We start from the raw sequence: 113681 nt of genomic DNA, 5'->3' as shown, positions 1-113681 counted from the left end.
AGAATAGCTTTTATAGTTGGTGTAATTTTTGTTTCATTATGTAGAAAAAAGAATGTTATAATAAAAGACAAGACCTGTATAAAGAAAATAAAGTCATTGTCCACTTAATGAAGAGGGTAACTTATTCAGCATTTATTTTTTTGAAAGGCAGAATTGACTGGCTTTTACACATGACCAGGTTGCTGCAATAAAAATAAAATTTCAGAATGGGATGAAGAGAGTTTGTGTAAATGTGAGTTAAGCGACATTTTTAGTTCATTGAAATGTGATAAAAAAAATTTTCGTTAGTGGTAAATACCATCAGGCATCTTAAACAAAACATAAAGTTGTATATTTTCATGATTCAGTTAATAAAAACAAAAAACTGACCTCTGGATCTCAGACCTCTTTAGAGGTCTTACCATAAGATTTGAGCAGCGTGACGTCTCAGCAAGGAAATACACTTGGTAAAAACACCAGTAGGAGCCGAAACGTACATGGTACCACTTCTTTGACAAAATGCATCACATCTCTACTGAACAAGTGTCCAGTCATAGTTCATAAATCAATGAAGAGAAGACCATTTTCCCCACGTATTTAGGACTTTGTGTCCTAAAACACTAACATAGGAAGTGGTAGAGAGACTGCCTGGATGTAAACATGCAGGGTCATTTGTCTTGATTTAGCTGGGTTTCCAAAGTCAATAGACACCATGAGGCAGTGTCTCACTCATAAGTTAACAAGACACTGGGAAAACTCGTTTCCCCTTAATGGTAATTTAAACTATTTTAACATTTCTATCAGGGCTCAGTCAGGAAAACAGGCGCTTGAGGTAAGTGAAAGGGGTTTCAATATGCGGCCTGCAGAGCTTCCACCAGCATCAGAAGGGCGGGCAAGGGAAGGTGAGTGCAGCAGCTTCGAGCGTGGATCTCAGGAGCTGGCCCAGAGGCCCCGAGTCTCCGAACACTGGAAGTTCATGCCTCTTCAGCTGGTAGCAGTCACACCAGTTGGTCTCAAGACGCTGCCACCAGCCTGCTTGGCTGTTGATAGCTCCAAAGCAGGTGACCTGCAAGAGATCTAGAAGCTGCCTCAAAGCACATGTCTGCTGCCGACCTACACTTGCAGCCTCTCCGTTTCTCTGTCTTTTCAACCTCCTGGGAATACCTCTCTGATTCACTCTGACTTGGAACCAGAGCCTGGAAAATGTAGTTTCTGGCTTCCTTGCAATACAGCAGACAGACTTCAGAAGGAGGGGGCAGTGATGTTGAGGTGACAAGAGACTGCCCAGCACAATAGAGAAATACTGAAATGTGGAAAGACTCTAAACTACATGAAGCTGAAAGCCTCCCAGAATTTTCTTTAGAATGCACTCAAAGCTAATGCATTACAAATGCTCCTGGCAAAATGCTCTTTAAAATGTGTCTATCCCGGCCAGGCATGGCTCAGCGGTTGAGTGTCGACCTAGGATCCAGGCGATCGGGGTTCGATTCCCAGTCAGGGCACATGCCCGGGTTGCGGGCTCGATCCCAGCAGGGGGCGTGCAGGAGGCAGCCGATCAGTGACTCTCTCATCATTGATGTTTCTAATCTCTCTCCCCTTTTCTCTCTCTGAAATCAATAAAGATATATTTAAAAAAATAATGTGTCTAATTTAACCCTACTCTATCTCTTAGCAGAAAAGAATTTTGTTATCAAAAGGGAATAAAGAACATACCTTCTTAATGGCTCATTTAATCCATTTTTAAAAATTCAGATACTGTGTTAATATGTCCATCTTAATGCTGGGTTTTGGCAATCGTTAACATGAAAATTGTGTAATGTCTTATTTTTCTCCAACTAATCCTAATTTTAAGGGTAGAAATAGAACTGAATAACTGACACTCTAAATAGGTTTTTATAGACACTGTTGCTTCTGGCAGGTTTTTAAGAGGTTGGTCACTTAATTACTCGGAGTGGGATTCCTGTAGGTTTTGTGCAGTGATGGCATTTCTGCTTGAAATGTAAGAGGCAGAAGGCAAAACCAGATTTCCTGTGAGTTGTTACACACATAACACCCCTGCTTGTGTTAGAGGGAGTCTGCTAGAACTGAACTGAGTCTTTAAATAAACTTGAAAGGGCCTTAATTCCCACTTTGGCAAACCCAAAGTACAAATTTTTAAGTGTTTACTGTAAGTACTGTTTGACAGTAGTTGCTAACTCCAAAACCTATTAGCGTTGGTGGAAAACTTAGAAATGCAGTCATTGAGCCTCAACAAAGATTTACTGATACTAGTTTCGATTTCTAATGTCTTCTGAGTTTTATATCAGCTACTTCATGGTAGATCTGAAATACAGGAATCAGACCAAGTCAAAGGGAGCTCAGTTTACATCTCTCAAAACTAGACATTTAACCCAAGAGGGAGATACAAGCTTTAAGTAACTTGCATAGCTGAGGGCCTGATCGTGGAAAGCTTTCACATCAAAGCTGATCCCTCTCTCAATAATGATTCTAGAAACAAAAAGCCAAATTAGAATTTAGTGGAGGAAATTGTATTTTAACTTTTTCCTGTATTATGGTCATTTTAAGTTCATTTAAAGGCATTTTCAGTGTACCCGACCACATCCAACCTCTTTCCAGTGCCAAATTTAATTTTTAATTTCCCCAAAGGTTACCATAATATTAACATTTAATTACTAATTTGTGGTGGGCTATATACCAATATCTAGTAAGGCTGCCATCATATATCATTTAAATTAGTTCTAAGATGCAACAGGATATTCTAAATTAGGGCTACCCTGTTGTCTCTGTATCTTTTCCTGATCTATGATCAAACATTTTTCTTAGTAATTTAGAAGTTTTCTATGTTATATTAAACTTTTATCAAGCCCAGGAATATAGACAACTAACCAGTACTTTCCTTTGAAATGGCACGAACATTTAAAATAAGGAGCCCGTTCTCTATAAAGTGTAAAATATGTATAATGCTAGTATTTTAAATAAGCTTATATTTTGACATAAACATATTTTCAGTTGTAAGAAACAACACAGAGATCCCACTCATGTACCTTTCCCCCAGTTTCCCCCAATGGTAACATCTTGCAATATCACAACAGGATATTGACACTGATACTGTTAAGATGCAGAACACTTCTATACAGAACATTCCAGCAAGGACCCCTCATGGTGCCCTTACATCGCCACAGCCACCTTGTTTCCACCCCCACCCCTCATTCACCCTTGGCAATCATAATCTGTTCTCCATTTTTATAATTTCATTATTTCGTTACTGTATTACTGGAATCATACGGTATGTAGCCTTTTGGGATTAGCTTTTTTCACTCAGCATAATGCCCTGGAAATTCATCCGTCTTGTGTGTATCAAGTACGTCGGTCGTCCGTTTTTAAGGGCTGCGTAGTACTCCACGGCATGGATGCCTGACTGTTTAACCATTCACCTGCTGGTTGACATCTGGCGAGTTGGGGCTGTTATGAATAAAGTTACCATAAACATTTATGTACAGATTTTTGTGTGGACATAGTCTTAATTTCTCTGGGATAAATGCCCAGCAGTGCAGTTGCTGGGCCATATGGCAGTTGATTTGCTTAGTTTTTAAGAAATTGCCACACTGCCTTCCAGAATGACTGTGTCATTTTACATTCCCGCCCGTGATGTGTGAATGATCCAGTTTCTTCACTTCCTTATGCATCTGGTGATGTCACTATTTTTTTATTTTAGTTATTCTGGTAGCTGTACAGTGATACCTTACTGTGGTTTTTGTTGTTTGTTTTTTTTAAATATATCTTTATTGATTTCAGAGAGAGGAAAGGAGAGGGAGAGAGAGATAGAAACATCAATGATGAGAGAGTCACTGATCGGCTGCAGCCCGCAGCCCGGGCATGTGCGCTGACCGGGAATCGAACCCCGACCGCCTGGATCCCAGGTGGACGCTCAGCCGCTGAGCCACGCCCAGCCGGGCTCTTACTGTGGTTTTAATTTGTACCTCCCTAATGGCTCATGATGGCGAACTTTCATGTACTTATTTGGCACCTGCATTTTTCAGTGACGTGTTTCTTCGTGTCTTTCCCTTTATTTCTAATTGGATTGTTTATATTTTTACAGTTGAGTTCTGAGTGTGTTTTTAAAATGTATATTCTAGATACTAGTCCTTTGTAAATCAAGTTGAAAGTATTTTCTCCCAGTCTGTAGCTTGTCTTTTTAACAGTCTTTCACGGAGCAAAAGTTTTTAATTTTTATGCTGCCTAATTTATCAATTTTTCCTTTAATGGATCATGCTTTTGGTATCAAAAACTCTTTCCCTAGCCCCAAAGATTTCCTTTGTTATCTTATGTTCTTTTATAAAAGTTTTATAGTTTTACAATACTTTTAAGTCCATTTATTCTTTGAGTTAATTTTGTATGAAATGTGAGACTTAGGTCTAGGTTCATTGTTTTGCCTGTGGATATCCAGTTGTTCCAACACCATGTTCGTTATAAAGGCTCTCTTTCCTCCATTGAATTGTTTTTGCTCATCTGTCAAAACCAGTTCGACAAAAATGAGTTGCTGGGGGAAAAAATCAGTTGAACATATTTGTGTACATCTATATCTGGGTTGTCTGTTTTATTCCATTGATTTATGTGTCTAAATCTTCACCAACACCAGACAGTATTGATTCCTCTGTTTAATGCTTGAATTCAAAAAGACTGCTTGCTTCTACTTTATTCTTTTTAAAAATTATTTTAAGTACTTAAGTCCATTATCTTTCCATGTAAATTTTAGAATAATCTTATCTACACATATATCTTGCTGGGATTTTGATAAGAATTATGTTAATCCTATAGAGCCATACCTGGGAGATATTGCAGATCTGCTTTGGGGCCACCACAATACAGTGAATATTGCAATAAAGCAAGCCACTCTATTATTTTTGTTTCCCTGTGCATATAAAAGTGATATTTACACTACACTGCAGTCTATTAATAGTGTAGTAGCATTGTGTCTAAGAAATGCACATACCTTATTTAAGAAATACTGCATTGCTAAAAAATGTTAATCATCGCCTGAGCCTTCAGCAAGATGAGTGATACTCTTGCTGGTGGAGGGTCTTGCTTTGATGTTGGTGGCTGCCATCTGCCCAGGGTGGTGGCTGCTGAAGTTTCCAGTGGCTGTGGCAATTTCTTACAGCATTGCATCAGTTGACTCCTCCTTTCACAAAGAAAAGGAGTAATTAATATGAAAAGTGCAAATCACCCAAATCAACTAAGAAAGAGATTTCTGCTTCTGGCAGTATGGTTGATGAGGTACTCTCAGTGAGCCTTCTGCTAAAATAAAATGTGTTCTGGGACAAAGTACAACAGATAGGATATTTAGTTCATTTCCTGGCTCATTAGAAAACAATGTAGTCACTAAGGGCTATTACACATGAAAGTGTGTTAAACCCAGAGTTGTTGGGAAAGAGGGAAAGGCTCTGATTCTGAGGCAAAGTAGTCCCAGGTCAGTGGACTCTGACAGGTACTCTCATAAGTGAATGAAAATCCCCTCTGACCGAAAGCCGCCTTAATTAATGCTCTAGATTAAGTAAACAAACACACAGGGAAATGTCATTTTGATTGAGAAGATTTATATACTCAACAAATTCAGGTATTAGAATTAGCAAAAATGGAATAACTTATGAAATAAATCAGTATGAATTAAAATGAATATCTAATAAGAGATAAATGCAGATATTAGAAAGAATCAAGTAGAACTTGAAGTATAAAATTTTTGAAATATATAACTCAAATGCTTTAAGAGCATATTAGTCATAGATAAAGGAATCAGTTAACTGAGGAAATAACATAGCAAAGACAGACGAGATAGAAAATAGGAATGATGAGATCTGAAGGGCAGGATGAGAAGATCTAATATGTGTCTAATTGGAGTCTTGGAGAAAAGGGAATAGAAAGAATGGAGATGATTGCTGAGAATTTCTAGAACTAATAAAAAATGAATCTACATATACAAGAAACAAAATATATATCAAGCAGGATAAATAAAAGAAAATCAATGCAGTTTTCTTGTAAGGAAACTTTAGAACAACAAAGGGATCTTAAAAGCAGCCAGAATAGCCCGACTGGGCGTGGCTCAGCGGTTGAGCGTTGACCTAGGATCCAGGCGATTGGGGTTCGATTCCTGGTCAGGGCACATGCCTGGGTTGAGGGCTCAATCAATGACTCTCTCATCATTGATGTTTCTATCTTCTTCTCTCCCTCTCCTTTCCTCTCTCTGAAATCAATAAAGATATATTAAAAAAAAAAAAGCAGCCAGAATAACTAAATATCCACCTACAAAGGAGTGACAAATTGACAAGAGACTTTTCAATACCAAACAATTGAAGCCAAAAGGCAGTGGAATAACATCAAGGTGGTAAGTGAAAATAGCTCAAAATGAGTGCCAGTGAAATTACCTTTCTTTAGAACAAGACATACTCTGTTTTTGTTTGTTTCCAAAAGGAGAATTTATGACCAACAGTCTTTCACTTAATAAGGATGAATTTTAGGGTAGAGAAAAATGACTAGAAGGAAAGTCAGATGCAAGAAAGGATGAGGTAAGAAACGTAATTATGCAGGAAATGTAAATATGCCTGTATTTTTAAAAAATATTTACTTTGTGGGTTTAAAAAGAAAAGCATAATGAAAATACTAGCAAATGGTGTATAAGCCAGGAAATATGTATGTGGGAAGGTGGGAGGAGGCCCTTGGAAAGCGGCAAGAGTGCTCCAAGAACCTCGATCCCTTTAACATGGAAGTTAAGATAGTAAGTTAAGGCTTTGTTGACCAAAGTATTGGTGGTAAATTTTCAAGGATAACCATCAGTAACTTCCAAACCAATAGAAAGTATTCTGAAATAGGAAGGAAAAAAAACTTTAAAAAATCCCAACTTTGATAGACCAAACAAATGCAATAAAGGAGAAAAAAACAGCACAGAAAAAGCAAAGAAATGGAAAGTATAGTAGATCAATAGTCGCAATAAATATAAACGACCTACCCCATCAGAAAAAACAAAGGTAAGATTTCCCAATATATGCAGTTTTAAAAAGACAGGAATTAGGAAAAGATCTGTGATACATGATCTGTATATTGTATTGTGTGCCCACCACCCAAAGTGAAATCCTCTCCCGTCACTATATATTGGACCCCCTTCATTGAGTCATATTGAAAGTAAAAATTACATTGTCAATATCTATGCCACCCCTGCCAGTTCTAAACGGTCCCAGACTTTCCTTTGGAATATTCTCTCCTCTGTTGGGGAGCAGCCATGTGCCTTGGGTGGAATGGACTCTGTCCTAACTCCAGAGCTGGTCCACACTGCTTTACATAAACCAGTCAGTCTGATCACATTTCCTCTGCCTCAGTGATTGGTTCAGGAATGGGCAGACACCAAGTGTAATTAGCTCAGGGCTTACCTTCCTCCAACCTGTAATTGAATTTGGGCAACATGTGGACTGTGGTGCTCCAGTTCAGAAGCCAGACACTAATGCAGCATTTTAAAACCATGAAGCATGAGGTTGGGTGGAGTCATTCATCCATTCATTATCAATTCATTCATTCACTAAGCATCTGCTGCATGCTAAATAACTGCTGGGCCCCGAGAAAAAGCAAAATCTTACTCAGCAAATTCTAACGGTGGGGACAATAGTTGATAGTGTCCATACTTCATTAGAAACAAAGATCACTCCTTAAAACTTCATCCGTGTACTTAGGAAGAGTTTTATTTTTGCAATCAGAAGTTTTAGCTCCAGAAAAAGAACAAGACAATGAAATCGTTGTATGAAAGGTTTCTTTCAAACTTTTCTCAACAGTTTTTACCCCAATCATCATGATGCTGAGAGGTTTCAGAAATACAAGTGACTCTGTGTTCAGACCAAGTACTTGGCCTCAGGAAGATGAATGATCAGACCTACTCACCATATGATTATAAGGGTGTCAGGTAGTTTAAAAAGAAATTACAATCTGAATTGAACCAAGGATGAACAGTGTTGCTATTGAGCTACAAATCCCAGCTAATAAGCATAACCTTGTAAAGAGAGGCTAGTGTTTGGGAAACTGCATGTTCTTGCAGAAAGGCAAAGCTTTTGCAATATAAATAGTTGTAAGTGTGCTAGCTTTCGTCTTTGATGCCTTAACCCTCAGTGTTTAGAGATTTTGTATCCAGGGCCAGCTTGAGAATGTTAGAAGCTTCAAATACGAAAAAGATTGTGATGACAACCCTGTATCTAACTTTTAAATTTTATTTTTTCCAAATGTCGTAAAATTCACTTAAAAACTGAAATTAAAATTACTTTTTTCTGTATTTTATTATTTTGAAATGCTGCATAAATTCATCGCAATTAAACTTTTCTTAGTCATTTCTGGTTCCTCTGCTTTGCTTGTATCCCAAGCACTTACTTAGCCTCTTGGATAACACTTCAACATTGATTGCATTACAAATATCTATTAATCTTTCTGTAATTTTCCAAGTGTAGATGGAGGGGAAGAAGGTTATTTCAGAGAGGAATTTGATCTCTCACAGCAAACAGCATAATTTGATTTGGGGTTCTCTAGACTTACTTTCTTCCTGAATAGTTCTAATAATGAGCCAACTTTAATCCCAAATATATTACACAATGATAAAATAATATGGATACTGTCAAAACAAAACAGGTTTTATCTTGATACTCTACAGCATTTGGTTTAAATTAAACATGACTGGAAGACACATACATGAGGGTCTTTGAGATCCATGCGTGAGGATTTTTGCTGCCTTGCTTTTCCAAGACTTGGTAATAATGTGCCTCAAAGAACTAGGGTGAGGTTGTGCCCGTCATTTTTGACTAAAGAAAAAAAAAAATGCTTAAAGTCCTACTCTTTCCTAATCCCAAAAGCTACTTATGATTTGTAAGGTAGTACTATTTAATCTTGTTTAAGAAATTAAAAGACCGACAGCTCCCACTTAATGATTCCAATATGGCATTTGAATTCTTTTTAAAACAATCTAAAACCTCCTTGAACAAAGAGAATTTGGCTTTTCTGTTGTTGTTTTTGGATGAATCATTAGCTATAAACAAAAAATTCAGTTCCTTACTTTAGCTTTCAATACTCTTTATTTAATTTTTATTTCTCTCCTTAAGACTATTCCCAGATTTTCTAAATTAATGGTGTAATGGTTTTATTTAAGGACAATACTATTTGGAAGGCTTTTTTTGTTTGTTGTTTGTTTTTTACTGAAACAATTATTGAGGAGAAACAACACACAGGGACACACACAGGCAAACACACTACAGGGGCACAATTTTGCCTGTTGACTAGCATTCAAGTCACTGCCTTCATTTGAGTCATCGATTATACTAAGTGCCTGCAGACTCTTAGCTTCTTTACCCTTGTAACTAAGGAGGGCTGTTGAGAAAATAGTTGATAGGAAGATAACAAATAGCCTTTTAATAGCAATATTTTAAGGGGATAAGGCTAAGAAGCTGTCTCCATTTAAATTCTAATACACAGCTAGGGCATCTCGGAAGGAACGGGAACACTGGAAGTGAACCACAATACTCCTTAGTGTACGCGGGCGGTCCCTCCCCCATCCCCTAGGCCGCTCCCTCTTGGCCAGCAAAGCGGCAGTTTTCTTTTTAAGACTCTTTTCAGTGCGTAGTGACTTCATTTCCACAGCTGAAACCACCAGAGGGAGAACGCGTGCTCCTTTCTCCTTCTAACAACCATCGTAAGGTAAGAAAAAATTGCACTGGGCAGGCTAAAAGCACAAACATCACGAAACCTAGGAAAAGAATAGTCGTGGTGGTGGTGACAGGATGCTTTGCCTAACGCCTCGATAACAGTTTTTTGTCTACATTTTTGGGCTGCAAACACTTAGATTCTCTCTCTCTCCACATGAAAAATCTTGTAATCTTTTTCTCTAGAAAGACTAGAAATATAATGCCATCTTTCTTCTCTCATGGTTGATGGAGATCGAGTGGTCAGTAAGCTTTCTTGCAACTTTATCATTCATTCCTGGTAATGCCACATCGGAAATCTTGCTCAGGCAGTGATCAGGAACATCATGGGGCAACTCCCGCCTGTTGGTATCGCTGGGTATGGGCTCTCGTGGCCCCTGCTACAGCAGGGGGTCCACTTTGGTTAGGCCTTTGCTGTCCCCTCTTCCCACTGGGCAGTGTCTGAGAGTGTGGATGGAAAATATTCTTGAATCCTGGGTCATAGTGACCACAACAGGGAGACATCTCCTTGTGGTCATGAGTAGGCTCCAGGAGCCTGAAGTTATATCTCTGGGCCCAGGATGATAATGGAAGTATTGCTGGCAGCCTGCTAGTCCCACTGCAGTCCCTGTACCACCCCCGGATTGTAGAGGGTGACCACCAAGCTAGGCAGTGCTTCCTGCTCTAGGATAGGGCCACTTCTTCCCTGACTACCCAGAGAACATAGCAAGTCTTAGAATAGGTGCAGGTGAGGGCCCCTAAGATTAAGATTCATTAACAACGTGGTAATTTATAAACCCTCCTCTGACCACCGCTGACACCTTTTTGAAGTGTGTCAACCTACGTTGCCAAACAGATCCTGAAAGCTGCTCTGTCACAGAATGTTAGAAGGCAATTAGCTTAACATTCCTATAAATGACCTTGAAATCAGTCCAGAGTTTCCGTTCCTTCAAATGGAGATGAGCCAATGGACAGAGTGAGAAGGGTGAGAGGGACTGTGAATGCAGAAATGAAGACAGATTTCAGGGAGGGGCAAGAGGGCCCTTTGGGGGGAAAGCCCCAGTAGTAATTCAACTGCCTGGCAGTTAGACTCAGCAACAGTGCGTGAGTGGTTTGGTTTAGAACATGAGGCTGCACTGGGAAGGAAAGGGAAGCCCAGAGTGAATCTCCCCTGGGCTGGCTGGCTGCTGTGAAAACGGCTCTTTGAAAGCTGAGGACAATGCTTCCTAATTGGCCGACAGGGCAGCATATTGCAGACAGTGAGTATCTCGGGCAGGGGACAGCAGCCATGAGAGCATGAAAGGTGTCCCAGGGAGCACGGGCCAGGCCTTGATCAGCAGGAGCAGGGCCATGCCTTAGGTAGGCAGCCAGCACCAAGAGGCAGGCAGGCGGAGCTCTGGCAGCGGGCGCTGGAAAATGGGCCCCCAGGAGAGCACCCTGGAGTCATTGTCAGCCCAGGGGGCTCCTAGCATGCCCGTGGGCATGTGTTTAAGATGCTGGGGATGCAGGGGGTGATGGTTTTCTTTGAAGGCAAAACACCTGCTGGTGCAAAGTGATCAATGAGGCTCTGACTGAGCAACACACTGTTTCCTGGAAAATTTCAGACAGAAAGACAGACACAAGAAGGAAAGAGGTTTTCTCACTTGATAAAGGGAAGCTATTAATCTACCTGTGAAATTTAAGATCAAAAGTCATCATACCTAAAGTACAGTTGGTGGGATTTAGGGGAGCATCAGGTGACATATTCTAAATCGCCTTTATACTTAGAATTCTCCAGGAAAAAACTACCTGCACTGAGAGTCACCTGGTTCCCTCCAGACTAAGAAATGACCAGCAATCCGGTCCTCATTCGGCACCCGACAGCCTCTCCCGAGGGCGAGGGCAAGGGCACTGTCCTCCCCGCTGGGCTGGACGGTGCCTCCTCGCTGTCGGCAGCCAGCAGAGGGAGTGAGAATGACACTTTATCCCTTCTAAGCAACAATGTAAGCTGAATAGTCCCTAGGTTGAAATTGTATGCCAACAAACACAATGATCATGAAAACATCTTTATTAATTTTCACGTGCTTAAAGATAGTCCATGCTTGTTTTTAAACAATGTAAAAATATAGGAAGCAGACAGAGGAAGGTTTCCAGTTATCCCTTTCCCAATAAATATTGTTTAACAGTTTCGTTTATACCCTTCCAACATTTTTTCTATGTAGATATAAACATCTCCATCTATATCTATGCAACTCAAATCTTCTCGAGTCACGTTTTACATTAATATCCAAATAAAGTAGCTTGAGTCTTCATCTAGGTAGTTTTGGGAATCCAGCATTTTCTCCATTTGTTTCAAAGATGCCTGAGCCAACTTAATTGCTTGTTGATTTGTGTTGCTGCGTCTTTACACCTGCTGATTGCTGTAGCTTTTCTCCGGTTTTCGTTTCCTCAACACCTGAACGCGGTCTCATCTCCTTGTTTCCAAGGTTTTACTTAGATACTTTGTGTTACATCGAACTTTCCTGAAGGTTTGGGGTTTTGAAGACGATACAGAAGTTAACCCTTGCTCATATTATGCATTTAACTTCTTACCTTTAACTTCTTCTTGGTTGTAGTTCATGTCCCTGTGCTGTTTATGACAATTATTAATAATCATCATTATGCCGCAGATCATCTTTAATGGCTAACATTTATAAGTGTACTTACTAGGGACCAGGCATTGTGTTAAGAACTTTCCGTGCATGACCTTATTTAATCTTCACCATCACCCTGTGAAGTAGCTATTATCACCATCATTATTTTACAGAAAGGAAACTGAGGTTTAAGAAAGGTTAACATATGCATGGTCACACAGCTAATTCAAATGTAGAGAAGTTTTGCACTTGACTGTCTGACTCTTAAGTTCTATGTTCTCAGTCAGTATGGTATTCTGCCTCTATGGCTTCATCATTTTCGTAAGTGCTGCTCATCCTACTGATGATTAATGTTTTTCACAAAAATCAGTCCCACTTAGATTGCATCCTGTCAGGAAGCTACAGTCTTTACTATGGTCTACATCCCATCTTCCAAAACCTTTCTTCAAAGCAAATCCCCTTTTAAATGGTCATTTAAACCTGAATGATCTTGAATGAGCCTGAGTCTCTTAATTTTTCTTTCTTTTTTTAAAAAATATATCTTTATTGATTTCAGAGAGAGGAGAGGGAGAGAGAGAGATAGAAACATCAATGATGAGCGAGTCATTGATCAAGCCCGCAACCCGGGCATGTGCCCTGACCGGGAATCGAACCCCGATCACCTGGATCCCAGGTGAACGCTCAACTGCTGAGCCACGCCCGGCCGGGCTTAATTTTTCTTAAGACTCACCGTGACGTTAAGATAAATCAATGTCTATATTAAACTTTAGCTCTCTGACTTTTCTGTTACTTCGTTTTTCATGTGTTTCTGGCTGAAAACTTTTCTCCTTCTATAAGGGCAACTCATTGGGGAACCCTAGAAATTCCAGTCTCCACAAAGCATGGGAGAGTCCCAGAGGCCACAGAAATGCCAAAGAGAAGACGTTACATTTGATGTGCTTGGCATCTTTGGTGGTGTCATTCACAATGAACTGTGCAATGAGTTGGCTGAGTGCAGAACCTGGACATAGATGCTTTAGAGCTTTGTTTTTTTAATGCACATTTATTCTAAAATGTTAGCCAAGATGCAATTATTGAGTGTGACGGACACCTGCAGCTTATTCAACCAAACTTGTTTTGTCCCCCCCCCCCCATCTCTTCATAGGGCATAAGAAACATTTTTTGTTTGTTTGTTAACATTTATTTATTTATTTATTTATTTATTTATTTATTTATTTATTTATTTATTTTAATCTTCACCGTAGGATATTTTTTCCATTGCTGTTCAGAGAGAGAGAGAGAGAGAAACTTCAATGTGAAAGAGACACATCGATTGGTTGCCTCTCGCACATGCCCCGACCAGGGCCGGGGATGGAGCCTGCAACCGAGGTACATGCCTGTGGCCAGAATTGAACCTGGGACCCTTCAGATCATGGGCCGATGCTCTAACCACTGAGCCAGATCAGCCAGGGCACAAAACATTTTTAACTTCAAGATAATTAATTAAAGAAAAGGATGGGTACAGATGGGATAATATTAGCTTTCTTTCCTGCTGTTCCAGATCCTAAGAAATCTGGTATAATTGTTGCAGATGCTGTGAAACTGGATTCCTAGACTCGTGAACCAATATCTTCCAAACAGGATTTTGTAATGCTTCTTTTTACTACACACGGAAGCTTCTTGAAAAAAGGGTTATGATGCATTTTTCTGAAACAACTTTTACAGTTTAGCAGTATGTACAAAGGCTAAACCAAGATTCATATGCCATTTCGCCAGTGTCCCAGCCTGTATCCTGGGACTCGTGGCACTTTAGCTCAGGAAACAAGAAAAGATGCTATATCCCCAAAGATGTTAATTTCCATGTAATAGAAAAAACTTAGAAGTGATATATTATGTTCAACATAGTGGACTAGTTTAAATTATTGAATGCCTACTTGATTGTACATTATGCAAAATATAAAGATTTTATAGAAGTATGACATGTTAAAGATGTGATGTAGGTAAAAAATAAGATACAAAATAGTGTGTTCCTTGGTGCTCTGGCTCTGGGGCCTCTCAGGAGGTGTAGGCCAAGGTCAGCCACCACATATGTTCTGCCCAGGGCCACCCAGCATGAGCTACAAAGCAATATGCAGATGGCTGCTACTTTCACTGGGCTTGGAGGTGCCCAGGAGAAGCCAAGATGCAAACCATAGGTGGCTGCTGCTGGTGCTGGGCCTGGGGCCACTTAGGGAGGGGTCGGGGGCATGCCGAGGCCAGATGCCGCTTGTTTGAGAGATTTTAGGAATGTCTGAAGCATAAACCAGAACAGTCCATTTGCATGGAAAAGCCACGGAAAACAGCTTGGCTGGGCCCCCAAGTTGGGCGAGGCAGGCGGGTCTCAGGGAATCGCAAGGGCAGGTGAACAGCGAGAGGCAGGTTGATGGAGACTCAGCTACGGCAGGCACCCGTCTGCCGGCTCCGTGGGGAAAGCTCGGAAAAGGAACCGGGGCCTCTGCCGGCACTTCTGCCTGGGGCGGAGCTGCCCCCAGCTCTCGTTCCGACGCCAGGCAGCTCAGTTCTTCCCCGAATGTCCCTGGTGCCCTTTGAGCTGCTGCCCGGCGCTGGAGCTCAGCGCGAGCCCAAGTCCGTGCGCGGGCCCTTCAGGAGGAGCTGCCTGGGCCTCCAGCGGCCTCCTCTCCCTCAGCCTCCAGCCCCGCTGGCGTTCTCAGCAGAAGTCTCGGGGACTCCTCCTCCCGGCACGGGAACCCTGGGGTGGGGAGCCTAGCTCCCCAGGGGGCCCTCTGCAGCTGACATAGCCTCCCCGATTTTAAACTGCCGCCTGTGGGTGTGGGACCAGCCTGTTCCTCACCTCTCCCCTCCCACCAGTCCTGATGTAGCTTCTTTATGGCCGTAGTTGTAGGATTTCCGTTCAGCTAGATTTCAGGTGGCTCTGACCGATGGCGGTGTTGTAGTTTAGCTGTCATTTTGATGTGGCCGTGAGAGGATGCGAGCACCACATTTACTTACACCACCTTCTTGACCAGAAGCCAAGCCATGTTGTATATAAATTCTTGCTTGAGCTCATGTGAAATAAGCTTAGCTCTGATTTCCTGGAAGGCAACAGCCGAGTGCCTACCAGAATGGCAGGCGCAGGCACAGGCGCACTGGAGAACCTTCCTCCAGAACATTACAGACACTTAGATTTTGCACCAACTCAGTGAAAGCTGTTTCCTGTGCTAAACAGACAGGAGCCTGTCAGCTTGATCTCAGGGCTGCAGGTAAAATAATGAATGAAAGGGGTGCCAACCTATTCTCCCCCCACCGTGTGTTCATATACATGCTTTCATTTGCCCCTGTGTACACCCTGGAAAACTTCTCTCTAGTGAACTCCAAACAGTCTAAACTCATTTCAGAAGGGGTCAGTTGGTCTCAGAACAATATATGATTATCTCAAGGAAAGGAAAATGTACAATGTTTTGTATGTACTTAAGAAGTGTATTGGGAGGGGGGTTAAGTGGATGGGTGAAAAAGATAAAGGGACTTGGAAGTACGAATTGGTTGTTACAGAACAGTCATGGGGATACAAAGTACAGCATAGGGAACAGAGTCGGTAATATTCTAATAACTATGTATGGTGTCAGGTGGGTATGAGATTTATCGGGATGATTACTTAGTTATATAAAGTCTAATCATTGGGGTGTACACCTGAAACTAATATAATGTTGTATGTCAACTGTTGAAAAATTAAAAATGATTTTTAAAGAACTGTATTAACTGTTCCATCAAAATTGACAATAACAATAACAGTATCCTCATCATTGGACTGCGCTGTGGGGGGCTGGTCCATATTTTCTTTTTGAATTTTCTATATTATCATGATAAAAACCTTGAGGACTATTTCTGTTCTATTTTGGTAGGCAGACTGTTTATTCCAAGTGATTTTTGATTCTCTGATGCATCACTCCACCACCTTGACAGCGGAATTAATTAAAACCAACAATAATTTTCTAGGGTAATTGGCTCGGTTCATTTGCCATGTGGAGATCTGACGTTCGTCAGCCAACAGTCTCACGGCTTATTTAAAACATCCATATGTTCTAGGGATCGCAAATAACCTTCTCCACACTCTAGCGAAGTAAATATTTCCTAGTAGCACTTATCCAGACAGTATTGCTCGAGTTAAAAACCCACTGTTCCTTTGTTTTCTCTTTAATACAATAAAGGAACATGCTTTGATGAGTGCTCTTCTGGCACAACCAAAATCTGTAAGGAAACCAGGGAAGAAGTCTAATTAGGTCCCGTTTTTGTTATTTGGAAACAAGCCTTCCTCTCTACTTCAATACTTAAAGTAACAAACACAACTTTTCCTTTTCTTTTTTTTTTTTTAGTGAAGATTAACCAAATAAACATAATCTTTTTTGTGGAATTTAAACTACCATTTGGGCTAAGTATTCAAGGAAAAAGAAAATCCTTAAAAGACTTTGTATTCTGTTTTCTTTCTGGACTTTTCTAATATCCCTATGTGTTAGAGTCTGGTTTTAAAATTTACTATTATGAGGAAGAGGGTTCACAGCGTCTAAGCCAGTGTGGCTCAGTTGGCTGAGCATCGTCCTGTGCACCGAGGGTCGTGGGTTTGATTCCTGGTCAGGGCACATACCCAGGCTGTGGATTTGATCCCCAGTTGGGGTCATATGGGAGGCAACCCATCAATGTTTCTCTCACACATCCATGTTTCTCTCTCTCTCTGCTCCCTTCCTCTCTCTCTAAAAGTCAATAAAAACATATTTTTAAAAAATTAGGTGAGGTAATGGAGGAAATGCTAAACCCAGATAAATGGATGTGGAAGTAAAATTTATACCCCTTTGCCCAGTTCAGAGGTCTTGAAAGGAGTTAGTTCCAATATGAAGGGTATATTCTACCTAAACAAGATTTAAGAAGTAGTTGAGAGATATCAGACTTGGACCAAAGCAAACCCTGTCTAGAAAAGTGGGATATTCAGGGCATTTTACTAGCCAAAAACTTTCAGTGATTAATAGCCATAAGAGTGCTATAGACATTAAGAGGAATAGAAATGAATGGGAAGAAAAGCATGGCATATGCCACCTCCAAATCTGGAGAACTGGGACTTCATTGTTGATACTATTGGGAGGCTTCTTTCAACACTGTATTAGAGGTTCTAGCAAGAAGTAAAAGATATCTACTTTGGAGAGAAAGTAAAATTTTATTTCTTCAGATGACATCATCTTGTATTCAGAAAACCCCAAGTGTTTTATTAGAACTAATAAACAAGTGCAGCAATGTTGGATACAAGATTAATATACAAAAATTAATTTTATTTCTATATACTACGATAATCTGAAAATAAAATAGTTCCATTCATAATTTTATTAAAAGGAATTAAATACTTAGGAACAAATTTAACAAAAGAAGTGCAAGATATGTACACAGAAAACTATAAAACTTGACTAAGGAAATTTATAGATCTAAATAGATGGAGAGGCATTTTGTGTTTATGGATTAGAAGGCTCAGTATTAAGATGGCAATTTTCTCCAAATTCTCTATTTCAGAAACTGACAAACTTACCCTAAAATATATATATGAAAATGCGAAAGTTCAGAACAGCTAGAACAATTTTTTTTTAAAAGTTTGAGAATTTAGAATTCCTGATTTCATACCTTAGTATAAAGCTACAGTAATTAAGACAATGTAGTATTTATTGGCATAGGGATAGGCCAATAGATCAATGAAACAATTTTAAGTCCTGAAATTTAAGTATCCTTTACATTTATGGTGAATTGATTTTCCACAATGGTGCCAAGGCAATTCTTTGGGGAAAAAAGATAGTCCTTTCAAAATATAATTCTGGGACAATTGAATATCTACAGGCAAAAAGAGGAATTTAGACCCTTATACCACACACAAAAAATTAATTCAAATGGATCATAGACCTAAATGTAAAAGCTAAAATTCTTAATTTTTGCCCTATGTGTGTTGTTTTCTTAGATGTCTATGAATTTGGCATAAGCCTATCCTTAAACTTTCCAAAAAGTATAAATCCCCTCTCAACATCTCAAACACATCAGTATCCTGTCAGTTTGGGAGTGCTGGAGTTTCGCCTGGAGCTTTCTGTTCAGTGTCAGTGGGGGCTGATTTCCTTCTATGACAGAGTTGTCATCTCTGGATCTCTCTTCCTCAAATTCTTGGGGAGCCCTTCCTTTGTCTCCTCTGTCTCTGAGATCATGATGGACAGCTCCATAACCATCTTCCGTCTTGCAGTGTTCCCTCCAGAATATTTCTGAGAAAGGATGCGTAGGAGATAAGTTTTTGATATTTTTTAAGCCTGGAAATGTTTTATTGGTACCCTCATCCTTAAGCCAATCTGGTTCTCACTTTTCTTTTTCTTTCTTTTTTTTTTTTTGCAAATTTTTTCCTTCTCTGGCAATTTTCAGATTGTTTTCATATTTCATGATGATGCCAATTGGTGTAGTTTCATTTGCATCCTGGGCCCAGTGGACCAACTTCTATAGTTGTGGAAGCTTTTCTTGAAATTTTTGACAACTTTCCCTTCCTCACCAAATTGTTCTGCTTTCTCTTTCTGGAACTTCTATTATTTGGATGGAAACATTTTTTTTTTTTTTTTTACCGATTTAGTGTTATTAAAAGTAGTTATTTTGCATCTTATTTTTATCTGTGTTGTGTGTGTTTTTTTTCAACATTATCTTCCAAGCTTTTTTTTTTGAGCTTTTTGTTTGTGGTATTTTAAATCTCTCAGACTTCTTTTAACATCTGATTGTTCCTTTCCTATAGCACCCTGCTATCATTATTTCAGATACTATATTGATTCTTAGCTCCCTGAGGATATTGATAGATTTTTGTTATATTTTGTTTTCTCAGGATACTTTCCATTTCCTCAAGGTGCATTTAAAATTATTTTTTGGTGATTTGTTTTCCCCTTTGTGGGGGAGTCTCTGACTTTCATTTTATAATAGTAGAGGATTTCCTCCAATACCTTGTGACCCTTTGCAGTTGACTCATACTGAAGAATTCAATAGGAGGTTCTAGGGCCTTGTGGGATTGGTACACTGTGGTCTTCATGGTGGGGTGATCTGACGTGGCATTTATATTGGGGATCCCCAACAGCAATGTCCTTAGGCTGAGTGAATAATCTTCTGTCTGGTGGGTTTAAGTCAGCTCTCAGGGTCTAGAGCTAGTGGAGAAAGAAGCACTGTAACCGGACACTCTATACTTCACTTACTCCCTTCCAAGGCTGCCTGCTCCCCTCTCCCCTTCCCCAATCAGAGTTTCTGTTACCCTCTCTGCAGAGTGATCCTTCAGTTTGGGGCTGGAACAGAAGAAGGTCATTGGCCCAGGTGAGTGGCATAGAGGGGGCTTGGTCCCCTAACGGCTTCCTAAGTTTTCACACGATCTTCCTATTTTCACTGTCCTCCCCATCACATTCACTTGCAGCAGCATCTGGAGTCCCCAGGTCATTGGAGGGTCTGTGATTTAAATCACCTTTCTCCTGGACTTTCTCTATTGCCAGATTAGGATTTAGTTTTCTCAGGTTTTCTAAGTTGGTTACCATTGGTCCATATGCTTAATGGTTTCCAAAAGTTTGCTGTTCTTTTCTCCCCTTAACATTGTCTTTTTCTTTGAAAAATTATCTTAGTGGGTTTCAGGAGGGAGATCAGGCAAACCAAGTGCTTGGTGGACCATCTTTCTTCAGAAGCGTGTTATATTATTCTTTATATCTTTTTGTGTGCCAGAAAGTTTTCACAATTTAAATTAATTAATTAGAAAGACTTCATGTTCAGAGATGGGTACATTCCGGACAAGGCTGCTGGCTGACCATTGGTAGGGAGAGTTATATATCCCAAGAATGATATGGTGGTGTCATCATAAGCATTTGGAACTACCTTTCTGCACCACACCGGAAATTACATTTCTCCCAATCTCAAAAGAAATTACTAGCCTTTTCTTGATAACTATAAATAAAAATACTTAGACTTCTATTCTTGCTACACATTTTACTTCTCCGTTTTTAAACTTTTGAGAATAGAGATCAAATAGTGATTTAGTAAATCTAGCAATGAAAGATCAATCAAAATAACTCAAGGCATTCACTTTTTAAAATTTCCAAAATTAATGACCAGTTCAAAAATGATTCCCTAAGCCCACAGACTTGTACTTTAACTGCCTTACAAATGAGCAGTCATCTCGGGACTCTTTCAGGAGCTGGATTTTCTCATTAGGTCAGAGGGCATCATGACACAGTGAGTGCTTGGCGAGTGATGTCAAAGCCTGGGGGGGTCTGCCAGTCGGAGAGGGGCTTTATTCATTCAAGCCCAACTCAAGTCACCACTCCAAGAGACAAGGGAATGAAAGGTCTGTCTCTGATTTCATTGGGCTCCTTGATCCCCAAGAGTAACTGCCTGTGACTGTACTTGCAGGCGTGTCTGCCAGAGTCTGTGCAAATTTACACTTAGGGTTAAAGCTGCTGGTTTGGCTACTATGCTGGAAAATGATGCGGAACCCAGCTCATCCAGGAAGGTTGGGTGGGGCCCCTTCACCCCATCACTTTCCCGTCGCCTTTGATGTTATTTGTCCTGGAACTTCACCTCTGTGTTTACGGTTAACGACATGCTGGAGTAGACTGCGTCTCTCTTTGGAGTCAGCCGAGGTCAACAGGACTCTTCGCATGCTTCTAATTACAGGGTTTTTAAATGTTTTCTTATGTCACTTATAGTTGCTTCTTTACTTTTCTTTCTTTCTACTCCTCTACTGATACCCAATTTCAGAAACAACCAAGCCTTTTATCAATGACCAATAGAATGTAAACAATAGGTACCTTTTGGAATTTTTATTTACTAATGTGAACTAAATGGCCAAAAGGAATCAATTTCAATTTCTTGAAATAAGAATATAGTTATCGTGCAGGAACAGGTGCAAGGAGATAAATAAAAAAACTGACTGGCTTGACTAATTTCCATGGTTTTGTTCTAGAGAAATTATTTCTAGGACTGAAGAACAGTTTCATCTTTCAGCTTATTTATTCATCTTATTTGGCATGTGCTTGTATAGCACTTCTGGCGCCAGGTTTTAACGACATTATGAGTTCATGTAATCCTAATAATCCTATGAGTTAATAATTAATTTTATCCCCATTTTATAAGCGATGAAAAAAACGAGGCATAGAGAAGTTAACCAACTTTCCTAAGTTTGCATAGCTGGGAAGTGGCAGGGCTGAGATCCAGCTCCAGGTCATCCCCCACTCCAAAGTGTTCTAACTTATCTAAAAACTTGAACCTGTATCTTGTTACTTATTGGTAAACTCTGCTTGAAGAAAGCAAACAGGAAGGAAGGGAGGGAGGGAGAGTGAGCAGGAATGATTGTGTGCGAAGCAATTTGAGTAAATATGAAACAGGAGGATTTGAAAATTTTACATAACCAAGCTAATTCTAAATGTCATACCCAACATTCATTTGGTTGACTGAATTTGCTTCCTAATAAATTAATCTGGTAACTTTAAACCTCTGCTTCAGGGTGTCCCATAACAAAAGGATCAGCATGTCAGGCCTCCGTGGACACTGCTTAGACTGTGATGTCTCCATGTGTTTCTGTGGTGCTTGGACGCGTTATTTCTCTATGGTGGTTTAAACTTTGTGTCTTGGCTCCACTAAAAGTATCTTGATGCAGTTCTCTTATATAAATACTCTGCCCCCAAATTTTTGCTTTGTTTTAGTTACTCTCTGGGTTCCGATAATTCTTACCACATGGAGCAAAACATTTCAACACTATTTATTTAGGAGAATGGAGGGCCTTATTGTGTTCTTTCTTTGAAGGAATTCAAAATAATAAAGTAATGATATTTCAAAATAGTTTTATATTAAAGAAATATGCATCCCATATCCAACTCAAAGGGGGAAAAAAACCTGTCAGGTTCTGCCTGCCTATAATCTGATTCTTCTTCTAATACTTCTTGAGTTACTTAAATCACTAGAATGTGTGCTCCGTGATGGAACAGGGATTTTTTAAATGAATTTTGTTCAGCAAGACATCCCCGATGTCTAGAAGGAGAGGCACACAATAGGTTATCAAAGTATTTATGAATAAATGAATAAAGTAACACCCTGGAATGCAATTTGTATTTGCAATACAAATTTCAAACGAAAAATTTTTAAAGGGATTAATATTTATAGAGCTGTGTAAACAGGATGGTTTCTTAGACAGGTTTTACCTCACAATACATGTAAAATTTTTTCTGCTTGCCTCTTTTAGCAGTTCTCAAGAAAATCAACTGCTCTGATAATTTTTAATCATTGGTAAAAATACAGAAGCTTATAAATACTAATAGTTATTCACAAAAGACTGCATAAAAATTATTTGTTACAGAATGTATACTGTACACATTTCTATTAAATAGTTGAGTAGTTTTTCTTAATTGTAAACTGTTCTTTCTGTAAAAAAATCACAATTTTCTTAGACTTCCCGATTTTAAGGTCTGGCGTTCCCCAGCCTAAAATCTGTCCCATGGATGGTGATCTCTCTTCTAACCAACACTGCACAGAGGCCTCCTCACAAGTGAGACATCATGTCTCATACACGTTAGAATTTTATTTTAATCTCGAGCTTTTCTTTTCAGGCTGGACCTTTAGGCGAACTCCGCTAACTGCCACTCTTTGTATGGCTTTCCCCCTCTCACAGCATCTGTGTCAGCTGGGCAGAGCTGTGTCGGGTCACCTGTTTCCGTTTCTGTCGTCTGCTGGAGCACCTCAGGCTCCTGTGCTCTCGGTTTCGAAGCCCTACATTGAAATGCCACAAGCCAACCAAGTTAAGGCGATGGCCCGGTCGAGGGACCGTCCCCTTGAGCCTGGCTGAGGCCATGCGCTTGATGCGGACGGGCCCCTGGCAGCCAGCTGTCACCCTCGCCCCTTTCGTTTTCACACGTCTGACTCCTTCAGCGGGACTCAGTCCGTTCCCTTCTTTCGTTCTTTCTTTTTTCATTCTCGGCTACCAAAGGAACGTACAGAATTCGCACTAAATTAGACGGTTTAAAATTGTTTTAAACAGGTTAAAATTTAAAAATGCTATTCAAATATTGAATAGGAAAACATGTTCACAGTATACATTCTATAATGGAGATGTTGGTTTTATTCTGCCTTTTGTGAACAGCTATGAGTATTTTTGAGCTTCCGGATTTTTACTAATGATGAACACATTTTAGGTAATTCCTTCATATTGGAAGGGTCATAGGTAATTCGGAATTGACAATAAAAACACTTTAAGAAATCACTACCATATGATTTGTCAGTTTGCCTAACTTTGCTACCCTCAAATAACGTGCATTTTATCACATGGTGTTCACTCTCACAGTGAATTAGAGAATTGAAATGAACGTTCTTCACTCAGTATTGCTTATTATTTCCTTGGCAATCATACTGATCCAGGAATTTCTGCAAGAGTGGACTAAGGCATCACTTTTGAAGAGGAAGGAAGAGCAGAGCAGGGCGGGACATGGTTCTGATGATTTGACTCCTCTCTGTGGGAGGCAGGTCATAGTGATCCACAGGCCAGGCCAGGCCCCTTCCTGGAATATTGATGCCTCCTATATGGATAAGCTCACCTCATAGGGGTTAATATTTTTGAAATATTTTCAAACCAAAACATTCTTTATAGTAGTCAAAAAAGCCTTTTAACAGTATTAGAGTTACAGAAATAATATTTTTATTTCTCTGGCTTATGACACAAATTACGATATTTTTGATTCCCTTAGATTTTTTTTTCTGACTTAATAGTCCTGTGATGTAAGTAACCACAATAAAACATTATTTGTCAGGTGTGTGTGTTTTTTTAAAAGAACACGTTTTTGTTTTAATTAGACTTTTAAAATATTTTGTACCCACTAACTGGTTAATGCTGTAGTCATGGTGTGAGTTATCTACATGCCTTCACTCTGTAGTGTCAGGAGGAGTCACAAAATAAACCTGCCATCTGAATAAACATGATCATGGCAATTTTCTCTGTAACTTTTTCTTCTGTGAATGCTGAGCACTGATTATATGCTTAAGAAAGAGAGCTAATTACTTATTTTTTTTTGAAGTTGTTCAGTACAAGACATCTACTCTCATTGTATGTTGCATGAAATTTAAATTTTCAAGTGTCTAGTTCTCCTTTCCCTCACATCTGAAAAAAGAAGAATGGATTAATAATTACGATTCCCCCAAACTTTAACGTGTGTGTATGAGAATGAAAAATTTTTAAAAAAGATGACTCATCTTATTCAATTTCACTCAAACTCATTTTCTTTCTTCACATGATAGCCCCACCATGACCTTTTTAACATTAAATTTTTATATGTCCCATTGTCATCGGACCAACTTAGTATATCGCCATTCCTCCGGGAACTCAGTAACTACATAAAATTTTAGAAATTTGTGTCAAGGAGAGGCCCAAACATCTGTAGCAAATTGGCTTTCTGTGGTGGTGTTTGTTTGCTTGCTTTATTTGTATTCCATAAAAATACTACAAGTAGAGTTGCTTGATAGAGATGTAAAAATTTTTCCAAAATATATGTTTATGGAATTCATAATTGGATATTACAAGAAATTTCTTCCTTCACAGTTGAGTTAGAAGATCCTGCTGTCTTTGCTCTGATATAATTGAAAAGCAATTTTCTTCTTGTTTCCTCCAAATGGGGAAAAGACACACTGACCTCATAAAGTTACTATAAAGATTAAATGAGACAATTCATGTGACCCACCTGCAGCACCCAGTAAGCGTATTATTATGATGATTATCATTATCATTATTACTATGGTTTTATTCCTAAGACTGAATATCTGTCTCTTTCCATATCCTCAACAGTTATTCTTTATTCTTTTGGTGTCTCAGTCTCACTGTTGGAATTGGTTTTATAAAATATTAACTTCCACAAACACTCCGGAAGAAGGAGTCAGGAGGAGGACAGTGATATTCTCTCCAAGGTTAGGGCTCCCTAGAAGTTACCCACCTGTCATACTCCAATAACTATCATTATTATTGATAGTTTTACTCCTAAGGCTAATTTTGTAATAGCCTGGGGTTTTGATAGGCTGTTTGGGCAAACTCTACTATAGGAGAGGTGACAGTAATTGTCTGGTTAATTTTATCAATGACAGTCAATCTATTTATTTGGTTTAAAATTTACTCTTTTGTTTAGGTAAGGTAAAAGATGTCTTTTAGGAACCAAACAGCATTTAGGTAAGGCTAGGTTAATTAATCTTTAATTTCTAATTGGGGTTTTTAAGTGTGGAAATTTCCAAAGAGTTGAGACTAGAGCATAGATTTAGAAATGAGAGGAAATAAAATCTTGCCGCATAAGAAATAAGCACACGCATTTCTTCTTTATCCCAGTGTTGATTAGAGAGTTTCCATGCCCTGTTTACCACTCGTTCCCAGACTATGTTCTTATTATATTTGCCAGTTTCCATATGGAAAAATAATTGCTAATTATTCCAATTTTTCATTTAAGGGAACCTCTTTTCATTATGTATTATGCCTAATAATAATCATAATGACTTCAATTAAGTCTTTGGCTAATTAAATTTTTATATTTATAGTTCTAATTTTTATGTTGTTTTCTTTATTATAGTACAGGTTACTTTAAATTTTTCCAAAACCACATGTAGATTTTTTTAAATTTACTTTTTTAGGGGGAAAGAGAAACATCGAAAAGAGAGAAATATTGATCTGGGAATCAAACTGGCAACCTCTCAGTGCATGAGACCATGCTCAACACACTGAGCTACACCGGCCAGATCTACATGTGGAATTTTAGAATCAAGTAGTGCTGAATCATCTCATCACTCTCAGTGTGGAGCTAAATTTGTATTCAGTTCTGATGTTGGTTGCTCATTTTGACTAAGCATGTAGACTTTTCTTTAAAGTGATAACCATAGAAGTATAAACTCATAGAAGCACACATACTTAAATGCCAAAATGACTGCAAAACCAGAATGGTAATATCTCCAGAGGCCTACACTTGGGGAGAATGTCACTGTATTCACAATGCCTTCTTCGTCTCTACTCTTTCTCCCAAAATGGTTATGTGTGTTAAAACTTGGTGTAACCAAATACCAGTAGTGAACAGAAGACATGCAAAAGAATAACTGTTCAGAGGAAGAAGTGGAAAGAGCTAGATATTGTTGTTAATTGTGCTAGGCAACCAACTTTCTTGCTTGTATCTACTTAAAAATCATAACCTTGAACAATTCACTTCTCTCCAGGACTTGCTATTCTCATCTGCAAGGTGAGCACATGAACAAGAGAGTCCCTAAGGTTCCTTTCAAGGCTGATATTCCTGGGACCAACTCAGTACATTTTGTCACCCCTCATTTCTTCTCCAATCATCACTGACAGCTCCAGTTGCTTCTTTCCCATAGACGTGAAATTTGTCAAAATGTTGAGGACATGGTTATTTTTCATAAAGATCACTCTGATTAGGAGCACAATGCCAGGGCCTGTGCATCATCAATATCCAAGCAACTTTATAAACATGGATTGACAATAAAATAGGCTGAGTCCTAGTATAAATAAATTTCTTTCCTATCATGTTATCCATATACATCATGGCTCCTTATAAAGGAAAATTCTAACAAATGATTATTAGTGATTTAAAAAATATATTATTTTTTTCTTTCCCAGACTTTATTTAAGTTGAAACAATTTTATTTCAGAACATAGCTTACAGATAAAACCAAAGTGTAGGTTTTGCACAGAGAAAGTGCTTGCTATTATTTTCATATGAAAGAATCTATGAGTGATTTTCAGTGTCAACTGGCACTCAATTTCAAAATAACTTCAAGAATTCAGTTAAGCCCATTTCAGTTTCTCACTAATAAAAATCAGCGCACAAGCCTGGCCGCCTGGCTCAGTGGTTGAGTGTTGACCTATGAACCAGGTGGTCACGGTCCAATTGCAGCTCGATCCCCAGTAGGGGGCGTGCAAGGAGCAGCCGAGCAATGACTGTCTCTCATCATTGATGTTTCTATCTCCCTCTCCCTTCCTCTCTCTGAAATCAATAAAAACATATTTAAAAAAAAAAATCAGCCCGGCTGGGCGTGGCTCAGCGGTTGAGCGTTGACCTAGGATCCAGGTGATCAGTGTTCGATTCCCCGTCAGGGCACATGCCCAAGTTGTGGGCTCGATCAATGACTCTCTCATCATTGATGTTTCTACCTCTCTCTCCCCCTCTCCTTTCCTCTGTCTGAAATCAATATATATTTAAAAAAAAAAAAAATCAGTGCATGATACCTTCACATTCTTTATCCACACCACCATCGTTGTTAGTATCATCTAACGAGAACTATAAGCTTGGGTTATCAGTGGATCATAGCATCTTGCTCATGTGAAAAAATCAGCCCTACTGAGAGAATGTTTCATGGTGATGACCTGCTTGCTTTAAAAAATTATTATTTTTTATTGGAGATGAGGTGAGAGCTAGAGAAAGTATGCAGTTATAAAAAAAGGAAAGAAACCTAAGTTCTATTTTTGGCTTTTCTGCCACTGACTCATAGTATTAACTTGAACCAGTCACCTATCCACACAAGAGGCACAGTTAAAAGAGGAGAGAGTGAGAAAACGCTTCAGCCTTCCTATTTTAATGTTGGAGACCTGCTGAGATCACTTATATAAATATTTCTCTTTGAGCTCCCTAGAAGACAGGAACTTTATAAATATTTAGTATTATTGTTGCACCTTAGGTACAAGTAGACAGAAAATTATGATACTCCCATATTTACCTAAGAAGTAACTTGTTTCAGACGATCCTAGTTCCTTCATACCAAGCAATTTTCGCATTGGCTTGCTACTGTCTGTTGGGCTTTCTTTTCCCCCCTTCCTCCCCTTGTAGTTGATGGCTGTGGAAACATAAATAAACCAAGGTGAAGAAGCTCAGCATGGTGCAGTCACACTGGCTGACCCGAAGCTGTGTATCAGAATGGGTGAAGATTCAAAAATAAACATTGCATTTAAAATTCCTGATTGAAAAGTGTGGGAAAATGATTCATTTGAAGACTGAGTAATTTGGGTGAATGTTCTGAACTTAAGTAAAACCTCAGTGAATATCTAGTTTTGCCTGCTCTGTTTCTTTTTTTGGATACATGCGGAGAGAAGAAATCTAAAAAACATGTTGTAACTGGAATGTTTAGAGTCACTCTGTTTCAAGTGGAGTCTTACTAAATTAATTCACCTGTTTCGTTGCAAATTCTTGTCCAACAGGCTGTTCCTTCAAGGCTTTAATGGAATTAGGTTCTGGAATGATGTTCTCAGAATACACACAAGGATGATTATTGGATGGTGGAATTTCAGGCAATTTTTTTTTAGTTTACTTTTTTATTCATACTTTTTTTTTTTTTTTTGCATTTCCTGACCTTTTTCTTTAAATAAGAAGCAATGGTTTTAAAAAAAATAAATTTAAAACTCCTTACCACTGATTTCATTCTTTCCTCTGCCATACACCCCAAGCTTTTAATGGATCTATGCTTTCTTCCTCCGTTCCTTACAGATTTAAGACAAATAGTTATACAGTAACTTGACTTGGGGCGGTGAACACACATTACAGTATACAGATGATGCATTATAGAACTGCATACCTGAATCCTGTATACTTTTATTAACCAATGTCACCCCAATAAATTCAATAAAATAAAAACAGGAATTAGAAAAAATAATTTCCAAATTGAGAAGAAACTGAGACCTCTATGCAATTGAGTGGGGAGTTGGTTTTGATCTAGAGAAGTCAGGCAGCTTATGCAGCGTACTTAGATAAAATTTTCTGTTTTGTTTTCATTTACTACAGTAATTCAAACCAGAGCAGAGTGGGTCTCTTGAGTATGAATTTATGCTACTAATATTCTGTTTGTTGACCAATTCAAATATTATATAATTTTAATATTTACAGAATACTCAAGGTGTTTTAGATGCAATGCCAGTCATAGACCAACAAAAGACAATCTCTTCATACTCAGCAACCTGATCTTCCTTAAAGAAAGAATAAAAACCATCATGATGTTCTCTTTTGTATACTTATGTGTCTTCTTATTTTTGCCTCATACAAATGCAGAGAAGACTATTCAACCATATCTGAGGCCAAGCTTCCCCCCATAATCCTCCTTTTCCAGGAGAATCAGGGAATGCATTTACTCTTCCTACAACTATTTATTAAGCCTCTCTTGCATGTTGGTACATATTCTTGGCAAAAACAAGGAACCAGAAGCTGTTCCTGACCTAAAGAGGCTACTGGAGGAAAACTGAAGTGTTAGGGGTGCCATCATGAGGTCTGCACAGGCCATTCCACAGGCACCGCCGCCAAGGGTGGGAAGGAAGATCGGAAAGTACTCCAAGGAACAGAGGGGAGACAATCCTTTGCGAGTGCGCCACCTGGAAAGGTGCAAAGGTGCAGTGATGTGAAGGAAAGGGCAGGACTCTCCTTTGAGAAATCTCGAGTAGTAATCATGTATCTAGAGGGCAACGGGCGAATGACAAAAGAATGATGGAAGGTGAAACTAGAACAGCAAACAAGGGCAGGTTCTAGAGGTGAATTTGGGATTTGCATTGCGAACCCCAGGAGGCAGAGAGAGCCATGCGGTCCAGGCTCCTCCCTGCTAAGAATAAAAGGCCCCTCACAGAACAGGAGGTTCGCCTTTGATCACTCTGCAGTAACTTAACTCCCTTGAAATCCTGCTTCCTGTGGTGAGAGTGCCTCACATGGTGCCAAGAACCATTCTTCTTGGCCTGCACGCCCACCTTTTGTTTCTCTCTCTGTGTAGCACCCTCTTCATGGCTGGAGCCGCAGCAGTAGCCAAGCCCCTGGGATATGAAAACGCTCAGTTCCAAGGCTGTAGCTCTTAGGTGGCTGCAGTTGATGCGCTGTTCTAACGTCCGCCCAGTGGGCCCTGCGGTCGCTGGGAGCTCATACTCTCGATGCCTAAGTTCTTTGAAGGCTTCCCAGACTCTTATTTCTTCCCTTTTTCTGAGGTTTCAACATCACTCTACCCTGATGTTGGCCTACGGTCATTGGCTAAAACTGTGGACCCAAACCCCTCTCCCCTTGGGATGAGTCCCTTCCTACATAAACCCTGGAACTCCTGGTAAGCAGATCCACTTGGCGGTGGCCTTCCAGACGCTGTCAATGATGCCTGAATCTTCGGGAGAACACAGTTTGGACACATGCTGTTAATTTGGGGAAAGTTATGGGAAAAGAAATGGGCAGAGAAAACAGGAGCAAGAAAAAACAGGCTGCGACATGTCCTGGAGAGAAGTAGAGGTGGCTTGCGTGGAGCCTCTGGATCCAGGGTAAACAGTGCATACTTGTAGCACTCTTCTTACCCACATTTTTCACCCATCCTTCCACTTTGTATTGTTTGTATTTCTGGAAGCCTCCTTAGCACTGTTTTTTGAAACACGGCAGAGTATAAGTAAGCAAACAAGTAAGGAAGCTAATTTACAGTTGCCTCCTTGAGTAACTGGTCTTCTGAAGACAGGAGTGATATGGTCAAAGGTGGAGGCAAACACACTTTTTGATGAACACGGCTATGGCTGGAAAAGAGGGTTTCCAATTAAAATCTACCTGCCCCACGGCGCTTTAATCCTGACCTACTCTGCGGATGGCAAAAGTCGTTAGGAAGGATTGTCCCCTCAAAACCCACCAAACTGGGGCGGAAGGGCAGGGTGAGGGTGCCGAGTCCTGGAGTCAAGAGCAAGGCTTCCCCAGACCTGCGCCCCAGCAGGGAGCGGGTGCGGGGAAGGCGCTCGCGGTGCCCGCGCCCCGCACCGGCCGGGTCCTCGCCGGGCAGCGGCTCCGGAAAATCAACGGACGGATGGTCAACAGTTACCCTGGAAGGGACCTTCTCTCCCTCCCCCTCCATCAAACCCAGGATTATGCTTCCGCACCCCGACTCCTCCTCTCCTGGACTAGGCTAAACTTGCCCCCACCCACTCCCATTCTTCCCGCAGGGATCCAGCGGCCCCGCTCCCCTGCCAGTGCCCCCCGCCTCCCCAGGGCGGCCCCTCGCGGCCCCCCGCCTCCCCCAGGGCGGCCCCTCGCGGCCCCCCGCCTCCCCCAGGGCGGCCCCTCGCGGCCCCCCGCCTCCCCCAGGGCGGCCCCTCGCGGCCCCCCGCCTCCCCCAGGGCGGCCCCTCGCGGCCCCCCGCCTCCCCCAGGGCGCCCCCTCGCGGCCCCCCGCCTCCCCCAGGGCGGCCCCTCGCGGCCCCCCGCCTCCCCCAGGGCGCCCCCTCGCGGCCCCCCGCCTCCCCAGGGCGGCCCCTCCCGGCCCCCCGCCTCCCCCAGGGCGCCCCTCGCTTCCAACCCCAACGAATCCGGACCTCAGGGACCCAGTCGGGGGTTCGGGGCGGCGGGTGGCTCCGCGGGAAGCGCGAGAGGGGCGAGCGGTCCGGTCCCGGGTCCGACGGCGGGCGCGGGCGGGCGGTGCGGCCCCTCCCCGCGGGCGGCGGGCGCGGGCGGCGGGCGGAGGGGCGGTCCCAGGGTCGGCCCGCGCTCCGCCGCGCCCCTTGCGCCTGGTCCTGGCTCCGCCAGTGGGCGGCGGGAGCCCAGGTGCCTGCGGGGCAGGAGGCGCGGAGGATGTGCTGCTGGCTGCTGCTCCTGCTGTGGGCGCTGCGCCCGGGCGCGGGGGGCGCGGGGGGCGCGGGGGGCAGGGCGGCGCGGGGCGCGGGCGGCACCTTCCCGCACCGCGCCCTGCTGGACTCCGAGGGCAACTACTGGCTGAGCTGGGGCCCGCGGGACGACCGGCTCGCCTTCCGCCTCGAGGTGCGCACCGCCGGCTACGTGGGCTTCGGCTTCTCGCCCACCGGGGCCATGGCCTCGGCCGACATCGTCGTGGGCGGCGTGGCCCAGGGGCGGCCCTACCTGCAGGTGAGCGCGTCCCTCCGCGGAGCCCGTCCCGTCGCGTCCCGTCCGGTCCCGACCCCGCAGCCGGCGCGGGTGCAGGGCCCCCGGGGCCACCCACTGTGTCTCTGGCGAGGCTGGGCGCCGTCGCCCCGCGCAGCCCCGCACGCGCCCCGCGTGGCGGTCAGCTCGCGCACCCCCGGAGCGCGCGGTGCCCGCCGTCCAGCTCCCCGCGGTTTCGCCCCCGCGACTTTCCAGCCCCGCGCCCCGCGCCCCGCGCCCCGCGCCCCGCGCCGCAGACCTCCCCGTGCACACCTGCGGTGCTTCCCGGCCATTCCTGGATGGGAAAGGAGAGGGACCCCGGCTCTGGGCACCGAGCCGACTGCGCTCAGGCTTGGGGGGCAGAGAGTTTTGGGCACTTTGCTGCGCTGTGCCCAGGGCCGGGGTTCCAGAGAGAACTTCCCAAATCCCGGCTCCGTGGGGGCCCGGGGCGCGGGGCTGGCGCCAGCCGCCGCTCCAGAGGCGAAGGTAAGTCTCCAAGAATCTGCTGGGGTGTTTGCTGTGGTGAGAGACGCTTAGGAAGCCACGTTTAAAGATCTGCAAAACCTAGAGCCCCAGGCAAAGTCCCCTATTAAGCGGCGAAACTTTTCACTTCCTTTAATAGCTAGTGAGGCTAATTTGACAGCTGGTGATTTGTTTAGAAAGAGCCGAAGGAGAGACGTTGCCTGTCCATAGATGTTTTTAGGAATAGAAAGAAAAATCGTGAGATGACCAGAGTGGTTAGGTATTTAGGTTCTCTGGACATCTTTGTTTGTTTGATCTTGACCAACATTTGGACACTTTTCCAAGATGATGTAACAGCGTAGTGAATATACCCCGGTTGTTACTTATTAAAGCTTATCCAGAGATACTGGCCTTTGCTAAAAGTCTCTTGATGCAGATAAAAACTCCTAGTTGTTTCGGCATTGCGTTAGGCTTTGATGGTGTTCAAATCAATGCACCCCATAGATTTCAAAGTGCATTTCTCAGTAATTGTGTTCCTGGCATCTAAGTTTGATTTCTACAACGTTCTCACTGACACGCCATCAAATTTGAACCCGAATTCTGGCACTGAGCTACTCACTTTGGCCGGAAGTAAAGAAAATGACAGCAATTAAAACTTCAAAACCACCCTCTTCTCTAATTTCTTTCCATAAATTAATCCTTCCCTCCCAAACTGAGTACTCTACAGCTCCAATAAAATAAAGTTTTATGAGGATTACACTATGTCACACTCATTGATATATAAATTTTCTTCTTCTGCAGCATCTCAGACATTAAATTTGTAAACCACGAGGCTGACCCCAAACACAGGCCTCACTGGCTGAATAACTTAACTCTCTTGTGATACGAAGTAGACAATACCTTATATAAATGCCTATTTGATCCAAATCTTTTTGTTGATTTGTTTTTTAGGGTGCGGAGGGTAACATTCCCCGTAACTATCCTTGCATGTTTTGTTCAAGGGGACATGAGAAATCTTACTAAACTAATATCATAAAACAGGCTATACTATCAAAGATAACTTGACACTGTTTTTCCCAAAAGAGTAGCATTTCTAGAAAACCCACTCAGTTTGATACCAAATGAAAGGCCAAGAGTAGAATCCTGCTTCAACGTGCCATAATGGGCCCACCACAAGCGTAGGCTTGGTTAAACTAAAGAATGTTTTCACATTGCTGGTGGGTCTTTGTGAAGATTGCATAAGAATTAATTAAGTGCTATTTAGGTTGATTTTGAACCATAGAACTTTTCTTAAAGTAATTAGTGAATACATATCGCTTTGAGATAAACCTTAAATGGACCCTTTCCCAATATATTTAATAAGCAAGAAATAGGATTTTTCCCTCCATTTTTATTCCTAAGGAAACATTCTTATTTTTATGTATAAAGATAATCATTTCCTTATTGCCTGACATTCTTTACTATTTCATTTCCTTAAACATCCTAATCGTTTTGGGACATGTAAGTTAAAATAAAATTATGCTAACCAATTAAGTTCAAAGAAAATTTATTAAAAACCTCTAATAAAATTAAAGCTACTAAAGACTAAAAATACAAAGAAATGTATCAGTTCCAGCTTGTTTGTCTAAACTGGGTGATTCCATTTTCCAACAGTTGACATCGAATCTTCTACTTAGAAACTATTTGAGAGTCTTCATGCAGTCGTGTGATAAGGGTTATGCTCTGTAACTATACCCAAAAGTAAATAGTGTTCCTAATCATAGTATATGCGATTCCAGTAGTAGACTTTGGATCTTGTGTAATTTTACTTCCAGGGAAAACAAACTTTACGTGAAACAATGAAACAAAAGCATCGGCTTCAGGGGCATCTTTGCCTCTGCAGCAGCTACTGATAGTTGGAGTTGGCATCAGACTGTAGGATAACCTAAGCTGACATCCAGTCACCTCCCCTTGTGGCTTGTTATTTGATGTCATCCTTTCTTTCTTCTTTAAAGTATTTTTAAAATTGATTTTAGAGCGAGAGGAAGGGAGAGGGAGAGAGTGAGAAACATAGATGTAAGAGAGAAACATTGACCTGTTGCCTCCCTTATGTGCGCACCCCGACTGGAGATAGAACCCGCAACCTGGGTATGTGCCTGACCAGGAATCGAACCGGCAACCTTTTGGTGCATGGAGCAAACTCAGTCAACTGAGCCACACCAGTTGTGGCTTCTTAATTAAATTTTCCAGACTTGACTTTTAGATTCTTTTTGTTCTTTTACTCTTCTGAATTTTATTTTTCTGATTGTTTTAAACTCTTCAATGGGATATGAACTGCTGAATAACTATATAAGAATAAGTCCCAAACAACCAGCTAGAGAATTGTTGGCTAAATAGACATTACAAACCTAAGTGCCTGTAGAGGTCAGACAGCAAATGGGAAAGAGTGATGGGGCTTGAATGGAACAAGCAGGATGTATTGCAACAGAGGGTAGAAGGGATTGAAGAAATCAGAGTTTTTGCAAGTGAATTACTGTTATGTGTGAGTGCAAATAAAGTATTGCCAGATCTTCTGGTTTTGTTTCATTTGTTCTGTTTTTTGAGACAAGACAGAAATTTAGTTGTGTGTTTGTGCAGTAAAATCTGACTGCTAAATACTGGCCACAATTCAAATTTGTACAAAGCACCATGTAATGCTCATATACATACACGGTTTCAGTTCAGATAGATCCCGTGGACAACTTAATCTGGTACCAAAAGGAAAAAGCTAATATTAATAAAGAATCAGCCCCAATTAAGAGAATCCATGAATGGCAGAGAAGTGGGTTCCATTTCTTTCCAGGCCAGGTTTATTCTGTTCCAAGAACATTCTGTCTGATGTCAGAGGGGACCTTGCCTATTGTTTTGGTCATTTGTTGTTGTCTAACAAACCACCCCAAAATATAGTGGCTTAATCCAAGGATAGCACTTGTTTTGCACACAGATCTGCAATTTGAGCAGGGCTTAGTGGGACAGATCTCTGCCCCACTTAGTGTCCACTCCAGGTGAGTGGTTGGAATCACCTGAAGGCTTGCTGCGCTCGCTTGCTCAGCTGGCAGTTGATGTTGGCTGTTGTCTGGCGCCTCAGCTGGTACTGTGGTGGGAATGTGGCCTCTGCCTGTAGCTTCTGGGCTTCCTCACAGCAGAGTGGCTGGGTCCCAAGAGTGGAAACTCTGCAGGTTTTTCAACTTAGACTTTGAGTCATGAGTATGTCTTCTGCTGTAGTCACAGCCCCACAGGATTCAAGAGGGACCATCACATATTGTAGGGTGGTCACATGAGAGTGAAATACATTCATGTGACCATCTTTGGGGAAAGCATTCTACCACACCCATCCTTGCAGACTTGCCACCGTCCCCTTTTGAACTTTTGGATACCTGTCTACAAGTACCCACTCTCCTGACACTCAAGAATTGGAGGGAATGTTTCTTACTCACCTTCTCCCCCCCACTAATCCACTAATATAAGAAGTTAGCGAACAGTTGATAATTTCTCCATCGTCCTCCTGTTCCATACCCCCTCCACCCCTCTTCCTCCACCGCTCCCCCAGTGGGTTCTGAACTTCCACAACCCATATGTTTAAGGTTGCCAGTCACCCAGTGAGACTACCTCCAGAGGGCAGTGTGACATTTGCTCCTAGGTTGGTGGAATGAAAAAATTTAGTAAATCCCCTGAAGGGCAGTAGACTTACTCTCCCCAGAGAGGAGGCGTTGTGGGAATTTGCCCTGCCCTTTTTGTAACCCTGTGACCCTGTGTGGAGACATTTCCTGCAGTGGCGTATAACCAGGTACTATCCAGACGGGAAAGGAAAGAGAAGTGTGGGGAGGTGAAGCCTGTCTCAACGCTCTCTGTCAGATAAGTTGCTCTGGAGCGGCTCCCACTGGGGAAACGTTACTCCCGGGATGCTGCTGAGGTCACTTGCTACACTGTCTTTCACGGAATTGCCAGGGGTGGGAGTGGGGAGCAGCCCTTCCTTTGGCATTGGCTTTTGAAAACCTCGCTATTTTGTCTCAATGAATTAACTCTGCTCACTTCCCTGATGGATTGTGTCCTTTCCTTGTACTTTGCCCCCTTCTGACACAGAGCAGTCCCACCCCCACTGGAGCCACTTAGCAACTGCGAGTCCCCATTTGAGGCAAGTGATCCGGGCTGATGAATGCTCAGTTTGTGCGAGTTAGAGAAGAGGGCAGCATTGTGGGGTGTGCTGTTGAATTTGCACAGAAATTGATTCACTCTTCCTTTGGGGGTGTAAATCGCTAGTGAATGGAGGCAAAATATGTGTCATCATTTGTTACAGCCTTGCTTGTTGGCTGTCTCTTAAACTGAAGCCTTTCTGTGATGAGAAGTGAGTCTTCATTCAGCAGCAGGGTAATTGCTGCTGGGCTGCTTGCTGAGGAAGTGCTTGGAACTGATTCGAAATCTCAGAAAACAGTGAGCATTCTTTGTGGTTAACGATGTGCTGCTTTTAAGTGCCCCAGCCAACGCAACAAAGAAATGTTTGGGAAGCAAATTGAAAAGCTGTAGGGAAAGATGAGAGTGCAGCCCTCACTCGGCTGCGGGGGTGGGGGGCTTTGTTAAGAGATATTTATAAGTCTTTGGATGTTGCCCCCCCCCCCCCCAAGAACCAGATGACAAAGGAACTTCTCTGAGTTTCATGCTTTGTGCATTAGTAATGCGGACACATGGCCAGTGTAATGCTCAACACAGGGTGATAGTCTTCAGCGCATGGTTCTCCCTGGCAGAGCAGATGATTTCCGAATGCCAGCCTGAGGACACGGGCAGAGCCCAGAGCCAAGGGAACAATGCACCTGAATTGACCTGCAGAGTTCAGGGCTTCAGGCTACCAGTAGCAATTTTTGAGTTCTTGAAAGGAGAGGCAAGGTTCCACTTCAAAGAAAGTGAATGGCGGCTTATTGATTCATTATTTGTAATAGAGCCCTATTAAAATAAAGTTGCTGGCGAAAGGAACGAATTCATTATACATCATCATGTTTCTGGAAATGTTTGATCCATATGTTTTAAAAAAAACTGTGCATGCAGATGCCTCACAATGCTGTTTATTGTAACTTTAAAACAATAATGAATACAGAACTTTTAAAAAGAAAAATGTTTTTCCAGGAAGCTTCCTCCAAATCTACGTCTTTGTATCTTGTTAAAGTCTAGAGTAGACCAAAAAAAACCCCACAAAAAATAAACGACAAAAGCTACTCCTAAGGACAGCATACAGCACATTAGCAGAGAATTTTGTAAAATAATTTCAAATAGGTAATTTTTGTTAACTGTGAATTTGGGATTAAATATCCGAGTGCGACCCAAATAATGAGCAGACCAAATTTAGTTTACTATTGAGGTTTTATCCATCTAATGTAAGCAAATATTATGGGAAAAATCTTTAAACAGTTCTTGCTTTTACAAGTTAAATGTTGATGTTTTATATATTTACTTGCTGCCTCTTAAGAGCCCAGAGTTTGGTTGATTGAGGTTATATAAAAAGTTACCCTCAAATCTCCTAATTACCCCCCTCCCATTTAAAGGTGAGGAAACTGAGTTTGGGGTAGCAATTAAATAAACGGCCGTTGCTCCTCTGAGTTCCAGTTGGGTATCCTTTCTTCTCCTGCAAGCCAGCTGCAGCTTACAGAAAACATATCCCAGTTTTCTTCCTCAATAGTGAAAGAACATGTGTAATAAAAATACATTTTTAAACAGACTGATAAAATAAAATCACAGTATTTTTTACTACTTTTGTTTCACTATAAATATCATAGATATACATTTCTATGATACAATTTTTTATTCACTGAATTCTTAATATAACCAACCATATATTATGGTACGTCCTTAAAGTGTGTTATCTCGTAGTAATTCTCACAATAGCCCTCTGATGTCAGTGTCTTATTTTCCCCATTTTGTAGATGTATAATCCTGAGCCTCTGGGCCACACAGCTTGGGGATCATTTGTGACTTTTGCTATTTTAGTAAAGTTCTCCCCTATAGACAAAGAATGTTGGAATGTTCATTCATTTATTCACTCAATATTTACTGAAGGTTTATTGAACAGTTCTAGATGCTGGGGACATAGCATTGAGTGAGATAAAGTTACTGGTATTGTGGAGTTCATATTTTGGTGGGGGTTGGGGGTAAACAAATAAATAAATAAGAAAGTGGTAAGTGCTGTGCCAAGAATTAAAATAGGGTGATGTGATAAGGGCCTGTGTGACTATTTCAGATTATGATGCTTATAATCGAAACACGAAGGAAAATAAGTATCCCAAGTTTTAAGGCTGTTTTCAGGATGAACCACAGTGTTTACAATTCGAAGTGTTCTATACTGTGAAGAATATTATCTGGCAGGGGCATCAAAGAACTCAGTAGACCTTGAGTGTAGGAAACTGCCTACCTGGAGGGAATATAATTAATGCTTTTTTCAATGTGTCTGAACCGCATGAGCTGTCTTTTCTATTTCTGTGGCATTGTTACACAGATGTTTAGTAAGCTCAACTAGAGTCTTCCAAGCTTTGATCTAGAGACTTGGTGATTTTATAGAAGTTTCTTAATACTAGGTGTGAATGTTTTTCTCTTATACCCTGTGTTCTTTCTCATCTTCAGTAATCTTAGAGAGCTTAAGGATTTTAAGAAGCTAGACCAAGAAAACCACATGTGTCTGGGGAAGATTTCCATCTTTTAGGCAATTTTTGAACTAAAATTTTCAAATGTTGGCTACTTAGATAAAATTAAATTGCTACCTTTTTTTCCCCACCCTGACAAAGTTCATGCACTAAAACTCACTCATATAAAGAAACTCATGGTAGATAAAAGCATGTAGAAGCTTGGCCTCCTGATATTTTGGACACCTTTGGTCAAGGCTGAGATGGATTTATGCTGTGGCAGATTGCAATCTAGTGATGGGTAGGCAGAGCTAATAAAGAACTGAAAACTGGGAAAGATACTTCCTGTGTTAAATATTCTGAGATTTGTCTGCATATCAGAACCATTTGGGTGTCTTTTAAATTTTTTAATGTCCAGAAAAATCCCTTCTCTCCCCCGTACCAATTAAATCACAGTCTCTGGGGAGGAGACAGCACAGGCATTAATATATTTTTAAGTTTCCCTGGTGATTCTAATGTGCATACAAGTTCTGGAACTTCTGACCTTATGTGGTCAGGCTCTCTGATAGGAATAGGGTGATTCCTTTGTGGTTCACGTGGAGAAGCTTGGAAGATTCCAGGCGTAGACATGGGGGTGCAAAGCAAGGCTCCATACAAAGCAATTCGGAAGGATCATTTGATGTTTGAAACAAGGGCTAGCATTTGGTACTTAAGATTATTTTGTAAAAACAAAAATAAAGTCGTTGTTCCCCAGAATGGAAGCAGTAGTGAGATGAGTTTGATGAATCGATGGTAATTCTGCGTAAACGAGCAGCAGTGGAAGACTATGGGTAGCGAGGTATTTCAGAACGCGGGAACCAGCAACCTCCCCCCCCCCGGCCCTCCACTCTTCCCGCACGCCTGTTGTGAGTGGGCACTAGCTGCCGTTTTTCTACGCAACAGGAGTGTTTGCCCACACAGAGTCTAAAATATATGTTATATATGATGACAGGGCTCAGCGGGACATTAATGAAGGGATGTCCCGGACCATGCTCAGCCTGTATTTAAGCCAAGAAAAGGGTTCTGCTCCCAAATCTTCCATTGGAATTAACAATAACGAAATGGAGTCCCTTTGTGTTTGGAAAAATCCTCAAGCGTCTGCCCAGTGATGTAAACAGGAGCCTTGGCCTCCCGCCGCGTTCTCCAGGGTTCCTAAGGAGCGTGAAGTGCCCACAGCCCCGGGCGGGGGGCGAAGGCGGCGAGGCGGCAGGTGGGGAGCGCTGCTCACAGGCCGGCCCTGTGGGCGCTGCGGCTCTGCCCCGGCCCGGGAACAAGCCCATGGGCTTGGCAGGTCCCCAGGGAGCACCTGCTGGGTGGCGGCTGAGCAGCTCCCCGCAGGAAGCGTGGAAATCCCCGCGCGGCCGGCTGCGTGTTTGTTGTGTCTCCCTCGGCAAACCCCTTGACTTTTCCTTTGTGAAAGGGAGCCGTGGTAGCTAAGGCGTCGTTTTAACCTGACTCTCTTGCCCGTTTTACTTATTTATTAAAGTCTAGCTGGCATACAGTGTTAAGTTAGTGTCAGGTGTGGCGCGCAGTGACTCGGCTCTTACAAGCCTCACCGCGTGATCTCCAGAGGCCCAGGGGCCATCAGCTGCCAAGCAAAGGTATTGCGATAAAATTGACTGTATTCCCTGTGCTGTCCCAGTTATACAATAAGTAAGTCATGCGTGGGGCTTTTGTGAGGAATAAGTGAAACGAAATAAATGAAATATTGGCACACTGAAAGTACTCAGCAGATACAAGATATATCATAATGAATCAATCACTTAGTGAAATGTCGTCAGAAGATTACTTGGAGACAAATGTTCCAGCTTTTCAACGTGGGAAAAGGTGTCTGTTAAATGTATAGGTTGGGGATATTGATAGAAATTTTTGGGAAAATTTGAGGACAAACTTTAAGCAATTGGCTTGTGAATACTTTACAGTCCTTGATAACTAGAGACCAGCATGCCTTCAATAATCATGGATTATGCTAACAAGACTGCATTTTCTTTTGCATGTGATTTGCTGGGCCAGTAATTGGGGTATTAAATAAATGGTGCCTCTAATGATACAAGTAATTACCAGGGTTTCTCATGATGTCCTTGTAGAAGACGGACTAATAAAGTTGAATTAGTTACAATCATACATATTTAAGCATGCACACACAAAATATGTTGCTAACAAAGTGGCTACATTAGGTTTAAAACGGAAGGCTCAAAATATAGTAATCTATGAAAATAATAAAAGGAAACTAAAAGTTGAAAATTCAATGAGAAGACAAATAAAGACTTGGTTAAAAAATCAGTTGTATTTGCACAAAAAGGTGTAAAATTGAACTTACCTGGAATTCATATGAAAAATAGTATTAGTTTATTTTCAGCTCAGAAGACATGCTTACTAAACACACAGATGCAGTATTAGCCTATGAACTCTACTGTCGATATCAAGGGAAGTAATGTTGGTATAGTGCTCGGTACCCGGCTAATCGCACCAGAAGACATCTAGTCTAGATGCGGGGGGTGAACTGGAGACGCCTAAGAGGGGGCTTACAAGGATGGTTGAACTCTCTGGAAACTGGGTACCTGAGTAATGGGGAAAGGCTGGCAACGCTGTACCTGGAGAAAGAACAATTACAAAAAACATGAGGATTGTCTTTGAAAGAGTGGACAGTCTTCCTCAAGAAATATGGGTTAGATGCTACCTATCAGGCTCCAGAAAGGAGAAAAAGACCCAATTAATGTACAGTAAAGGGTATAAGATTTTAGCTTTCTATAAGAAAAACTTTTCTGACAATCGGAGGAATTAAACTTAAGTGATTTTACTCCGCATTCATACTTTTAGGTTATTCAAGAAGTTAGTAGAAGGGAAGACATTAGCAGCTATGAAACTGTCTTGTTTATTAACCCGCCCCCACTCTAGCTGGAGCCACTGGGCCGCTGTTTAACTGTCTTGGGGGCCACCACTCTTATTCCTTCTCATCTTTCACTACACTGTAGCCATAGCAGCACACACACATGTGTATATATATTTTTCATGTCGATCAGAATATGCCACTTGCTGCTTAAAGCTCAGATGACTTTTATATGAGCTTAGTATTTGAATTCCCTGTACTGACCTACAGGGTGTCACATCTGGGGCCTCATCTGATTGTTGTTCACCAAATTTACCGTCCTGAGCACTGGAGTTCAGCCACACTGGCTTTTATCTGCTTCATTAAACTGGATAAACCTACCCTCTTTTCAGGTGCTTTCCAGTAGCTGCTCTGTCTTCCTGGGATCTACTTCCTCCACGCTTTTTTTGTGGCTGGCTTCTACTTGTACTTTATTTCTCAGAGTTAGTATCATTGCCTTGGCAGTGACTTTTCTGATCACTCATCCGAAAGGCTCTCCACTTCCTCTCTATAATCCCTGTTTTATTTTCCTAGAAGTACTTAATATCTAAACATTTTTTGTTCTATTGTTATTTAAATTTTAAAAAGTGATTGCACCCTCTCCCAACTAAACTAGAAGTTTTATTATAGTAGGGACTTTGTCGACTATCCTGTACAGTCATATGCCTTCAGCCTTACAAAAGGGGCTGAGGAATAGTAGTCACACAATAAAATATGTGTTGCAAGAAAGAAGAGGAGAGAGAGGGAGGAAGGGAGAAAGGAGCTTTCTTCTCAAAGTTTATTCCTTGCATAAACTGGTCATAGACAGTTAAGAGACGTCATCTAAAATTTTTAAAAAATTAAGATGATGGGATAGGATGAAGGTAAAATAATAGCTTATTTCAGTGGTAAAGTCTGAAGTTGCTTTTTTTCACTGGAGTTTATTAAAGAGTAAAAATTTTAATTTTACAGTGTATTTCTGCTGTTTCCATAATTATAGTAAAGTATTAATTGCAATAAAATTAAGATGCTATGATTGTCTGTGGGGGAAATCAAGGATGTGTATTTCATAAGGTGGCACTCACAGAACAAACAGATTGCTCAGGTGGACCCCTGCATGGAACGCAAGCTAACAGTGTCATATTTTGGCATTCTGGTAGCTATTTAACTGATCCGTTCTTATATCTAGAGTTTCAGTTTTATCTGAAGTGGTTTTTAGAAGGCAGGCCCCTTCTGCTTTGACATTTTGTTCAAATTTCTAAGATTAGTGAAGAAATAACTTATTAAAATCAGCTTATCTTGAAATTCTGAAGATTCTGTTTATATAGTTTCTTTATAGTTTTATGATTTTTTTAGAATCAAAGATTCCCTTTAAGACAAAAATATTTATTATTTTGCTATCAGTATTATTTAAGCACCATAGCGCTTACTATAGAAATTGATATTACAAACAAATGTTTGAAGGAACAAGGCTTTTGAGAGGCAGAAAAAGAAAAGTACAAGCACCTGTTGAAGAAAATGATGACAGATGGCAACATTTTCCTCAAGATCTCCCCGCAGCTGTGCTTACATTCAGCTCTGCAGGCTGACGGGAGTTTATTCATATATTTTATTACACCATCGAGTTTTCACTTTATCCTGTTTAACACAGCACCAGTCAAAGCTCCCTTCTGTTACAGAGATTTTATTCAAGAGAGAAAAAAAGGCTGACAATGAGTGAGAACTAATTGAACATCTGTGTAATCGTGTTTTTTAGCAAGAGGTCACAGCGATCTTTAGAATATAAAAGCTAGCTTTTGGGGGATGTTACGTTAGTTGGAAAGTGGCAGCCAGTACTAGCCCCTCATGCTTAATGATAAATGCCGACTTCTGCTAATGCTGACTTTACTGTTGCCACACAGCATTTTGAAACCTTAATGATACATTTCATCATTTTTTCAAAGTATAAAGTGTTCAAAAGAAAAAATATCCCACGAGAACATGTTTCAGGAGTAATATTTTTTATGACGCTACTGTAGCCGAACTTTATTGCTGGAGTCTATTAACTCAGGCTTTCAAGGGTAATAGGTAATATTTTTATCTTTAAAAAAATATAAACGATTATTTAGCTTGTTTATACTTTTTAATTAATGTGATAATCCACAATAAAAACAAAAATATCTCAGTGACAATTCATATTGAAGCTGATCTTAATGTAGATATTTATGTTAGAATGATTGACATCCACATAAAAGCCATTGATCTAGGGTAACATTACTTCACATTCCACTTTACAAAACATTACAACTGAATAAGTACAAAGAAGATAGCTTCTGCGTATCAGCTTTTATATTTACATAATTAAAGCATCTACATACTTTTATTCTTAAACTCTTACAGAACCTCTACAGGGTCACGACTCCTGGAATCCTCCTCAGTGCTCTTGCCTTCATAAAGTCCATTTTTAATGACACTTAATTGGAGCCTACTTTTATTTATCAGTATTTTATGTGATATTTATAAAATATATAACATTTAATACACATATCATGCAATTATATTTTTATAATGCCTTACTGTCCCATGACAATGAGAGTGCACTGAGATCAAATTCTGATTTTTATTTTAAAAGCCCTGGAGTATCAGGCACTGTAGGAAGGTAGGGGAGGAATGGCCTTCACCATGGATTTCCAGGAGAGCTGCCTCTGGGTCCACTTGCTAAATGGGACTGGAAGCAGGAGTGAGGGACGCCTTTCGGTTCTAATTCTAAAGGTGAAAATCAGTAAAAATGATCTGGGAAATTTCCTTAAATATCTTTTAAGTACTACGGTATGGTCTCATGAATATAAATTTATAGGCGATGTTAGCGATATTCGAACTCTTACTTGGCTGATGTTTTACTGTCAGTTTCATTCTCTATTCCCCTCCCCCCCAGAGGATGATAGTTACAAAATAACTATTCCATTTAATGATTTAATTGAATAACTTTATCCCTTTGTCACACTGTCGGAAACTCTTAAACTCACTGAACGTACTTTCCGAGGTTTAGTCTGTCTGCAGGAAGGATTTTTCAGATTGACAGGTCTTTGAACGACTTGTTTTCTTTCCCTCACTTCTCCCTTCTTCCCCTCCCTCCTCCTTCTCGCCCTCCAAGCAATAATAGTCGAAGGATAGGAAATCTGGGACCTGACTTTTTGGGGGGCCTTTTTCTCTTCTCTTGCCTCACTTAATTGTTCTTCTAAGGTTTGCCAATGTACCATTTTTTATTGTATAATATTGACATCATTAAGATTGTGTTTGATTATAGACCATGTATTTTATTACTGTAGGGCAAAGGAAGAAAAAAGGCACTGCTGAGGGACATCCTGCTCCCACCAAAGTTAAACTATTCCTATACCACAAAGATGTGAATATTGGAAGAAGGTGCTTGGGTTCTTATTTTTTATTTTCATTTAGATTTAGCAAAGGAAAGGCAGGATGTACTCTTTAAAATTACACACATTTAATGAGCCTCTGCTCTGTGCAAGTCACTCTATTAGGCATTGACAATATGAATTAACATTAGAAAATATTCTAAAACCTGGTTTCTTTCTCTCAGATGATTTTTTTCTTGCCTTTGAAATAGGTGGGGAGGGCCCTTCTCTTGTAAAAGGATCTCAAAGAGCGTTTGCATGCATAAACTTTTTTTCCTAAATGCTGATGTCAGTTTCATAAGATTCATATCCATTTAGGGGCTAAAAGGTTATAACAACATCCCCAGAGTTCGGTGCCAGATGTGTTTGCATGGCCGATCATACATACCCAAACTCATCCTAGCATCTGGTTAAACACATTCCATCTTAGATCTTAACCTTTTGTAAATATAATTGAGAGCAAGTGAGAAAATAATCTGTTACCTCCCCCTTTTTGTTCTATTTACAATGTAAACAACTATTCTAAAGTTACAAATTAATAACTGGATTAACAAGATTAGGTGTGTATTTCTAGGCAGCTATCAGGTGGTTGGGAAGATAATGCGGTGTCTAGAATATGTTGCGTGCTACACGGGAATGCAGGTAGAAGAACACGGATTCAGAGAGGGAGTGATCACTGCCATCGGAATGATCAAAGAAGACTTTCTGGAGAAGATGAAGTCGTGAGTCTGGAAGAGAAGGAAGTGCTTTAATGGATGGAGCTGGTGGGGAGGATATCTCTGTGGGGTCAGGAGAGCAGGGGAGATAGAACAATGTGATCAAAAGCAAAGAGCTAGAAAAAGGCAGAATATTTAAGGGCAATAATAAATAGATAAGAGAGGTCATGTGGTAAGATGAATGATAGACATCCTGGGAAATCAGATTAGGCTGAATTTTAGAGAAACTTGAATCTAAATTATAGATTCAAGTACTGTATACTGTTCAATTAAATGTATTAGCACAGAGTGATTTTGAAGGAAGAGCTTGACACAAATATGTAGGTGGTAGAGTGAACTGAGATAGGAGACGTTGTGATGGAGTAGAAGCAAAAGGCTGGTTATTTTTTCAAAGGAAGACATGATGGGAGCAGGGGCTATCTGTGGAGTTGTGAGTGATAGAGGAAGAAGTTAGAGAAGACTGTGGTTTTGAATTTGGGTGGCTGGGAGAACGGCAGTGTAAGTAAAGAAAATCAAGAACTCTAGTCTTACAGATTGCAGGTGAATATAATTTCGGATACATTGCATTTGAGATGACAATAAGACTTCCAAGTGCAGGTATCCAATAGACTTTTGGATATGTGATACTGAATAAAGGTGACAATTGGAAACTCTTGGAGTAGATGAGATTCCCAAAGGAAGAAGTATGAAAACAGAGCATTATAATGTCAAAAAGAGAACTTTGATGTTCATGTTAGGGGCTGAGAATGACAGAGACTGACTCTCAGAGGTGGACAGTCAACAGTAGAGGCTTCTCAAAGTTGTTTGAGGCTTGCTTTGTTCCCAGGACCGACTTGTTCCCAGATTTAGAGGGAAAGAATTTAGTGTTTCATCATTAAGTATGATGTTAGCTATAAGGTGTTTACAGATGCCCTTTCTAAGTTTAAGGCAATACCCTTCTATTGTTAGTTTATGGAGAGATTTTACCGTGGATGAATGTTTCATGGTTTTTCTGCTTTTATCAAAATGATCAGATGGTGGTTGTTTTTTAGACTTTTGATACAATTAATTGCATTGATTAATTTTCTCACGTTGAACCAACTTTGTGTGCTTATGATATATTATCCTTTTTTTTATGTCATTGGGTTCTTTTTGCTAATATATATTTTTAAGAAAGTTTGCTTGTAGGCCCATGAGAAATAGTGACCTATAAATTTTCTTGTAATGTCTTTGATTTGGTATCAGGGTAATGCTTGCATCAAAAAATGAGTTGGGAAGTGCCATTTCCTTATTTATTACCTAGAAGAGTTTGTGAAGGATTGATATTACCTCTTCCTTAAATATTTGGTAAAATCCCAAGTAAAAGCACTTTGGCTTAGAATTTTCTTTGTAGGTAGGTTATAGCCCATGAGTAGATTATAGGGCTATTTAGAGTATCTGTTTTCCTAAGTTGCTGGTTTGTGTCTTTTGTGGAGTTTGCCTGTTTCTTATCTAAATTATCCAAGTTTTATGCATCAAGGTGTGCATAATACTATTAACCTTTTGGTGTCTGTAGGATCTGTTTTAATATTTCTTTTTACTTCATCTACATCTTTTTGTTTTCTACTTATCCCATCTGCTCTTTGTTTTCATTTTCTCTTTTTAGGCTTTCTTTTAAATTGACTATGTTTTATGATTTCATAAAGTAAATATTATTTAGGGTAGAAAAAAGGCAGGATGTGAACTCTCATGGATTATAACTGAAATTCTCTCAACAAAGCAAGACATATGATCATAAACCGAGGGTGGGGAAATGTTGGCATCTTGTGCAGAGAAGGCTTAGGATATTCGTCTTGGGAGGTCTCCTGAGAAAACAGCAAAAGAGTAACATGGATTTCCAAGCATTATTAAGGGCCCAGCCGAAGTAGACATGTAACTAATAATACTATTTAGATAGCTAATCTGAAGGTATGTTTCCAAATAGGGCTTAAATATTGAAAAATGGGGGGGAATGTAATGGAATGTTTTGAATTTCAATTTTAGTCTTAATCAAATCCATTCATGTTTTCCCTTATGAAGGTTGAAGATATCAGCTCTTTTAGACAATCACATTTTTCCAGGAGTCAGAACCTCAACATAATTGGCAGCCGTCTTTTCTACACATTGAACACTCAGTTTACACAGGGCACATGAACTCGAGGATTTAAGTGAAACCTGAGTGACGTTTCTCCCATTTTCTTAGCCAAGTTATCTGAAAAGCCAGGAAAAGTAGAATAACTGGAAGGAATTGGTATTGGTGAATGGAAATAGAATAAATGGAAAATTGGCAAGCTAGCTGGATATTTTGAGGGACTAATGGTTTTAGAAACATGTTTGTAAGACTAGGATAATTATTCTACTCTTTGAACTGATGGCATTTTGTACTATGTTCTTTTTGTTTGCAAAAACCGTGATTGCTTGATTCATGTAATGAAATGTGAGCTTCGTGTAAAGGCACAGTTCATTTATCTAAATTCCTTGTTGTCCATAGGCACTGTTATTTCATTTCCATATTGAAAATCTATGTAATAAAAAGTGGGAAAATCACAGTTTCACGGGAATTTTTCATTCGAATTGCTTTTATAAACTAGTTATTGCACTTTCACAGTTCCTCTTTTGATTTGCATGATCAATGAAAGTACTACAGTGACCTCAAATGCTCCATCTCTCCTGACACTATGGTATTATCCATCCACACCGCCTTTTCCTGAAGGGCCAGGAGTTCAAGATGGGCCAGTTTCCTAGGGAATTGATTCCCCAGTTGGGATCTTCCAGCCCTTAGAAATTTTCAGGACTTAAAAAATGATTACAGTTACAGGGTTTTGTAATAAACAAACCCAGGATCAGTTGTTGTTGTTTTTCAGGTCCTATGAGTGGTCTTAATCTAAATTCGTTCTTTCTGAATTTAGGATATCCTGATTTTCTTTCCCGTATTTTCCACAGGACTATTTTACAAATGAAAATAGGGAGTTGATAAAGGATGTTCAGCAAGATTATCACCTAGAATACGCCATGGAAAACAGCACGCACACAGTGATCGAATTTACCAGAAAACTGCACACGTGCGACATAAATGACAAGACCATAACGGTGAGGAGCCTCCGAGGGAATGCATGCATGAAGAAATGTCCCGTTACAGCTGAGAAACCCTTTACGAAATAAAAGGAGCGAGTTATTTTAAAATAACCTTTGATAGCAAGGTCGCACAGTCTTTGGCAGAATGTTCTTGAATTCTCTTTATAAGCCACACAAAAAATCTAAGCCTATAAATATCAATAAAGGCAACTTTTGTGTGAATCTAAAATTTTGAAGAGCTGTTTAAAGTGTGTATGATTTGACTTAGAAGAGATTTTTGGTTTCTTCTCTATACTGTTTGAAAATACACGATAAAGATCGAAAGAAATGTGTACAGGACAGAGAAGTATGACACTGAATATAATTCATCTGATTTGTAACTGATTCATTTTAGTAAACTCCTAAAATCAAGATGAATAGTAAACTGATTAAAATTGCCCATCAGCATATTATACAAGATTTCTTATTGTCAGACCTCATGCGAAAAGTAATACCTTTATACATATGCAAATTAAATATTTAGAGACTACATAATTTATGTGGTACTTTGGAAGTTTCCACAAACTTCTTAGATCAATTTCACTTTGTATGAACCAATAAAATTATCTCTTTTATTTGGTAAATCAAAGCCTTGAAAATAGGAATGTAAAAATCTGAAACTGTTTTGATTAATATTCAGCTTAAAGAGTAAAAAAAGAAGAAAAAACACATGCAAAGACATGGATCACTTTTTATGTAATATATAGTGCGATTATAGTTTAATTAGAATAATAATTATAGTCATTTGACTTATTAAGAAAGAATATAGCTTTTAAAATAAATAGCTTTTTGCTGTATTATTATTTTTCAAAATTCTTATTACAAAGATCTGGCAAAGATACCTTTATCTGTGGGAAGACTGAATAATTTCTTTATACCCCAGCAAGCCCTCCCCCCTGCTCCACCACTTTCTGGGCAATCTCTCTTGGTTGCTGAATGGAAACCAATTTCATATAACAGTACATCTCCTAGTCGGGATACAGCAGTTCGTCTGATCTGTAACTGATTCATCTCAGTGAACTCCTAAAATCAAGATGAATAGCAGAATGATTCCTTAGAAAGTCCTAGGAGTCATAAAATGACTATTAGATAAATTCAAGGTTAACAAACAAACCGAGAATCAGAAGTTCCTCCTGTATTTGCATTTTGGTCAATTCATACAAGTAACTGGGCTAATGCCTGTGAAAGTAAAAACTCTGCCCTGGAAAGTAATTTTAATTTTCATTCTATTTATTTATTTTCCCTAAAATGTCCATAGCATTAAAACAGGTTTCAACTTCCCCAAATCCCTGCCACTTAACAAGAATATTTGCTTGGTAACTACCAGTTGCTGGTTTGGAGATTTAGCATGACGAGGATTTGCTGTTTCTCGTGCATGAAGCACACCTGCTGGTCACTTGTCCTTCGCTCTGTTTGGAATACATAACCTTGCCTGCAGAGAGACAACTTCTCACCCCACCCCAGAGCTTGTCTATTCGGACACTTAATGGCTGAATCACATTTACACAATTAATGTTAGAGAATTCCAAATGTTATCACTCCCTTTTCTTCTTTATCTTGCTTTAAATAGAGTTCTTTAAGCTTAACTCAGTGGTGGGGGAAGCGCTGTCCCGACACATAATCATGCCCATGTCTGGTCACCAGGAGAGCACTGTGAAGGTGATCTGGGCCTATCACCACGAAGATGTGGGAGCAGATGGTCCCAAGTACCACAACTCTAATCGTGGCACCAAGAGTCTGAGGCTGTTGAATCCTGAGAAAACCAATGTGTCTGTAGCTGTACCGTACTTTAACCTGGTAAATCAGAACGTAAGTTTCTTTGGTTTTTATGCCTATAAGAGTGGGTTTATTGAAAGTGTGTAAGAGTTATTACTTGTTGTGCTTGTTGCTTGTCAAGAGAATGTGACTTTGTGTTCTCTTTCCCTTTTTATTAAGACAGGTCCCCATCCCAAATAAAGGTACAACATATTGGTGCCAAATGTTTAAGATTCCTGTGTTCCAGGAAAAGCATCATGTAATAAAGGTATGCGACTCACTCACAGGCTAAACTTAATTTGTATGCGTGGAAGAGAAACTGTTGTTCTCAAAATGAAAATGATAAAAAATATATAGAAATGAGTTTCCATTTGATGAAAGTTATTTAGAAAACAAAGAACTGGCTTACCTGATACACACACTGTCTTAAGAGTCGCTGAATTTAGGGAGAAAGCTTGGATTGTAGCTAGTCTTTTGGATTTTTGTCTCCTAATTTTACATGTTAAAGGTAAACTTTTGGGGTGCATTTGAACACCTCCAGCTACTTCTCAGAGAACACTTCTGGAATTGGAATTGTTGGAATTGCAATTTTAAAAATATGTTTATATATTGATAAATTATATCCACGAAGGTTACATCCCCCACCAAAATTGTTTGAGAGAATTTGCTTCATTGAAAATATGGAATATTGTCATAAAAATAATAGTTACAGTATTTTGGAAACTAGGAAAACAAGAAAATTAGTGAATTTCTACAGAATTTTAAAAATACAGAATTGTGTAGTAATTAAGCCCAGTTTGCCTGTGGCATATAATTCCCTCCCACTCCTTCAGGGATAGGCCTCCCAAAACTTTTGCCTCCAGTTGGTGAATGAACAAGTATTTTAAATCAGAGGTCCTTGGCTCTGTGCTAGGAATTGTTCGGCGGTTCTGTGGTGGCTGAAGATTTCCATGGTCTCAACCTACAGTGAGATTGTAGGAGTCAAGACCAAGACACAGGCAAGAATAAGATAGAATTAAATAGTGCATGTTAAATACGGTAAACATTTGTGAGGCCAGACATTGCCAACTTTTTGTCAGCCCTCAGACTGGGTAATAAGCAGTGTGGATGTGAGGAAGGAGCAAACTTGTGGGTTCTGGACTCCAGAGGAAAACATGTGGGTTCGATTCGCAGGTCGACTCTTTAATTAACTGTGTGTCTCAGGTAAGTCGCCCTGGGGTAACGAACGCTCTCTGTAGGCCCTGATTTCCTCATCTGTAAAAGGTGGTCAATCATAACACTTGCCCTACCAACCTCAAAGCATTTTGGCAGAGATGGAAACACTGAGTACACTCTGTGAAGCCACTTAGATTTGTTCATTTCTAATATATTGGTCCTGTGGCACATGCCTGCTTTCCATTTAAAGAATGATTCATAACTACTTAGAGAGGCAACAGAAACAGGTTGAGAAATGTTTATTGAATTAGTAAGTTGTCCTAAATATTTGTGGAATATTTTTGCAATCAGAAGACACTGTCAGTATTGGAGTGCAGATGAGTCACTTAACCTCTGCGGTGTAATTTTCTATTTTTTACATGTAAAGGGGAATGCAAATTCCAGCGTCACATACTAATACAGTGCCTAAGTTCTTTCCTGGTGCTTCCTTGGCATCAGAAAGACTTTTCCTTGAAGTCTTTCTTAGAAAAGAGAATGTTATAGTTAATATATACTGTGAGTCATATGTTACTGTGTCATTTGCAGTAAGTTTAATTGGAACCTGGCTTAATGGACATGTATAAAACCGTAGGCTCAAAAATAAAAACAAATGTCTCACAAAATAGGTCCTTCGTTCATTTTTTTCAGCAAATGTTAATTGATGGGATGCAAACTCCTTAATCATTTACACCAATGCATTTTTATTCTTATCATTATTAATACTAATAAATTGAATGAAATAAAAATAATTGTCTACACTTAAAGGCAGTATATATTCTGACCCTCCATGCAGGACATTTGCTTGGTATCTCATCTAAGAATTCTAAGCTAGATTTCCCATCACAAGCATATTCCAGTAATACTCAGATACATGTGCATCTGTTATCTAAGGGGGTGCTTAGAATGAAGTACTTTGGGGTCTGCATTGCTGTCTTCACTAGTGATGAAGAGAGCTCTCAGTGACTTGAAAGACTTTGGAGCATTTTTTGCAGTTTGGAGGTCTATAAAAGGACAAAAGTGCTTTACCCCAGCAAAGGGGATTTGAGGGAAGGGCAGCAGGTCAGAGACTAGCTATTGTTTTTTTCGGGGCAGAGGGTTGGTGGCTAGATTTTAAAATTCTATTATTATTTAAGAATACCACTTATAATAAATTCCTGAGCTGCTTGTATTTTGATCTTTGCAAAAATGTTTTAAATTGTGAATTGAAAGTGTGCCGTCAAACTTGCAGACATACGGAGATTGTAAAAAAGAAAATTCTTGATAATTTATATTAAAACCACACTCCTCATATGAGGTCATCTCTGTCTCTCTGCCTTGAGGCCCACTGTCCAGCCAGTTTCCTCATATGTAAACATGCCCCTAGCTAAGCTTTGCCAAATATGTGACTTTACCTAAATTTAAAATTTTCAGAGGAAAGTGACTCTTCCCAGTTTCTTTAGTCAATAGTAATATCATTATCACCTGCCAACAGTGACAGGGTATACTCTGCTAGAAGCTGGGGTTATCCATTGGTTTAACACACTCTTTTTTTTAGGAGAATTGTCAGGAAATTCTCATAGATAAATTAAGCACCTAACTCATCTGTTTAAACATGATATGTCCTATTCAATTTAATAAATAGTTGTTGATGGCCTGTTATGTTAAAAAGGAAAAAAATAAAAACAGCCAGACTGACTCATCATTTCTTAGTCATTTCTCCTTAAAGGACCAGCTTCCTAAGAGGGAGGCGAGTAAGCTTCATGGTATAGTAGGTGGGACCAGGTTTGAATCCTCTCTTTCCATTACTAGTTGTTTAACTATGGGAAAGTTAACCATCACCCACACCTTAACTTTATTATTTAAATAGGAATTGTACCTTCCTTATATGATTGTTTATACTGAAGATTAAATATCAGTTTTTTTATAAAAAACTATTAACACTTAGCACAGTATCTGACACATAGAAAACTCAATAAACCCAACTATTATTATTAGGCCATTTGTTTTCAGTGTTGCATTCTGAATGATTTATTATTGGAAACTGCTAGTGAGGAGGCCCAGAAGATGACAGAGCACCATGCAAAAAGGTTGAGCATTGCTGAGTTTTAAGAGAAGATTACTTTTACCTGTTCTCACCTCGGGGAAAATTATTTACTTCCCTGTACCTCGGTTTTCTCATCTGGAAAATGGGCATAATAGTTCTCACCTAATAGGGTTCTTATGACTATTAAGTGGAACAAATGAGTTTAACATTTGTAAGTATTTAGAACAGTGCCTGGTACACAGTGTTTGTTAAATAAAGTAATTAAATAAAATTTAATTACTAGCGATACACAGTTGTTAATATCAAGTTGTTAATATCAAGTCTTGTTAGGTTTCTGGGTCACTGAGGAATCCCAAACTAGCCAACACTTTCTAGAAAGTACGAGTTTTAAATGAGACGCAGATCGTCACTCTTTCATTTAGGGAAGCCCTCCGGAGAACTTCCTGTTGCCCAGAAACCTTTTGTTCAGGCGAACAAAACACTGTCAGTCATTCTCTTCATTAGTAGATGCAGGAAGGAAAGAAATTGCTACGCTTTATACTTGCTACTGAACAGAACATCTTTTTTTTGCCATGAAATGAGATGCTAATATTCTTTTCTGCTGGTGGCATTCGTAAATCTGAATGATTTAATTGGGGAAATCTAAGCAAGGTTGTCATTGAAGAACCGTGAAATGCCCTTGAAGCCAAGGTACTGTATAGCCGTGAAATAGTCATTCAAAAATTGACTTTCCTATTCTAGACACATAGCATGAACATTTTACTGTATCTACTATGTTAAATGGACATTGCAGCCCAGCCCAGTTTCTTTATGTTCATCGCCCACACCTTCCTTTTACTGAAAGGACACCGTCAAATGCAGAACTTTAGCACTGACACGTTCTGAAATGTCACGTATGATAGAGGGTATCTATTTCTGAAAATGTGTAAGATTTCAGAGTTAAACTCAGTCAGTTGTGGGAATTCTTAATTTCAAACTACATGATTTGACAACTATTAGAATGATCTCATCTCTGTCAGTATATATTCTTCCTTTTCCCCCCATGAAATATTTCAAAATATATTTTAATTGATGTGATTTTCCCCCGATGGAAATAGGTTTTTGGTTTGTCACCAGGATGCATTTCCACAGACTCTCCTCTGTAGTCTCATTGTTTTTTCATGTGCTCACCGTCTGTTTCACTTTATTAGGTGGCAGACTAGTAGGTGTTTGCTCTTGACTGTTGACTGAATGGTTGTTTGTATTTTTACCCATTTCCATTCTAAGTTTGTAAAACTTTTTTTGGCTTACTGATATTTCCCATTCATCTTTTACTAATTTAGTATTTCCTAAAGGCAAATCTGTGAATCTTTAGGCAGATTTATTTTGTTTGTTGAAAGAAATTAACTTTCAAAGAAGGCCTCATGTGAAAATGCTTTCCACTCCTTTTAAGTATTTGGTAACACTATATTTGGTTAGTAAATTCTTAATTCCTGTGCATTACCTCTGGCACCTGTGATTTTGTCATCCATTGATGAATGGATGATTCTTGAATTATGCTTTAAATTTAAAAGAATCCTCTTCCTTGGGAATTTGTCATTCACAGTTTATAAATACCAAAATAATTATACCTTTTATCCAAGTGTGTATGAAATTTTACTTATCTTTTTTCTACTAGAGAAGAGATGAAAATACTTGGGCATTTACACGGCTGATACTGTAACTTTGGGCAAAACATGTTGGTAGGAACACTGGCCCTAACAATGAGTTGACTTAAATTAGCACATTAAAAAAATTGTTGACTTAGATCACTCAGCGTCGCAAAGTTCTTTTTAGATCGTCTTGGGTTACATCTACTTCACAGAAATACTGGAGATTGTCTAGCTACATGGGTGTTCTTAACAGCCACTTGATGAGGGTACAAGGTAATTGAATTCACTTTGAAAGCCTGTCTTTTCATGGAAGTGATTTATTGTTAACTCTGTCACTAATTAGCTTTCTGACCCTACAGAAAGTACTTAACCTCACGCTGATTCTCAAATTCCTTGTATGTAAAATAAAGGGACTGGACCAGATGATTTCCATTGGCTCTTTTTACTTGTAAATATTTATGACTTGCTATGAACTAGAAGTGAAACTTGTGCTGGGGTTTGGATGCCCTGTGGTCTGAGTTCCTGATAATGCTTGCTTCTCACTGCCCCTGGCCGGGGCAGGGTGAAATGTTTAGGACTCCACGGCCTCCCTTGAAGTTAAAAGCCTCCTTCTTTAGTCTCTTGGGCATGGGCTTTCTTAACATATGTTCTGAGGCTTAGGTTTCCATCTGAAAATAGAAATAATAATAATAGTACTTGTCTCCAGTGGTAGCTGTTATTGTTAAATGAGATCATATCTGTAGAGTTCTATATGTTTGGCATATATTATTAGATAGCTCAATTTTAAGTATTAGCTATATTCCCAATTTACATTGATCTCACATTCCTCTAAATGTTGGAAATAATCTGAATAACATAAATCTAAATAAATAAGTAAATAATGTAAATCTTGGAAATGTCATCTTTATACAGAATAGAAATTAAGAGTGCCAGGGTGAACAAGGCTTCTAGGTTGGTACCATGGACAGGATGGGCTCTGGAGATAGGTAGGGGTTGTAGTCTAATTCTGCTTTTCATGAGCTCAGTGATCTTGAACAAGCTAAATTCTCAAAGTTTGTATCTTCATTTGTGAAGTATGAAAAATAATTTCCAGTGAAGATGAAATGAATGCAAGCAAAAACACCTGTTGCATAATAGGCTTGTAATTGCTTGTTTTCTTCTCTGGATGGGGATTAGAGAGATGGACGACTTAAACTTCATCTAGCATTTTCTCATACTTTCAGTAGGACTGCACTGAAACTGTGGTAGGCAGTAAGTCTCTATTTTATCTTGAAGCAAAGATTCCCTGGGAATTAGATTTCATAGCTTGCTTCCATTGTCCTAAACCAAATGAAATTTAAGCTAATTTCCTCCTGTTCTTGTCTAAGTGAGTATAAAACCCAGCTGGTGACTAACCTCTGGGAAATATTCTTTCGCATTCCAGGGTCACCCATTAGCCTTCCATTCTATGGCCTTAAATCATGCTGTTTTCAACAGATGTAAAAACGTATTTACTTCTGTTTGTTCTTTTACCACTGAACTCTCTCCCTACTTTAGTACATCTTTTTAAGGTAGTCCAAAAGGTTGGATGATGAAAATAGAAAAGCATTATTCATAATTATTAGTTATAAAAATTGGTAATTAATTTCATTAACAACACTTTTATTGAAAGAGTGCTAAGACATTTAAGTTGAATTCTAGATGTTGATGGCATAATAGGATTAAGAAATATGGTGATATTAAGATATGAATGACTTTCACTTGTGTACAGGGAATTATGTAGGTAAAATAGCTGTGTTTTTTTTTTCTACTTAAATACATTATCTTGTTAGATTTTCACAGCCGCCCACGAGGTCAGTTGAATTACACCACTTTCCAGATGCACGCACTGAGGCACCGCATGAATAAGTGACTTGCTTAATATTACAAAATTATGCGAAGCGGAGAGCTAAGTTGTGAACACAGATCATCTTAGCAAAACTGGTGGACCTTTCTCTATATAATTTCTATTAGCTCAGGCCTTATGATTTTTCCAGATGATATATCCTACAATGAAAATAATTTGTGTGAGAAATGTCTGGTAGCTTATATACAGCCATTGGCCCTTTGAATATGCTTCTCAGAGTCTAAGTTACTTGTGTGTCCTACAGAAACAGCACGTAGACCAAGGGCCACATGAAAAGATCCCACCAGAACATTCCAGAGCTACAGTTCAGAGATACTGGGAAATTAAATCTAGTCGCATGACATTTGAGTATCCAGAGGCCTGCTGTTTTCAGCCTTGGGGATGGAAAGTGCTTGTTGACAAGGGATGGCACATACAGTTTCATTTGTGACTTAGGAAGTCATTTAAATAAGATAGAATTAGGATGATTAGGCGAAAGATTATGCATATGGGCTACAGAATGTTAAATCTCAGAGATGATGTGAGGGAGAAAGGAACTGAAAGTAATTTCAGTGACAAGAAGGTAGCCTACTAAGCTTATTGGACATATTTTGTAGCATAAGGATCATTGGAAACAATCCCATAGCCTTCTGTTTAAAATGAATCACAATCCTCTTTGGAGTTAAGTGAAAATAGTAGTGATGACCTATTTTGTTCCCTTCACTCTAACGGTCTATAAAAAGGGACTTTTGAGAAGACATACATTTTCATTTGGAAGTTAAATTTTGGCAAAATTCCTAGAGAAAAGTACCTTAAAAACAGGAACCATGTTGTTGGAAGGGGAACTAGAAGTGTTGGCATCTGAGTGGCCAAAGGAGCAGACTGAGAGTGCGGGTTCTAATCCTGCACTCACCGGTGGTCTGCCGAGCGTGAATGTGGATGCTCCACGGTGCTGCTCAGGAGAAGGAATTAAATCCACGTTAATACCGCAGTTTAAAGACTATAAATTGTACAACAGAGAGGTGGTTCTAAGTGATCTTTAACTCTTAAAATTCCAGCACTTTAGTTAAATATTGGAACTGACAAAACTGGAAATTTAAACAATAAATGTTATAAATTTGATAAATTTATAAAATAAACTTAATAAAAGGCTGTTCTAAAAAGTTGTAAAAGAAATGAAGATAACTATTGTGTGTGGTCCCATAGGATATAATATGGCAATTTTATTTTGATGTCTGTTTCCAAGGTAAAAAATGATATACTTATTAAAACAAGGTGACGTCCATTGTTTCCTTTTTGATACAAAAATGAAATATTTAAAATAGTTTTTATGAATGGATCTTTCAGTAATTGGCAGAAAATATATATGTAGTGGAAACACTTTAAATAAATGAGATATTTACTATCAAGTTTATAAAACTCATAAATCAAAGCATAGTTTCATACAACCCGAGTCAAGTTATAAAAGGCTACACAGTTGTAATTTTTAGAGTTTTAAGCCTCTCTTGGCACAATTAAAATGAATGTATTTCTACATCAAAAATTCAGATTATATATGAATTTAACAATATGTCTGTTTTATGAAGAAAAACATTACACTTGCACGTTAAAAAGGTTATGATGAGTCTTGCTTTTTTGTCATTGTCTTTTGCTTCGTTCTTAACCTGGGTGCACATTAGCCTTGTCTGAAGATAGTCCTTAGGGATGGTGTCAAGGCCCTTCTGTCGGTGTTGGCTGTTGCTGTCCTTTGGAAAAGTTCCCCAAGTGATTTTTGTTGCAAATTCCCTGGTTGAGAGTCACTGTTTTATATTTACTATAATTTCCCAGGAGACTGTATTTAAGGTCTATTTTGTAGCACCTAGTAAACACCCTTTATATTTTTAGTAGCATGAATACACATTTTTTTGGGTAATACACTGTTTCATTTCAACAAATACTGTAAAAGTTGAACACATGTTGTACATCAACTATAAGATGCACTGTTAGTTGTCTGCACATGAAGACGATTTAAGCAGTTTATGGTTCTGAGACCGTTTATTCCTTGACGCAGTGCATATTTCTTTGTGGACATGAAGAGGCAAAAACACCAGCTGTTTTCTGGAGCTGCAGCTGACTTTCATTATAAAATTTCAACATGAACTAATTCAGATATAAAGGATACTTTCTTTTATGAAGGGAGAAAGATTTATGTTCCAGTGAAATACATACATCAAAGTTAACTCTAAACGTTAATGCTTATAATGTACTGGACCCATTTTAGAAACTGTATACTGAAGGCCACCTTGCTCACTTTAGATGCATTCCATCACCAACAAAGAGATCTTTTCATCACTGAAATCTCACCGAATTGCTCTATGTGGAATTTTAAATATTAAGTGAAGGCAAGACAATGTAAATAACCATTTTAATAAATATATAAATGCTACCCATAGCCTCTCAGCCTTTAGCTTAGTGTGAGGAAGTCCTGAGAATATAGGAAAGGTACTTGGTTTGTGGTATGTTTCAGAAATCGGATGTGGACTTAATACACTATATATCTTAAGCTGCTGGGAGTATCCCTTCCCACTACCTCTAAATCACAACGAAGAATGAATCAGTGAGTGTCTGGTGAGTGCCTGCTTTGGACAGCGCTCAGTGCTATGTCCTCTGTCATATATAAAGCAATATAAGGCACGGCCTTTCATCCCCAAGGACCTCCCAGACTAGATGTGCAGAATTGGCGCACGCGCGAATAATAGAGAAACCCTAACGCTAGCAAGGAAACACTGGTGCGCAAGTGCGTAGTATAGGCAAAAAGAGAGCAGTGAAGGGCAGTCCCCTGCCACGTGGAAAGAATCGTTTTGGGAAAGTGCAATTAGTTGGATCTTAGGGACATGTGGTGGGGATGGCTAGGAGGCAGCCTCTCTGTTTATATGCTTAAGTGCCAAAATAAAACTCGATGGTAAGACAGCATTTAGTGAGAGCCCTGTGCATTTTCTGCACTGTCAACCTTTATAAAAAACAAAGCAAAGCAGGAAATAAGTAGTATTATCCTGACTTTACAGATGAAACGAAAGCCCTGGGAGGTGAAGGAACTTGCCTCATGCTGATAATTTTCTTGTTTGTGTACTTTTCCCTGAGGAAGACAGTATATTTTTAAAATAAACACGAATGAGCATTTTTGCTGGTTTAACATCAAAATACGACTTTCAGGTCTGTGGAAAACACACACAAAATTAGGAATGTGGCTCCATTGTTGAAGTCCCGCAGTGTTACACGTCGGCGTGTGCAGAGGCCCCATCTGCTCCCGCATGTGGTAAAGGACACGATGCTGACCCACGTCTGCGGCCCCCGAGCCAGCTAGCAGCTGCCAGCCGAGCTCGCAGCCCGTCGTCTGGTTGTGTCAGATGAGAATGCAGAATTCCCGCACTGACTTCTTGTCAGGGTAACTGCGTTTTTGATCGGGGAATGCCGTATCCATACCAGAGCCCCTAGTGTGAAATACTGAAAGCGACTGCAGACTGCAGCGGTTAGTACTAAATGGGGTCACTGATTGTAGGCTGAATGATACCATTGTGTAGCTTTACCCCCAGACATGAATTTGCCAGTTTTCCTTAGTGCTGATACTCTGGGAATTTGCGTCATACTCTCGGAAACAGAAATCAAGGCTACCTCTTAACTGCACACATGTGCATGTAACCATTTCGTTCTTTAAAGAAAAGCTGCAGGCAGTTCCCCGGAGGAGAGCGATGGCCTTTCTGCTCTTGTGGAAACGAAGGCATCTTCTCTAGACTCTAGTCACCGTAGGGTGACTTGACTGTTGACTTTGTTGGGCGTCCATTCCCATTGTCAGCGTCGGTCACGTTTTCTTAATAGTTTAAATGTATGCAATGCATGTGGGATTCTTTATAGAAGAGATTTGTATCATTCAGCTTTTCATTTTATTGAATCATAGGCCTAATATAGATCTATCTCAAGAGATTATTTATTTATGGCCCAAGATTTGAAAAAAAAATTACTGCTTTAAAACCACCCTCCAAAGATGTATGCTTCTTGTAATTATAAAAAAATTCCCCAGGCTTTCTAAAAACCATCCTTATTCATGAAATTGGGTGTTTTCTTCATAATAGCTAATTTTAACTTCAAGGCAAAATCAGTTCTTTTGGATGGAAACTGAACACAGGTTTTTCATCAAAACAACGGGGGCATATTATAGTATTGATTGTTGCGACCTTGTTGTCAGTACATACCTATATAAAATGGAAATAGCAATTCCTGTCTTCTCAAGATTACTCTGAAAGTGCTTTAAAAATATTGAATTTTAGAAAACAAATATTGGTTGATGTGCTTTACCCACTACTTATGCCACTTTGCAGATGAGGCTCAGAAAATTAGATGTCTTTCCTAATGTTATAGAGTATTTAGTATTACATAACATCATTTTCTTAGTCTAGCAGCGGGGACTTGCACAATTTACTTAACTTCTCTGAGCCTAGATTTGGAGAGTGCTGTCTCCCTGGTCACTTAGAGCTGGGTTTAAATCCTGGCTCTCTCATTTACCACGTACACGACCTTGGGTAACTTAAATAGAACTTCTCGGATTCTCCGTTTTCATATTGGCAAAATGGAGATACTATCCTATTTGTAAGATTACTGTGAAAATTACTTGAAAATGGTTTTAAAACACCTGAGGCAAGATAGATGTGAAATAGTATCCTTCCGTAGTAACTTTTATTTCACTCTGACAGTCTAAACCTTCTGTTCACTTTTGTCAATAGTTTATTCCATTGTTACAGAAAATGAGGGCTAGTGAAAAAACTGCCTTTTTCATCTGGTTAATGAATTGAAACTGGGATTCAAATTTAGGCCATAAATCCCAAATTGCTGTTAACTGTCTATACCTTTCTTTCAACATACGAAACATAAAACAATATCAGGGCAAAACATTTTCTCAAGATTTATACCCCTTTCTACTCTGTCATCTTTCAATAACCTATAATGAAAGAAGTTTTAGAGTTTCTGAGAAAGCTCTAAATTACTTACATGTAACTAGTAATTTAGAGCAGTTGTGAAACTCACTTTGGTTTCATTGACTTCTTTGAGACATGAAAAAGAGGGAAACATTGAAATATAGTTGTTTATATCCTACTGAATTTTTATATGGTATATTAATTCCTTTATAACTTAAATTAACTATTTTCACTACCTTAGGTTTTTATTTCTATATTCACTTTTAAGATGAAGCTTAGTTCTTTTAAGAGCTGGCCTTCCAAGTGCATCTTATGCATTATGTAAGGCAAGCTCTCACTGCAAAATGTCATAAAAGACACGATTGAATTAAATTTACAAGGTTAGAGAACTAAGTTCTTTTTAAAATGATAAACAGGAAATGTCAGTACTCTGAGTAATATTTTCCACTCATATAGCAAATAAAATTTTCCAACAGATTGTTGGTTTGGTCACATTAGTTCAAAGTATATTTATTCCAAGTGCTAAAAAATATTTTATGGAATAATTTATTTCTTCTTCAGCTTGAATCAGTCATCACATGAAATTCATATGTGATATGATATGCTCCTGGACTGGCCTTTAACAATCTTGAAAAGAGATCACAGCGGTTAAATTTTTCTCTTTCATCATTTGAAAGATTAAGGAGTTTGTTCTATACACTGGTTCTCAAGAAAACGTTTAGTTTTTCCTCTTTTTCTTTGGCCTATTTTGTATGATGTCTGTGTCTACCTGTGCTGATTTTATATAAGATTTGAAAACTGCACTTAATGAAGTGATTGATGTTTTATTTTTATTTTAATTAAAATGCTGGGAATTTTTTAAAAAGTATTTGCTAACATGTGTTCTTATTTCATTTTCAGTGTAATAGGTACTTGTTACAAGAAAAAAAGTGAAAAGTGTATTAAAAAAATAATAGTGGTGTCCTCCCCCTTCCTCCAAATTTTACTTCCCTGAAGTAACCAATGTTAACAGATTTATTTGTAACCTTTTATAACTTTATGCTCAAAAAACATTTATAAAATTATATAGGATTTTATTGAGTAAATCTCCCTTCTTTTTTTAAACAAAAGTAGGATCACTACATATGTTACTTTAAAATTTGCTTTTTCAAATTACCACCCCTATATAGGTCAAAATATAATAACACGTTTATTTTTATATTTACATAATTAAGTCCCTTCTTGTGTATAAAAAGCACAACTTTTGCAGCCATCCACACTGATACACATTCAAGGTGATTTCATTTTTTGCTGCTATAAACTGTGCTTCAATAAATATTCTTGTAAGTATATTCTTATGTATTAGTGGTTTCATTTCTGTTGGATAAATTCCTAAATGCATTGAGTATAGGTTATATACCTTCCAAATTTTAACATTCATCAGATAACTTTCTAAAATTCACACACTAGCAATGTGTACATATTTCCTAATCCCCTCTCAAGTACTGAATATTTCAGTCTTTTCAATTTATTGCCTACTGATGGGCGAAAACAAATATTTAAAATGGTTTTGACTTGATTTTTGCAGACTACCAGTGAGAGTGGGGCTCTTTTTATTTATATTTCCTCTTTGAATTTACTGTTCAATCCTTTACCAATTCCTTTTTAAAAAAACTCCTTTTCGTAACTTTGCCAGTTGTGAACTTTATGTAGAGAGAATCAGACAGTAGTAAGTACTCTTTTGTGTCTGGCTTCTCTTTCTCAACCTGTGTGAGTCACCTATGCTGTCCTGTGCAGAAAATAATGTGTTCTTTTTCACCTTTGCATAGTGTTTATCTGACTATACCAGCATTTTTTATTCATTTGTATCAGTTAGCTGTTGCCGTGTACCAAACCACCCCCAAATTGAAAGGCTTTAAGTAAATGCACATACATTATAGTTTACAGATTGGCCAGGGGGTTCTGTTTATTGCTTTGCTTACTCATAGGTCTGTAATAAGCTTGGGTTATATAGGCAGTTCTTTCCTGGTGACTGAGCTCTGTCATATGGTTGGGAGTCAGCTCTTTGTAGCCTGGTCTGCGAGGCCTCACTCGGAAAGCGAGCTCTCCTTCATAGTATCTTGTTCCAGAATCCTAGATGGAGCTTGTTCAAATGGTGGTAGCAAGGTTCCAAATGAGAGAGTAGAAACTATAACGCCTGTTGAGGCCTGATCTTGGGATTGGCGTGCCATTACTCTTGCCCTAAGAAACAGTTCCAGCCTAGATACAACGCAGATTTTCAACAGCTCTGCTTGCCTTGTGTCCTAAATACTTGGTGTTATCGGTGCTTTTAATTTTAGCTATTCTAGAGGGAGTTTAGTGGTATTGTATAGTGTGATTATTCTTAACAGTTTTGTTAAGGTATATACATTATAAATTGCACACATTTAAAATGTATAATTTGATAACTCCTGACTTATGTGTTCACTTCTGAAATTATCATCACACTAAAAATGTAAGCATGTTCCCCAAATTTCATCACGACTCTTCGTAATCTCTCTCACTCCTTCCCTCCCCCTATTCCCACACAACCATACATCTGTTTTCTGTTACTGCAGATTAGTTTTGTATAATTTTATATAATAGAATCATAATGTACTTTGTTTGGTCTGCTTCCTTTTACTCAGTATAATTGTTTTGAGATTTATCCATGTTGCTGCATGCTTATATGTTTTAATAGTTTATTCTTTTATTGTTGAGTAGCATTCTATTATATAGATATTGCACAATTTGTTTACCCATTCACTTGATGGATATTTGTGTAGTTTTTACTTTGGAGCTATTATAAATAAAGCTGCTGTGAACATTTGTATATAAGTCTTTCTATGAACACATGCTTTCTTTTCTCTTGGGTGTATACCTAGGAATAGGACGGCCGGGTCATGGGGTATTCAGGGTTTTTAACATTTCAAAAGCTGCCAAACAGTTTTCCAAAGTAGTTGCACCATTTTACATTCCCAGCAGTGATGTAGGGCTGCTTCAGGTGCTTATGTTTTCATCAATACTTAGAGCAGTCAGTCTTAAAATTTTAGCTATCCTGCTAATTGTATCTCATTGTGGTTTTAATTTGTATTTCCCTAAATTACCAAGGATGTTGAACACCTTTTCAAATTGCTTATTTACGATTTGTATATCTTCTTTGGTGAAGTGATTCTTCAAATTTTTGCTTTTTTATTTTTGGGTCTCGAGTGTTCTTTAACATTCCAATTACATTTTTTAAAATTACATATTTGATTTATAAATATTTTGTCTTAATCTAAGGTCTCCTGTCCCATGTTTTCATTTACTTAACAGTGTTTCTGAAAAATAGAAGTTCTTAATTTTGGTAAAGTCTAGTCTATTTTTTTTCTTTTATGAATTGTGCCTTTGGTGGTGTAACTAAGAAAGTTTTGCCTAATCCAAGGTCATGAATATTTTGTTATTTAATTGCTCTAAACATAATGTTTTTAGTTTTTAGTGTAGAAGTCTTGTACAACTTTTGTCAGATTTACTCCTAAGTATTTAATATTTTTATGCTATTTTAAATGTTATTTACCTTTAAACTTTATTTTCTGATTATTTGTTACCAGTGAATAGAAATGATTTTTATATATGGATCTTGTATCCCTCAAACATGCTATTCTTACCTATTAGTTCTAGCAACATTGTTACAGATTCGGTTGGGTCTTCTACTTGGATCATCATGTCATCTGAGAATTAAGACAGTTTTATTTTTTCCTCTCTGATATGATGCCTTTTCTTTCTTTTAAATTTTTTTCTTTATTGCAATGTGTAGGATCTCCAGAACAAAGATGAACAGAAATGGTGAGAGTAGACTCCTTGCTTGGTCTTGGGTAGAAATTTTTAGGGTGATTTTTAGCTGCCTGAGAGTACCAGTACTCAGTAAAATACTTGAGGCAGATGTCCTGAGTACTCTCTCTGTGAATCTCTCTCCTGTCCCATGTTTTATTCTGTGAACTGTAACCTACTTGGTCTCCCTGGACTCCCAGCTCCACCTCTTCAACTGAGAGAGAATGTCAGGTTCTGCCTGGGTTTCCCCTTCCTGTGCAACAGCCTGGAAACTCTCTGGGCCGTAGGCTGAGGAAATTATGGGACTAACCTCATTTGTTTCTCATTTCTCAGAGAACACTGTCCTTTTTGCTCTGTCTTGAGTCCACTGTCTTGAGGCACTGCTCAATATTATTACTCATTAAGGAAGTACAAATTAAAGCCACACTGGGATACCACCTCTATGAACAGCTGTATGAAAATTAAAGGATTGGTGGTATGTGGAGTAACTGAAACTATAATACATTGTGCATAGGAATAAAAAGTGGTACAACCATTTTGAAAAACCATTTGGCAGTTTTTAAAATAATTAAATATACACTACCATATATTCCAGCTATTTTACTGTTAGCTATGTATCTAAGAGTAATGAAAGCTTCTGTTCATACAAAGACTTGGGAAGAGTATTCATAGCAGTGTTATTGGTAATAGCCAAGAAATGGAAACAACCTAAATGTCTATCCATAGGTGAATGGATAAACATACAATACAATACAATAGTACTCAGCAATTAAAAATAAATTAAATAGTGATACATAAGTTAAGTCGTGATATATAAAATCAACATGGGATAATCTGAAAAAAATTATGTTGAATGAAACCAGCCAGACAAAACAAAGTATATGTAAGAGTCCATTTTTTAATAAAATTCTAGAAAATGTAACTAACCTATAGTGAAAAGAAGCCATTGAGTGGTTTCCTGGGGGTCACGATGGATCAAGGAGAGAAGACAGAGATTTCCAGGAGGCTTGGAGAAACTTTTGTGATTAATGTATATATTCATTATCTCTATTGTGGTGATGGTTTTATGAGTACATTCATATATCAAAACATCAAATTTTATACTTTAAATATATGCACGTTAGTGTATGTCAATTATACCTTAAAAGTGGAAAAAAAAGTTGTCTTGGAGAAGTTTGAGGTCATAATGCTATTTTCATATTCAGTAATTCTTTCTTAAATTGCTTTTAATATGATATTCAACTCATAGTTTTAATATGCTATTCAACTTACAAACTTCAATTATTTTGTATTTCTAGAAATTGTATTCTGTTCTTTTCAAATCTGCTGAGTCAGTCTTCATATTTCTTATCTTTCCAAGTCCATCCATTTTTTAAACATTTAAATAAAATAGCTTTTATAATATATACAAAGTTATTTTCTATTTTCTGTTCCATAATTCCCATAAAAAGTCCTTAGGAATCTAAATATTGTTGTGGATAGTCTCTTGTTTCCCCAAGTGTTTGTTAAATTTTACTAAGTTAACCTAATTTATGGGAATCACAAGGTCCTGGACTGAGGATGCTTCTTCCCGGAAGTATTATATTTGTATGTCTTTTTGCCAGAAGCCAGGGGAGGTAACCCATGAGGGATTCTTTATTTTCTTGGTTTGGAGTTTCTCTAACCATTCAGGGCTAGAAATTCATATCCTACTGTCACATGAGGGTGGACCTATGTTTACACATCACCAAGGGAGAATATTGTTATTATTTTTTCTACCCATGTCTTAGTCAGCGTGGCTACCATAGCAAAATAATACCATACACTGGTAAACAACAGAAATTTATTTCTTACAGTTTTGGAAGCAGGAAGCCAAGTTCAAGGTGCTGGCCAGATAGGTTTCATACCGAGGCCTCTTTTGGCTTGTAGGTGGCTGCCATTTCACTCTGTACCTGTATGACCTCTTCTTCATGTGAGAATAGAGGGAAGGGGGCAGAGAGAGCCAGCTGGCATTAACCCCATCATGAGGGCCCCACCCTCATAACCTCATTAACCTTAATTACCTCTCAAAGGCCCCATCTTCAAATACTATCACAGTGGAGGTTAGGGCTTCAACATATGAATTGGGGGGACATAAATATTCAGTCCACAATAACATAGAACTAGCAGAGACAGACAGTTTTTTTTTTCCATTGGCAGCTTTTACTAGCAGTTATATTTTTTCAGTCCACCACTTCACTGGAGTTGTATCAACTTGGAGGGTCCAGGTTCTATGCCTAAATCAAGGGTGCAGGGGGAAGTGGTGTGTGTCAAGTTTAGTCTCCCCCCTGCCCCCATCATTGGATTAACCTATCCTTGTGACCAGTAGATGCACATTCTCACAAGAACCTTAGTTTCTGTTTTTATCACTTCGATTTCAATTTTATATTCCTTTTCTTTTAAGTTCAGGAAATTGTCCTTAATTTCTTACTGAGCTTTTCAAAACATTTCACGGCATATTTGTTTTAAGTTTTGAGAATTCAGATGTTTTCCAAGTAAGGGGCGTTCAGAACATCTAGCTAATCCTAGTGACAGCTCAAGTTCGCATAGATGCAGTTCAGTTTTGCCACATTCAGAATTGAGAAGCCTGGAATGCCATGATCAAAGGCACAGAGAACAGATATTCTTGGTAATTTGGTGATGGTAGTTCGGGGTAGGGGTGTCAGGAGGTGTCTTGTGGCAGGATTGCTGAGAGTATGGATAGTAGGCCAAGAAGTGAGTTTCTCTTAAGGCAAAGTGGAACTATTGGGTTTTGATGGGAGGAATGGCATGATTCATTATAGAGTTCAGGATATAGAAGATTGGAACCAAGACTTTAGCCAGGACATATGAGGACAGTGTACATGAGAAGAGAAAAGGCAGTCTCAACTAGAAAAGTGGCTTTGGAAGTGTTGCCAATGAAAAATGGGTTCACACGGAAGAATGCCAGGAAGCCAAGCGTGAGCCATGAGCCAAGCGTGCTAAGAGGAACTAAGAGAGTAAGAGCTCCTTTGTTTAGGGGATTATATATCCCCAAGTGTTCATGCCCTTGCAGTGGCCATGCCCACTGTGGTCAATGACCTCTGTTCCCAGGTGACTGGCAGGCAGCACCTTTCCTGTGACCCCAACGTTACTGGGCATGTATCTGCCTTCCCTTTATCAGGTTTCCTTCCCCAAGTGTTTTGCAGGGAACATGCCTATAATGTCTGGTCTTCCATTTGCTCCTTTCTTGTTATTAATAACTGGTTCATTACAATGGCATCAGAAGCAAGGAGAGAATGCAGATGGGTTTGTTGTGAAGGTAGAAGTTCAAACACTTGACAAAACATTTGATATTTGGGATTAGGACTTTGATAAGCATCTGAAAGGAGTGATGGTTTGTGGTAGAGAAGATGATGAGATCTCTGGAACGATTTCATAGCTCAATTTATGAGGCCTTTTTTAGGTTTCTTCTTTCAACTGCCAAGAAAGGAGAGTGGACACATTTCGGAAACTGCAAATATCTCTGAATACCTATGAAGGTTGTAAATTAGGAAGTTTAGATTGAGCGTGGCTTTTATCTGAGGGAGAAAAATCTGGAATAAATCAATCACCCATGTTTTTTATGTTTCCTTTGTAAGTAGATCCATTTTTAGCTTTGATTTCTATGACTACAGACCTGAGAATATTTAAGTTATAAAAAGTATTAGTTGCAAAAGTTATTTTAAGTTTAATTTAAAGGAGATGACTGACATGTTTAGGAAAAAAACAGATTAAGCCTGTTGGGACTAATGACCCCTGAGTTTGTCCTTGAGACGCACCTTCACATTACCAGTTTGGAAGTTCTGGTCACCACTGAGTACCTAGTGGGAACAGAGAGAAATGTGCTGGATTAGTGGGGACAAAGATGAATAACAAAGTAAAAGTGACAAGATGTTCATTAATTCTGTGTGGTCGATACGTGAGGTTATATTATTTTCTCTGGATAGAAACTTTCTAAATTAAATCAAGAGCAAACAAATAACCCCAAAGCTTAATAAGACATTTGCTTTGCTCTGCAGACACCTACGTCTGGAGGAGAAGACTTGCTTACTCAAGTAGCTGGAAGGCAGCAGGAGACACGGGGCTTAGAAAGGCGAATTAGGTGTGGCCCTGTTCATTAAGCTAAACAAAGGCTTCGTTGGATGGGATTTTCCACCTAGAGTGAGATTCTCCCACGGAAGACCGTGCTTCACTCAGCCATAGCCTCAGACAGAGTTCAGTCGGCTGGTTTCCCTTTTCATGGAATTGCCTTAGAAATGGCTGCTGCTTTTCATCGAGGCCTTATGTTTAACTACATAGAGAATAAGAGAGAAACAGAGAGGAGCTAGAATTACAAAAGCCATCCACTGGCATTCATTTATTTGTAGAACTTTCCTGAAGTATAAAAGACAGTATTTCTTAATTGGAGTACTGGTTAGTCACAAATTCTGTGAGATCAAGCGTAGCCTTTCTCAGATCTTTATCACGCCTTTTCCAGCCAGAGGGCAAAAGTCCGTGAAGAAACTTCAGTGGCCTTTGAAACGGCACCGTAATATTAAAGCCCCAGGTTAGTTCGAACCTTACTGCAGTTCTTTTTCTGCCCCTGCGTCCCCCCACACTCCCTCTGCGCCTGTGCAGGTGAGAAAGGGAGACGGGCACAGTCGCCCCGAGGATGGGCCCGGAGCCAGTTAGCGGTCGGGGCAGCTGCAAGCCCATTACCCAGCGGCCGTGGGAGTTTGTTCAGTGTCCTTAACTGTGCCTCAGTGTCCTCGTCTGTGACAAGGACAGTGATGCCTGTCTCAGGAGTGTATGAAGATGGGATGAGATGAAATATGAGGACACGCGTAATAGGCTTGGTACGTGTGAACGTGAGTGGTAGCTGTTGTTGATATCAAAGCGCCCGTCGTTTTCCATGGGACTCGTCTTTCTACCTGACATAAAACTTAAGCCCCCTGGCACCTGCGCCCTGCTCGGCCTTGGGTCTTCAGCCCCGGGCACGGTTCCTGACAGTGGTGCTTAGTGAATGTTTGTTGAATGGATAACTCAAATCTAGACTCAGGTCAATGATGGTGGGTTGTAAACAGCGTTCCGAAGCTCTGTCTTATCCGGGGGACAGATGCACTGTGAACTTGGGCACTGGGGATTATGTATCTAATTTAAGGGCTGAATTGAACAGGTCTGCTGTGCTACTTGTAGACACTTCATAGAAGGATACAAAATTCATTGAAGTAAATTATGATTTGAAGACCTGGATTTAATACCAGCTCTAAAGCAATGCTATGTTGTATCTCAGAGAAAGGCATTTAACATTTTTTTCTCTTATTTTCATTATAGGATAAAACAGAATATACTTTAAATTTAAATAGCAATGAATTCTAGACCGCTGGATAAAAGCTAATAGAATTCTGCATAAGGCAATGTTATTAATTTGTATTGCTTACAATTACATCTACTCTTTAAACTATGCCTGAAGGAATAAAAAATGTCATGCCATGATTATTTCCCTTCTCAAAGAAGAAAAAAAAGATGGCCCATTTATTAAATTTTGTCAGGAAATACAGTCCTTAAATTATGATGAATAAATGCTAAAATAATATGCTTTATTTAAAACTGCCAAAATTATTATGATAAATTACATATAAACACAAGTACTAGAAAGTTTCAGGATGTGAAAACAAGTTTTAAAAAGTTAGTTTTAAAATGTGCATAATTTAATTGGCTCTTTTTATCTGTAAGTGGTATTGGCCAAAATGAAAAACTTTATTTTCCTTTCCCCTAATTTGGAGCTGTGGAGTTTTATCATGAGGATCATCTGTTAGTAATCGAGTTCTGTCCTTTCATGGGTGGAATTATTAGGCCTTTAAGCCATAAAAAAAAAAAAGAAAAACTCTGTACACAAAAACAACACAACAAAAGCAGACTAGCAACTGTAACTTCAAAGGAGACCAAAAAGCAAAAAACAATCAAGAGAGATAGAAAATGTTTGATGCAGAACCAAGGAAAGGTCTCGGTGTCATTGCTGGGACCCTCCCAGCAGGAGCTGTGCCTGCTCAGGGGTCAAGGCACACGTGCTGACATCGGCCATCGGGCTGTGAAGTCTTGAACAGGTTTGGGGAAGAAAACGTTTAAAATTATTCTAAGGGCCTAAAAACTCAAAGGACATCATTGAATTTTCAGAGTAACAATATGTTGTTCTGGAAACTAGTTCCAAATCCATCTTGGTCAATTATTGCTCTAAAAAACAAATTTTAATTTAAAATATTATGAAAGAAAAGATATTACGTTGCATTGTATAGGGAGATAAAAATTTCAAAGGTTTTTGAAGACTGTATTATAAAATTAAGTATAATAGTGTAACATAAATATAATACACATGTAACGTCATTAAGGATGGGAAATATGAGAACTAACATTTGATTAGTGCTTTGTATATACCATGGACTGTGTGGGGTTTTCCAGTATCTCATGTAATTCTCACGATCACATTGTGAGGTAGGAAATTAGAGACTCATATGTTTAATTAACTTGTCAAGGGCCAGTCAGCTAGGAAGTGAAACCAGAATTTTAAAAATATATTGTAAAGTTAATATTTGTTCACTGTAAAAAAATTCAAATACAGAAGCCATAAAGTGAAAAGCAAAAATCTCTAACTTCTAGTACTCACATTTCACTTCCCACAAACATCATTATTATTTTTTTCTTTTTCTGACATTTTCTTTGTATATGCAATCACATCTCTTTATGTCTATTTCTGTTTATTTCTTTACTGGGAGTACACTATATATTTTGACACTCCATCTTACATTTAGCAGCACCTCTTGGAAAATGTTCCGCTTCAGTGTGTGTAGCTCTGTCTTACTCCTTTATGATTTTGTGGTAGTCCATTATCTGAATTTAAATATAATTTAATCAGCACCCTTTAATTATTTCCAGTGTTATGCCAGTACATACTTGCTCTCTGTATCAGTTTGCTTAGGCTGCCGTAACAAAATACCAAAGGCTGGGTGGCTTTAAACAGTAGAAATTTCTTTCTCATGGCTCTGGAGGCTGGGAAGTCCAAGATCAGGGTGCCAGCAAGATAGGTTTTATCCTGAGGCCTCTCCTCTTGGCTTGTAGATGGTTGGGACTTCAGTATGTGAAGTTTGGGATGGAGGATACAACATTCAGTCCATAACTCTTGCCAACATTGCCTGTTAACAAACTTAAAATGTTCTCAATCTGACAAATGAAAAAAGTATGCTGTTTTTATTTACATTTATTTAATTATGAATGACTTTTAACATCTTTTTCCTCTGCAGTGTCTTTGCTGTGAACTTTTTGTTCATGTACTTTGCCCATTTTCACTGTTGGGTTTTTTGGTCTGTATTGTCAGAACTTTTTTGTATTCAGGGTATTAGCCCTTTGTTTGACACAAATGTTGCACATAATTTCTCCACTGTTTTGGTAATTTAGTGTTTACTTTTCTTAGCTCAGCAGAGTGTTGCTTCTAATTCTTCCCTCTATTAACTCTTAGTTCGCTTCTCCAAGATAGGAAAATGGGCCACATAAAATGAAGTGGGAGTGTCCATGCATTTTACTGCACGGTTCTGTCCTGCCTGTCATTCTGAGATATGGAGCTATAATCCTATTTCTGCAGTTTTAATTCTCCATAAAACATGTTGGTTCATGCAGTCTCTCCACCTTGCATAGAACTGGCAGAAATCCAGATATACTCACACCTTTGATGTACATGTCATTGCATTAAAGAGCATGTGTTGACCAATAAAACTGTTGGAAAAGTCCTCTGAACCATTTTTCTGCAGTATGAAATAGCAAAGTCATATCTATATTATATGCTTTTGGACTGTATGTATTTTTAATTCCAGATTTTGACATGCAGGTTAACCTTAAAAATAACTCAGATTTTTCATTTACAAACAGCTTAAACCTATAAAGATGTAAGCAATAGCATGTTAAAGGATAACTAGCAAGATACAGTCTTAATATTACATTTTCCTAATTACAACACACAAATAAAAAGGCTTTGAAGAAGCCTGCTTCATATAATGAATTGTCAGCAAGTGGTGGAACAATGAGTTGCTGCTCTAATTAAGGAGAAAAAAAATTCACATATGAAATAATTACCTTTAATAAAAAAATATATGTGCTAACTTGTATAGAACTGAGTATAGTTTTCAGCGGCTTACTATAAATTATTATGTGCTAGACACATTTTCTCCTCTATGTTTTTATAATAGATCAAGAGTTGATTTGTATTTCCATCTTATAAATTAAAACAACAATGGAGTTTCAGTAAGGGTAAGCAGTTTGCCTCAGGTCACACAGCTAGCGAGCACCAGAGGTTGGATTCCAAACCAAGTGTTTGGCTTCAAGCTACCACATAGTAGCTTGAAAGAAGTTCAGAGCAACACGGCAGATGTGAGCCAAAACAATCAGAGAGGGCATCCAGTGAAAACAAAGCCTGGGCTTTCGAGAGTGAGTAGGATTTTAATAAGCAAAGTTGAGTAAGAGGATGTATCAGATGGAGAAAACAGTGTGAAAGAAATTATGGAGGTGAGACTGAACATGATGTATAAGGGAAGGGATCCCTGTGGCAGAATTCATGCATATGGGACTTTGTAGGTTGCATACAGCCAGTAACAGAGGGCCCTGAATTTCAGAAAAAGAAGTGTGGACTTGACCAACTACAGGATGGGTGGTGTGGAGCCATTGAATATTATCGGTCAGATTAACAAGGTGAAAAGTGCTGGTCTGGGGAAATTGTCTGGTTGGAATATGGAGTGTTGTTAAGAAGGAAAGCACCTAAGAGAAATGGCAGCCCCGACTCCCTTTCACATGCAGGCGACAGGAGAGGACAGCTCTTCCATCAGCCACCATGTAAAAGTCCTGCGATTGGACCACTTTAAGTTCATGTCAAAGATGGACTCACATAGATGGGTTTAGGCCCCTCAAGAGAAGAGGGGATCATTCTTAGTCAAATGGTGTGTGACTAAGAAATTCAGGATCCTGGCTGGAAGACCTTCTGATGGAACTGATGCTGGAAGGCAACCAGAAAGTACCATTCTCTGGCTTTTTCTACTGTCCTAGAATATGAACTGTGTGATTGTCATTCATGGCGGATGCATTTTTGTTTCCTCCCTCGACACCTAACAAAGAGCACATAGTAGGTAGATATAGGTGTTATTGTTTGGAGTTTTGCAGGAGGGAGTTAGTCGAGTGCATGAATGAATGACATTTATTGAGAGAGAAGATTTTCAGATTAAAATGGTAAGGAAAGTTTTTAACCCTGACCCCTTGTCACCTTTGATTATGTTCTTTCCCCCTCTTGGATCCCTTATCACGCATAGTCCCAAGTATGTTTTCGGTTCTTTGGAGGAGTTGGAATTGCAGACCCTGGAGCAGCATGAGGAAGGAAGGAACCCAGTGCTTTTTATATTCTTGAGGTGTTCAGCAAAAGAACCTAGTTAATTTACATTTTGAAATAACTGACTATAAGTCATAATGTTTTACCTCTCTCGAGGGCCTGTGCATATTCTTTAAGAAAGCAGCCTTAATACTGCTGCACATATATGGAACTTCAGGAATCCGTAAGCAAGGGCGAAGGACATTCGGGTGTGTTATAGGGGTGATCCCCCCATGTTGCTTTTCAAGGGCATTTATTGAACTAACTTTGTTATTAACTCACCCAGAGCCAATTAAGATGAAAGAGTAAAACAAAAACAAAGTCGTTTTATATGGCAAGTTTCCTAAGAGACAAAAAAAAGAATAATTTCGGATAGCACCTACGTAAATGCACATACATCTTGATGAATTGATGATACATAATTTCTCATAATGAGGACTCTTGGTTGCAAGTAACAGAAACCCAACCTCAAATAGCTTAGGAAATAGGAATATATTGACTCATGAAATAAGAGGGAAGGCTGACTAAATAAGCCACAGAACAGCAGGTGCAGCTGGCTTCAGAAACAGCTTGTTAGGTGTTCAGACCCTGCCAAGACTGTCTTGTCTTGTCTTTGGACAAGTCTGTGTGCTGACTTGTATCTCATGACACACTGGCTTCTACAACCTCCAGCTTCTAGAGGGTGATGTTTTGTTTTTGTTTTAATTATAGTTTGAAAATCCCAAGAAAAGATTGATGTACTGGGCACCCATCCCTGAACTGGTCAATAGTGGCGGGCAGGACCTGCTCATGCTTGAGGATGGTACTTTCCATGAAGACTCGGGGATGCAGCAGGGGGTCAATTATTTCCCAGATAATTAACTCTCCCTCAGTTCTCCCCTTTCCTTTTCTTCATCTCTCTCCCACATAACCATCACTTCCTGAGCTTTAGCTGCCAAGTCCATTCAAGCTGTGACCCTTTGACACTACACTAGAAGTCAGGTTTTGCTTTGGAACTTGACCTTTTTCAGAGTGGACTAGCCGTGGGAAGATCATTCTCTTACTCAATTTGTTTGCCTCTTATAAATTGGACACCCCCCTCCCTGTCATAGTCAGCATGATCTTGTAATCATCTATTCACACTGCTAGTTCTGCCTGAAGTGTTCTCAGAGGTAGCATCTCTTCATGAGCCAGCTGATCTTTGGATAACCTCTGTGAGAGATGGTTTATTGGCTCTTACATGGAGCACAACCTGTGCCTCAGGTGAATGTATAAAGCATGCTGCCAGGAACAAGAACAGGCAGGAAGAAAAGTGATGGGAATTTACAAAATTTCCAGCTCATTACAGAGCCCACCCTTCGCCTCTCTCCTCTTGTTTTAATTTTAATTTATTGAATTGCAAGTTGTTTGTGGAGAGCTATGTTCCACTCATGTTTCAACAAGCAACATGTTAAATGGGTAGACTGGGAAGAGTAAGTATAGGGAAGTTGCTCGGAGACCTCTAACAACCTCCTGTTTCTCTCACGCTGAGCTTAGTGTACTTAGACAAGTCAAGAAGGGCACTTTCTCCCTGTTTTTGCCCCACAACATAAAAACTAAAGCGAGATACACATCTATTTAGCTATAGATAATGAAACCTATTTAACCTCAATCATGTAAGGGGGGGCATGTGTATTTGTGATAAGTTCATATCAGAAACAAACGGAGGGAAATTATGACCTAATTATAAAATAATATGTATCTGCAAGTTGTTATTTTATCATAAAAAAATTGAGGGTGATGGATGTATTCACTTTCTACAGTACCAAAATAAATGACCACAAGCTGGGTATCTTGAAACAGCAGAAATTTATTCTCTCACAGCTCTGCAGGCCTGAAGTCCAAAATCTAGGCATCGGCAGGGCCATGCTCCCTCCGCAGGCTCTGGGAAAGAATCCTTCCTTGGTTCTTCCAGCTCCTGGTGGTTTCTGGCATTCCTTGGCTTGTGGCAACTTGATTCTAGTATCTGCTTCTGTCTTCTCATGGCCATTGTCTCTTTCTGTGTGTCTGAATCTGAATTTCCCTCTCCTTTTCTATAAAAACACTAGTCATTGGCTTTAGGACCCCACCCTAAGACAGTGTGACCTCGTAACTAACTACATCTACAGAAGACACTATTTCTAAAGAAGGTCACATTCTCAGGTTCTGGGTGGTCTTAAATTTTAGAGGGATACTGTTCAACCCAGTACAGGGGAAATAGCAAAAACCACACGATATTCCTCTCAGTAAGTGTTACTGTTTAGGGAATTGGTATTTGAAGGGTCAAAAGAACGTGGATTCTTAAGTTTACTGATGCTGAGTGGCTTTGAGGAGGAGTCCTTTTTGAACTGAATCTGTTTACAGTATTCGCTGGTGAAGGGAGACCAGGAGGCAGGCACAGTTTTGTCAAGGACCCACTCCCCCCCAGCTCCAACCACAGAAAGGTAACGTATTTCCCCTGAGATTTTCTTACCTCCTGTTTTGAAATAGTGCCTTAGTTCTAAGTTCTAAGGAATTCTGAGACACTTAGAAGGTGGTTGTTTTTTTTTCACTTATCCCTTCTTATTCTATCCTAACGAGAAGAAGACGACGTCATGTGAGGTTCTTTGGATCATTTCATTACTTTATAAAATTTTATATACTTTGAAAACACTGAATATGTGGAATAGGTTGCTGGTGTTTAAGACTTTTCAATCGTTTTGCTCTTTGCATCAAGTTCTACCCCCAACTGGCCTTGTGCAGCTAGTGTAGACAGACATCCATTCCTCTCTCACCAAAATAATTGAGCCGTTTACTGAGGGCTGATTAGGAGGTTCGCACAGATTCTTAAAGGTTTGCAATGGGGCAGAGTCCTCCCACTCGCTGGAAGTTGTGCCCATTCATAGCCAAGGAACAGGATGCAGAGCAAGATAAAGAAAGGCTCACGTGGAGGCACGAGTGTGAATCATGAATTTTGAGGTCTTATGTGAATAAGTTGTGGAAGTATCTTCAGTATCCCAAGTGGGGGATCAGAAGGGGCAGCTCACAGGATTGATTGACGGTTATGAGGGCCTGGGTCGACTGCGAGGGCCTGGTGAGTGAGTAAGCAGTTCAGGTGGCCTCCTGGGGAAAAGTGGTGGGTTGAGTGACTGGAAGGGTGTGGAAAAACTAAAAGAGGAGGGAAGAGGGATGGAAAGAGTTTCCACGGGGGTGCAGCCCTCAGTGGTTGTAAGAACGGGGTGGGGCAGTGGGGGTGCTGAAGTTCAGTGCAGGGTATGTCAATGGAATTGAGCCAACCCAGAAATTAGAAGGCAGTGGATTTGAACTTGGTGACTCAGCCTTATTAATGCTGGCTTCAGAGAAAGGGGAGTATTTACTCATTTCCACGGAGTAAACAGTTATTGAGCAGCCTCTGTGTGTTGCAGGGACTGTGCTAGACACATTTGACCTGGATAAAGAGGGTAAGAGCAGAGGACAGGTCACCGGGAACTGCATAAATATTGGGGGCCTTTCACTTTCCAGGCTCAGTGTCATGGTCGATGTTAATTTCCACTTGCTCTTGGCTATTCTTAGCAGTTCTTTATTCCCTCCTTCACTTTCATCTGTGTTTTGGTTCCTCAGCTGTTCCTTTACTATGCACAGAGGTTAATAGATAACCTCTAGCTGCCAAGCTCGCCTGGTGTCTAATCATTTGAAGGTATGTCTGTAAATCCCACGTATGCGATCAAGAACTCAGTGATCAATAACACGCTTTAATATGTCATCGGGTGTTTGTGTCTTTGCCACCCACTTCCATATGCACTGCTTTATATTGCTTTATATTTATTTCTTCTGCAATCATAGAGCCAGCCTAAAATACGACTTAAATGTTCATTTCAGCCTCAGAAATAACAATCTAGACTTACATACTTTATGTTGCTATGCCTTCTTTGACAATTTCTGTAAGTTTAATATTTGTTGAATAGAGACAACCCTTGGCATTCCCATTTGATTGTGATAACAATGTGACATCTGTGAAATGATCAAAATAGGGCACCTTTTTGAAGTTCTGCTCCTTAGAGCAATGATTCATTACAGCCTTATTTTTTCAGAAATACTTTTAATAAAAAAATGTATAACTACACCATTGTTCCAAACACCACAGTGATGCAAAAGGAAAAGTTTTTCCCATGAACAGTTACTGGATAGACAAGAGAGAGTAGTGTTTAATGCTTGCATTTAGCCAACGAGTAGGATGTGTTGTGGAGCACTGGGGTGCCTCCCCTCCTTTTTTATGGCCTAGTAGTATTCCATTGTGTAAATGCCCCACAGCTTTTCTATCTACTCATCTACTGAGGGACACTTGGGCTGCTTCTAAACCTTGGTTATTGTAAATAACGCTGCAATGAACATAGGGCTGCATATATTTTTTCAAATTTGTGTTTCCAGTTTCCTTGGATAAATTCCCTGAAGTGGAGTCACTGGGTCATAAGGCAGTTTCATTTCTAATTTTCTGAGGTAAATTACATACTGTTTTTCACAGTGGCTGCACCATTCCCACCAACAGTGCACAAGGATTCCCTTTTCTCCACACCCTCGCCAACATTTGTGTGTTGTTTTATTGACAGTAGCCATTCTGGCAGGTGTGAGGTGACACCTCACTTTGGTTTTAATCTGCTTCTCTCTGATGATTAGTGACTTTGAGCACTTATTCATATGTCTGTTGGTCATCTGTATGTCCTCTTTGGAGAAGTGTCTTTTCAAGTCCTTTGCCCATTTTTAAGCATCTTACTGGCAGTCACCACCCAGCCTCACATCTCCGCATGCACACTCTTAGCTCACTCTTGCCATGCCTCGATGAAGACCACTAGTTTCTGTGGCTGCCTTGGCAACAGCCAGCTATTTTCCCTAACAATTCCTTTCCAGGACCTGTCTTATAGAGCTCAGTACAACCTATAGATTCTTCCTGAACTTAACAAAAATCCCACATGTGCCTAAATATCTTACGGTGGACATATTAGCAGTGCCCGGTGCCCCCCTGGAGTACTGAGGTGCCCAAATAAATCAAGTCTAACAAGAAAGCTTAAACTAGATGTGGGAACTAAAACCCAGTAGAAATCCTGGATTACCTGTTTGTGTAATCATTGTATATTATGCAACCATGCTTGAATAATAACTGTCATTTCCAAGTAAAATAGAAAATAATTTCTGAGGGCTCACAGTATTTCAGAGACAAGTGTAGACAGAGCCGTGGGCAGTGTCCTTTCTATGCATGTGATGTTAAAATGTACATATGCTAAGTAAGGCATGACTCACTGTGCAGCAGAAAATAAAGCTGGGTTAAAAACTCAAATCCTTGGCTGCCTACTCAGGTCTCTACCTACCATGTACCATTTCCCTCTTCTGCTGCTTAGATTTTACTTTTTTTTTTTTTTTTTTTAAAAGATAAAACTATGTAGAAAATCAAAATGGGAAGCCTTAGGCAAAAATGGCTGAAAACGCTTCCTCTTTATTACCCATGTCTGAAGCAAACGCATTGCCTGGCAGTGGCCAGTGAGTGGTTAGAGTGTCACCCCACTTTCTTGTGAGATCCTCGCACCAAAGGCTCTCGGGTTTGGTTCCCAGTCAAGGGCAGGTACCTGGGCTGCAGGGTCCAGCCCAGCGTCGGGGCCCATGCGGGAGGCAGCCAATTGATGTGTCTCTCACATCAGTGTTTCTCTCTCTCTCTTTCTCTCCCCTTCCCTCCCTCCCTTTTACTCTCTCTAAAAGTCAATGGAAAAATATCCTCATGTGAGGATTTACCAAAAAAATGCGTTGCCTGCACTTGAGTAGTTAAGCCTAAAAGCAGAAAAGTGGATGCGCCCTAAGACCGCTAATCTTTTAGAGATTTAGGGATGCACCAGGGCTTCTTTGTCAGATAACAGAAGGCTCGAAGAACCATGTAACTGTTGGCAACACCGCTAACCCAGCTAGGCCAAGCCCAGGGCCCGCACGTTTGCTCTGGGTATGCTGCTCTTTGTGATTTGAGGGTACGCTTAGCCCTCTCTGGGCTCCTGGACTGAATGGGAGAGTGTTATGAGGGGAACTCGCAGAGGGAACAATGGTAGGAGCGTGCTCGCCCGGACCTGCTTTCACTGTGAGGACGAACCTCACTGTTCATTCTGTTTTCGCTGGTTTCTACCTCCCCTCTCCTAATCTGAGGGGTGTCACAGGAGTACATCACTACAATGTTTTCTTTTCTTTTCTCCCAAACTCTAAGTAAATTCTTAATAGAATTTGTTTTTAAATTCTGAAATAAAATAAATTCTAAAATAAAAATATCCACTATTGAACCCTCCTTCGAGCCCATCTCTATGCTCAGCATCTGAAAGGTAGGTAGATGACACATCATGCGGCACCTCCAGTAAGGATTAGTACAGAAAACCTTTAGAGGTGGAAGAGAGGGAGGCCGATGGAGTTTATGCCTAAAAGGTCTTGATTTTTTTTTTTCTATTTGGAAAAATAGAAAAAAAAAAAAAAGAGTGAAGACGAGCAAGGGCAAAGTAAAGCCTGGAAGAGGGAAAGCAAACTTTGAAACATCTGTTATGCAGCATGGTAAGGGAAACAAAAGTGAGTTAGAACACACCGGTTGGTAAAGCCCCAGGATTCCTGGAGTAAACAGCTGTCTCCTTCTGGTTGTTGGCATGGTCGTTGTCGTTGTCATCGTTGTCGTCGTCGTCAAAACAGGTTATACGTGAGCCTCAGAGCCTTCGCCCATGGGGAAACCCACTTCTCTGAAATGCTGACGGCGTGCGCGGCCTGCGCGGCGGCCGGGCTCACGCACCCTCGCTCTGCCCTGCCCTGCCTCTAGGTGGAGCCCGTGATACAGAGAGGCCACGAGAGCCTGGTGCACCACGTCCTGCTCTACCAGTGCAGCAGCGGCCTGAACGCCAGCGTCCTGGGCTCCGGCCACGAGTGCTACCACCCCAACATGCCCGACGCCTTCCACACCTGCGAGACCGTCATCTTCGCCTGGGCCATCGGCGGAGAGGTGGGGCTGAGACGACCGAGATGTCGCACAGTTCACCCGTCATGTTTCCCCTGTGATTCCAGTATTTAGAAGTAAAGCTCGGTATACTGCTTTTTAATAGGAGGGTGGCTTATTTTTGGTTGCAAAAGAAATAATTCTTTTCTTAAGCCATTTTGTTTTATCACCTATAGATGGATGGAGTTCCAGGATGTTGAAATCTCTTTTGAGAATGGCTGGGTTTTGAGTGGAGTAGAGCTTTCAGCAGCTCTCCTAGGACACTCTCTCATGAAATTCTCCTAATTTAGGGTTTTTCCTATCCACCTCATGTTGGATTATCCCTCGGCACTCCGTTAGATCCTGTTTATGTGCTCCTGGAAGTTCACTATGACAATCCGACATATAAGGACGGTGAGTTCTCTCTTCATATATTCTGCCTATGATTTTTAAAAGTTTTGTAACTTCTGTCTCAGAGTTGAAATAAAATAGCATCCTTTGTCATAAAGGATTAACTTACATGTTGGTGATCTGAATTAGGGGGTGCTATTAATAATTACACGGGGACAAGAGTCATTACCAGCGATGAACAAGGCAAGTGGGGCCTGTGGCCACTAATCTTAAACATTTTCATACAATTTACCAGGAAGCAGAAGAATAGACATTTTTCCTTTGTTGTGTAAATTAGTCCCCCAAAACGGGTACTTATGAAACATTTTCTAACTACTCATGTGAAAAACTGTCATTCATCACACTAGAAAATATTAAGCATTTTGTTGTGCGGTAGGAAAACCATAAATATACTCAAAAAGTATTTATGCAGGGACACTGTGTGATATGATACTGAAATGAAGAGCGGTAAGTATTTACATTTGATTTCAGAATTTACTTCTGTAATATTCCAAAACCAAAACATTGAAAGATAGTAAAGTTATTATTTTTACATCGATTCGTGCAATTATTCAGCAAATACTGGACACCGACTACGTGCTGGGTCTGTGCCTAACAATATAATGTTCATAAAAAACAGACACTGTTTTCACCCTTGTAGAAATTACAGTATCGTGGGAAAGAGAAACAATAAAATAAGCACACCAATTAATATAAGATTATATACATGCTAATCCCTCCAAAGGGTCAATTTGGTGTTCATAGGTAGGTAAGTCACCACTTGCAGGAAGGAGCCAACTAATTTCAAAATTAGTGGAACAGACTGATGAAGTTTGGGGTTCACATTGCCCTCCTTATAAATATGTCACAGCAAGGAAGGTGACGTATTCATCCTTCATTCCACAATGCCAGTTGCAGTGCTTTTCATATAACAGTCTAGTTAGTATTGATTGGATAGCTGTTGAATGAGTGGAAGAACGGTGACAAACTATAAAGAAAGTTCATCATTGATGGCTTTCTCCATCAGCAGATGGTTTCTCCACCAGGCGTTTTTCACGTCTACGTAAATGCTACTGCACTTTACCTGAAAACTGTGTAAGACTTTGGTTGAGTTTTTACACATTCTGATGAATGACCTTGGGGTTTTCATTCTGTCTTCACGGTAGATAATTTTTTTTTTTTTTTTAAAGGTATCCTTATTGATTTCAGGGAGAAGTGAGAGGGAGAGAGAGAGAGAAACATCAGTGATGAGAGAGAGTCATTGGTCGGCTGCCTCCCGCATGCCCCCGACTGGGGATGAGCCCGCAACCCGGGCATGTGCCCTGACCGGGAATCGAACCCCGATCGCCTGGATCCTAGGTCGACACCCAACCTCTGAGCCACGCCCGGCCCGGCAGACGACTTGATTTTTAATTCCCATGTGTGAAGCTGAATGTTGTCTTCCATTAATCTTTACTTGTATTGCTTTTCCTTGAGATTTCAGGAGAAATGAATGAATCTCTTCAACTGAATATAGGGAATTTTTTTTTTTTACAAACGCAAACTCACTTTTAATTACATGCTCTTGTTCCAGGCTTAATAGATAATTCTGGACTGAGGCTATTTCACACAACAGATATAAGGAAATACGATGCCGGGGTGATCGAGGCTGGCCTCTGGGTGAGCCTCTTCCACACCATCCCCCCCGGCATGCCCGAGTTCCAGTCCGAGGGCCACTGCACCCGCGAGTGCCTGCAAGAGGTATGCCGGCCCCGTCTGCGGGCGCTCTTTGCGCCCTCACTCATGCTCTGAGAAAGCAGTGCTTGGGAAAGTCCATGCCTGTTCATCAGCCGCGTTTTCCTTGTTGTCACACTGGGAAACCATTATTTACAATGTTAGCAGGACCTTTGGTTGCTTTTTTAAATCTTGAAGGCTACAGGAGTCCAATTCTGAAGACAAGAAGGACTCCCAGCCTGTTTTCCTTCCTGGCCCCACCTCCTTTGTTTGTTTCATATCGGACGCTGTATTTTATCTTTTAAATTCTCTTTCTCTGTTTGTGTAGTTTCCTGTCTCAGCTTCACCTTTCATCTCTATTTGTTTTTCCATTAATTAATTTTCAGTTTTTTTCTGCTTTGCTTTGCTTCGTAGTTTTCTTCCATTCTTTAACCAAAGAGCAAGAATAGCTAATATAAAAATACATATTGAGCAAGATAAATCTGAGTATAAGTATTTAACAATGGCTGCTTTCATTGATAGTTTTTTCTCTGGAATGAGAGGATTTCAACAGGGCTCGTATCCTTTATGAATTGAAAGGCGGTGTGGCTGCCGAGTGCGGCAGGCCGCTGAAGGGAAGCATGATCTTCTGAGTTAGTGAGACCAGGATTCAAATCGCCAGGACATCACTCACTGCCTGTAGGACCACGGGCAAGTCATCGAAGCCTCTCTCCCACTTGGTTTTCTTATCAGAAAATGTGGGAATAATTTCTCCTTCTACGAGTTTTAACTTGCAGGCTGCTAACCTACTGGGATATTTTTTGCCAGGATCTCTGACTTCCTCTTTACCTCCTCAAAGAAGGAGACAGAAAGGTGACATTTAGGAATAGTCCAGTAGGTCCTGTCAGCATTCGTTCCCTTTCTCTTCCTCTGGCAAATATTGCTTCGGAATGATAACCCTGCTAGGAATGTCATGAGAAATCCAAATTCAAAATGTTTGGTGGCTCAAACATTCACATACACCACTTTAGCTTTACTTCTCGGTTGTCCCTCTGCATCTCTTTGCAGGAGAACTGTCCGAATACACGCTCGTTGGGCTGATGGAGCCTTCCTCCCTCCTGCCCCCGGGCTGATGGAGCCTTCCTCCCTCCTGCCCCCGGGCTGATGGAGCCTTCCTCCCTCCCGCCCCCGGGCTGATGGAGTCTTCCTCTCTCCCGCCCCATTCGTAGGCGCTGGAGGCCGAGAGGCCGAGCGGGATCCACGTGTTCGCCGCCCTCCTGCATGCGCACCTGGCGGGCAGGAGCATCCGCCTGCGGCATTTCCGCAGAGGGGAGGAAATGAGATTACTTGCTTACGATGACAACTTCGACTTCAATTTCCAGGAGTTTCAGTATCTGAAGGAAGAACGAACAATCTTACCAGTATGAATGTTTTGCTCTTTTTCACTGAATGTTATCAAGGTCGTGAGACATACATCTGCTGAGAATTAGCCAGGTTTCTAGTGGTGGGATGCACTGTTCCTAGTACCCTCATGCTTAAAGCCGCCCACCATGGGCGTTGCACAAACCCAGATGGAATGCGTTTGACCTGTTTTCCAAAATCAGAACTCATTTTTCTTACTATTCCCAGGGGCACTTCAAGTTGTTGATTTAAAAAGAAAATAAAAATCGGGTTCCCAGCACTAACATTACTCTTTTCTTGATTGACTCCCCGGTTGAAACTTTTGGCTGCAATTAGGGTGATGGTAAAATCAGAGGTTTCCTTATTCCATAGGATATTTTTTCAGAAGTTTCATTTCAGTAAACATGATTATAAGGACAGTTCTTTCATTTGGCAGAGGTGTGCAGGCATAGCTAATTATACCGTCCTGTGTAATCCACTTGCAACAATACTTGGGGTCATACAGAAGGACACAGAAGAGAGTCTTATGCCTTATAGTAATGAAGGTTTTCAAAAGTTTTTTTGTTGGTTTTTTGTTTTTGTTTTTCGGTGCTGCTGCATTTTTTTCAAATTTTTTATCCCGTGACCACCAAGATCGTCATGCAATTTTCTGCCCTTATATCATTCTTAAAAGTTAAATACTTATATACGATTTTTGAAATGGGCGTAATAGCTCTATCTTTTCTACATGCAGAACTTCCTCGATACACCCTGAGAAGAGAAAGATGAAGTGCCAGAAACATTGATCTTGTCAAGAGTCTACACTCTCTTTCATTGTGTTGTGTTATCTCGGGGCTTTCCAACCAGTTTTCTTGTGTTCTCTCAGTTTCCCAACTGGTGTGCTGGGAGGAGGGTCTAAGTGGGTTGAGATACTGATCCCTGGTCCCTCCACGTAGCAAATTAAACTGTTTGCCTACAAATGTATTCAATAAATGAAACAACGTAGAACTCCAATCTGAAAGCTCATACTTTTGTGTTTCAGGGAGATAATCTAATTACCGAGTGTCGCTACAACACAAAAGATAGAGCCCTGATGACTTGGGTAAGAAAATTTCTATTTATTAACATTTATCTGTGGAGAGAGAGGAATAAACTTTGATTGTAGAAGAAAACCATTCCCAATGGGAAGAAAAATTGTTGAATGTCTTGAACATGAAACATCATAAAAATGAAATCAGACCTGTTTTAGCATTTTATCAGAATCGCTAATGATACTATGGTAATATTTGCATTGTAATTTGTTGACTCTTTCATGAAAAGCTATCCTAGGTCTTTTATTTTTCCTCACCAAATATTATTAATAATAGACCTTTGGTTACTGATCACCATCTACATGAGTCTGGACTTAGATGAATCAAGACTTCAAAAGGAAGAATGAATGGCATGACCTTAGGGTTTCCGACCCGATGGACTTACTGGGGATTCCTGCCAAACATTCAAGAATTAGATCGTTCATGCCGTACTTACCTCTTCCAGGGACCACATCTCCCAGCAGCTCATTTTATTAAGTTAGCATAATCTTAAACTAAATCTCAAATTTGTCAAATTGTATAAAAATGTAATGTTAGGACCAATTTGGATTTCACTAAGAAATATAAAATTGTTTTAAATTAGAAAATATATTACTGCTATTCTTCAGTTGTATTAAAGGAAAAAGATATATGATTACCTCAATTGGAGAAGAAAACAAAACATTCATAAAACTTAAGTCACTCGTGGGGGGGGGGGCGGGGAATGAAAATTTAGCAAACCAGGAATAAGAATTTTCTTAACAAGATAAAAATTGGCTATGAAAAATCTACAGCAAATATCAAACTAAACGAAGTACTAGAAATATTTCTTGAAAATCAGGAATACAAGGGTATTTATTATCACAATTTCTACTCAGCATTTTACTGGAAAAGAAAAAAAATGAGGTATGAGGTCAGAAAGGAAGAAGCAAAGAGGAGAAACACTATTCATAGGTATGTAATTTTCTACATTAAAAAAACCTCAAAATTGGCAATATCTAAAATTAATTGTATTTTAATATATAAGAAACTATCTCAAAAAATATAATTAAAAACTCTAACTTCTATAGAAATAAAAGGTGGCATTAGTTGTGTTTGATCTTTATGGAAAATATTGTAAATCTGTCTTGCAAGGCATTACAGGAACACCTAAAAAAATTAAGAGATACTGTGTTTATAGATAGAAAAGCTTAGGAAAGTAAAAATAATCCGATTTAAATTGGTCTATAAATTTGATATAATTTCAGTAAAAAATTCAGAGATTTTATGATTTGGGATTTTGGTATTAAGAAATCTCCGCCTAGCCACAGCTGCAAAGGTATTCTTTTAGATATTAATTTTCTAACACTTTTTATAGTTTTAGCTTTTATATGGAGAAAGTTGATTCTAAAATCTACATAGAACAAAGTGTTAATAATAGGCAGGACACTACTAAAAAGAACAGGATGGGAGACAAACTACTGGAGATGAAGCCTATTTTAAAGCTTTGGTGGTTAATAGTGTGTTTTGGGTCCAGAGTTAGAACAGTGGACCAGAGCAGGGGTCCCGGAAACGGACCTACGAATCCTTCATATGGAAAGGTGGTTTAGGATAGACGTGGCCTTCAGAGAAGTTCAAAAGGATGGACTTTTCATTAAAGAATACTGGCACGGTTACACCTCCAAATGCCAAAAATAAAAGTCTGTCTATCATGCACAACATACAGAACATCAGTTCCAGGTAGATTAAATATTTAAATGTGAAGAGCAAAATTTTATTTTATTTTTAATTCATTTTATTTTTTTAATCACCTTTTATCCCCTCTATGCCCTCTAACACCTCCACCCACCCACTTCCACCCCCACAGTCACCACACTGTTGTCCATATCCATGAATTCTCTCTCTCTCTCTCTCAAAGCAAATTTTAAAACCTTTAGGAGAAATATATATGAATATATCTTTATGACTTTGGGGTAGGTAACTACTCTTTAACAAAACATAAAAAGCACTTATAGTTATGAGTTAAAAAATTGATGAAATTGACTACATTAAAGCTTTTGGTTACCAAAAAAAACATGGTTAAGTAATTGAAAAGAAGTTTTAAACTGAAAAATATACATATTTGCAATATATAGATTCAAACAGCATTATTATCCAGCATTTAAAAGAAATTTCCTTGATCGGTAACATAACACAAACACACAAAAGAAAAAGAACAAAAAATAAAAATATTCCATAGAAATAAAAGCCCAAATGGATAATAAACATATGAAAGGATCCTCGATTTTATTTGAAACTGGAGTCATGCAAATGTAAACCAGAGTGAGATATTTTATACTTACCAGTTTGGCAATTTTTAAAATTGTAATTCCACTGTATTGAAACTGGACCCCTCATTTATGCTGCTGAATATAAATTTATCAAACCACTTTGGGGAAAACCATGGCATTCTCTAGAGAAGTTGAAGGATATATACTCTAACCAGTTCCATTCCTATGTGGATTTAACCTTGAGGTTATTTTTGCAGGTAATGTTCCAGGAGAAGATTATGTAAAATAGTCATAGTAACTTGTAACAACCCGGAACAAAAACCTGGGAACAGCTCAATTATTTATCAAAAGGAAACCAAATAAATATAACATGTCCATATAAGATATATAGTTATGAAAATTAATGAACTAAGGCCATTCATTCATATATTAACACAAATGTATCTGAAGAACGTAATGTTGATTGAAAAAAGCAAACTTGCAACAGGCTATATGTAGTTATGATGTCATGTATCTAAAGTTCAAGGACATGCAAAAGTAAACAGTATATTGTTTAGGAATACATACGTCTGTCTCCCCTGTGCTATGCAGCTGCTGATGTTTACACACAGGACAAGATTATAGAAAATCCAGTGCAACCTGGCAAATATCAAGCTGACTGATTGGTATCATGTTAACCAAATACCCCCATAATCCTCTGAAATGTTCACTGTGGTGAGAAGTTAACATCACATAAACAGAAATTTAAGGAGATTTTGAGGTTATTTAAGAAAGGCAACTTTTAAAGAGATGGAAATAATTCTATTAATTTAAAATGTGCCAGTCTTATTTTTTCACTTTCACTTATACATTTTGTGAGTTTCATTTATACATTTTTCTCAGTTTCATTTATACATTTTTCAGTTTCATTTATACATTTTTAATAGGACGTAATTCTCTTTACCATAGCTTTGGTGCGCATATTCTATGTGCAAAACACATTGTTAATTACAGGAAAATTAAAGAATCCAAGTGTTATAGAAACAAAAAAAGAGAAAGAAAATTACTGTAATCCCCATTGGTAACATTTTGAAATATGTATGTATGTGAATGTATTTGAACACATAATTTTTACAGATCTCTAAAATACTACATGTGTTTTTTGTTATATTTTAGATAAAATATCATCTTTCTATAGGAATAAAAATATTTTTTTAACATTGCTAATGGTTACATATTATCACATTTTATGGAAGTACCTTAATTTAACTTTTAAAAAACTAATTTGTCATTCAGATTATTTTTCAACTGGAAGATTTATTCCATTGTAAGACTGGAAGGAACCGTATGACCCTGGTGGCTTGTGTGCTGTGTCGGAGTTGGGGGAACATACTTTTTCTAAATGCAACATCTCCGTTTTCAGGGAGGGCTGAGCACCAGGAGTGAAATGTGTCTCTCGTACCTTCTTTATTACCCAAGAATCAACCTGGCTCGGTGCGCGAGCATCCCGGACATTATGGAGCAGCTGCAGTTCATCGGCGTCAAGGAGATCTACAGGCCAGTCACGTGAGTAGCGAGCGGGCTTCGCGGTGGCGCTGATGTGCTTCCGAGCGGCGCGGACGTTATTTTCACGCTGGGTTTACCACCAGGTTATGCAGTTCCTTTGTGCGCTGTGCTATTTGAGTGTTTTCAACTGGGGAGGCCAGGTGGCTTCTTGGTTGCTCTGTGCAAGGCCCCCAAGACTACCCCCGGGTTCATAGATTTTTCTAGGAGGACCTAAAGGGTTCACTCATGGTTAATATTAAGTACAGTGAAAGGACATAAAGAAAAATGAACAAAAGGAAAAAGGGCACATGGGGCAATGTCAACAGGAAACAGGTGCAAGCTCCCAAGAAACCCCTTCCAGCGGAGCCACACAGAATGTGCCTAATTCCACCAGCATTAAATTGTGACAATATGTTTGAAATGCTGTGAACTGGAGAAACTCACCAGAGACTCAGGGCCCAGAGCTTTTATTGGTGGCTGGTCACGTAGGTGCCCTCTGCTTAGCAAATACCTAAGTTCCAGACTCCCAGGAAGAAAACATGTGTTCAATATAAACCATACTGTTTGAACAAAAAGTCTAGTCACTCTTATAATTTCGAGAAAGTTTTATATTAATATAGGAAATGGTTTACTATTTAAATTCCCTGACGCCAGCAAAATGTCAACCATCCAAGTAGGCATTTCTAAGAACAGTAACCTCAGGCCAGCTATGTTAACTCTATCTCCACAATTGTGTATCATAGGCACTACTTAAGATAAAATAACAAAAGATAAATATTATTCCTGCCAATTTGAGATTATATTCTAGATTAAGGGAGAGGCAATAAATAAATAAACAATATAACTATAAAATTTCAGCTATTAGATATTGTGAAAATAATTGAGACAGTGAAAAACATGTGGAGCTGCTGCCCATAGGATGGTGAAGGCCTCTTTTGAGAGGGGCTGCTGTATCCTAAATGCCGTGAACAGGGTGGCTTATAAACTCCAGAAATCGGTTTCTCACAGGTGGGGAGGCTGGGAAGTCCAAGATCAAAGCGTGGGCAGACTTAATGCCTGGTAAAACCCCACTCCCTCATGGACAGTCATCTTCTCACAGTAACCTCATGTGCGAAGGGAGCAGGGGAGCTTCCTCGAGCTGCTTTATAGGGCCGTCGATCCCGTAAATGAGGGCAGAGACTCCGGAAGGCCTCGGCTCCTAATAACATCACATTGGGCATGAGGATTTCAACATGTGGGTTTTGGGTGGACACATACGTTCAACCTACGGCCGGAGGTGACATTTTTGAGCAGAGACCTAGGTGATGAGAAGCCAGCCATGCAAAGGTATCCCGGTGTACTCTCTGCAGAGAAGAGTCCGGGTAATGACCCCGTGGTGGGTATGAAGCTAATATGTCCAAAGAGCGGCGAGAGGGTGAGTTTGGCTGGAGCAGAGTGAAATACAGGAGGGAACGAGTGAGGAGGTCTGACCGCAAGTGGGACCAGATCATGGAGGACTTTACAGTCAACCTGAGAACTTAGGGTTTTAAGTGCAAAGGGAAACCATTGCAGTGTATTTTAAACAGTCAGTTTGGCTGTTGAGACTCTAGAAGAGCAAGATTGGAAAGAACACCACCAGCAGGAGACTCTTGTGGTTGCTCAGGTGAGAGTTGAGGGCGCCTTAGACCAAGGTGCTGGCAGTGGAGTTAATGAGAAATGGTTACCCTCAGGTTGCCTTTTGAAGGTAGCACTCACTGGACTCACTGGTCAGAGAAGAAGAGTGACAGAAAAAGGACGGCGTGTGAATGGCGTAATGGTGTGCATGTAGGGAAACTTGTTTGAAAAAAATTGAAAATTCTGGTTTGGATATATTAAGGTTGATGTAGGAAAAAATAACACCACAGAGCAGAATTAGGATGCCTAGTGGGAATTTTGGAGTGTAGATTTTGTCTTAATAGGGAAGAATTTTCTAATGATTAGGACTTTTCAAATGAAAGAAACTGATGTAATTAGGCAAAAGTTACCCATAAATTTTTGAGGATTGTATTTAAGGAGAGGGTGAAAGAGCAGTGAGGATGTGGTAAAATTCAGATGCTGAAGGAGAATACAGTGATGGCCTACTTTTTGTTTCTAAATATTATAGGGATTATAAAATATCACCTAAAAAGACTCTTCTTTTTAAATTAAACTTACTATTTATAGATGTGTTCTACTGAGTTTCTACCCAGACAACCCAGTGACCACCAGAACAGAAGTCTGGATCTACTAATATACAGATAACAAAATGCTTATGCAAATTAGTTTGTAGTTTATGAAGTATTTTCAAATGCATGATTTCATGTAAGTTATTTTTCACACAATTCCAGTTGGTAGAGCAGGACTTGCAATCCTAGTTTTGTAGAGGAAGAAATGGAAACTGAGAGATTAAGAAATTGTTCAATATTCTGTAATTCACAAAAAATGGCAGAGATGGGGTTTGTAGTGTGGTCTATGACTTATATATATGTGTGTGTATATATATCTGCCTTTTATTAAAAAGAAATAATTATATATAAATAAAATATTAATAAAAATCAAAACAGCACTTAAATGTCATTCTAAAAACACTAGGATAGAGTCTTGTTTTTCTTTTGTGTTCATCTTGTGCGAAGACTCTGAAAATGCTCAGTTTCCAAATCCCAGTGAGCTTTGCCAGTGTCCATGCCTTCGGTCCCCCCGCCCAGGAAATACTGAAGTTGGGTTTTTCATCACTTGGAAGGACAGGAGAATTGCTTCACAGAACAAGACCACTGTTGAGATATCATTGCCCACATAAAACCATTTAACTACAGGTTAAATATATTTATTCTTCAAAAACATATGTTATAAAATATATATTTGGACTTTAAATCAAACTTTCAATTCAGTTCATCATCACGGTGATAAAAATATTATTGAAGGCCAAACATAGCAAGGGACGGGTTAAAAGATCAGAAAGAGAGGAATGGTTTGGGTGCTTTTTGTGTTTTGCTTAAAAGAAAATTGCTAATTTGGTTTCAGGGCACAGTACCGAAGAGGAATATCACATAACATATAAGCCCAAATCTCTTATTTTGTGCTATTAATATAATAATTAGTTAGGTGCCCTATTTCACTTGAAACATTCCATAGCAATCCTAAGATTAGAGGAAGACTTGGTAGAAAAATAATGACAACTACATCCTGTTTCAGGGTTTGTCTGTTCTGGGGGATGCAGTTTTTCTGTGCCTCCTACAGATCTGGCAAGGCTTAAAGAACTAAACTCACACAGGTTAGACAGCAGAATAGATAGTGAGTTTAGATAAATTATTCTGTGCAGTGCCACACATCTGTGCCCTTCCAGACAGGTTTATAGGATGGAGCACTCCTGTGTTTATTGTTGTTTCTAAAAAAGAATCAGGAGGGGTGTTTCTCTTTTTCTTTATAGGAAAAATCACTTTATGTTTATAATGTGTAAAAATGACAAATGCTTATTATAAAGAGTTTAAGTAATGCAGAAAAGGTTTTGTTTTTTTTTTTAAAGATAAAAGCCATCACCTCAAATTCTGGTAGAAAAAAAATACTAACACCAGTTGAAAGTTATTGCAGACATCTTTCTGTGTAGGTATTAATATAAAGATGAATAGAGTGTTGTTACAAAAATTATAACTTGTTCACTGTTTTAAACAAAAACACTAAAATTTAATTTGGTTTTAATTTATCAGAAGAAAAAGGTACGGAGCTAAAACTAAACAGTCGTTGAACTTCAAATCAATGTGGCTGTTGTTTTTAACCACAAGAGACAGCATTTAGTAAAGGGGCTCACAGAGGCTGAGAAAACAGATTGTACAAAACATGTAGATGTTACACCTGCATTTAAAAAACTACGTGGTTGGGTTTTTTTGTTTGTTCTTTGGTGTTTTTTGTTTTTATTTTTTTCTTTACTTTTTAAACGTCGGAGGTTTCTTTTGTCGATTATTTTCTTGTTTTTGTTATTTTTTTTCTCTTTTCTTCCCCCCCCCGCCCCCAAACAACATGTTTTAATTTTAGCTCATAAAAGAAAGAGAGGGTGTTCACACGTTCACATGGTCTCCAACCATCCTTGTCTACACCTCCAAATAATTACTACTTATATTATAATTGTGTATCTTCAAGATTTTTAATGCTCGTATTTAATTTGGAACCCTAATTCTAACAGTGTTTAGTGCAGCTGTACTTTTCAAATGGATTCGGTGGCGACCCCGAGTCTTTGTGTGATCCCCGTTTCTGAGGCCTTCGCTGTCGGTGCCCAGCGCCCGCTCGGGTTGCTCCATCAGGAGAGGCGCCCAGGGCCTTACGCCCTGCGTGCTTCCACACGCGAGGGTTCCTGCGCTTACACTTGGGCGGCGTTTGCCTGGGTACGATACTTGGGGTGCACGTCCCCCCAGAGATCTCTCCGGTGCATGGGAGGGGCTCTGGCCCGTTGCCTGCGGAGCACGTAAGTGAAGTTGAACATATTTCAGCGTCGAGCGTCTGAATCCGACTTTCCTGAAACTCCGAGTGTCCTTTCAGGACATATATTCACTTCAGGGAAGTTTTGTTACTATCTACAGACTTTTTCCTAATCTCTCTGGGATTTCTTTTCAAGAATTTTCTCTAAAATTTTTCAGACGTGCTCTTTTGCTCCTTAAAAATGTAGTTGCTGCTCATGTTTTGTCTTCAGTTTGTTTCCTTTGGGCTGCTGTCTCCCTTCGCATCTCACTCTGTTGTTCCATCTTTTGTTCGAGCTCTTTTTAAATCGAATCCGTGCTCGTATTAAATAAGTTTATTACGTGAAACACTTGCGGGTGTTCTCACCAGTATAACGGGTTTATATTTTTTTCTAGAGTCAGGTTTTTTCTGTCTTTTTACCTGGAGTGTGGAATAGCCTCCTTTGCGCCCTGGGTGTGCGGGGCTATTTCTTACTTCTGCGGAGTCAGTTCTCTCTCAAACTTCTCTTTGATAAAATACAGGTGAATTCTTGACTTCCTTCTGAACAAACCTGGGAGTAGCTCGCTTTCTCACCTCACTGCAGTTAGAGGTTTGGGTGATATATTTTATGTGCGTGCTTTTGAATGTTTTGATGGCAAAGGGCTGTGGGTGTAGAGGTGGGACTGTGTACTCTATATTCCAGTGCATGGGTTAATCCTTCCTCAAATTTTGTTAAAAATCTATTCGGAGAAGTTTCCTAACTGGTGGGGGCTGAACCGCTCTCCATGGAGGAATGTCCCGGGTCTTACATCCTGCTGTCCAATCTGTCGCCGCCTTCGAGCCTTCACTTCTTACCAGGGGGACCCACCCTCACTGTGTGTTCCCAGCACCCATTTCCTTAGAGGTGTCAGGAGGATTAGGAGTTGTAACCTGTTAAATCAGATTTCCTGGCTCCCTTCTTTAACAATTGGATTGTAAAGTTTGTGGCATTATGTTGTGTCTTTTTTCATTGGCTTGTTGATAGGCTTTTATTTCTGTTTTATTATTTATTTTAAAAGTCAAATTGCTTAGGGCAGAATTTATATGCAATTAAAGGCACCTATTTTTGTTTGAAAGTTTTCTCAGATGTGTACACCTGTTCAGCCCCATCACAGACGAGATATAGAGTGGTTCCATCACCCTGAAAGTTCTCTTAGGCCTATCTGGAGACAAGCCCACCTTGCACACCAAGCCTTGTGAAACTGAACCTGCTCTATGTCACTATACTAGTTTGATCGTTTCTAGATTTTATAAAAATGGGGTTAGATAGTATGTGCTCTTTTGTGCTTAGTTTGTTTTTGTTTATTGACTTAGAGGTTTCTGAGATTCATCTATGCTGGTACGGGTCTCAGCAGTCCATCCCTTTTCATCGCTGAGTAGTATTCCCCTGTGGATACACCCAAGTTTGTTTATCAGTTCACCAGTTAAAAAGTCATTTGGGTTGTTTCCAGTTTCTGGCTTTTATGAAGAAAGCTGCTATGAACACTATTGTATAAGTCTTTGTACGGACATATGTCTTCAAATTTGGGGGTCAATACCTAATGGTAGAATCACTGGATTGTATACTAAGTTTACATTTATTTCATAAGACTCTCAACATTTTCTCCAAAATTGTGGACCTTTTTACATTCTCACCAGTAATGCATAAGATCTCCTACTGCTTAATATTCTTCTCAAGGCTTTGTATTTTCAATTTTATCTATTTTAGTGTGTATGTTGTGTGATATCTTATTATGGTTTTATTTCCATTTCCCTTATGACTAACAATGTTGAGCCTCTTTTCACATGCTTATTGGTCATTTATACATGTTCCTTTTTAATTGTTCAAATATCTTGTCCATTGTTTAATTGGGTTGTTTTATTGTTGATTTGTAAAAATTTTTTATGCTTTTAAAGAGTTCTTTATACTTTAGATATAAGCCTTTTGTCAGATATATTTTTACGGATAATTTCTCCCAGTCTGTAGTTTGATTTTCCTTTTTCAGCTTTATTTTTTGAAGTCCATTGTATCATTTATAGTCTGTTTTGTGCTTTTGATATCCTCTGTAAGAACTCGTTGTCTACCGAAGGTCAGGAAGATTTTCTCCTGTGTTTTTTTTTCTGAAAGAAGTTTACAGTTTTAGGATTTACATTTGGGTTGATGATACATTTTAAATAAGTATGGTATGTGTGGCATGAGTTAAATGCTGAGGTTCATTATTTTTCATATGGATACCAAGTTGTTTAAGAAGCATTTGATGAAAAAAAAAAAAACCTACCTTTTTCCTGTTGAATCACACTAGAATGTTTGTTGAAAATTATTTAACCATGTACTGACTATTTCTGGACTCTGAATTCTGTATCATTGTACATGTTTAGGCTTAATATAATACCACGCTCAGTTATTATAGTTTTATAGTATGTCTTTAAGAGGGTGTACATCCCCAAAGTTGTCATTTTTTTTCTTTTTCCAAAGCTATTTTGGATAGTCTAAGTTTATTTCATTTTTGTATATATTTTTACATCAACTTGTGAATTAGATTGAACTTACAAAGAAAACTGAGTCAAATATTAAATAATATTAACGTGATTTATTTTTGCCATCTACAGTGATATATAAACAATACCCTTTTAAAAATGTTTGTCTGGGTAGACATTTACATACGGCCCTCATGTGCAGAAATGTAGCGGAACCAAGTTAGTAGGACTGGGAAGGAGACAGCAGACATGAGAGGGTGATGCCATCTCAGAGTGGTTGGTGCCTCCATCCTGAGCTTACTCAGTCATGCTGTGCTGTCTCCAACATATGAGCCACTGGGTTTTCCCTTTTGACATCCTTTCCACATATTAATAGTTAGTTAATAAGTGTTTGTACCTCGTGTCAAAAAAAAACCCAGTTTACTAATATATTCTAGCAGCAAAGCTTTTTAAGATTGTATCTATGTACAATAATGCAGTAGTGATTCTTATCAGCAAGTCTGCAGAAAATTCAGAGGATTTGGGCCGCTGAATTCAGGCCGTTAGCAGAGACTCTGGTGCCACCTTGTGGTTACGGGCTGATGATTCCACCACCACCACCCTCCCGCACTCCCCTCTCAGTATTTCCCGTTAGGAAGTTGATTTCCTTTTTTTCCACATGGATACCTTACCTTTCTGGAAAGCAAATCTCATTTTTAATATTTCATTTTAAAGTTATTTTATATTTAATAAAACCAAGGTGTAGCTTTTATTGTATTTAAAAGGACATTGTATGTAAACATAATAGGCCTATTTCAAGTCAAGTTTCTGTTTTATACTGATTCTGAATGGCATCTCTACAAGTCTTCGCAGCATGTTCAGTTTTAAAACGTGATGGATTCTAGGTCATTGATACATATGCTTAATGTAGAGTGATGATGAATGCTCTTCTTTATGGCATTTATCCGTAAAGTCTCTGTACAAAATAGTGCATTTAAAACTTAACAAAGACATATTGACTTTAATTAGAGGAAAAAAGGAAATTAGGACTGAAGAATAGAAAAGTCATTGTATATTATGCATTGCTGTTTCACTGTATTACGTACTAGTGTATGGAGGAAATAATTTTAATTTAGACATTAAAAATTTATCTTTATAACTTAAAAAATTAATAAAGGATGTTTAATTTACTTAAAAAGATAATATTCAGTGTGCCTGAGTAGGTTATGTGTATAAGAGAAGAAACTGTGAAGATCAAATATTAAAATGTAGCTTCCTCCACTGGAGGTTAATGGTTTGGTAATTACTGGAACATCTTCTTGGGGCGTCATGGGAGCCAGATACCCATGGTAATCTGCTGGAAGGTCCATGGATTAGTTTATGTAAATTTTTGTTATGTGTCAGCACATACTTTTCCTTTTCTCAGGAATCAATAATATAAACGTACCCAACGAAGAGCATCTTTTCACACAGGTCTTGTGATTCTTCTATGATTTATTCTTTCTTGGACATTTAATATGTTTTGGGAGTTTTTTTTAGAGCAGCAAGCAGAAGCAAAACATATCATCTGAAAAATATTTTTTTCTCTCAGTAAAATTTTAAAAACACTGACTCATTTTCAGATCTTTTGGATTTATCTCCATGTCAGCAAGCCAACTCAGGGCAGCCACTAGGGGTCAGGCTTCTCAACTGCATGGAACTGAAATTTCAGTTCCAGTGCCTTTTAAAATCCTACACATTTCTTTATTTCACCATTAGCATTTCACTATTTAGAACTGTTTGCCTACCAGCTTCATTGTTAACTAGACCCAAAACAAATAAATGAAGAACTGTGAGGCTCTGGGGAAGCTTTCTGAGTCAAAATTATTTGTCTAAAAATAATACCCATCTGCTACTAAAATAAGGTATTTCATGTTTTACAAAGTCTCATGCTCCTTCTTTGGTATGTATTCCTCTAGTAACTGGTGACGAGTTCATCAATGCATTGCATCAGGTCATCTATGTTTGTAAGAATGAACAAGTGTGAGGTCTGTTGAAAAGTAATGGAAACATGTAATGCTTTGATTCTGAATATGACTAATTGTGTGTTTTTTTAATTTTAAATTCAGGACCTGGCCTTTCATTATCAAAAGCCCCAAACAATATAAAAACCTTTCCTTCATGGATGCGATGAATAAGTTTAAATGGACTAAAAAGGAAGGTCTGTCCTTCAACAAGCTCGTCCTTAGCCTGCAGGTGAATGTGAGATGCTCCAAGATGGACAATGCAGAGTGGTCGGTAAGCCCGGCTTTGTTTTAATCTTAGAGGGGAAAACAGGTGTTACATTTTACCTGAATCCACACCAGGTAAAATCTAAGCAACAAATACCCATAAAGACAACGATCCAGCTCATGATCTATTTAATGATTGCTTGGGTTGGCCCAAAACTCCTAATTCCACTGCTTTGTATCTCTTCTATCCCAGAGCTAGGCCTGAGCCTCTTCTCCACTTCCCTGGGAACCCTTAAGGTTGTGACTGTCCGATGTCTGACAGCCTCAGCAGCCACCTGTCCCCCGGTCCCCCACCCCTTTGATCCCTGCAAAAGTGCAAGGGCTGAGCAAGCTTGGCCGCAGGCCTGCTCCTCAGTCCTCCGCTCACTGGCATTGTCTGCTCTTTCGTTTTCAGATCCAAGGGATGACAACCTTACCCCCAGTTATAAAGAGACCGTACAAAGCAGAGCCCTCGGTGTGCACCTCGGCTTCGTCCCCTCTGCCCAGAAGCCTCTCCCTCAAGCTGCTCCTGTGCTTCCCTGCGCTGGGCGGCCTGCTGAGCAGCTTCCACTCCTGGTCCTAATTCTGTTGTCCTCGGGCGATGATTTCTGCCACGCGAATCCGCCGTTTACCGTGAAAGTTACAGACACTTTGGGCATGGGGGTGAGTGTGAAGATCATGGAGACCGACCCTTGCTGTGCCCCTTCCTCCCGCTCTGCCAGGCCACCTGGGGGAGGCCCCGGGCTCTCTTCCTCAGAAATGTCTGGGAAAATGTATCCATTACCAATAAAGCAAAGCTGGCCTGACGTAATATAACCTTTGTCAAAATCTGGACAAGGTCAAGTGGAAGTAAAAGAATTCTTTCTTTCCTTCTGTGTTACATTTTATTTAAACACTCATAATCGCTATTTCACTTTTTTAATTTTTGGTTTGGCTTCATTTCGGAGGAAATGCTTTCCTCTGAAAAATGTGGAAGGAAGTGCCCTCCCCTCCGTCTCTGCCCCCCTGTTGCTCTTTGGGTGTGGCCCTAGTGGAGCACAGGTCCCCCCTACCTCCTGGTGTCCCCCAGCTCTGTCCTGGTCTGTGAACTACCTGCGGCCCCTTCCCTCGGTGCTTTCTCACGGTGCCCATTTACTCTCGCTCCCTGAGCCTGTTGCTCTCCCGAACGCCCCGCACCCACCCCGCGGGCCTTTTGTACCCTGCTCAGCACTGGCCGGGTGAGTGGTTTTTAGCTCCATCACTGTCTAGAAAGAAAGAGGCCATGGGACACACAGAAGGGGCGCCTGTGGCTGCAGGCTGAGGAGATGGAGCCCCTGCAAACCCTGCGCTGGCGGGTCCCTTCCGAGGCTCCAGGTCAGAGGCCAGATGGCGTGAGCCTCCTGCCCAGGAGGGTGCGAGGCCCCGCAGCACCTCGCTGACTCCCTGACACCCTGACCCCCTGACGCCCTGATTCCCTGGCTCCCTGGCTCCCTGACCCCCGACCCCCTGACGCCCTGGCTCCCTGACCCCCTGACCCCTTGACCCCCTGACCCCCTGACCCCTTGACCCCCTGACGCCCTGACTCCCTGACTCCCTGATGCCGTCGGGGTCACACGCGCTGCCTACTGGCTCAACTTGAGTCACAGTTGCTATTGCAGATTTATTTTTATATTCGGTAATAGACTAACTTTCCACAATAAAATTGTTACCAATTGAAAATCTTACGACATTTTTGGTTCTCTTTGTATTGTTCAGCTAAACCTTGTTTTGTGTCCTTTCCTCATTTCTTAAGTTTAGATCCTACGAATAAACTAAGTAAAGGTAAATTTTTGTGTGGTACCTCGCCTTGAGAGAAGCAAGTGATTCCGTACTGATGCCTCCAGGGAAATCGATTAAGCACGTTGCGTTTTCCTATTTCATGTTTAAGCCCTTTCTTCCCAGCAAGCAATGCCTTCAGTACTAACTGTATTGCCTTTTAAATAAATGTTATGTTTTGGTGTGTTTCCTTCCTGATTCTAAGAATTTAATCCATATAATGAAATGTCTGTAATATTTATGAGGCATATTTTATAGTTAACTTTTCTTATTTTTATTTCATAATTGGTATATCAGACTATGATTTTTCCATCCAAATATTTATATAAGAAATATAATAATCTCAGACATTCTCTGTGAAATTTTATGTTTATTTTTACTTCAGAACATCTAAATCCGAGATGTCAAAGTAAAATGACTTCCTTTGGAAATTATGTAATTTTATCTTTGTTTGTTCTTGGTAAGGAAGCTAAACATACTGGCTAGAAAAGGGTACACTGCTTTTGGAAGTTTGAATTTTTGGAGCCACCGGAATCTATTTTTCCAGTTGATGCTACTAAGAATAAAGCTGGCATTATTCTGCTGAGAATTCTTATGAATATATATAATTGTGAGGAATTGACTATTTGAAATTAGGATAGTCTATTTATCTATCTATAATCAGTAGGATTCCGATTATATTCTAAGTTAGTTTACTCTTACATTGAAAGACCTTCCTGAACAGCAAGCTTTTCATTGCTGCCCTGGATTAGGTCACATTATCTGCCCTAGGCTAGGACTGCCTGAGACCTGAGGGAAAACCATGTACAGCGGTCCCTAGTTTGACCCTTAATGCAGGTGGAGCATGAATGATGAAACTAATATTCATCAAGGCCACACAGGGTTGAGGGTGTCTTGAGTGATCAGTTTCTCTGAAGAAGTATCAGACGGGATCAAAGGAGCCCTAGCAGTGAGAACAGTGATACAGTCAACAGCAGCAGACCTACTAAGAGTTTGAACTTCCTCGTAAAGGCTGTCTAGGCCAATGACAATGACTAGTGGCAGACAGAAAGGCAAATAAAGCAGGATATAGTTGCTGGTACAATTGGCTCCACCAAACGCTTATTGTTGGATATACTGGCCATTTCCAGTTTTTCAGTATGATAAACATCGTTGTGATTAACTTTCTTATAATTAAAACATTTTCATATCAATGAGTATTTCCTTACAATAAGTTACTATAACTGAAATTACAGACTTAGTAATTGTATATTTTTGACGATTTTCATTTAATAATAAATATTTGAGACATTTGATGAATATTGCTATATGTCTTCAACTTTTTCAGATTCTCAGGGTTTAGAAAAGAATTCAATCTATATTTATCTATTGTCTGTCTACAAAGAGAGTATGGTCATTCAAATAGGGTAAAATGGTAACATTTGAGGACTCTGGATTAAGGATATAGGAGTTGTTGTTTTTTAAAAAATACTATTCTTGCAACCTTTTAGCTAATGAAAACCTTATCATCATAGACCATCGCTTCTCCATAGATTATTTGGACCACGAACCTAGTTTATATGTTAGTTTGGTCATCTTAGTCCTGCAGGACCTTGATCAACAGTTGTATCCAAATCCAGCAGAGTCAAGCTGGCATTTTAGGAGGAGAAAATGGTCAGTTGAATGGACTCACGGCAGCATCCCTAACTCCCTTGGCCGGGCTGTGTTCCATGGAAACCATAAAGAGTCATGGAAAATTGTTACAAAGTTTAACAGGCTGACTGCAGAACTTCTGACTTTAATATATAAATGTGCATTTGAAGGTCCAAGAGAAGTTATGTAGTGTGAAGCATTACCCACACTCATTGACCACTGTACTATGTGGTGATGGAGGAACATTCCCCAAGGAACAAGCTTTGGGGCATATAACTCCCAGCAAAGATGCCCAGGTTCCTGTAACCAGTTTTCTGAAGATCCCAAGCTGTTCACGGGCAACTGCAAAACACATCCCACCAAATATGGGCTTGCCTTGTGTTCACTGGTCTATTCCTCCTTTGCTTTTTATTTTTCCAACAAACACTTTTTAAAAAAATTAATCTAAAATTAGTACAATTTACAGAGAGCAAATAAAAGGAACATACCTTTTTTAAAATAAAAAGAATATACTAAAATGAATTACATGGCATGAAGGAGGTATTTGAGAAACGATGACAAGGCTGTATATCCTTGGAAAGTTTGAAACTATAGACACAGGCTAATAGTGATGAATTGGTGCAATGCAAAAAAATTGAAAATTGGGAATTTATAAATGTAGGGATGCAAGCATGAGTTGAGCCAGTTTCCCCCTTAAAATTTTACATAACTTCATTAAATATTGACAACCAAAAATAATGGCATACGTTTATAGAATGCTTTGAAGTTTGCAAAGAAAGTGCTTTCACGGTATTTTTCATTTAATGTTTTAAATTGCGTTTATGAGTGAACACAATATATATGTCAAATATTAGGACAAGTAAACGTGCACTGCGGGTGAAAAGAAACCGTGTCCTATGGCAGTCGGAATTGGTGCTGTATTAGCTGTGGAAAGAGATCTCAAAAATAAGAGATTTTAAAAAATCATACCTACAATCTCTGTTTTTCTCCCTAACCCTGAGCTTCAGCTTTCTTGTTTACTGCTGTGGTGTGGGTAAGAGGTTGGAGGGGATGAACCATGTGGAGTATTCGGGTGAATGAATGACAAAGGTACCTGCAAAAGGTAATGGCCGTTACAAAGAAGTCTAACAGCCTCCCCTCCAATTTCCTTAGTTGGCACTGTATGTGTGCACAAGCCACACCCAAGATCTGTCGGGATAATTTGCATTTAATGCACGCTCTCCTGTCACCCACAAAAGTGGCACAGTATTTATTCCAGTGTGAAATAAGAGCCTGTGGTTTAACAAGAAAAAAGTCTAATGTAAAATTTAACACAGGTCCCCTTTACACAGCAGATGAGTCTTCTTTCAGTCTGCGAGAAGAAATGGGCCTGATTAATCAAGAACAAGGTTGTGGGTCAAGGAATAAGATGTGTTCCTTCCCGACTGGTGGTGGTAGGTGTGACCTTACTAAGGAACGGAAGGGGTTACACATCACTGACGTCATCATTTGGTTCTAAAGGATGTGGGTGCCACTGCGGGGACAGATGCCCAGGCAGCTATAGAAGAATTCTCTTTACTGGAGGGTCCAGCAGTCGTGTTGCGGACAGAACGACAGCCTGGCATTTGAGCCAACACTGTGGCCCCACGGATTCCTCACCTTTTCTTTTGTGCCCTCTTCCCACTCTCCTTCCGCCTTCCAGTTCTCCCCACCTTTCTTTGTTCTTTCTTGCATCTTCTCAGCTAAGCGGCACATATTTCCTGCGCTCGAAACTTGGTCAGGCCCTAAATAGGACAAGTTGCCTGACTTTCTAGAATTGACAGACCAGTAAGAGGGAAATACAACGAATGATAATCACACCAATGTCACCGTACATCTATTAGCTAAAATAAAAAATGCTGGAAAAAAGCCAGTGAGGCTGTTAAGTAAAAATATGTAAATATCACACATAGTTGATGGGAATGTAAAATGGTACAAGCAGTTGAGTAAAAAGTGTGCAAATTTCTTATAAAGTGAAACATTCATTTAGTGTATAACTCAGCCATCACTTCCCTGGGTATTTATACTAGAGAAAGGAAACCTTCTGTTCACACAGAAACCTGCAGGAATGTTCATAGCAGCTTTCTTTATAATAACTGGAAGCTGAGATCACCCCAAACGTTCTCAAATGGATAAATGGAAAAACAAACGGGTACTGGCAACGATGAAATACCGCTCAGCATAAAAAGAATGAACTATTGATACCAAAACGGGGACAGTTCTCAATGCCATTATGCAGAGTGAAAAGGCAACCTCGAAAGGTTAATAATGTATGATTTTATTTATATAATAATATCAAAATAATTATGGCGATGGAAGACAGGTCAGTGGTTGCCAGGAATAGGGTTGGGTGTACGATATGACTATCAAGGGGTAAAATGAAGTGTCTTTGTGGTGATGGAATAGTTCTGTTTCCTGACTGTGATAGTTGTGCAAATATATACATGTGATAAGATTTCATGAACTATGTACCCCCTCCTCCTCCAAAATAGAGTATGTGCAAATACTGTGAAATACAGACATTGTCTGTAGCATTATTCCCAGTGGCGAGTGATCTTCAGCCACGATTTCCTCAAATCCTTTCAGGTGGTTTCCCGCTGGCTTCCACATGAATGGATTAACAGTCAACTGAATACTTAATGGGACTCCTGTAGGTTCTTGGAGTTTTCTCTCTGGGCGTTTCTCTCCTCTCATCCTCTTCCTGTGAACGCCTAGCACCCTTGGCCTTCCTGAGACTGCTGGGTTCCTTTCATACCAGTAGACAGCTGCCTAGATTAACACTCATGAAATTGCTAAGCATGTATGTCAACACATCTCTTTATGACTTGGTTTCTGTCTGAGTTGTTTACTTTTTCCGTAGGGGAGGACCGAAGCTTATCTACCTGGTCAATGCGGCTCCTTGGGAGTGGGGCAGGAGTGGGAAGTTTCCATCCGTTTCATGGAGCCCAGTTTAAAGGGAACACTAAAACCCGGAGAGAGTGCAGAGCCAAAGAAGAGCAGAAAGCCAAAGTCCAAGTCAGATTGGTCCAAGCCAATTGGTTCAACTTTTAAAATTAAAAACAATGCTGAGCAGGCCTTACAAAGTGTGATTCTGTAGCTTCCAGGCTTAAATGCTGGTGCTCAGCAGGGTTCTGTCTTCTCCACATGGTTCACCATTGCTTGTATCCTGGTAATTCCTGTTCTCCAAACATTGGACTAGACATAGCCACTTGGTCATAAATAACATGAATTGTATATTATTTTATTACATTATATACATATTTTTCAATTATATGTATGTTCGTTTTAATAGTTATTATATCCCAAATGGAACTCATCTTGCTCCTTAAAGTTTATGTTCTTAACTATTTCCCTCTTGTAAACTGACACCACAATCTTCTCATTTACCAAGACTGAAATTGGAACTCAACATAGATTTCACCCATTTCTTTAACCCTCATAGTCTGTCTGTCCTTCCATTCCACGTCTTGTAGAGCCTTGAATGCTTTCTGCCATCCTCACCATTATGAGTTTAACTCAAGTTCTTATTATCTCTCCACAAGCCTTTTGCCATAGTTTCCTTTTCATTGATTGTAAAACCTGGATGTGAGTCAGAATCACCAGAGCATTTTGTAAAAATAAAGATTCCCCAGTGCCAGTCCCCACATCATAGCTACTGAAACATAATCTCAAGGGATGGGCCTAGAACACTCAGGATTGACTAATGAAAGTAATGTGGTAGCTTCTTAAAAATGCTCATCAATATTCTTATTGTTACACCAAAGCAGTCTGTATGTCTTATATAAACCCATTCTCACTGGTCCTGCTCTCTCTTTCTTCTAAAGGAGAGAGTACGTCCCCTGTGACAAAAGAAACCACAGTTCAAGGTGCTGCAGTCCAGCCCAGAAATGCCTCAAGTTTGTGAACTTTAATAATGGACTGTGCAAGTCAAAAGGCAAAATTAGAGCATTATGAGTTAGAAAATTATCCAGCTAAACTTAGAATAATTTTTAAAACCTATCTGCAGTGTTAAGTAATGAAGTCATATTCCTCAAAATATAATTTAGCTTTTTCATGCTTTTCCTGGATAAATTGCTAACTGATTGTTTAAAATAAGGATTTCTGTCCATTTTTGTTGAGAGAGTTTGAACCTAGCACTGGAAACGAGAGACAGGTAAGACTCAGAATTACCTGTATTAAGTGAGCTTCGGCTCAGGCACTGATGAAAATTCCTTAGACATAGTAAAAATTGTCTCTATTTCACTGTTCTCACATTGGATCATTTTTAACAGAAACATATTCTCTAAAGATAAAATCTCATAAGTAGATTAAAATTTTTTTTAAGTTTTTAAAATAAAGCTTCTACTTATCAGAAATATTTTTTCAAAATGACAGTCAAGACAAAATTTTTAAAAAATTCACTGTTGTCTCAATGGGTCAGTTATCAAGGAAGAGGTGCCACCTTGTGGACGGATAAAAAATGGCTTGATGATATGACAAACCAATAAGTTTTCATTACATTTGTTTTCTTGCCTTTGGAAGAATTGAGCTCAGAACGGCTTCTGTTTCATCTTTGTCCAAGTACAAAAGACACGTGCAAACGTTCCTTTTGCAACATCTGGCGTCTGCAGTTAGCCAGGAAAGAGGGGTGTTTCTAATTTTATCTGCTTTTGCAGGGAATTGGGAGTACAGTGCCCTCTTGTGGTAGATCTGTCACTTTGCAAAGACAGTGCTAATTTTCTCTGGAAGGATTCCAAAGCAAGACTAAGGAAGATTTGAATCTTGTCAAATGGCAGGGTGGGCATTTGAAGATCTGCATAAAAATCTTAATGCAACCCTAATAGAATTTCATATTTTCTATTGGTGTTACACAAGAAGAACAAGAAAGCTTATCTTAATGCAGCCTTTTAAAAGACATTTACTATAAAGTATTTTTTTTTGACCCTAGTGTTTCAGTCTCTTGTTTTCTGTACACTAGTGAAATTGATTGAACATAAGGATGTGACCAAATGTTTCTATCCACTTCAAATTGAAACAAACAAATAATAAAACATCTCCAAGTTTACTGTTAATGCCCATTTATGAGAAATATTGCTAAATTCAAATTGTCTATCTCAAGAATATGAATGTTTAGCAGGTGTCTGGCATAATAATGTTGGTTTCATTGAATTTCATGGAATGAATAGAAGACTTTAGATTATATTACCTGTCTGTAAGAATTCATAATCCTTCTCATGAAGCAGATGGGTTAGGTAATGAAAGCTGTGTAAATTAATTTTTATATTTTAAATTTACTTGAAGAAATATTATATTAAAAATGTATTTCGTGCCTGCTAAATACATTAGTGTCAGGTACAGCACCACATACAAGCTGTTTAGAGAGCAAAGATAAAGTCCTTACTTTAGAAGTGCCCTCACTAATGGAGCAAATAACTACCTACTATGTTTTACTTTTTTTGAATTGAATTTTTAAATTGTAGATTTATTTAAAAATAAACTACTTATTAAATTAATTTTCCCCAAAGGCAGTGTACTTTTATGGCTAACTTCCTTATTTTTTCAACTTTCAAAAAGAAAGCATAAATAAAATTTTAAGTTACTATAAAACTGTTTGCATAGCATGGCTGTCCTGTGAGGTGTGTATTAGTCAGGATTCTCCAGAGCAACAGAAGCAATAGGATATATTTAGATTTTCTAAGAGGAAATTGATTATAGGATTGGCTCACAGGGCAGAGAAGACTGTCCGAAAGCTGTAGAAGCAGAAGAGCTAGTGGTAGAATTCAATCTGAATCCCAAAGGCCTGAGAACCAGGGGCTGATGGTCTAAGTCCTGATCTGAACTCCAGGCCCAGGAACCAGGAACACGGCTGGCCCAAGGGCAGGAGAAGTTGGATGTTTCAGCTCCAGCAGGGAGAGAGAACTAATTCACACTTCCTCTGCTTTTTTGTCCAATTCAGGTCCTCAATGGCGTAGATGAGGTCCACAGCTTTGGTGAGGACAATGGCTTTACTCGGTTCACCAATTCTAATGCTAATCTCTTCCCTAGACACTCCCAGAAACAATGTTTTACTAGCCATCTCCGTATCCCTTTGCCAGTCAAGTTCACACATAAAATGAACAGGGATTATTTCTGCCATCTGACCAGTTATAGAAGGTAGAGATTTGAGATCACAAGACTTTAAGAAATAAGAGGTTTCCTTGTCCATATAATTATGTTAGCACAAGATTTTCAGAACAAAGTAGGTGGCGTTGATTTATGCCTTAGGGGCTGTGGATCGTCATTCTGTAGCTTTTTAGAAGCTACTAAAGGCCTGGAAATAGCAGACTATCTGGGAAGATAGGATTCTGCACAGTAACATCGTCAGGATTTTGCATCCTCAGTTTGGGGAATCTGCTATTGAACTTAAGGCATATTCAGCATAATAATACTTTAATTCAGGAAGAATCAAGTATGCCAAGAGTTATGTTTGCTTTTTTCCCACAGGAGAGGAGGTGCCTCTCCACTCTGGAACACAAAACTGAAAAGAGTATTAGCTCTTCTGTTTTGATTTGCAGGGTTCCAGAGTGAGCTGGATTGAAAGTTTCTTCCACGCTGGTCTGACTGAACACCTGTCATTCTATGACTCCTTCACACCGTGGATCACAGACACTCTCCTGTGTGCTTAGCACAGTCTAGGTACTTAGAAAAAGAGGAGAGCGAAGGGAGAGAGTTTACCATCTGCCTTTCAAGATTTACAATCTGGTAAAAAAAGAAAAAAGTCTCAATACAACAAACAATGGGGACTAGTAGGAAATGCGGTACAGTGAATGTCATGAGAGGGTACAAGCTGGGGGAAGGCAGTCTCAGTGAGCGCTTTCCCAGGGCGGCCTTCACCAGCCTTTTCTCATTTAACTCTCAAAAGTCTGTCAGGACTTTCCTGACAAAGCACAGCCAAAGGTCAGACACTACTTACGCAGAGATTCTGGGAAAATAATAATAAAATAATAAAATAATAATAAAATAATAAAATTCAAAGATAATAATAGTGCAATTATAATAACTAGGAGCTGTGTTTGCTTGAGGTTCAGTTATACGTCATGTACTATATGATAGCATATATAGTCATCCTATAAAGCAGACACAATCATTCTTATTTTGTAGATGAGAAAACAGAAGTTCAGGGAGATTAAATAATTCCCTTTCACCTCCCCTGCTGCAAAAAAGAATAAAAATGCCCAGCGAGGATTCAGACCCAGTTCCGTCTGAGTGGGAGGCCCATGCCAGGGTGCCTGCCCTCAGGTCTGGCTCGCAGGCCCAGGACGTTGCCACCCTGTGCCCGCTTTCACATTTCTTCCCCCGCAGCACAAACCCTAAAGGCCAAGGAGAGTGGGGGGAACCCTGCTGTAGCCTGAACGGTTCTTCAGTGAAGACATCATCTCCACGAGCTTCTTGTTGGAAACCACACATCCTAAAGGGTTTAATTTTTTTTTTTTAACACCTTAAGAATTGTTTATTTCTCTGTCTTTTTTTAAAAAAAAATTATTTACTGTTGACACCATTGCAGATGTCCCCCACGCGCCCCTCCTTGGCCCCTCCCCAGGCCTTCACCGCACTACGCCTGTGTCCCTGCGTAACGCACCAGAGCACACCCGTCCTTTGGTTCATCTGGTCCCGCAACCCCTCCCCTGCCCCTCTGCCATCTGTCCGTCTGCTCCGCGCTCGCCGCCCCGCACCCTCTGCCTGGGCCGGCGGATGGGGGAGGACGGCGGCTCGGCCCAGGTGGGGCAGCGTCAGACCGGAGCCCCCGGGGGGCAGCCCTGAGCGGCCCCGGGCTCCCCTCATTGGGAGGGCTCCCCGTCTCCGGTTGCAAACGCCCGGTGGGGCCCGTGCAAGAAAAATCCCCCAAAGGGCCTTGCTGTGTGTCGCTCATGGCAGGAATTAGTAGAGTAAAAAAAGCTCTCTACATAGTGAAATTCCCACTATTTGGTCATGGCCAGAGAGTTAGGAGTTTTAAGACACAATTACAGATCCCCCGCGAGGCCCAGGACGACCGGCTGCGGGGGCGCGCGGCGCGGGCGCGGGCGCGGGGCCTCTGCTCCGCCCGCGCTGCTCCCGCCCACGCGGGACCGCGGCCCCGAGGGGAGGGCGCCCTGGCCTCGTCTCGCCCGGCCGGTGCCCGCGGGAGGAACGGCGCGCGCCTCGCCCCGCAGCCGCGGAAACCGGCTGCTCCAGGAGCGGCCTCGCCCGGCGCGGTTCGCACTCTGGAGACCTCCCTGGCTCATAAAACTGCAGAGGTCAGCACTTGGTTTTTCTTTCTGTTACAGAAAGCAGCAGCTGCCACGTTTCTCAGATGGGCCACGACGACCCCCCTGAGCGAACAGGATGGGTAAGCGACCCCAGTGACAGGACACCGAGGGGGACCCCACAGGACCGCGGGGCGTCCCCAGCTCTGTCACCAAACCAAGGGGTAGGCCCCCAGCCGTCGGGCTTCCTCTTGGGCGGGTTGAGTCCCATCTGTTCTTTGCCGGGGAAAGACCTTGCTTCACTGGTGAGCCCGTGCCCGGTGCTGGGCCCCGGAGGGGAGTCAGCTGCGCCCCGAGCGACCTGGCCCGCAGCGGGCGTGGGCGGAGGGCGCCCGCCTCGGAGCTGCGGCGGGGCCTGGGCGCTGGGGTGACTGCGGCCCTGAGCACTCATTCCCCGCTAGGAACAAATAGAAACGGGAGAGAGCAAAGATGAAGAGATTTTGAAATTTAGTCCCATATGATATAGGAAAAAGAAAATACAGTGCTAACAAACATTTTCAGAAGGTGGTATACTATGAATTTTATTCAAAAGAATTTATACCCACACTTTTTTTTTTCTTTCCACAGACATACAGTGACAATTTCATGTATTATCACTTACAGATTTGTTCAAAATAGAAACATATTTTTAACAGTGCTGTTTCATCTACAAAATTAGATTCACTTCTCAACATTATGTAAACCTCAGTGAAGCAGTTGCTTATCAGCTGGGGACAAAATGTTGGATTATTCTAATATTATATTGCTTTAGGGAGCAGCTTAACTCCTTGTACTAGAAATTTATCTTTTCAGAAAAAAAAAAAACACGTATTTTTGAAGTTCTGATACAGCATGATTTTTGGAAACGAATACGCCAGATTTTTTTTAACCTTAAAAAATACATACTAAAAAACAAATCAACTTTCTTTCCTCAACTCCTTCCATTCTAAAAACAAACAAAAAACAAACAAAACATGTTTCCTGCACATGTGTGCCCGTGTGGCTGCATTAGAGGAATAACAGGAACTGTCAATTTCCATCAACTATTCAGTAGCAAAAAAACGTGTAAGCCTGTGAGTGGGAACTTTGAGAAATGCCAAAGGAGTAAGATTATCCTAGAAACCATATTTTATGTTATTTTTAAAATATCTGGGCGGGTATTGCATTTGCTGCCTAACACCCGCTCTACGTGGTGGTCTAAAAAGATCCACAGGTGGTAGGCAGCTTCAGGTCAGCAGCTGGACCCTACACTTGGAAAGAAAAGGGCTGAGTGGGGAAGGAGGACTGGTGGCTACTGATCAGCGGTGCTTATCTACACTGAGATAGTGAATACGACCTAGGCGATGCCTTCTGACTTTGGGGAGCTGCCAGGTGCACGTGGATAAAGGAAAAACTCAGGGACGCAGGAAGAAGGAAGGCCAATATTTGTTCTTGGTATCTGGCTGCTAAAACAATTGACGCAGATCACACTGGGTGGATGAGAGGCCAATGGGCTGAGCAGTGGCTTAGGAGGGGAATTGTCTCAAGACACGGAGGGAGTTTTCACATCCTGTTAAACTTATTTTTTGCAGTAAAGCTATGGAAAATACTGGAA

The 113681-nt window shown here is 39.8% G+C and overlaps 1 protein-coding gene across 1 annotated transcript; it reads left to right on the top strand.

Moving 5' to 3' along the window:
* Window positions 1-31871: 31871 nt before the first annotated feature.
* MOXD1 (monooxygenase DBH like 1) lies at window positions 31872-101272 on the top strand (the record flags this gene model as incomplete). The annotated part of the gene is made up of 12 exons (XM_081140580.1): window positions 31872-32162; window positions 49198-49344; window positions 51013-51177; window positions 51308-51391; window positions 82797-82976; window positions 83261-83363; window positions 84913-85079; window positions 86261-86452; window positions 87454-87513; window positions 91133-91275; window positions 100263-100431; window positions 100819-101272. 12 exons carry the CDS (start codon window positions 31872-31874, stop codon window positions 100984-100986), a joined length of 1869 nt encoding a protein of 622 aa, XP_080996706.1. The 3' UTR covers window positions 100987-101272.
* Window positions 101273-113681: the final 12409 nt, after the last annotated feature.

Source organism: Miniopterus schreibersii, assembly GCF_964146895.1.
Source record: "Miniopterus schreibersii genome assembly, chromosome: 6".
Taxonomy (NCBI): domain Eukaryota; kingdom Metazoa; phylum Chordata; class Mammalia; order Chiroptera; family Miniopteridae; genus Miniopterus; species Miniopterus schreibersii.
This window is presented reverse-complemented; position numbering and strand designations above follow the sequence as displayed.